Source organism: Eretmochelys imbricata, chromosome 2 (assembly GCF_965152235.1).
Source record: "Eretmochelys imbricata isolate rEreImb1 chromosome 2, rEreImb1.hap1, whole genome shotgun sequence".
Classification (NCBI taxonomy): domain Eukaryota; kingdom Metazoa; phylum Chordata; order Testudines; family Cheloniidae; genus Eretmochelys; species Eretmochelys imbricata.
In genome coordinates this window covers 180411263-180542172 of record NC_135573.1, presented here as the reverse complement: position 1 = coordinate 180542172, position 130910 = coordinate 180411263, and the positions used below count along the sequence as shown (strand labels likewise).

At 39.5% G+C, this 130910-nt stretch overlaps 1 protein-coding gene and 1 long non-coding RNA gene across 3 annotated transcripts; one reads left to right on the top strand and one right to left on the bottom strand.

The window, feature by feature from the left end:
* Nucleotides 1-14057: 14057 nt before the first annotated feature.
* SEPTIN7 (septin 7) lies at nucleotides 14058-124031 on the top strand. 2 transcript variants are annotated; one of them, XM_077811035.1, is made up of 14 exons: nucleotides 14058-14076; nucleotides 18018-18120; nucleotides 71322-71428; nucleotides 85075-85175; nucleotides 86067-86201; nucleotides 92004-92121; nucleotides 93829-93921; nucleotides 100078-100174; nucleotides 104034-104085; nucleotides 107581-107706; nucleotides 115099-115119; nucleotides 118104-118239; nucleotides 122305-122444; nucleotides 123016-124031. In XM_077811035.1, the coding sequence occupies exons 2-14, from the start codon at nucleotides 18111-18113 to the stop codon at nucleotides 123053-123055; spliced, it is 1176 nt and encodes a 391-aa protein (XP_077667161.1). In that variant the 5' UTR covers nucleotides 14058-14076; nucleotides 18018-18110; the 3' UTR covers nucleotides 123056-124031. The 2 variants fall into 2 exon arrangements, with proteins under 2 accessions (XP_077667161.1, XP_077667162.1); XM_077811036.1 differs by lacking the exon at nucleotides 115099-115119.
* Nucleotides 52510-119540, bottom strand: LOC144261454 (uncharacterized). The gene is made up of 4 exons (XR_013345275.1): nucleotides 119363-119540; nucleotides 66869-66952; nucleotides 63932-64005; nucleotides 52510-61236 (listed from the first exon to the last, which is right to left on the bottom strand). It is a non-coding gene; the product is annotated as an uncharacterized LOC144261454 (long non-coding RNA).
* Nucleotides 124032-130910: the final 6879 nt, after the last annotated feature.

Here is a 130910-nt window from a genome sequence, read left to right as displayed (position 1 = left end):
ATACACCTCTTCATTTCACTGAAGGTAGTTAATACCTCTTTCCACGGTATGCATCCAGTGAAGTGAGCTGTAGCTCACGAAAGCTCATACTCAAATAAATTGGTTAGTCTCTAAGGTGCCACAAGTCCTCCTTTTCTTTTTGCGAATACAGACTAACACAGCTGTTACTCTGAATACCTCTTTAAACTCTGTAACAATGCCTTATTGGTACTAAAGTACCAGAATGTTGGCTGAATTATATAAACTGATTTTTTCACTGGGGGCTATGAAGCTAGGATTATCATAAGAATAACAGACACCAATTGGATCACTGTGGTGGTTCCTAGATGACAGTACTTGTTCAAGGAGATTTAAATTTATTTTAAGGTATCTTAACTTAGCATGTTTGATATTCAGCCCTTTTCTCCCTACATTTCCTCTCTCTTCCCAGTTAACCCTGAATTAGAGTCTAGCTGGAGTATAATATTTAAGTTAAAGAAAATCAGTAAATTGTCAGATGAGAGAGACAATATATTAGATTAACTGTTATCGTAGTGAGGTGGCTTTTTTTAAAGTGCAGACATAGTACTTTATTCTAGGGAAGAAGGGAAACGTAACACTTCCCTGTAACTTGGAACTTCTCCCTCTCCCTTAAAACATATGTAGGTGGGATTTACAGCATTTACTTGCTGAAAGTATTAGTGAATGAATGGGATAGTTGTCTTTTGCACTTTTTTTGTGCATATGTGAAGTACTGTGTTAAGCATTTTTGGAGTAACTTTTCCATGTCTCCTTATCCTGTAACACTTTTGCATCACACTTTAGTATAAAATTGATAAGCAGATTGGGGCTGATAGCATTGAAATCCAAAGCAGAGCAGCATTTGTTTTCTAGCTTAAAGCAATATTATCTGCATTTTTGTAGCAGACACTTTAACAACCAGCACCAATAAATGAAAGTTCTGTGTGAATACAGGCTTTGAAAAGTGACTAAAAAATAACAGTTACAGAATCATCCAGATGTTGCATTTAGGGGTTGATAGGATATTTTAGGACCTCACTTTGAAATATCAGGATCCACTTAGACCATGTCAGAATCTATTGCTTCTGCCTGAGTGAATCTTTATAATCCCTGAAACGGACAAATTAACTACCTTTTAGCTCATCCTGTTATTGGGGTAACTGTAGGCATGTCTTCTTTTGGTCAAATTGAAATAGATCAGTAATTTTTGGATTGGTCACTTTAAACTGATCACCCTATATAGGTGTCCCCAAAGGTAACTTCATTTTTGGATGCATGTAACTTGTTACTCAATTTATGCGCTGCTACTGTAAACATGCAGGTGTTCTGTGATAAGATTCAAGCATGTAATATACTTAATATTGCTTGTTAATATAAAACAAAAGTGTTAAATTTATATCTGCTAATGTAAAAGAGAAGACTGGGAGTTCATCCTCTTAGGACTGAGACGGACACAGCAGAACTCTAAACTATGTTCCGATAAAACACCACAGCATTTTCTTCAGTTTACCCACAAAACCAAATAACTTGTCTTCTTTTAGAACTTCTCTCACTTAAAATGGTGCTTTAGATGTGTTCTTTAAATGATTTTAATGGACCATCTTCAAAGAGTATACAAAAACATCCATCAGACATTAAATTCTAAATAAAGAAAAACAAGTGTTTTCTTGGTAGTCCCGAATTTGGATTTTGACTGTATACATCTGAAAACTTTGTTCGGATCATGCATTGTAGGAAAAAAGTTGTGTGTTATCTTTAAAACTGGCATACAGCTGTTGAGTTGATAGTTTCTATTACCTGCTCTGGTTGAGGTCAGACTTGTCCTTTGTCGGTTGGGCAGGTTATTAATAGAGTAACTGAGGTTATGTAAACCATATGGTCATAATGTTACAGAAATAATTGAATGCTTTAGTTCAAAAGGAGCAGCAGATCCATGGTTACTGTACCTGTGAGGTCTGAATGGGATGATAGATGTTTAGTAAGTTTTGTTGTAATCACTCCTGCAAGTGCCTACTCACAGAACTAACTATAGGATGAGGCTTGTAGCTTGATGTGATTGTGATAGTAGTTATTCTGGTATACATTTTTTTTTTAATTTAAATTTATTATAGGCCTTATGTCCACTTAACCCATTGAGAATACACAGTCATGTGCATGTTAGAGATGTTCCTGACTTTGAAATTTGGTTTATTCACTCATGAATAACACAAGCTATCTGCAAGTGTTTTCTCTGTAAGTAGTGGTATTTTAGTCATGACTTGAATAGCTTGCCTGAGCAGTGTTTAAATTAGTAATTGAATTTTGAGTGGTGTTCAACTGTGGGCTACTGTATAAATTGTACTTACCTAGTGGTCTGCGGATACCTAGCCAAATGTGGCTACAAAAAGGTGTTGTGGGCAAGGAGGAGTGTCAGCATAGGTGATGTGAAGCTTTTTCACAATGGCAAGGACTAGAAACTTAATTTTAATGAAAACTTAAATTCTGTAGAATCTGATAGTTTTGGTAATCTCTCTTCTTCTTCCAACTCTCCTGGAGAACTTCCCATTTGCCAGTGGTGAGTTGATCAGTAAATTTTTTTAACCCCTGTTTTAATCACAGTTTTAAGAGTACTGTTTTTAATGTCTTATACCAGGATGGGGGAAGCTTTTTTTTTTTTTTTTGGTAGGGGATTTTTTGCATTACTAATCAAATTTTTTCTGGTTTCAGAGTAGCAGCCGTGTTAGTCTATATCCGCAAAAAGAAAAGGAGGACTTGTGGCACCTTAGAGACTAACCAATTTATTTGAGCATAAGCTTTCGTGAGCTACAGCTCACTTCATCGGATGCATTTCTGTGTTTTGTAGCTTCACTTTCAGAGATAAGTGCAGCTGCTTTGCAAAACCTATTTTACTGCATTGGTCAAGTATGGATAGGAGAAAAATTGCTGTTTAGGGTACTCTTAGCTATCCCTAAGAATAGAGCATGTAGATACCATGCTGCTAAACGTAGAAAATAGCACTTCTCAAGAGGAAAGTGGCCAGTTTGTCTGTAATATATAAAAGAATGAATCTTGTTCTGACTCACATCCTGGCACTTAGATATCATTCTAGAACCAGATTACCCTGCATACAACATAGTTTTTATCGTGCCACCGTCGCCCAGTTTTTTCATACTGACACATTCTCTTCTTGGCTGTCACTACTATATCCCATTTGAAAGTCTGATAGAATCAGCTTGAGATCCCTGGATACTGGAAGACTAACATTCAGATCACATGCTTGACAGAACACGTTGGTGCTGTCAGAAAGACCAGTACTCTGCATATTTTAGCCTCTTTAAATCACTTTATTCACATGGGGGGAGGAAGGGAATGAGAATACGGACTTGAGTTTGTTTCCTAGTAGTTTAGTTTTGACTCATTTCAAGTTTCTTTTTCTAAATTTTCTCCTGAGGAAAATGGCACTGTTGTTTCTTAAAGTGACAAAATGTTAAGGGCAAAAGTTTAGTGTATAGATGATTGCAACCAGTTTTGAAAAATATTGTCGTAAAACAGATAATGGCCTCAGGTACCATGGAGAATGATTTATATCTAGATAGGGAAAGTTTTGCATCTAAACAATAAAAATGTGCTTTGGTGAGACCAATACTGGAATACTACATCCAGTTTTGCTGTCAGCATTTATAAAAGGATGTTGAAAAATTGAAGAGCATTCAGGGAAGAGCCCAAAATGATTCAAGGGCTGGAAAAAATGCCCCACAATCAGACTACAGGGAGCTCAGTCTCTTTATCAAAGAGATCAAGGTCACTTAATTAGTGTTTAAGTACCTTGATGGAGAAAAAATACTGGGTACTAAAGCGCTCTTCAGTCTGGTAGAGAAAGGCATAATGAGAACCAGTACATGGAAAAGAGAGAGAAACTAGAAATAAACCACAAATTTTTGAGCGTGATTAACTATTGGAACAAACTCCCAGTGGAAGAGTGGATTCTTCATTTTGAAATTATCAAATCAAGACTGGATGCCTTTCTGGAAAGTATTTTTTAGTCATGATGAAATTTTATGGCTTGTTATACAGAAGGTCAGACTAGATGATCTAATAGTCACCTCTGACCTTAAAATGTATGAAATATTACCTTTTCCCCATGCTGCTTTCGCTAGTCATTCCTTATTTATAACTTTTTAAAAAGTAATTGATACAGACACAGAAGTAAACATTTTTAATAATTAAAAATATCTGACGTAATGAGCAAGGGTCACAATTATCAAGAGCATTCAAGAACAACACTAAAGTCCCTGTAGGGCATCAGAAGAAAACCTAATATACCAGTGTTTGATTTGTTGTGATCTTCTAGCATCTATCTTTCTGTCCTTCTACAAGGACTTTCAGAAAGTTTTAGTATTCTCTTCCTGAACTTTCAAATCAGCTATATTTGTTTTCCACTCTTAACCTCTAGGAGATTCCACCCTAAGTACCTAACATTAGTTCTAATCCTGAATAATTACAGAAATGGGTTCCACAGTGGAATCCAGAGAAACTTGGGGGTTGCAACAAACAGCTTTTGGAGTTTGTGGTCCATCTGCAAAGTGATCTCACAAACTGCAGCTACTAAGAGAGGTGGTTACTTGGAGTGCAACAAATGACTTAAGTACTTAGTACTTGGACTTTTTGGGTCTTATCTGTTTCTTTTTTTGGGAGGTATTATAAAACCAAAAATTAAAGTTCAGTTGGCCCCCTTTAAGACAAATGAGTGCAATATAATAAGCAACAGTGAAATAAAGTCCTATTTTTGGCTGCCACACTGCTGAATATATACACTTTCCTATACATTAATTAGCCTGAAAATTGGTAGCAGTCTAGGGATTTCAGGAGTGAGTGTCTTTGACCCATAGTCCCCCAGGGGCAGAATAATTAATTGCCTTGGCAGAAGGCTCTTGGCAAAAGAGGTTTTTGCTGTTGGTGTAGTCACAAAACTTCACTTTCATTCCACCGTGTTAAACGTGGGTGAATGCTTTTCACAAAACAATCACTGTATATTTGACATATCGATCCTCATCCTCAAAGGAACCTGCACAGCATTTTCAAAAGATAAGATTGGGAGCTTAAATTCATACCTTCGCTGGACACCGAGTCATGGATTGAATAGGCACTGGATTTATGGCTTATTACAACAATCTATAAGCCACTGTCTCCCCCCCCACCCCCCCAGCTGCTTTCCCCTGCCTTCCTTTCCTCCCATGACTGGAGGGGTGTTAACTTCACCTTGAGTGAAATATGTGTTAACCACTTATGCTAAATATTCTTTTCCACCTTGTATTTATCTGTGACACTGAGTATGTTTCCCAGACGTGAAGAAGAGCTCTGTGTAAGCACAAAAGCTTGTCTCTCACCAACAGTAGTTGGGTCAATAAAAGATATTAGCTCGCCCACCTTGTCTCTCTAATGTTAAACATTAAGGCTATGTCTACACCAGCACTTTTGTTGGTAAAACTTTTGTTGGCTGAGATGTTCAAAAAAAAAAAAAAATACCCAACTGCCCCTGACCGAGATAAGCTTCACCGATGTGAACAGAGCTGTTAGTGTGGACAGTGCTGTGGGCGGGAGATGCTTTCCCACTGACATAGCTACTCTCACTTCTTGAGGGCAGTTTAATTATGCTGATAGGAGAGCTTTCTCCTGTTGGCATAGAGTGGCTATATGGGAGACCTTACACTGGCGCAGCTGCAGCAGTACAGGTGTACCACTGTAAGCTCTGTAGTGTATACATAGCCTAAGACTTTTGAAAGTCAAAATATACTCTCACAAGCTTCAGTCAGTACTGTTGCTGGTTAAGCAGGTAACACTCTTCAGTCTGGCAATACTGAACCTGTGGCCTATCATGACATGGCAGTCATGCTACTGGAGATGCTGTTTTTTGAATAAGATGTAAAACTGAGATCCTGATAAACTGGCATCTACTAAAGATTCCCTGCGTTTTTCATAAGTGGAGTGTTAATCCTGGGCAGTTTGCCTAGCTAAATTCACCTTGTAGTTGTAGTTGATCTGTCCTAAATTTTTTGTGTAGTTTTGTCTACTGTTAAATAGCTGCTACAGAAGTTGGTGCTTTTCAATGATGGATAAAGCTTAAATCATTTGGAGAGCCTCTGGAATGAAAGATTCTGTAAATGTATATTTAATTTTTGATTTTTAAAGTATTAGGGTATGGTAGAATTCTGAGTTAAGGCTCAAACATTTGGGCTCCAAATGCAGGCTTAAAAAGAACTAATTTTTAATTGGAACACTGGAAATTTCCAAAGTGGAAAGGGGCTAGGAAACCCATCTTGATTTTTCTGTCTCTGAAAATGCAAATAATACTTATTAATTTAGGAGCTAAATTCAGATACTCTTTAATAAAGCAAAGGGAAAAAAACACTGAGATTTATATTTGTTGCCTTTTGGAGGCTTTGCCAAGGAATGTGAAATCAGGATTTGAAAAATCTACTGTCACTAGGCAAGTGAGAATTATTCCCTGGAAAATGAGAGAAATTACACAATTAACCTCTGCCGGATATAAGCTTGCATTTAAAAATATGTATCTCTGCATTTATGGTTGAGGAAAACCTTACGAGAACAATTTGTACATTAATGAAGGAACGTCTTCCTAAATTGCCAGCAGATAGTTCTGGTGATGGCTTTTGATTTTAGTTGTACCAAGTACTGGGTTTCACTATTACTATTCAGAATCTTCTGGCATCCACAAAAGTGTCAAGAATTTGTAAGTTTCAAGCTGCTGTTACTGATAGGTAAAGCAGAGGCAAGCAATACATTTTATCACTGGAGGAGGGAGTATAGTAGAAATCTCTCCAGTCTCTTCTCAGAAGAGACAGGAAGCTGTCTTCTTTCATACAGCTCAAGAAGAGTCATCTTCAAACTTGCCATCTGTTAGTTAGGGTGGTTTGACTGGAGACTCCCAAGTGGGAGCGAGCAACAGAAATCCCAGCATTCTCCCAGTTCCTAGTAGCTAGTGGCAAAAGAGTTGGGCTATTGATCAGGGAGTTGCCCCAGGACTTTGCTTGTGTAGTGCCTCCTTTTCTTGTCTTTACCTTCAGGTACTGGGTTAGGTATCTGGTGATTTCATTTATTATTCACGTAAACAGTTCTTTTGAGATGTTCTGCTAGAATTCTAAAAGCAGCAAATCTTTACACATCTGAAATGCTCAGTAAGTGATCTGTACACACTAGAATTCTAAAAGCAGCAAATCTTTACACATCTGAAATGCTCAGTAAGTGATCTGTACACACTACTGTTTGGTTATTTAACTTTAAAGTAGACTGTTCTAATGTTTGGGTGTTTTTGGTCATTACAGAGTTCTTAAATTTTTATTATCCAAACGAATGGTTCACAACTATGAGTTGGTCTTGGGCAAGCTTTGAAAATGACTGCAGTGATGATCCTGTAGAGAAAACCGCAGTTGGCAGGCTGATGCTTTGGTCTACCTGAATGGTTCTTTTTGTAGTATTGCAGCTTTAGTCCTCTCACTCGGTTCAGCTTTTCCATGTGGAGCAATTGAGCTGCTAGTAATCAGTACGCTGTTGGATGAATTCTTTTTTTCTCACCATCTGGAGTAGTAACAATTGCAACTAAAGTCAGTTTTTAGCCCCAGAGTGAACAGCATCAGAAATGGGCTAAATTTTAGTGGTTTGCAGCTTCCAGTACATAAATTATGTAGTTGTATGATCACTATATTTGCAATCATTGTCTAACAGTACATTTTATCATTTAGTTTAGTCTAGTTTGGGTTGTTAGTGTGGATTATGCATCTGTTGAATCTTGTAGACTACTTCCCTCCCATTTATACTGGCAAACCTCTTTGACATCTACAGCAGTTGTTTATGTTGAAAATGTTATGTTCACTAAAATTTCTTATTTAGCTGTCTTGTAATTCTCCAATGGAAAACAAGAAGTACCAACATGATGTGACCAGCCAGCTCTGTGCTCAAGACCATTAGTGGTCCACAGACCATAGTTCAAGTGCATTTGGTCAAACTTTTCCAATTCATTGCTTAACTTCAGTGTTTTTAATTGACATCACTCTTAAAATTATTACTAATTCACAATCTCTCCTTTCTTCTAATAACCATCCACCAAATATTTTGATAAAACTGGAAGTCTTCAGATGTTCAGGGGATAGCATCCAGTCGAACTCAGAATTAAGTCTAGATTACTTTCCAGTAAATGTAGAAACTTTCAAAATGCTGCTAATCCAATTGACATGTAACAAAGCATTTTTTTACTGGTAGATCCTGACAAATAGATATTCTAATGGAAACAGTTTTTTAAAGCAATATTTAAAAGTAAAAACTAAATGTTCAGAAGGTTGTGATTTTTGGCTTTAGCTTTAGTATCTAAAATGTGTTGTACATAGTGAATAATAGGGGTTGTTGGAAACGCAGCCTGCCTCAAACAGAGAGTTTCTTACTTAAACTCAGGTAGGATTAGTTCGTATAAGCCACAGTGTTAAAAGCACCCAGAACTGGTATGGGGAAAATAAGAGGAAAGAGAAAGAATTAGGTGTTTTCAACTTTGGGAACCACTGGTGTCCAAAACATGGGGGAGAGGGTCAGAATAAATAGACCTCTTTAAAGAGCTCTTCAGTGATCTAAAATGAGAATTCATCATGTTTACAGCAAGTATAAAAATGATCCATTCTTAAAATTATAGAAAAGAAAATTAGGACTACTTTAAATATCAAAAGCAAAATAATGTTCAAGAGTAAGTGGGCTGAACTCTCTAACAGTAGCTTCTCCCAGAGTTAAATGTTTGCAGAAGGAATTTGAAGGTCTGCCAATATGTCAGTTGTGCCTATATTTGAAACATTTGGTCCTTATTTTAGTGGATAAAGCCTTTAAAGAGGCTACAGAGTACAGGAATATTTTTTAAGAAAGATACTGATCCTCTGCTGAGCTGTAGTAGATGTCAGGGCCTTGTATGGTGGCTTCCAGTCGGAAGAGAAATACACAACATGGAGTCTGGGTATATTGTCAGTGAAGTTTGTTTGGTTTTTTTACACTAACATACAGTCTTGGAACAGCAGTGGTCACAAGCAGCATGCATGCAATTCCTCCCTTTCAACTCAGACACCATTGCCTGGCTTACAGCGAGCTTCTCTTCCTCAAGAATTCTCTCTAATTAGAGAGTTTAAGATGGAAAACACTCTTACTGCTTGCTACAGCTCTTCCTAGAAATTTGCAAGAGACAGTCACATATTCGTCGAAGACTAAAACTTGCTTACAGCCTTAAGAATTCGTAAGGTAATAACACTATCTGATGACACTTGCTATAAAGGATGAATTAATCAAACTGCATATTCTGAGGGGAAAATATTTTTCTACTCACCTTGTGTAGATATGGAAAATATATTTTAAAACAGCCTAGGTGAATTTTGGAACAAACGATCTTATTTGGGAAAAATCACCTTTTTCTTTTTGAAGGGATTGTTAGCTAATAATCCAGTTGATGTCATAAAAGGAGTTGAAAGCATTTGCATATACTGTTTGCTCCCAAATTGCCACATCTGTTTTTGTTCTAATCACATGTTCCACACAACCTGAAGAAACTGAATTTGACAGTACTTGTGTGTATGCACCAACTGAACCCGTGAGAAACTTATCTTTCAGTTATAGTAGTTTGAGATGTCACTTGTGAAAATTGGAAGAGACATTTTAAAGTTGATTTCTTTTTTGTTAATTTTAGGGGTAAAATAATTAGCTAGCTTTTGCAGCTTCAGCTTAATGCTGGTAGTTGCCTGACCATCTGCCAGAATATCTGCTGTAAGTGAAGAGGTGGGAAGAAGGCATAAAATGCAAATGTCTATTGGATAAACTATTTGAAATACAATTAATATTTACGGACTTGCGCTGTTTCGAATGTTGACAAACAACATACTACTTTGCCTCACTCTCCTTATATTCTTCCCTGTTTCTGTACTGAGCTCTCTCCCAATATCATGCTGCTTTTCTGTTCTCTTGTTGGTCTGCTTTTGAGACCTCAACATTTTCACTCTTTTTACGGAGAAGTAAGTAAAATGATTTATTCTAGAATCTTTAAATTATTCTTCTGTCTCTTCAGAGAGAGGTGTTCTTGTAACATCCTCTTGTCTGCATGTGTACAAGGGTGGAAGACACAACACGAGAACAGGAATCTCTAAGACGTGCATGAAATATTTGGAGGGGTTTGATTTTTTTTAAAGCTGTTGAATATTGCTTCAATGAGCAGTTTTGTACCAAACTCAATTTATCCACTTCTAATAAAGAGAAACTTCTGTTCCAACTTAGTTTCCTTTATTAATTTATTTTGACAAAGAGCTGGTTTATCAGTATTGGTGAGCAATACCCGTGGATGATCACTGTCTGGCATTGCAGCAAGAGGAGCAGCAGTGAGTCGCTATGCTCCTCATAGCTTCCGAGTTTCCAGCTCTCCTTCCAAATTTAACTGGGCATAGAAGACTGTTGAGTTGACAGTGCATGAGATGGGTAGGTTTGAGACTCAGTCAGCTGGACTCCGGGCATACTGTAGAAATTTCAGTAGAAATCTGCAGTTGTTCTCTTCAGAGGTGCTTTCAATCAGTTCAGGTGGAAAAGTTAGCTTAATTTTCTTGTGGGATAGAGCCTTAAATTTTCTTTTTTTAAGGCCAAATTATCCTACTTTCTTAAAAGCCTTATTTCTGCTGGCTGCAGCTGACTCCCACTGGTGAGAGTAGCTGTGCTGGTTTCCTTTCTGTCAGTGCTAAACCTTTGCTACCCTGTTCATAACAGTTATTCATTATTGACTTAGCAGATGTTTCTACCTTCAACTCTGAATATTGAAAGGAAAAATTCTTCCTGTTTGCAGAAGTTTTGGATAAGCATAATTTGATAAAACAGAATAAATTGTTTTCCCTTTTATGCTATTTCTACTATGCACTTGTTCAGGGTGAGTTTTGTTATGTGAATTTGGCCAGTTTTTGTAGTTCTCATAAAAACAAGATTGATAGTGCTGCTTGAAAGCAGATGCTAGGGTCTTGCACAGGCCTGTTATACACCTTGGTATTAAATGACCCCATTCGAGTACTCCATACCTAATATCACTATAACAGAAATTGCCAGTTGCAGAGCATGTGTGCAGGTATTTACCTGGTCATTTTGCTTCTGGGATGTCTCAGGAGTGTAGGATGATAGTGACAGGAAGAAATAGTATTATACACCCTATTAACAGCAGTATATTTTTCTAGTTTTTAATGTTTAGGAAAATTATAACAAACTTTAGAGTAAAAACTCTTTATTAATAGTCTTCAGAGGTGTTTTGACTTTTGTCAGAAACTTAATCCCCAATGAAGCCTTGAGATTCCAGCAAGTGTGGGAGACTTCAAGGGTCCACCAAAATCTTTGAACACTGTAAAAATTGTAACTCTTTAAATATACCATAAGTTAACAAACTACTTGTTTCAATTGTGGTTTATTGATTTAACCTAACATAGCATGCCGGCAGAAGTCACTTTTAACCTAAAACTAGAAATTCTACTTATTGACCCTATTCACAGCATCTTGGGCCAGTAGCCAGCTGAGTAAAAACGTAGAGGCAAATAAACTGAATGTGGGATAGGGTTCTGAGGGGGAGCTGTTTAAACTTCTTTCCTGGGGGAAAAATAGATAACAGCAAGTGCAGTTCCTTAAAGTGCCAAACTACAAGGGTTTTTTCAAAACAACCTTTATACAAAGAAAAGCCTGCATTCCATTTATCTGGATTTCTTACAAGAGCAAGTTACCAATTTGGCACATTACATTCTATAAAATGTTCCCAAATGTGCATAAGGTTGCCTAATGCTTTCTATTTTCAAACTCTGCTTTCAGCTGCTTATAACTATGCCAAATGTCAACTGTTTGGGCTGAATTTTCCATGATAGGTGTCTGACTCAGGCTGAACTTTTTGGGAAAGTTTCTGTAAAAATGGTACAGTACAGCCATTTCTTAGACTAAAGCCAAGGAAATTTTTTTGCCCACATTAGTGACAGAATAAGACTTTTTTCTTTTTTAAAAAAGAAGTTCTTCCACATTTTGGGAAGGGCATTGGGAGTCACCAGGGTGCTAAAGATGTTCCTTTTGCTAATCCCATGAATGCCTACATGCCAAGTTGCAAGCCTCTGAAAAATATGAAGTTCACAATGCTCAATGGAGATGTGTTAGAGACTGGCAACTAAAGTCTCAAAAGATTCTCAGCACTGTGCATGCTACCTCTCCAAACAGCTGCTGTGTGTCAGTCAGACTGTGCATTTACTAACACCTGCAGAGCGACGCAGTATGCTTTGTTTTGGGGCAGCAGGAGCTGAGCAGGACTTTATCTGCAATTTCTCCTTTTAGCAGCTGGGAGGTATGGGGACCATTGTGGTACCAGGGAGCAGAACTGAGAGCAAGGAGGACTTTCTCCTTTGCTCCTGCTGCTGGTCGCCAGGCAGTGTGGAAGAGGAAGCAGCTGACCATGAATGAATTGTGTGTGAGAAGGCGGGTGGGGTGGCTGAAACACAACTGGCAGTGGGTGGATGGGAGCAGAGAGGTACAGACAGGCTTGAGGGATGGTACAAAAGAGTATATAACCAGTAAAGAACACTTCCCTCCAGAAAGTACAGTTGAATCCAGGTTCGTCATGTAGGCAGGTGTCTGGGAAAGCCACTAGCAAATTGTGTCTCATCCCCCCTCTAGTCACTGGCTCACTTGGAGGGCGCTACAAGTTACTCATTTAGTTCAAGTAGTCCCAAACCTGCCGCTTAATTCATGTGGGAGTCAGTATGGTTCTGCACGATAGGTGTGTTTTTTGCCTACTTTATTTTTTAAAAAATGAAGAAATATAAAAACTACATTTAAAAAAAATTACAGTTGCCAAGCCAAGTCCTCAAAGGTTAGGAAATACCAGAATTGTGGTTGCTCATGCAGCTTCAGTTTGGCCTCCATGTAAATGTGTATTCTGATCGTCTTTAATTATATGATCAAATACTATTGTTTCCTCATACAGTGAATGGCATGGCTGGTGCACTGAACATGATTTAATTTAGGCTTTTGTAGTGAATAAAGGTGTTGTCTGTAGGACCCCTACCTCATTTGTTGCAGAGGTATGCTGTGGACAGGGCAAGGAATGGCAGGAAGAGAAAGGATGCTCTTGTGGTCAAGGTACTTAAATGCCACCCTGGAGAAAAGGATTCTATTTGTGCCTCTGCCACAGAGTTGCTATGTGATGCTAGTTAGGACACTTGCCAAAATTTTCACTTGTGGCCACTAATTGTGTTCTTCATTTTCTGGGCACCTAATTCAAGACACCTGGGGCTAGATTTACAGAAGTGCTGAGTGCACAAACTGCAGATGGAGTTAATTGGAGCTATTCATTGAACATAAGAAATATGAGAAAAATACTAAGTATTCTGAAAAATCAGGCCGTAGGTATCTTAAATTGGGAACTCAAAAGTAATGGGCACTTTTGATAATTTTAGCCTTAATCACTATGCCTCTGTTCTCCCACTGTAAAATGTGGTGGTATCAATTCATCTTTCAGGGATTTTGTGAAGATATTGTTTGTATAGCACTTGGATACTAGTCAGAGTGCCACAGAAAAGATCATGGGGAAATTAATAATGTTGTGTCCATGGTTTGGATGGTGTTTGCTAAAAAGGCCTGGGTCGCACATTGAATGAGAAACAAATTTGAAGAGCCCATCTATCCTGTTCACTCAAAGAGGTATTGGTAGTGTTGGAAAAAGTATTATGTGATCGTGGACTAAGACTGCATTGTAATCATAGGCTCCAGGAAGCCAAATTATGATTGTACAGATTTAGTATAGTCTGTACTATGAAGGAACAAACATCTGTTTTTTTTTTTAAATCAAATTATAAGCAATTCTGTAGACTATTAAAATGATTGTTGATCAAATGTAAGTAACTTTATATTTTTCCTCCTCTTCCTTTGTGTTCTGCTGCATGCTGCTGGACCTGTCATTGCAATGCTTGGAATTCATCACTTTTTACTGTTACCCTTGGATGTACTCTCTCAATATCTGGAACACTGGAATGATGGAAATATGTTGTTTACAAAGTAGCTGTGAGTATCATTACTTTTACAATTACTATTAGACTAAAAAACAGTGTTGATTTGTTAGAGTAAGTGTTGAACTAAAACTTTACAGAATACAGTTGGATGAAAATCAAGCTAAGGATAAAGTTAAGCTACTGTAGGTATTTAAAACTCGATGTTCTGGGCTGGTATAATGATTCACAGTGTGGAAGTAAATCAATGAAATAATAGCAAAAACAGCTTTTAAAAACATTTGAGGAATTTAAAAGCTAAGAATTTAGTAAATTGCTGGAAAATAGAAAGTCATAAAAAGCAGAATGGGATTAATCATGATTTAAATCAGCAAGCAGGAAACCTTGATTTAAATTTGATTTTTATCACTTAACATTTGGTTATTTTCCTGAAGAGCAGTTCATTCTCATTGTGTTTAATCATTAAGATGTTGATTTATAATGAACATTGTACTAAATTTGCTAACCAGGAGTATATGCTGCATCTGTACACTTATTTAAGCAATTATATACTGAAATCAAAGTTCCTCCAAGCCAATGGCTCATCAGGCTGATGCAGTTTAAGGCACGTCAGTTTCATAGCCAGCGGTACACAAGACAGTGATGTGGCCAGCCTCACCGCCTTTGACTGCCCTAACCCCATGGTCAGGTGCCCATTTTACAAGTGGGTGAACTGGAAGTGACCTTCCAGTGTGAGAACGAGCAATATGCGAATCCATGACGTTGAGGATTGTAGTTGAGCACCTTAACCACTCAGTCATTGCGCCTCAATCAGTTATATAGCTTAACATGCATTTATTCAGATAGTTATTTTTGTTTTATTATGTTAGAAAATGGTGAATGATGCATTTCTTTAGTAATTTTTACTCAGCATTTGTCATACTGCATTTGGATTGAAATTGGAATTCAATAAAAATGCACAAAACCAGCATTTTAAAGTTTTTGTTAAATAAAGCTACCTTAATGTACAGGACACCTAAGAAATTTAGGAAAAAAGTACCAAGACATGTTTTGCATTTAAAACGCACTACATTTACAGATATTAGTGATCTATTTAGGCGCCTAATCTGCTTGGGTAGTTTTGGAAATGCCATTAGATACCTATATACCTTCGCAAATCTGGTCCTGTGCCAGTTAGGTTTTTAGAACTGGTAGATCTCATCCTCTCACCTAGTTTTTAATTCATAGTTTGGAAGAGGAAAACTTCTCAACTTTGAAATAGTTGAGGTGAAGGAAATTCTTTGCATCTCCAACTAATTTGAAACCAAAAATAATGAATGCAAAAGCTTTACTACACAACTAACAAAGTATTTACATTTGGAAAAATATAAATATCGACATTCACTCCATTTTAAAGACTGAAAATAATATTTAATGCAGCCAATGATGGTGTGCTATACCTATAAAGCTTGAGTTAACCTCAAAAGTTAGGCATTCCCTTCCCTCCATTCTTTGTGTAATGAAAAAAGCAGCATTTAATTCATAATTTAATTCATTCATTAAAAGCTGTTTAATTCATTAAAAAGAAAGGTTTCATTGATGCAGCATATCTTTAAATGATTGTAATAGGTTATGAACAGGTTTATTTTTAAAAAACTCTTAATCCACCCTAATTAAAAAGACAACACAGCATCTAAGCAAAGCTTGTAGAGTAACTGGCTTTTTAAAGTAATTTATTCCTCCAGAGGTTCAGGATGTGTATGAGGTAAGTTTTTTTTGTTGTTACAGGAATGATTATCACAGCAACACTTCTACTGAGTGTAGACAGTACTAATGAAAAGATACAAGTGTGAAATGCACTATAGCAAAGCTTTTAACTTATGTTCTCTTTAAAATATATTTATAAAAAGCATTTTCCTAAAATAAAATCTGATAATACCTACTGCTTTAACCACTTCAGTTTACAAAAACCAAAACACACCCATAATGTTGTTTTACAAAATGTCTGCAGCACGTGCACTGAGGCATTCTTCCAGCAACTAAAGATTTTTAGCCTAGGGTCTTACTGCAAAAGCCTGGCAACGCTAATAACCTATAACTGCTCTGAACTACATTAATTTGCAACTGTTGGTAAAAATATTGCAAGATAATGTAGATTTGGGCTAAATCCTATTGTTTCACGCAATTTAATTGTGGATTTATAGCTCAAAAGGGGAAAGGGAAACTGAAAAAATAACCCTTGCAGCATGACCTGAAATCAACAGATCTGGGTTCCCTTGGATCAAATGGGGAAGTGGGATCCAGTATTTGAGGACCTGTCACTGAAAAATCCATCACGAGCTTCTTCCTATTTAAATCTGGAAGTTCTGTGCTTGAATACTCTGAAACACTGCACATATTCACTTTACTAGTTGTTGTTCTCAGGTATTGAAGACAATATTACTCTCTGACCCACTGGTGATTCAGAAAAGTGGTAGTCGGTAATAGTCCAGTATAGGTTGGTTTTTAATTTTTCTTAATTATTTTGGGGCAGCACAGGATTCCTCCACTCTCTATGGGAAATTACTGTTCCACCTAGGGTTTCTTCATAGCAACAGGGCTGTCAAAGACTTTTTCCATTGTGTGGCATGTAGAAGCTATATTTACCCTGGTCCCAGTGGGAGCGGGGATCAAGCAACTTCTCCTCTACAGTATAGCATAGGGGTGGACGCAGCAGCTTACCATCAAAGTGTAATACCCCAGCACAGAGTGATGAAACAGGCTCTCAGCCTGCGTGCGCCCCCCCTCAACCCTCCCAATGAGAGAAACAGTTTAAAACCATTGCCATAAAGGAATAAACTAAACTTTCTATCCATTAAAAACAAGCCCTACCCCGCACACATCTGAAATGGACAATCCTAAGGTTCTCTTGAAGCAATAGCAGGAGGTAGCACATGATGCTACTGCTTACCAGCAATGTGGGTATTACTGGGTCTAGATAATTTTTACGATTGTGGGCCTCCTATGCAGCTCTCTCTGTTACGTGGGCCGCATCCATACAATATATAATTAACCTGTATGGCCCTGAGGATGTCTCATGGGCCACAGCTGTGTGCTGATTGGGCTGCAAGTGGCCTGTGGATTGAAAACCACTGTTCTAGCTTGAAGAAGGGGTAGGATTAAGCACCTGCAAAAGCCTTTATTAATGAGTGACAAAATAGGCACTGACAACACCCACATCCTTCCAAACTCTCCCCACAAAAGGCATCCTTCTGAACTATTAGTGAGGAAAAGGAGACTCATGTCACTTCTACGGTAGGTTTTTTTTGCACCAGTATAATTACACTGAACTAGCTGCACTAGTGACAATTCCCAGTAGAAGTGGTGCACTAGTGTGACTTGCCTCCGTTTCAGATTGGGTTAAGTTGTGCAAGCAGAAGGGCATGTCTATACTAGGAGTGCTTTCCTTGTTTATAGGAATACAGGTAAAGTATATCAGCAAAGTGCTGGTATTATGGATGCAGATATACTGATGCAAAGTGCAGTTTTGCCAGTATCAAACCACCCCCCGCAAGCAAATATTTTGTACCATTAAAAGTGCATCTTTTCTGGTATAACTGCATCCACAGTAGGGACTTCTGTTGACACAGTTATTTCAGTCAGGGATCACACCTCTTCACACTCTGTCAACATAGCGTGCTGGCAGAAGTCTATAGTGCTGACGTGGCCTAAGTCACTTTTTACATTGTTGCAATGCCATGCATACTTGGAGTTTGCACCAGTACCACCCCAATGGTACAACTATACTTATGCAAAATCCCATTGTAGACAATGGCTGGCTATCCCCCACTCCAGTTTTCTGCCTGTTGCTGCAGTTTACTAAATTGTCTACAATTTAATGAATAAATGTCTTGACTTAATCAGGAGTGGCATAACAGTTGTACAGATGTTAAAAGCTAACAAAGATTAGTCTGAAGTGTATTAGAAAATTACAAGCATTTCTTTTGACTATTTAAATGTCTTTTGTTTTTGTATTAGCAACAGAAGAACCTTGAAGGATATGTGGGGTTTGCAAATCTCCCAAATCAAGTTTACAGAAAGTCAGTGAAGAGAGGGTTTGAATTCACACTCATGGTAGTAGGTGAGTTGTTTTCTTTATGCATTTAATTGGTGATTCACCTTCACTAAAAGAATTTGGAGTAACTGAAGTTTTAGCTTTTAATGTGTTTGCCTCATTTGTGTAAGCTAGTTAGAACATATATTTACTTACCATTTTTGTTTTTTAAAATGTTATACAATTCTAAAGTGTGTTTTTAGGGCATACAGTTCAGTTGGACATTCATTTTTTGTCTTCTGTTACATAAGCAGATGAATAGGGATAGAAAATGGGGAAGATAAAGAGCCTTCAGCAGAGAGGGGGTGTTGTGCTAGCCTATGGAGAAACATTAATGTAGATCTACTGAAAAGTGACTGCAAAAATGATGTAGTGGAAGTCATTGAGGTTTAGAGCTCAGCATCGTGTTCAATCTACAAGTAAAAATGTTTTGTAGTTGTCAATGGAACAGTTTCAGCTGGGGATCTGAAAGTCTAGTTCAGGGATCAGCAATGTTTGGCACGCAGCCTGCCAGGGTAAGCCCCCTGGCGAGCCGGGCCGGTTTGTTTGCAGCTCCCAATGGCCGTGGTTCGCAGGTAATCAGCCGAACCTACGGACGTGGCAGATAAACAAACTGGCTCGGCCTGCCAGGGGGCTTACCGTGGCGGGCTGCATGCCAAAGTTTGCTGATCCCTGGTCTGGTTGGATTTTTCCTTCTTGCACATCAGTAATCAGGACCCTGTGTATCGTGTGTTTGTGGCACCAAAATTTTCTTACAGAATCCAAGCCTTCATGTAAAGAAACATTTATAGTTTGCATGATGGCAAACAAAAACAAATACTGTATAAGCAGATGTAGTGTTTTTTCCAGTGACTTCAGAGATCTTGAAACAACCACAGATGTGTGACTAATCCTGCTCATTACACTGGGATGTTAAAATTAATGGTGGTTGTTAGGCATACGAGTTAACTTTGTGTTGGTCACTTTAGATGAATGTTTCTGCTAATGAGTTTATCCCATAATGCTAAATTACTATCCATGCTGTTTGGGTGTCAAACTTTCATTTTCCCTCTGACTACATGTATGATGTAGCTGTGTGATCAAAGTGAAAAATCTGCAGTTTCTTGGAAACTAAATATGAGGCTAGTGTAGGGGTCTGCAAACTTTTTGGCCTGAGGGCCTCATCGGGGTTCAAAAACTGTATGGAGGGCCGAGTAGGGAAGGCTGCGCCTCCCCAAACCTTAACCCTATCTGCCCTCTCCCGCTTCCCGCCCCCTGACTGACCCCCTCAGAACCACTGACCGCCCCTCTTGGGACCCCCTGCCACTAACTGTCCCCCTGGGATCCCACCCGCTATCCAATCCCCCCTGCTCCCTGACTGCTCCGACCCCTATCCACGCTCCCACCCCCGACAGGCTCCCCCGGGACCCCACCCCCTATCCAACCCACCCTCTAAAGCCCCTTTCGGAATGTGGCCCTCCGAACATGAGCGGAGGACTAAGGAGGGGCAGCTGCGCAGCTGGAGAGAAGCGGCCGTTTTCCCTTCAAAGCGCCTCTTCTCTCTGGCCAGCTGCGCGGCTGCCCGGTGCTCCTCCTGGGTCGTTCGCCGCACTTCTGCCACCCGCACTGCCCACCTTCTCCCCTGAGGCTGCAGGTGAGCCTCCCTTCCTGCTCTCCCCTGCCCACGCAATGCAGCCCTCTCCTGTGCTGGCGGCATGGTGTGCTGAGGCTGTGGGGGAGGGGCGACAGCAGGGGAGGAGCCGGGGGCTAGCCTCCCTGGCTGGGAGCTCAATGGCCAGGCAGGATGGTCCCGCGGGCTATAGTTTGCCCACCTCTGGGCTAGTATAAAGCGGGGTTTTTCAGTGCAGATGCATTGAGAGGAGTGCTAAAAAAATATTGGTGGTTAGTTAGGGAAACTTTAATCAATTGCAAATCCAATTTTTAGGAGGTTGACCTGAAAACTAAGAAGTGAAGCCTTGCAATTACTGGCTTTGTTTTTAGTATCAAATCTTAGTACTTCCTAGTATGGACTCACATTCCTTTCTGGCAAATGATCAGAACTTCCATTGGCAGGAAGTTAATACATTATTGTACACAGAGCATAAGTGCTCTCTGAACATTTGAATTATTTCCTTGATGAGAGGTCATTTTAAAAAAATTACCAGTTGTTTCATAGACTTAATTTAGTCTGAATGTCAGAAGTTAGTCTTTGATTGGATGAACGTATTCCTTATAACAATAGGTCTGTATTTAATGTGTAATAGTACACAAATCCATATGTCACAGCTACAACATATTTTCCACTTTTTCTGCCATGTTTGACTCAATGTAGTAGAAGACAATTAGAGCCTTTTAAAAGAGAGACTGCTGAAACAGAATGTGTTTTAATTTTTTTAATAATAGAATAGGAGGTTTTTAGACAAGTGGTAGTAGAAAGGTAAAGCTCCCCCCGCAACCCCCAACAGTTCTAGTCACAAATAAAATTAGGAATACTTAACTGCTTTAAGAAGTATAGTAACAATTGTGAAATGTATTAAGCCTTTTAAATAGAATATAAGGTGGAGAGGAATTCATTCTGAGATTTCCAGGCAATGCATTTGGAAAGCTTTTGATTTGAGAGCAATTCCTCTGGATCTTGCAAATATGAAGGATTCCAAGTATTTGTTTTAAACATATTGATTATGAATCCATTGCAACATCTCATTTTGTTTTATAACTCAACTATGACAGACTCCAATAATCTTGAAATACGGATTGTCTAGTACAGGGGAGCACTGACTTTATTTGAAGCATCTAGTCACTACCACAATGTAAATGATTACTAGTAAAGAAGAAAATCTATCCATGGAATATGTTGGACTAATATGAGATTCTGAAACTTGAGCAACTCGCATATATTTAGATTCGTTTGTGACCAAGTGTTAGCTGATACATTTGGAAAAGATATTGTATATGCTGCATAATGTTGTCTTATTGTTTAGAATGGCCCTCTGGAAGCTTACCTAAAATATTTCCTAACTTTTTCCTCCCTCATGAATGCATGCTGATTTGTTACAGTGGGGTTGCACATAAGTGCTGGCCTGCTGGCTATATTTTATTTATAGGTGCTTCAAAGTCAGTGTATTATCCATTTGTTCTTGAGTGAAAAACGCAATGTGGACTTGCCAAACAGACACAAAGATATAAAGTAGGTTGTTTGGGGCTTACAAACCTTGAGTGTCTAATGACAGGAGAGTGAGGGCTTTACGCCCAATCAGCAGGACGTACTTGACTGGGTAGATGTAAATTGGGAGGGACGTGGCTTGGGACACTGGTGTATTTCAGCTAGGAGAGTGGGTTTAATCATTGGGCATCTTGGTGTTTTAAAAAAAAAAAAAATTCAAACTCTGTAAGTGTGGAATCAGTTTCTTTAAGGTTACAGAAACTATTGCATTAAAAGATGTAACTGTGCAGTAACTGAGAATAACTTCATCCCACAAATGGTAATGTTTACTATGAAGTATATATGATTAGAAAGTAGGGTCTGTGTAAGCTTTTCATATTCTATTGTTTTTAGTAACATTTTAAAATTAAAGTAGAATTATTATATACTTTCAAGAAGTCACTAATTTTTTAAATTGTATTTGGCCTTTGTTAACATTAATATCTAGGTGGTTGACAAGTTATTTGAAACTTACCTGTATTTTCCCAATAAGTACAATTGCATTTGTGTCCTTTTAGAGTAGCTCTAAAAACATTTAATTGTAAGCTAGACAAAAGTAAGCCAAATTGTTCTCCGTAATTTACCACTTGCATTTGAAATTTGTTCTGAAGTTAAAGCATCTGCATGGAACACTAGAAAAAAAAAAATTGAGGTGATCTCTGTGCTATCCTGTTCCAATCCTGCAAGGTTATGTAACTGAAATGATGTTACATTTCAGTTCAGTGTGGAACAACAAAAGTAATTAGACATCCATCATTTATCCCTTAGGCCTAAGACTTAAAGCATATTAAAAACAGAAATGTAAACTCATAATCAAATTAATGTTCTGTGCTGGATGTCTTTGAAATCAAGGTTTATAAATACTGTTTCAGAAGGGTTACGTCTAATGTCAGGAATAAAAGCATTCCACAAACTGAGGCACACAGGTGTAATATCTGAACAATACCCGTCGTCTCTGCAGACCCCAATCTTCAGAAGTCCCATATGCTTTCAATAGTCCACGAGCTAAACCCTAAAAAAAGAAGTCCATTGGTATCACTAGGTGGGCAAAATCTCATCCTGAGTTTTGGATAGTTCCATGTCAATAGATGATCAAATTACGGTGGACCTTCCTGCAGAGTAGATTAGTGATAGAACTGAGCCTATTTTTTTTGTTGGAAAAATTCCTTATATGCAAATTTTTGTTATATAATTTAAATGAAAGGAAACTTACTTTGATTATATTTTATTTGACATTGTTCATTAATAAGAAAAGTATTTTGGTATCATGTTAGACATTATATATTTTGTAGATTTAGATTTGAAATTAATTAAACCACTTCTAAATGCCACACAATGTTTTTTTAAGCTTTTTCATTGCTACTAACGTTGTATATTCTACCATAACATTGAGTGACATATCAAGCCTACAAAATGGGTAACTTATTAACAATCCAGTGTTCCACATCTGACTGGAATGTCGTCATCTGAATTGTCCTCCATACTAACTTTCATATCCTTCTCATTCATGTTCATTTATTTGTAGCCTACATGCTGGAGAGCATTTGAGTCTATTTGCAAGGCACTGGAAAACAGGGAGTTTGTATTCTATATTGCATTTACAAGCTATCAGCTACAAAACTACCTTGGGACAGGTGGGTCTTTCATCCATTCTGTTATCAGTTCACCCTCCTCCATGACCCAGCCATGCCCTGTTTCAGGGCTGAGTATGACAGGATACTTCTCTAGCTCCTGCACCAGACAGCAGCCTGGTAATTGGCATATAAAACGTGAAGTTAGTGGAAGTCTTTCCATGGAGGTAGCTAGCCAGATTCAGCATCTCCCTTCTTAGTATGGAACAGCTGGTATCTTAACTCATTCCCCTCTGTGATATTTGACCAAGCTGCATATGTTCTATAGGTGAATTTTTGAAGAAGAGAGAGATCTGCAGACAAGACCCAGCGTTGCCCTAGCTCTGCCAGTGCTCTCTGAAAGAGTCTCTTCTCTGGTGATCAGCTTTAGGCCAGTCACCTCCCGCACATTCTGCAAAATGTGCTAACGGAATCACATCCAGTGAATGCATGCATTCCTAACATGGGTGTTCAGACATTCTAGTGTGTCTAGGTTGCTTGCTTCTATATACTTCATGCACTTTTTTTGATACCACATCTTATGTAGATTTTGCTGATGTCCCTGAAGAGAGGAAGAGTAAGAATTACCACATCAGTGTCCTCAGATACAATAACAACTCATTCATGATTCTTTGATGAACACTTTGCATGTAACATAATCAGTGTGTCTCTCTCTTCTAGTGAAGACTATAAATTCAGAAGGTTTGCTGCCCCTTCTCTGGTTAAACTTGTTACAATCTTTCTTGCATGTCACACTGTTTTCTCATCTAGTTTCTCCAGGAAATGGGGCTTTTTCAATTCATCACATAAGAACTTGATGAGAGCAGTCTTGCTGGTATAACTTCCAAGGACGCTGGGCCTCCGTTGTTGGATCTTGTAACCAGATATAATGTTGTTCAGTAGTCCTCCAGGGCCAGACCTTCTGTTTTTCCTCCCTGAATTTTTAATGGAATTGTTATTGTACACATCAAAGATAATATCTGTGCTGTTGTTGTCCCTTCCAGTCTTCAAGACTGACAGACTTGCTCTGACAGATCACTGTATGTTTTGTTCTCAACATTTATTTTTCTGTACAAGAGCCATTCCATTTATGATGCAGGCAGAATGACTAGTTATTGTCAGCTGTTACTCTTTTTTTCCCCCTCAAGATTCCTTGCCAAGGCTGCTTTGTCTTCCTCATGGTGCTGTCAAAGTTGGAGAGCCCAGGGCAGTGGCCCTAAGGGGTGTTGCAACACTTCCTTCATGTCCAGATTTCTCCTTGCTGCTACCAAAAGCATATGGCCAAAAAACCCTTGTGATCCGCCTTTAATATAACCTTCTCTGAGGTTTTTGTTTTACTGTATTTCTGTATCATTGCATGTCTTCAGTTTTTGCTTTGGCAGACTGTCATAGATGTTCTGGGTTGGCTGCACTGTTTCTAGCCAGTTACATGTCAATGCTGTGTATGCACCTTCTCCTTTCTCATTTGCATGTAACAGATCCTCTCAAATGGCTGCAGGAGCTACAGTTATCAGTGGAGACAGCCTGATTCATTTGCCTCTGAACAGGGATTGACCCCGTCTTCTCCAGTGTATCCGTCCGTGACTGCACATCTTTTTCATTTCTCTGTATGCCTGATGATTTTGCATGAGATATGCCAGGTGTCTAGACCTGGATCATTTGTCTTAGTTTCCTCAGACAAGTACTTCTGCACCCTGCCCCAGCTGTAAGACTGAATCCTTTCGCCCACTGTCTGTGTGCACTTATTGACAGTCTCTTCAATGGCTTGATCCACAGTGGTTTGATAACCTCATCTGTATCGAGAAGCCTCCATTTTTTAAAAATTATCATACACGTCAGGATGTTCTATTTCAGCCATGTCATTTCTGTGTAGTATACTAACAGATATCTTGCATAATTCTGCTTGTCTTAAGCAAAGCAGTAGGGTGTCATTGCTCTTACCATTGCTAGGTGAAGAAGCCAGTCACCTTCTCTGGATGCACAAATAGGCCCAAGAGCCACCTCAACCATATCAGTGTAGTTCATCCAAATCTTGCCATTTTCATGCTTCAATAAGTTCAGGTGTGTGTTGAAAGCTGAAAGATGATCAAACATCTGTCCTGTGTTTAGACATCATTCAGCTGTTGCCGTGTAGTGTTGCTGCACAACTTTTCCATCTGGATTATTGTCATTGAGGCTTTAAGTGAACCGGGTGGTGTTCATACAGATATAAAAGCAGGGCCTCGTACACTGATTTATGTAGTCTGACAGCTCAGTTGTACTTTTGTCCCTCCAGTACACTGCTGATGGAACCTTCAGCAGTAATACTGCACTCAACCTTGGGACCAACATCCTGGAATCTTTTCCCAATGATCAGAGACATACTGCATATGTGTGAAATGTTCCCATTCTGATTATGGACTTGAGTTTGTCATCCTTCCACAGTACTTCTGCAGCTTTGGCATACAGTGCCTGCTGAGGCACACATTTATATCTTTCAAGTCAAATTTTTCCAGTGTTTTCAGTCTTCAGGATTTCATACACCATAGACATCTCCATTGCTGGCACATTACTGGTTCCCAAATATCCAACACTGATCTGAGTCTCACTGTGCATGCATGGATGTTAAGCCAGTCCAGGAGCTGACCATCTGGTCACTTACATTTGTTTGCCTGACCAGAGACCATACTTGGTTCTTAATTGGAGCATTGTGAATGGGATCCTCATAGTTTGTGCCCACTGGTTCCATCCCAGGATGGCCAGCTTGGTTACAGATGTTATCAGGAGGAAGCATTAGTGGTGGAGGGAGTGATGCTGTGATTTTTGTTTTAGTTTTGTTTTATTTTATACTTTCTCTGCATGTGTAAGCTTATTGGATTGTCCAGTAGTTGGTACCTGAGGCTGCACTGCAATACCATTTATTCTGTGTGATGTCCCTGCACAACTGAGTGTCTCCAAGTCCATTGATGTTATATTCCAAAGGTGGAGATGCAGGACAGAACATTGGATGGTATTGCCACATTAGCCAGTTTCTGTAGACGAATGGCAATGTCCATTTTCCTCCAGCCAACTATAGGATATCCCATAACCTAGTTGGTTAAGTATCTCGTTGCCTGTGAGGTATTTCACTTACCCTGGTAACAGGGTTTGCTTGGCAGGTTTCTGCACACCTCCACCAATGGCATATATATGTAATCTTAGGGGAAAGGATGGTATGAGTCTTTGAATTTATGAACATGGTGTGCTCTTTTGTGTTCCCTGTTAAATCCATTTTGAAGTCTGTGATATTCTGGCATTGGGGTGTAATCGTTTTCAAGCCTCACTGGTTGTGGAGGCCATGGTGGATCATTTTTGGATATTTTCAGATTTAACCAATAACCATGGCACATGGCTTCAAGACCTGATCAGGGTCTTCTGAGAAAAGTGTATCCAGCTCAAAGACCATTCTTAGATTCTCTGAGACTTAGGCCTGATCTACATGGGGAGTGAGGGGGGAGATCGATCTAAGATACGCAACTTCAGCAACAAGAATAGCGTAACTGAAGTCGACATATCTTAGATAGACTTAGAATCACTTACTTCGTGTCCTCGCGGTGTGGGATTGACGGCCGCCGCTCCCTCATTGACTCCGCTTTCGCCTCTCGCCGTGGTGGAGTTCTAGAGTCGACGGCAGAGCGATCTCCAATAGACGGATCGCTATCCGACGGGTAGTGTAGACATGGCCTTGGACAGGTTGTCTGGTATCACCACAAATTTGCCATTTTCTAATATAATCTACAGGCTGTTACTGAATTCTGCTTCCAGTTTTCTCCGACTGTTTGTAGCATGATTTCTTTTTCTTCCCAGTGGCTAAAGTAGATCTGAGTGGACATGTAAGCTCTAAAGTTTTTTACATTGTTTTATTTTTGAATACAATTACTTTTTGTACATAATCCTACATTTGTAAGTTCAGTTTTCATGATAGAGATTGCACTACGGTACTTGTATTAGGTGAATTGAAAAATACTATCTTTTGTTCTTTACAGTCAAAATACTTGTAATAAAAATATAAAGTGAGCACTGTACATTTTGTATTCAGTGTTGTAATAGAAATCAATATATTTGAAAATGTAGAAAAACATCCAAAATATTGAATAAATTTCAATTGGTATTCTATTGTTTAACAGTACGTAATTTTTTAACTCAAAAAAATTAAACCTGATTGATCGCATGAGTTAACTGCAATTAATCAACAGCCCTAATTGCAGTATATTTTCCTTTTAGTTGTACCTATGGTGAGCAACAAAATCTTGGCTTCATAGTTCTTTCCAGTGCTAGAAACGCCTTTTGCTTAGAAAGAAAAGGAGTACTTGTGGCACCTTACACGGCTGCTACTCTGAAACCTTCTGCTTAGAGTTTCATTATGACTTTTGTCTTGTCCTCTGGTTTAGTTATATGTACAGATTGTAAATGTTAGATGTTCAGATTTGGTGAGTTTGGATGGCTTGTGGCTAGGGCTCTTAGGTATCTTTGCAGCTACAAGCATATGTGTTGTAAATTGCTTTCTGCGTACAGTCATGTGACTTGCTGCAAGTGCTTTGTCTGCAGTTCCTGTTTCCTGAATAGGTTTTCTGTAGCTTTTGTCTAATGACTCTAAACACTCACTTCAAATCTCATCCTATGTATCTGCCTCTTGTATTACTTTGCATTTGTGTTTATCCTAGCTCTGTAGATAATTTTTGGGTTCCAGCTTGTGGGAGAGATGATGTACCCCATACTGTGGGTATTGAATATACTTAAAAATTAAATGAAGTTCAAAGTCACAAACTTAAATTTGACTATTTTAGGCTTGGACTCTGCACATGTTCTTTTGTATAAGGCTTGAAAAGAGCCAAAGTACAATCTTGATTTTTAAAACAGCACATTTGTAATTTAAAGTGTCTTTTTGATGGAAGATGCATAGTTGCTGTAAATTTGTTTAGGTTCTTCTGGTACCTGTCCATATTTTGGTTAGAATTGCCCTCTTGAAGCTACACACCAAGGTGAACAATTTCTTAATGGAAGCCAGCAAGTGTTATCAAAGGAACTATTATACCAAGAGATGAGTATAACAAAGGTCTTAAGCCAAGCCCAATTAATAAGAATTTTAACTTGTCTATTTAAATTTGGTTCAGCTTGTCATTTCAACACTGATCAGGCTTTAGCTTGGCTAGTCACCTTCAGGGTGTTTTAAATAAAACATCTTTAAATTGCTGAAATATTCTTTTAAAATTAGCTGTTGATTATTTATTTCATAGTATTTTAAAAAATTTACATTGAAATTAATACACTTTCCATGCCTGTCTACACCAAATCTCTAACACTTGACCACTTTAAAATACTTTTAAAAACCAGGTTTTAAAATGGTTCTGCTAACTGTGTTAAAGGCCCAGTGTGAAGAGCTTAATTGAGCTTGTTTGAGAATAAGTGGATGGGAAATAGTTATCTAGGACTGAAAGTTTTTGGTCTTCCTATTTGTGCTGTTGTAGCAGCTTTAGTCCTGGGGCAGGATCCTGTTGTGCTAGGTGCTTTACAAACGCACACAACAAAGACAGTCACTGCCACAGCCTACACCTAGGCTCATGTGATCGGGACTTTTGCTTGATACATCAGAGCTGGAAGAAATGGAGGATTGAGATGCTTCTGCTGGTTTTCTGCTACTGTTGTGTTGCTGATGCCCACATAGAATTATTCTAAGTCTAGAAACAAAACCATTAAAAACATTTCTGGGGATGGTCAGGGGGATTAATCATGTGGGAAAATAGTCTATGAAGAGGATAGTAGTGGACAGGGCACTGGATTGGGGGTTCTGTTCCCACCTCTGCCACTGACCTGCTGTGACTTTGGGCAAGTCACTCCACTTCTGTCTTCCTTGGGGTTTGTCTCACCACCCATCACTATAGTATCTGAGCATCCCTCCATGCTCTTCTCCCCTCCCATCCTTTCTCTGTTTTTCTGGTGTAGACTAGGGGCGGGCAAAGTTCTCGGCCTGAGGGCTGCATCGGGTTTCGGAAATTGTATGGAGAGCTGGTTAGGGGAGGCTGTGCCTCCCCAAACAGCCAGGCATGGCCCAGCCCCCATCCCGCTTCTTGCCCCCCCGCTCCCTGTCCCCTGACTGCCCCTGGAACCCCCACCCCTGACTGCCCCCGCAGGACCCCTGCCCCATCAAACTGCCCCTTCTCCCTGTCCCCAGAACCTCTGCCCCTGAGTACCCCCTGCCACCCCATCCAACCACCCCCGACTCCTCCCCCCCGACCCATTCAACCGCCTTGTTCCCTGCCCTCTGACCGACACCTATCCACACCCCTGACCACCCCCCCCGAACTCCCCTGTCCTCTATCCAACCCCCCCCCCCCGCCGCCCCATTATTGCGCTCCCTGGGGCACTGGTGGCTAGCGGTGCTACTTCTGCGCTGCCCGGCTGGAGCCAGCCATGCCACCGTACAGGTCAGAGCACTGGGTCAAGCTGGGCGCTGCAACTGCGCTGCCCCAGGAGCTCACAGCCCCACCGCCCAGAGCATTGCACCAGCGCAGTGAGCTGAGGCTGCAGGGAAAGGGAACAGCAGGGGAGGGGCCGGGGGCAAGCCTCAGGAGCTCAGGGGCCTGGCAGAAAGGTCCCACGGGCTGTAGTTTGCTCACCTCTGGTTTAGACTGTAAAGTTTAGACTTTTTGGTCTAGACTGGTTTAGACTCTTTAGGGCAAGGATTCTTAGTATATGTACATGCCTAACACAATGGGACTCTTGTTTGGAGGCCTCTGGACCCTACTGCAATAAAAATAAAAGCAAAAATTTAAATATTTACGTACAAGTTTTGTTGAATATATAAGGAAGGTATCAGAACTGATTCCATATTTTCTTGCTTGAGAACACTTTATTTTAGTTACATTAGTCCCTGCACCACTGTGTTGTTACCTTGCCCCTTGTCTACATAGGGCATTAAATTTGCACTGTGACACCCACTAGTTGGTGCACAGTATGAAGTTGTAATAATTGCATGCACATGACTCGGCTGTGCCCTCGTGTGTACACAGTAGAGCTGGGGCACACTAAGCACATGTCATTCTGGGACCGTATCCTATGGGCCTTTGCTTTGATGCTGAACAGTGTGTATTCTGGATATTTTTCTCACTGCATGCTGTGGCATATATAGTGGAAGTCAGATGGAAGCTAGTGGAATTCTAGATCTTGGGGTCAATTTTTATATTTTAAAAATCCCATGACTCTGCTCTCTCCATCCCATGCTGGTCAGGGACACAACCCTATGCTCCAGGCGTCCCTAAACCTCTGACTGCCAGAAGCTGTGACTGAATGATAAGGAAGGGATCATTTGATAACTGCTCTGTTCTGTTCATGATCTTTGAAGCATAAGGCACGACCGATGTTGGAAGACAGGAGAGTGGGCTAGATGCACCATTGGTCTGATCCGGTGTGACCACGCTTATTCTTCTCTTTTCGGGGGGAGAGGGGAACTACTGCCATTTTTTGAATTGCTGTCAGCAAGCAGGACCGAACAATGCTCTGCGCTGCTGTGTTTTTGCAACTGTAAATAAGCAGAGTCTGTTTGGGCTTTGAGTTCTTGGAGCCAAGTGCCTTTGGTTTTGAACTTTACCCACTGCACTACCAAGCAGATGAGGCAGTAGCAGCAGCAGAGGGAGGAAAAGGAGGATAATACCATGCAACTGCTACTGCAGGAGCTATTTGTGTATCAGCTTCAAACAGTGCAGCACTGTTTCTAGGCTCAGAAAATTAGCGTTAATTGGTGGGAAAAGATCATTCTGCAGACCTGGGGTGATCAGCTGTTGCGAGAGAACTTCAGGAAGGTGAAGACAACCTTTCTTGAGATGTGTGCTGAACTAGCCCTGGAGCTGTAATGGTAGCATGCCAACATGCAGTGCCCCATATCTGTGGAGAAGTGGGTCATCCTTGCCATCTGGAAGCTGGCCACTCCCGAATGTTACTGGTCTGTAGCCATGCCCATGTGTGATGCCATGTATTAGGACTCTGTGTTCCTCAGATGTGGCTACCATGGCCTCATGAGGCCACCAGAGGCTTTTCTAGTGGCCACAACCTTCTGGGCTGTGTTTGGGGGAAGGGGACAAAGTAGCAGCCCTTCCCTCCCCTGTTCCTGGATGCACTGCCTTGGTGTTGGTTGCTGGGACCACCAGCAAGGGTTGGGTCCTGCCCACCTCTGGAGACACCTGGGGCACAAAGTGGGAGTTCCCCACCTTCCCAGGGTCAGTGGGGCTCAGGCTTTGGGCTTCAGCTCTGGGGTGGGAGGCTCTGGCCGAGGGACTTCAGACTTCATCCCCAGGCATCAGCTGTGCAGCGGCAGGCCCCAGGCTCTGGATGCAAGGCTTTGGGCTCTAGCCGCGGGGCTCCAGGCTCCAGCCCCCTGCTGACTCCCCAGATCCACCATCCAGAGCTTAATTTGTCCCCAGGCTTGTCAGGGCTGAGTAAGTCTGCTGTGAAAAGTGATATTAACAAACATACAAGTATCAGTTTTCACAGCAGACTTACTAGTTAGCAACAAATGAATTACAATGATTTGGTCATGTATATATGCATATTTATTTGTTTTTCCTAAAGCTGATTACATATTTTTAGGGAAAAGTGTGAGAGCAGCCACTAACAAGAGTTGGTGGCTGTAAAGTGTGGCCACCAATTTTTTTTTCCTTAGAACCCCTGCATTAGGTACTGTTGCACTGAGTTTTAAAGGTTGCTATTGATTTTTTGCATGCAGGGAGGCCATAAATTGCATTAGGGCACTCTGTGTGTGTACTTTATGCTGTTTGGGTGTGCAGTGGTGCCTGGCAGACTGTCTGGTGCTGGGAATTGTGTTACTGGTCTGCCTTTGCAGTTTTGATGTGCCTTGGAATGTACTTATATGAGGTTGGAGAGGTTAGTGGAGGGCACCTGGGGTGAGCTGAAAAGTAATCCCCTTAACATCCTCTTTGCGCCGTCCTGACTTTTGATGACATTACATTGATGCAAGTGACTAGGAGGCGGAGAATGGCCTTATTTAAAAAGGCAAACTGCAGACGAGAGATGCTGTGAAGTTATTCAACAAGCTGGTACTCCCTGAAATGCAGCAGGAGTGAATTGTGAGCTATACTAAGGCAGTGACTGTGCAGCTATCCCACATAATGTCTATACCAAAATCAAGCAATTTGTCAGTCTTAGGTTCTTTATCTTCTCTGCAGATGTGCTGAAAGTGCAGAGAAAGATAGGGTTCTGCACTGATTAGTTAAAGCCTTAACTGCACCCAGTCTTTCTATGTAAGTCTCTGAAAAGCCATTAAGAGCTGTATGGCTCTTCTATCCTTAAAGTGAACATCTTTTCATGTACAAATGGGTGCTACAGGGCATGTATGCTTCAGCTGTAGCCTTAGTCTCTTTATGGGCAACCAATGTCCATGTCTACTTCATGTAAACTGAGAATACTAACCAAACTTTTCCTGTAACTACTGCCTCAATAAACAGTTGAATTTAGCGCAACTAAATGTTTTTTCATTATTCAAATGTGCTGCAAGTGGGCAGGTGGGGTAGAGGTTGCAGCTGTGCCTTGGTGCCATATACCCTCTGGAGCAGGTGAATAATTTTTTGGGACATGGGGATGACATTTGGCAAGCAGGAGAGATGCAGGGAGGTGAAAGGGAAATAGGTACATAGATGGATATGTGTCCTCCATGGCAGGGGCTTATAAACAATTGATGGTTGGGGCTTCAGCATGAGACAGAAGCTGATTGCCCAGCTATTCAAGACGCCATTGTGAAAATATCTGCTGGGGGCAGGAAGTGAATCAAGGTGGGACAGCATGGACCCAAGGGAGGCAGGAATTGGGGACCTTTCCTAGGTCTATACTCAGAAGTTAAGCCAAGCCGGCTACGGCTGAAAAGTGCACGCTCCTTAGTGACCGAACCCCCGGCACAGACTGCACTAGCGATGGTAGTGGAAGAACCTCTTCTGTCATCATAGTGCAGTGGTTCTCAAACTTTTGTACTGGTGACTCCTTTCACGTAGAAAGCCTCTGATTGCGACCCCCCCCCCCAATAAATTAAACACACATATTTAACACCATTATAAATACTGGAGGCAAAGCATGGTTTGGGGTGGAGGCTCGCAACGCCCCCTGTAATAACTTCGCGACCACCTGAGGGGTCCCGACCCCCAGTTTGAGAACCCTGCCATAGTGGGTGTCTACACCCTGAGGCGCGAGGGCAGCACCGCTGTAGTGTTTCAAGTGTAGACAACCCCTTAGTCTCCAAGCTCATATCTGCCAAAGATGGCTGCAGTAGTGGGGCACCTGGAAGAGAAGTTATTACAGTAAATAGTAAAGTTAGATACTTGTACACTGAGGTTCCCTTGATAGGATCTGCTTCTTAAATCCTGAGCTGGGTTTCTCGCTGGGAATTGGGCTTGATTCCTGCACAGCAGGCCTCAGTGTCCTTAATCCCAAAGAAATCCTGGCTTTTGAGGGAGAGATGTTCATTGCTCTCTTCATATTCCACTTCTGACTCTTGCTACTCATCCTCAGGGGAGGTGGGGGTAATGGGTTGCGGGGTCCACAACCCCCCTAGGTTCTGTAGTGATGTAATTGCTCACAATTCTGTCAGCGCCTCAGCAAAAAGACCGATTATATTTCCTTTGCCAGACTATTTCCTGACATTCCTGGCTTTAGTATAAAAACTTCCTGTACCTTTGTAGGTTTTGCTTGCTGGGGAATTTCAAAGGCTATTACACCTATGTCTTGTGGATGCAGCACACTCTTTTCCAGCAATGACCTCAGTAGCACATTAAAATTGATAGCCCCTGGTCACTGTCAGCATCTCAGTAGGACAAGAGTATAAGGACACATCATTCGTGAGCACAAGTACGTTGGTCAAGACAAGCAAAAGGACAGGAGGAAGCTAGAGTCCAAAATAGACTTACAGTAGTGACTCTACTATATTGACTAGTAGAGACGCAGTTTAGTCGTCTTCTCTCTGTGCTTGGGAGGACTGTGAAGGTACCACATACCCTTGGAAGGACTCTGTTTTGCTTTAGTTACATTTGACTAAAGGAACACCATTGCCTTTTTGCAGGAGGTAGTGCTGTGGTATAGATTCTCTGTGAGGGGGAAGAACAAATGAACTTGGAAGACATCCCTATCTGAAAAAGGAAGTAGTAAGGAACTTAGCCTCCTTTCTGCTACTGAATTTTTCCTTAAGTCCTCTTTGATTCTGTTTGGGAGTTCTGGGGAAAGAGAATTGTGCAAAATCCAAAGGATGGTGCAAGAAGAGAATTTTAGGATGTTTGAGTTTTCAGATGTCAGTCAAATGTCCTAGTTAATTGGATTAGTAGTCCATATAAACTCAAGATTGTCTCCATTTCTTCTTGCCAGGCTGACTATTTTAAAAAGTGAATGTGCCACTTGAAAGAATGGACTTCCCTTTTCACTTTGTTCCACCGCGTTCTATTTTAAAATCCCAGCTCACTTCCCTGTCACCACCTACACTGCAGCTCTGTTGCTACATCTGTGAAAGCTTAGACATACCCTAATGCAAAAATTTCAGTATTCAAATTCGGAAATATTTAAAGACTGAAAACAAAAGGTATACGTTAGCAATATAACAAAAGCATTTAAAAATACATTCATAAAATATTTTCCTAACAGAAGAAATGAGTAATCTTTTACTGTTTTCTAAACCTGAGGTTTTATATTTCATAGCATCACTAAAATACATGCTGGCTTTCTATATGTTGCTGCAGTAAAGGATTAGGTATATCGCCTAATTATAAAAATAAACAGCCTCATTCTGCCCACAGTTATATCTTCTGGATCTGTGCATGTATATTTGGTCCTTTAACTTATGTTTACTACTAACACGGAAAAGTCAAGACTTCCTGCATCTTCATGTCAGACTTCATCTGACTTCTATCGTCCCCTTGCCTTGATTGAGATTCGTTTAGGTAAAAACTGTTAATTGACATTCGTTCAATAGTTAGTAGTTTTTCTTGATTCTTATCTTTTTAGGCTTCTCTGGTGTGGGTGGAAACTTCCTGCATTTTCAGTCATCCAGATGTAGGCAAAAAAATTGAATTAATGAAGTGAATCTACTCTAACAGCTGTGCCTAAAGAGAAAATGTTTAGCCTGCATAGGAGAAAATAACATTCATTTAGATTTTGTAGTTTCGAGGGAATGAGACATTTTTCTTTAGTTCCTAAAACCAGTTTTTTTAACTCTCCATTTTAAGATGGAAGTGTGGCTTTAGTGTGGCTTGAAATAGATTTGATTTCAATGCTCAGTGTTTCGTTACTTTCAGGTAACTTCCTATAAATGTTATAGTTGGGCTTTAGTGCTTTCTCAAAACTTTCTTTAATAGACTTGCATTTTTAACTTTTATACTGATATCAGACTTATAAGGAAGTGTATATAAAGAGTGAACTACAGTATCTCTTCTTGCTAACACATCATCAGAGTAAGGAGGCAAAAATCTGTGGTAAACTCCCTGTCATCTGGACGCAAATTTATGTATCCTGTGTCCTAATTCTAGATAACTACAGTGAACTTGAAGTATATAGCTGTGTGTAAGTATTGTGTATAAATATTGTATGGATCGCTTAAGGGGAAGATGAAAAAGGGATTTTAAAAGTTTGGGGGTGATATTAAACTCCCCCTAACTGATATAACTACTACTTTTTTCATATAACTTCTTTTGAGATCATACAGTATTTCCAATTTTCTAAATTTTAAATATACCTTTTTGTCAGGCTTCTTAGCAATGGGTTTGCAATACATAAATTGACACTAACCTTCATGGCTGCAAACTAATGGTAGTTAATTGAAATGTTGGCAGCAAGCTACTTGTAATTCACTTGGTTTTCAGTTCAGGTAGAAAACAAGTCAAAATGTTCTCCTTTTTAAAACCCGTTTTGTTGCTTTGTCCACTTGACTTGTCAACTCTGACTACATTCATTCTCAGTGGCCTCATGAGAAGCAGCATAAATTGCCTCACCTTTTTGCAGATTTTGAATTGGAGAACTGATTCAGGGAGAGTCACAGAAAGCGATGTCATAAAATATTAAACCCTACATAATGTGGTTAAGTGGTGTTTATTATCCTTCTTGACGCGCCCCAATATTTAACACAACTAGTTTTGTACTTTTACCTATAAAATTGTAGTTTGAACATCAGCAATGTTACTAAACAATACCTGCTGTCTTCAGTGCAGTAGTTTATACTGAACCACTTTCCCCTATGTAAGTATATGATTTTCTACATGGTCCTCCTGAGCTAGCTCACTAATGAATCGTTGAGTGAACTATTAGATGAAATAACATGAGAAAGGAGGATATGTTGTCTATACTGGTTGCTAATGAACACAGTGTGCTTTTGGTTGCTATGATAAAACAATTATTTGAATCTGGCATCAGTTACTTTTGGATACATGGTTACAGATGCTTTATTTCAATGTCCGTTAATGTCAGCAACCACAGTGTGTTTTTTTGATCCACGTTTGGCTAGTGAATAGTTGATGCATTTTGTACTGTACAGCTCCATGACTGAAGGCCAAGGATTCTATCCAAATTGTTTTAAAGATTTTTTTCACCTTTCTCTTTTCCAAAACTGAACAACCTACCAAGTAACTATAGCACAGCCAGACATAATAATATCTAATGGAAAGCCATTCCCCATATGTAACCGATTGATCACATCATTTCAAGCATCAATGGGAGGTACTCAGACACCAAATTGATTAATCTGGAATACTGTGTGCAGATGTGGTCTCATCTCAAAAAAGATATATTTATTGGAATTGGAAAAGGTTCAGAAAAGGACAACAAAAATGCTTAGGGGTATGGAACAGCTTCCGTATGAGGAGAGATTAATAAGACTGTGACTTTTCAGCTTGGAAAAGAGACACCTAAGGGGAGATATGATTGAGGTCTATAAAATCATGACTGGTGTGGAGAAAGTGGTGTTTACTACTTCTCATAACACAAGAACTAGGGATCACCAAATGAAATGAATAGGCAGCAGGTTTAAAACAAATAGAAGGAAGTATTTCTTCACACCATGCACAGTCAACCTGTGGAACTCCTTTCCAGAGGATGTTGTGAAGGCCAAGACCATAACAGGGTTCAAAAAAGAACTAGATAAATTCATGGTGGATAGGTCCATCAATGGCTATTAGCCAGGATAGGCAGGGATGGTGTCCCTAGCCTCTGTTTGCCAGAAGCTGGGAATGAGCAACAGGGATGGATCACTTGATTACCTGTTCATTGCCTCTGGGGCACCTGGCACGGGGCACCTGGCACTGGCCACTGTCGGGAGGCAGGATACTGGGCTAGATGGACCTTTGGTCTGACCTAGTAGGGCCATTCTTATGTTTTTAATGCAGTATCCCTGCTTGAGAACCACTGGGATATGTGTACCCCTAGGGGTACACAGAGGTTTTCCGGGGGGGGTGGGTACATGAACTCATCTAGATCAATCAACCTGGGTGTTTTGACCTTCCCCCCCCCCCCCGCCCCGGGGGGTTGCAAGTGTAGGTCTGGCATTAGGGGGTGGCAAGCAGGTCAGTTGCCCAGGGCCCCATGAAGCTAAGTTACCCCCCTTCAGATTCCTGGAAGGGGTACAGTGGTCTGGAAAGTTTGAGAACCACTAGTCTATAAACAACATACATCTTAAAGCAGATGCTTAACTAGGAGGTGTCTTTTATGGGTTTATTTTCTGTTTGTGCCACTTGCTGGCTGGTTGCACACCAGAAACATTCTTGTGCTTCTTGTTCCTATTTGCCAAACTCCAGAGTCTGATGTTGCTGTCACATTTTACCCACAAACATTCATGGGTCTGAAAGCCGATTTTGTAGTCCCCTTTCTTAAAGGGCTAGGAAACAACCTTGTTGCAGATTTGATAGAAACTTTATATCCCCTTGCAGTGTCAAGGAATGTTAATAAATAAAACTGCATAGTTAGAATAGATCGGGGTAAGCAACCTATGGCACATGTGCCAAAGGCAGCACACGAGCTGATTTTCAGTGGCACTCACACTGCCCAGGTCCTGGCGGCTCTGCATTTTAATTTAATTTTAAATGAAGCTTCTTAAACATTTTAAAAACCTTATTTACTTTACATACAATAATAGTTTAGTTTTATATATTAAAGATTTATAGAAAGAGACCTAAAAACATTAAAATGTATTACTAGCACGCGAAACCTTAAATTAGAGCGAATAAATGAAGACTCGGCACACCACTTCTGAAAGGTTGCCAACCCGTAGAATAGATTATTCTGTATCCTGGTTTGATATTCATGGAGGGACTGTTTGTGATCTAACCTTTTGGTTGTAGTAAAGTCACGTTGACCTCTTAAATATGACCTATGCCTCTGATTCAATAAACAGATGCTTCTCCCCTATGTAATACTGGCAATGCAAATTGATCTAAACTGTGAATCCATTCAGTGCTCTCGTTGAATATCACTCATCTGCCCTGCTTTCTCTTCTCTCCTACATAGGTTAGCTCACATAGAAAGAAACTAATATCTCTATCTTGGTGTCCCTTCAGTATGCTGCAGGAACGTGAATTTTTCTCATTTCAATGCTTCTGGATAGTCTTCTCAATATATTGGGGTTTGAGCATAAATACTGGCACCTTAGATTACAGTAGGAAGTCTGATATCTACGTTAAGGAATATCCCAGATAGGTCCTGGGAAACTACAAGTTTTTAGTCTTAAATCCTTTTTTAGAAGAATATACATGTCACCTTTAATTTGTTTAGTAATTTTTCCATTTCCCTTCATGACCCCCTCTGTCTCTTTGGTTGCATTATGCAGAGGGAGAAAACATTCTCTCAAAACATGCAGATTTCCCAGCAGTTGGGAAGAACCTTGCTCCAGTCTCGCTATAGCTGCTGGCTGCTTTCTTGCTTTTCTCGACATCTCCTTTCTCCATGTTCATCTCTTGCCGACATACCCCTTGGCCCATCTTCTTTGCAGCAGATAATTCTGCAACACTTGTATCCTTGACAGTTCTTTTTAAATGAATTCTTGCAAATATCTGCTGACTCATCCCTTGATAAATAAGAGTGTGTATATATATACGCTTTATTGGGTGAAGTTACTCCATGTGTAATAGTGTCTTAATTTTAGGTTACTGGAAACAAGATTTCTAATAATTTGTGAGCTTGAATGTAGTAAGTCAGTTTGGCTTCTTTTGATGAGTTTAAAGTTTAGCCTTCCTCCTTACTTTGACAATATTTCATGGGCCAAATTCACTTGCTGTATGTCAGCATAGCTCCGAAGGAGTCACTAACACTATTCCAATTTACATAATTAAGGATCTGACCCTAAATATTCATCTGTCATGATTTTGATAAAATTGTGCTGTGAGGCACATGACTGAATGCTCTTCGCAAGGCTATTAGACAATCTGGGTGAGGGAATATCTGGTATGGGACCAACTACTAGTGATGGAAAGAGACAACCTCTGTGTAGCTCGAAAGCTTATCTTCAGGTCTGGGAAAGGAAAGGTACTTTCCCAGGTGTAGCTCAAAAGCTTGTCTCTTTCAGCAACAGAAGTTGGTCCAGTAAAAGATGTTACCTCACCCACCTTCTCTCTCTAACATCATGGGACGAACGAACATGGCTGCAGCAACACTGCAGACTTCACAAGGACAGACTGTTCTTCAGAAGAGTGAAAAAAGTATAGGACCTGGGACAATTTATTAAACCAACAGAACTTTTCTGAAAGACAAATTATAGGATAGAATTAAACAAGTAAAACACAAAGTATGGTTTCAGAGTAGCAGCCATGTTAGTCTGTATATGCAAAAAGAAAAGGAGGACTTGTGGCACTTTAGAGACTAACAAATTTATTTGAGCATAAGCTTTCGCGAGCTACAGCTCACTTCATCGGATGCATTCGGTGGAAAATGAGTGCATCCGATGAATTGAGCTGTAGCTTGCGAAAGCTTATGCTCAGATAAATTTGTTAGTCTCTAAGGTGCCACAAGTCCTCCTTTTCTTTTTACAGAAAGTATAGTAAGTCATTTTAAGAGCATGTGCTAGTCATAGCAGGTACATTTGCATGCTTGTGGTTTTTACTTACGTGTGCACGTGGAACAGGGCTGTGTTTCATATCTGGTGACAACCTACTTATTTGAAAAGAATCTGAAGCATTCCCAGATCTCCACTCTCTAATTGTGAACTGAAATGCTTTTTAAAAATAGTTGCAATCTCCAATCATTAAACGAATACCTGGGTAGACAGGAATATTTTAAATTTGTGTACCAGTGCCGGAGTTCAGGCTCTCTTTCTAGTCCTGATGACATGAACTTCAATGGAGTGGGTTTTTTTTTTTTCAAAAGACTATTAGAAAACATTCACAGACATGCTTATAGAACAAGACTTGGTAGTGTCTTCTTCAGCTTTCAAGTACCACTTTCAAGTGGTAAACTGTCAAATGAACCAGTGTTCAAAGTATTTCAACTGCAATACAGACCCTTCACCTCACTAGAGAAGAGAGTTAAGAGTGGAGTTTGTAAGACTGCAATGAAAAACTACCTGAAATAAAAAGGGGGTTGGTTTGGATTCAGAGTATCATTGGTAATTTACATCAAACTAGCCAAGTGTTCAGGTCAAGTGGCTTTTGTTGTAATGATAAACTTGATAGCGAACAATGTGTATTAGAAAAGTATAGTAGACCTTTCAGTAACCTGGCTTGTTCTAATCTTCAGAAACTTAATAAAGGCACAAGATATTCAGGATTGAAATTTATAATGGTCTTCAAGAGGCCTGGAATAGCAAAATAATTTGTTGCTCTAAGCTTGGACAATCCACATACAGGAACTGACTGTTTTCTCCCCCTAGTCAAATTTGTTGTCATTAGGTGGGTTATAACACTTGTATTTCACTGGTCCTGAATATATGACCAGACTTTTAAATGATCAGAACAGTCTATAATCCTGGGTTGAACACAGTGATCACAGGAACATTCTGGGGTCTTCTCCAGAAAGATTTAAGGGATTCTGATTTAAGGTTTGGTCAGTCACGATTTTCTTTCACGTGTAAATCTCAGAAGCCTGGAGAGGATATGAATAATGAATTGAAAAGAACTTCCAACCTTATTTACAGGTTTTTCCCATTCTGAGTTTGTTAGAACTGATCACACCCTTCCGCACAGGATTATTTATTATGAGATTTTTAAATCTTGAATTTGACTTGGAAGTCAGTGCTTTCTCACCCTTCTACTAGTTTTACAGAACTGAACCAGAATGTTGCAGCACGTTTCCTGTTACTCAAATCTCTTATCTTTTGTCAGTATATTCCTGATTCAGCAGTTGCATTCGATGTTCATAGGTGTGGAGCTGTTTTTCCAGAAGACATTAAGGAGTCCACTCCCAATGCCCTTTGACCACTTCAGCTATTATCCTGAAGTATAAACAGCAGACTTGAAAGTCAAAAGTTTTCATTGGCCATTATGACAGATTCTACAAATAAGGATTTGAAGAGGAACTTTAAATTGAGTTTGCTTTTTAAAATCTTCACTGAGACTGTCACTTTAGTTTTTGGTGGGTTTTTTTTGGTGTGTGTGTTTGGTTGTTTCTTTTTGTTTTTTTAAATAATGCCACCTACCATTTATCTTAGTGTATATTTTCCTCCTCTCCTCAGCTCACCGACTTATGATACACTGTAATGAAACTTTTTAAGGAGACTTCATTGTTAAGCTTTTAAGGCTTGGTCTACGCTACTAACTTGTGTTGGTATAACTCTGTCGCTCAGGAATGTGGTAAATCCATACTCCTGAGTGATACAGATTTACTGTCCTACCACCTCTTTAGACAGTGTTATGTCAACGGGAGGGTGTCTCCCATTGACATAACTATCCCCCCCCCCCCCTTTGGGGAAGCGCTCCCATCAATATGGGTAGGGTCTTCACTAAGTGCTACAATGGCACAGCTGCCCTGGTGCAGCTGCACTGCTGCAGCCATGTAAGTGTGGACAAGCCCTTATAATCTCAGAAAATCTCCAGATTTACCTAAAACAGGGATAGTCAATTGTATTTTGTTAAGGTCCAGATTGCTTGGTCAATGTATAGTCAAGGTCCAGTCTCCAGAAAAACATTTTTCGTACTGCAATAACAATAATTATAAGTAAATAAAAATTTCTTGGTCCATTCAAAAGCATCTGGCAGTCCAGATTTGGCCTGTGATCCACCTATTGACTAGCCCTGACCTAAAGTGTTAAGAATTTCCATTGTATTCCATTTTTCTGTGAATTGTTTTAGATTTTGAATAACCTCTCTTCCCTTTCCTTGCTCACAGCTCTGAATTATGAAGTTTTTCTATTGACACATCAAATTTTTCATTATTCATCATTCTGAAAGTCCCAAGTCACATAGTATGATCTTCTCTATATTGAAAGAAATACAGCTTGAAACAATGCTAACCATTGAGTATAAAACTTTGCCAGCTAACACAATTTAGCAAGTGCAGAACTCAGTCTAGAAACACAACTTGTGTCCTGCCACAATGATTTGTGGGGTGTTCAGACCAGCACATACAAATGTTAGCTAACTTAAAGTAACAGACAGTCAACTAAAGTAAACCTAGTGTAGACAGAGATGCTTACTATAGTCTGTCTCTTCTCCTCCTGCCTCTTGCGAATGGATAGAATACAAATGGAAAACTATTGTCACATGGCAGTCTCAAAATAATAAATGCAAAATGCTCAAGAAAACACTATGATAAAGGGGCTCATGTCTTGGGAATGCCCAAGACTGTTAAACTTCTGGATTGAAACAGAATTATTTCAAGGATATGTTCTCTCTCTTTTCTCCCTTCTCAGGGTAGAGGAATGTTCTAATTAGCTGAAGCTGAACAAAAATATCTGTTCTAGTGACGGCGGCCAGTGATGGATTTCATGAATACATTTGACAAGAATTAAAAATTGAATTTATTACTTTACCGTACACATTACATCCATTATTGAATTTTCCTTCATTATTAGATTAACTGATTCATTTGATTAAAGATGGACCAAATAGGGTGAACTGGTTGAAAATAAATCATTAACATAATTCATTAGGCTGTGCTTCTGTAATGTGTAACTTTTATGCAGTTGAATTTAGATTTCTCTTTTTACTGCTCACTGTATGTATTCACAATGTCTACAGTTGTGTATCTTTAATAAAGTTACTAAAAATAGCTGTGCATATGGTGAACCCACAAAAGCAATGAAATTTGGAGTTGAGGCTAAAATCTGGTCTGATAATCCAGTCTTAAATATCACAGTTTTTCCTACTTAATACAGGGATCTGTGTGTGTGATCCTGTGTACCATATGTGCTATTGCACTGTGGTGTGAATTAAGGATAGCGTCTGCTGAGGTTTTTATCCTCAACTCTGTCTTCTGACATAAGCCCTCAGAAGCAATTAAATTCAAATGTTAAGATAATTGAGGGGAGTTGGCTCAGGAGGGCATTTTGCAACTGTTGCTAAGCATGCTTTTTTTAAAAAAGGAGTCTTAAGGCTTAACTTGTAACTTACTAGAAGAAACTAATTTTAGAAGTACATGTAATAGAAAGTTGTAAAGTGTCTACATAAGCATAGTTGATTAGAGTAATTACAATGCATTTTATACCACTGTACAATTAGAGAAGATGAAAGTGTACCTGTCTAAAACACAGAAAACTATGTAACCAATTTGCTTCTAACAGTAAGCCAACTCTGCCACAGAGGCTTTGCATATACTGGCTAGACAAAGTGATACATCTTTTTAAAGATCTGTATTTATATGGCTTTTTGCTAGAAAGATACTTGTTATCTGCAGTGTTTGTTACAAGTAAGATACTCTTAGAGCCTGTTTAAAATGTTGTTGCAACTACTCTTGAAAGCATATGTGCTTATCAATGTGTTTTGAGATATGGTAGACGTGATTATCCTTTATACTGTATTTGGAAAGAAAATGAAATCCTATTTTTTCGCTATATCCACTTAGCCGATTAATAGCTAAAGTAACATGGAAGAGAGGGAGGAATGCTAGAAAAATAGCAGCACTCCTGATTCTCATCTTGTAGCTTCAATTCATATTTGTCTATTGGTGCCAGTCTGCAGAAGTGTGACATTTCCATACCCATTATTACTACTTTAATATAAGATACAGGGTGTGTCAGATGTGCCTAAGAACTCTAGCAAAAAAATTGGGATTAATCGTATGTTTCCTGTACAGTGTTTTTATGCAAGTTCAAGAGCCTTTATTTTGAACTTTCATATGTTGGATACAAGAATCAAAAGGAAAATCCAAGTAGAGAGGTAGGCAGGGCAAATGAGTGAGGCATCTAGCAGAATTGAAGAAAAAGAAACCAACGAATAGAGAATGCTATGGGAAGGGAAGTGGCATTAAAAGTAGAAAAAATAAAAAGGAAAGTCCAGAAATCCAGGAGAGGACCAACTTTAAGGTTATAAAAAAAAGTAATATAAACTTGTGAATAGCTGAAGAAGTGTGGGCATTGTGCTCCTAGGCAGCTTCCATTGTGTATCCCTGTGCTCCGGAGTTGTATTACTGTTAGTGGCTTTTCTGGATAACTCAACAAGCAGTAAACTTTGATTTACATCTATTTTAATCATGTTTTGCATTCAGATGTTTTAGTTATTTTCCTAAAGAAAGGTTGATTTTCACTGGTTGGTAACCATTAACGCATGATGATTTTCCACCAAATATAGCCTTTGCACTAAATCTGGTGCTTTTTTTCTAACCAGGAGAATACATTTATCTGCATTTAAGCAATTATGTAACTTACATTATTCAGATTTTTACTTTTAGTGATAGTGAATGCTGCATTTCTTTATTTTTTTATTTGTGTAAAGCTATAATTGGATGGATAGTCAAACAATTAAAAATTCACAAAGCATTTTAGTTATTAAATAACTGGCAAATGTGTTGCACACAAGTATGTTTATCAGTATTTTACATTTAAATCTTATTTTAAGTTATGGAAGCATTATCTGTAATTAAGGCTACGATTTAGTCACGGATATTTTTAGTAAACGTCACGGACAGTAACCAGAAAGTCGTGGCCAGTGACCTGTCCGTGACGTTTACTAAAAATACCCCTAACTAAATATTACCTGGGAGGGATGTACAGTGCTCCAGTGGACACTGCTGCTCAGGTGTGGGGGTGCCTGGGGTCCTGTAACCACTGCTGCTTCCTGGGGGAGGGCAGAAGGAGGCGCGGCCCTGCTACTACTGCTCCGAGCCGGGGGAGCAGTCCGGGGCCCCACTACTGTTCCTGGACCGTTGCTCCGGGGAAGTGCCCGGGACTAGTTGCTTGGGGCCACCCCAGCTGCTGGGGTGGCCCTGGGGTCAGCCGCTGCAGCTGTGGAAGTCATGGAGGTCCTGGAAAGTCACAGAATCCGTGACCTCTGGGAAAGATTCGCAGCCTTATCTGTAATTAGTGAATGGATTATTTCTGGCCACAGTGTCCCTCAAGATTTTAGAACTAATAGATCTCATCCTCTCACACCCAGCTTTTATTCATAGATTTTCAGCTTGTTCAGCTCCCCATTGGCTTCTTAACTTTGAATGAATTAGTCATTAAACTGAAATAGTTGAATAAACTGAAATGAAGAAAATATTCTCTCTTTATATGCAGAAGAGGCTACTGCTATCAAAATCAGGTTCAACACTTCAACAAATTCTGGTTGTAGGTGCTTAGCCAGTGACTTCCACCAGTTCAGTGGTTTGACTTTAAAACTTTGACAACAAACATACACTGTTAAATATTTTATTCTTTAATTTAAAAGAATTTAAAAGGTCTAAAAGATGAGTAAGTTTAGGGCTTAACATTGTCATAATTTCAATTTTAATTTTAAATAGACTTAATTTTTAAAAATTAAACCTAATTTTAATTTAAATAAACTGATTTAAAATAACTGATCTTTTAAAAATCAGATTTATCCACCCTGTATTGACCAGTGCTGGCCTAAAACTTTGTACAGTGTAAACAAACTGGTACTAGATAATGGTTTGAAATGGGATCTGTTTTTTGGTAAGTAAATTTTAAAGGAAAAATAATGTTCATGTGAATGGTACTAACTTGGGCAATCAGACCTTTTGTACTGCTTACATAGTAGCTTTGTTCAACCAAATTGCTACTTTTTCTAGTACAGACCACATTTTCTGCTGGCTGTTCCATGGACCCCCATTTTCCTCACAATATAACATTTGTTTTGTAATTACATCAGCATTTCTGTGGAAAAGTAGTAGAATTATATTAGGTTTTTTAATGATTTGGTAGTTGTAAATAAGCTCTTGTCATTACATGACCAACCAGCTCTCCATGGGTCCTCAGTAACTGTGCCATAGATCAGTCTGAAAATCTCCAGGGTAGCTCATTTAATGTTTTCTTGAAGCTCACTTGACACATGCTTTGTTTTACGTTTACACCATTTCTTTATTGCTCATGGACATGCAAGATTTTTGTCCAGTGTACCTGTCTATTGCAAGAAGAAAAAATATTGTTTGCTGTAGTCTGGTACTTGTATGAATCCTGAACTTGTGCCAAAAAAGCACAACTAGACTGATGTGCCAGCAAAAGGGTATTTTGATTTTTGTAATCTAAAATCTTCTATCTGGACTAGAAATAATTTACACCATTTGAAAACTGGGACTTCATTAACTGTTTGAGATGTTGGACTTTAGTAATTTCGTTGTGTAGCTTTCTCTTGACCATGTGAAATTTCTATGTGTCAATTTCCCTCTCAAGAAATTCTAGAGGTATAAGCTTGGAATCAAAACTTTCAAAGAGCACAAGACATTATGTTCCAACTCTAACGGTTTGTAAAGAATGCTAAAATATTCCTGAACCAACAGGCTGGAAAACATCAATGCAGTTAAGGGTTTTTTGGGGTTTGGGTTTTTCTTCTTGCTTTTTGGACAGCTAGTCTCAAGAACTTCAAGTAAATCAGAAACCTACCCAGATACAGGGGTGCATTGAATTAAAACAGTGATTTTAATCATGTTTTAAATGAGCAAGCAGAAAACCTTGGTTTAAATGGTCTATTTTAATTTTCTTTTGCATTTGTACTTTTTAGTTATTTCCCTAAAGCAGTGGCTCTCAACCAGGGGTCCGGGGGGCCATGAGCAGGTTTCAGGGGGTCCGCCAAGCATAGCTGGCATTAGACTTGCTAGGGCTCAGGGCAGAAAGTGGAAGTCCCACCACATGGGACTGCAGCCTGGGGCCCCGAGCCCCACCACCCAGGGCTTGAGCAAGTTAGCTCTGCAGTGTTCCCTGTGGTGTGAGGGGTCCTGGGCAATTGCCCTTCTTGCTACCCCCTAACACCAGCCCTGGTTTTTATGTGCAGAAACAGTTGTTGTGGCCCAACTGGGCTGTGGAGTTTTTATAACATGTTGAGGGGCCTCAGAAAGAAAAAGGTTGAGAACCGCTTCCCTAAAGAGAGGTTGATACTCAGTGGTTGATATAAGTTGGTACTGCTTGTTGATAACCAGGAAGATACATTATCACTACCCATTTTTTTTAAAACAATTGTAGCCTATCATATACTGGTCAGATTCTTAATTTTTACGTTTTAGAAAATGATGAATGATTTTCATCAGTAAATTAACTGAAATTTACTGCATTTGAATGAAAATTGGAATTCAATTAATGCACAGACGACAAATAAAAAATTAAATCTACCTTAAATGTGCTGGATACTTTTTTCCTTGCGTAAGTCACTATATGTTTTGCATTTAAAAATAATTGAAGTGTTATCTGTAGTTAGTGAATTGAACTGATCGTTTCTGGTCACAAGGATCTTCAAGATTTTACAAGAAGTAGATCTCATCGTTGCACCGCATTTTTATTCATAGAAAAAGCAGGAAAGCTCTTCCTTTTCCAACTCCTAGCTGGTTTATCAAATTTGAATGAAAATCATTGAACTAAACCAGTTGAGTAAACAAATGAAGAAAATATTTTCTTCTGTACCTGCGGAAGAGGCTACTGCTGTCCAAAAGGTGGTTTAGCCCTTCAGCAAACTCCTGGTTTCACATGGTTTGTTGGTTAATGACTTCCCACTATTTCAGTGGTTTAAAACTTTGGCAGCAAACATGTGCTGCTTGAATATTATGTAATTTAACTGATTTTAATAAATTGTAGTGAACATAGGTCTTAACATGATTTGTCATACTTTCAAATTTAATTTGAAATAGCTTTATTTTAAAGCAAGATGTATTAACTGATTTAAATAAATCCAGATTTATCTTTTTAATTCTATTTATCCAACCTGGCCAGGAAAGACATGGACACTGGAACCACTGAATAGGTCCCTAATAAGAATATGTGCAGCTGGAACGGCTTGACTGTACATTTGGCAGTAGAGACTTTGTCTTCCATAGTCTGTAGTTAATTCTTAACCTTCTGATGATTAGAAATCTGCTGCAACTCCCAAGCCTTTGGTTGGGTCCAGTGGCAGGGAGGGAATGATTGAAGGGACAAGTTAAAGCTATGCTATAGAAAAGGGGTGTTTTTGCGGGGGCGGGGTGGAGGATAGAGAGAAAATAAGGTGGACATAGATGGAAGAGGGAGCATGGAGAGAGGAAGGTCAGTTGAAAACTCTGGGAGGAAAAATAATGATCTTACTGGGAAAAGGAGTGAAGACAGGAAGAGAAAGTTACAGAGGCAAAGGATAAAGTAGCTTGGTAGAATACTTGACAAAAATATTTTATAGATATTTATAAAATTTACTCAAGACTGCTTTGTGGTGTTCAACCAACTGCCTAGCCAACCAGTATTAATCAGCAAATGTATTACATTAATAGCAGAATTAGTCAAATATATTGAACCAGTACTCTTCTGTAATTTGACCAGCCTTATGAAGTAGCATTTTAAAAATGTGTTAAATAAAAAGCTGATATGCAATAAATAGTTGCAATTTAAAGAAATGTGGTAGTACAGCAAGGGGTTCTGGCTTTGGGGTGGGGTAGAAAGGAGGTATAGCAACTCTGATAGCACTGGTGTTTTTATTCCTTGCTAGCTGTAGTTAGTCATAGAATCATAGAATATCAGGGTTGGAAGGGACCTCAGGAGATCATCTAGTCCAACCCCCTGCTCAAAGCAGGACCAATCCCCAATTTTTGCCCCAGATCCCTAAATGGCCCCCTCAAGGATTGAACTCACAACCCTGGGTTTAGCAGGCCAATGCTCAAACCACTGAGCTATCCCAGGCTACTAAGAACTGCATAAAATTTTCCTGCCTTGAAATCTTTATAAACTAAGGGCATGGCTACACTTGTGAGTTACAGCACAATAAAGGAGCCCCGGGCACACTAGCTCACTACCTGACCACACTGGCAAGGCCCGTAGAGCGCTCTGCTGGTACCCCACCTCGGCGAGTGGAATAACGTTTGCTGCGCCCTCGCTGGAGCGCCGCAGCACCAGTGTGGACGAGATGTTGCTTTACTGCACTCTGATCAGCCTCCAGAAATGTCCCATAATCACCTTAAGTCAAGTGGCCACTCTTGACATTGTTTGGAATTGGTTGTAGGAATGCGGAAATGCCCTTTGAAAGCTCCGTTTCTGACAGCCGGCTGCTTATCTGCTCTGAGACAAAGCAACCATTCATGTGGAATGCTGTGTGAGAGAGAGAACAAGAGGCGAGCGGGGTCTGCTGCTGTCTGAACTTACAAGACAGCATGCTGACATGCTCTGAGCCCCCCAAAAACTCACCCTCTCTCCCCCCACATACATACAACACATTCCACCCCACCCCCCATCTGTGAAAAGCACATTGCAGCCACTTGCATGCTAGGATAGCTGTCCATAATGCACTGCTCCCAGTGCTGCTGCAAGTGCTGCAAATGTGGCCACACCAGTACTCTTGAAGCTGTCCGTGTGGACAGACTGCAGTGCTTTCCCTACTGTGCTCTACGAAGGCTGGTTTAACTCAAAGCGCTCTACATCTGCAAGTGTAGCCATGCCCTAACTCACTGAACCAAAACAATAGATTCACTAGTGTCTCAAGTGAGTGCAAAATCATTTCCTTTCCTTCTATCCCTTCTCCAGTCTCTTCCCGAGTTATCCTCTTCTGTTTTAGTCTTTGTTCTTTTGGAAGGGAATCTACAGAACAAGTTCAGTGAATGTGAAGTTCTTCTTTACTATTGTGCATAAAATTTCATTTATCTTTTTAGAACTTTGTTTTTCTCTGAATGATTAAATACTTTAACTCACAGATCTCATACCTAGAAACTAGGATATTAGAATACATGTTCTTAGTTGTAGAACTTCAGTTGTACAGTGAGAAGTTGTAAGACAGCAGCCTCTATTTTTTGTGTGTAAAATACCTTTTATTTCCAGAAGAATAAGGCTGTCTGTTGATTTGGTAGCTATAGGCAACCAGAATTTCTGGAGCTATACTATAAAATTTAAAAAAAAAAAAAAAAAGAAATTCTGCAGAGCTCTCAACTCAGTAAACTGAAATTACTATAGAGATCCTCTAATTGGCATGTGATTGTAAAAGTTTGAGCTCTTAGCACTCCCCCGGTCATGAGCTTGAGACCTCTCAGTAGCACAGAAAAGGAAAGTTATGAAGTCGTAGCTCCAACAGAAAGGTGGAAATACTGTACACAGTGATGCCAATGCTACATTAAGTTGGCATGCTAGAATTAATGCAGTTTTTCATTCTTTTCCCCTCTCCTGCAATTTTTAAAGTTTCTAGAATAGTTTGGGAATAGTGCTAGCCTTCTTTCATGCACAATATTTGTTTATGGCATACCAGCTATAAAAAGTCAATTTCCCAGTAAACTCACATACTACACTGAACACTTCACTAATTCTATCTATAATAAAATAAGGTCTGGTCTATACTGAAAACTTACATCAGCATAGCTACATCTTTCAGGGTGTGGAAAAATCCACAAGCCTGAGACAACACAGCTATGCTGCCCTAACTCCCAATGTAGACTGCACTAGGTACTGCATCTCTGAGATGGATTAAGTACAGCAACAGGAGAACCTCTGCCATCTCTGTAGTGAGTGTCTACACTGAAGAACTGCAGCAGCACAGCTGTAGTATTTTAAGTGCAGACTTGCCATAAGATTTTATTTTTTTTTATACACCCATTCACCTTTCTTAAACTGAATCTTCAGGCATATTCCTTCTAATTCAGATGTTTTGTTTGATGGACTTTTAACTGCGGCAATACTTGTGATTCAACTTAAATTCTGTCCTAGGATTTATAATCTACCATTAAAGTAAAATTGCAGTGGAATATAATAGCTTCTATTTTCTCTTGATTCTGTGTACAGTTACTAAACTAAAATTCCTTATGAATATAAATATGAAGCAACAAAGCATCCATATTGTCTGGTTGCTTACATGTATCCAGACTGGAAAATCAGTGTCACAGCCAGAAATGCAGAGTCTGTGGTATTTCCACAGATGCTCTTTAGTAAAACTATTCTCCCCCCCTGCCCCCCGGCTTAGTCCCTGATCTGTGCAAATAGACCCTTGCTCCTGTACAGATCCCCACTGAGACTTCTCACAGGTGCAAAATTCCACCCATGTGGCTCAGCTTGCAGGATCAGAGTCTGAGGACATCACTGCACTATAGGCACTACTGTGGAAACAACTACGGTGCTGCTGCTGTAGCGCCATAGTATAGCTTCCATTTTCTCCAGCAATGGAAGGGGGGTTTCCATCGATGTAAGTAATCCACCTCCCCAAACAGTGACAGCTAGGTTGATAGAAAAATTCTTCTGTTAACATAGCTCCATTTGCCCTGGGAGTTCAGTTAGCTTAATTACTGTGCTCTGGGAAGGGGTGATGAATTTGTCAACTTAACTTTCAAGTGCATGTACGTCTCACGCTGTTTCATAACTAATAAGATGTAGAGAGAGAGTGCTCTTGTTTCTGTTTCTGGTTATGTCTCTGATATTGCTGCCTTAATAAATATTATCAGATTGTATTTCATGTTGGCATTGTCACTTAAACTCCCAGGAGCTAGCTGTCTAGTTCATATCGAAGGATACTCTGAAATCTGTCACATACTTGTAAACATTATCTAGTAACTTTCTTAAATATTTTCACTAAATGGTGTAAGGCAACATTCATGTTAAAGTATATATAATAAAAGCTTTGTTCCTAATTTATGCAGTTGCTCATTTCTTAAAATGTTTGGTTATGATTTTTAAGTTGTCTTTGGAAAGTGAGGACCTGCTGATGTTAAAAGGCAGAGACACAAACATTGGAGTGGAAAATGGAATATCTAAAAGGCAAAAGCAACTTTTTATTTGTAGTTCGCTCCTAAGTATTCTGTCCTTGTCAGGGTATTCTGCCTTGGCGAGGAGGGATGTCTTCATCTCTCATAAAACATCTGTTTAGCCTTGTGCAGGAGAAGTTTTTGTAAATAGAAGTTTTCCCTTGTGACTTCTATTCAGTTGTCTATATCCTGCTTGGCCTTTTGAAATTAGGCAAAATCCTGCAGGGTGGATGTTCTGCCTTTATAAACATCTTCTTTAGAACTTTTAGATTAGTGGTTTTCTCCCTTCTGTGAACTACACCTTTGGTTATTGAGTGTATGATCTTGAAGGCTTAAGTGCAACTCCTTGTCCCACCCTAACCTTGGTCATAATTTACTATATAGGTAGATTCTGCCATTCAATTGGTAATTTTGTCAAACATGTTTTCTGAGATTCATATCAACCAAAGGAGGATTCCATAAAATATGTACAAAATTTAGTTATGCAGAGCCATAATATTCTGATACATTTATAATTCCTCCACAGCATATCTGAGCACAATTATTCTAAAGACTTTTCTCACACTTGCCTTCTGGCACGTTGAGACAGTTGGGTCAGTTTTTAAATTTGCCACACCTGCAAGGATGTTGGTCTGACATGAATAAAAGATAGTCAAACTCTTTCAGTTCAGATCAAATTATCATATTAATTAGGTGGGAAAGACTTAAGTTATCCATCCTCTGAAAGAGCAGAACATAATGTTGTTCTCTTCCTCCTCCTTCTCAAGTCAGTCCAAGTTAAGAACCACTGGAAAGAATTGATTACTGTAGCAACATACACAATAGTTTCTAAACCCATGTGTTCCTGGCAGTTAGTTTAAATTTGTGTATTCTCTTATTGTATCCAGTTATCTACATAACCGTACAAAAAATTGGCCCAGACCTTTCATGTAAACAAAACTTGGCTTGACATATAAAACCTTGTGAGCATGTGCTTTGACTACTGCTGGGTAAGTCAGAAACTGCTACTTTGGTGGCTAAATTTGATAGTTTGAATATTCAACGAAATGCAGTACAAGGTACACTAAATTACAAAGAAATGGAATTTTATTTACAATGACTAGGTTGTTACAATAAGCTATTTAAAATAAGTTTTTTTCCATTTTCTACACTGAACTTAAAACTGACTGTGTGAGTACTATATGCATTTGTAGAATGTAGCTGTGACTTGTCTAACTGATTCAGCAATTGCTCTAACAATTTTGGTTCACCTTTCAGAATAGAATTCCCAGCACATCTGTTTCTCAGAGCTTATCAGGAGGTAAAACAATGTAATAAAATGTCTGCTTTTCAGTATTTTATAAATTGCAGCTGTGCATATTGTGAATAGTATGTGGAATACAAGCAATTTCTTATTGCATAAATATTTTTTCTTGGTGCTTTTGTTTGAGAATTAAGAATGTTACCAGTTTAACGCTTGTGTATTTTTCAATTTAAGTAGAACTTTTTAGCTGATATGATCTGATCCCTGTGTTGGGAGTCCAAGGTTTCAAAGTCTGCCTCCTTCATTGACTTATAGCAACATAATTTTTAGTGGAGAGGAGAGTCTGCTGACCACCCTTGCCTTGGCTCTGGCGAGTGAGAGCAGCTTCAGACAGTCTGAGGGAAAAGTATTGGCTTGGAAGCCCTACTCCACTGTTGCTGAAACAAAGATGCTGCAGCAGGTCAAAGAGAGCAGGAATACAAAGACTAGCAATAGGAGACATGTACAAGGGGATAGGAGCCCCAAACAGTTAATGTGGGCTGGGGAAAAGATGGACAGACCAAACTTTGGGGAGTTGGTGGGTGAGGGTTGTGCAGAGATCCACTCTCCCTTGGTCAAAAAAGGGCATTAAAGCTTTCTAATGAGATGAGTTCATTATTTTTTCGTCTCTGTGATCTGTTGGAGACTTAAAGGTCTTACTATTGATATTAAAAATTCAGGTCCTTTCTACTCTATCTTGAAAGACTCTTCAGATGATTGGAGAACTGTAGGAATAGTGAATCAGTGATCATGCAAGTAGACCCCATTAGGGATGAAAAATTATTATTTTAACTCTTTAAAAGGTGGTCTTTTCTAGTTAACACCTGTTGAACACAAGTAACTGAAACCGGATAAATATGTCTCTAAAGATTCCACTCTCCCTCCTCCCCCCTTTCCATTAGGAACTGAGAGCTCAGTCTTCCACCTTGTCGCACATAGTTCTAAAACTATTAGAAGCCTTTTTATACCTGTTTGTACTTGCCATGAAACCCATGTTAGCATCCTGCTAGCAAGAACAATATTCTGAACAAGCAACTTTCCAGTTTGTGTAGATAGGACCTTAGTGATAGTTGTCAACTTTTCTTAAATAGGAAATAATACTGTAAGAGCAAAGTTTTGCCATTTCTGTCATGTTTTGCAATAGGAAGTAATCTATAACTTGTCGCAAGACCATGTTTGTCAATATTTAACTCCTTGAAAAGTTAAAAAGAATGTGAGTTCTGGTAAACAGACTTCAGAATCTTCCATTTGTAGAGTGATTCTAATTCTTAAAATCCCAAAGTGCCTTACCAATGTAATTAACTGCATGCAGTCATTCAGCTATCTTGGGAGTAAAATACCATTTCAATAGTAATGCGCAACACTACATAGGAAATCAAGATGATTAGCTATAGTAATCTTTTGAAACCAAAAGGAGGAATTTTATGAGGATAGAGCAGTTACCTTAACTGGAAAGTGGGCTGGATATGAGTTAACCTTCTTTCTCTTGAATTATTAATGATTTCAATGATTCAAGACCTCTACCAGTCTCTTATGATTGACTCAGCCTCCCAGTATCCCCATACCCCCAAGGCCAAGATGGTCACTGGTTTCTTGTCAACTTCAGAGGAAATGTCATCTACTGAACCTCTTCCTCTGGCTCTTAAAGTTGTCCCACCCAAGTATTGACTTGGCCTGATTCCTGCTTGTCTTGTAAGCTCTCAAGAGGTCACAACACTAAATGATAACTATAGGATAAACCACTTAAACTATTTAATTTGAGGGAGATAACTAGTCTGAGTATCCCATAGTTTCATGTAACTGACATAAACTGCTAGATTGAACTTGATTAAAATAGTTCCTTGAGCATTTCTCAGTGAATAATTCATTGGCTTGTCAATTAGAATTCTCACAGGTCTGTCAGCAGTAACAGACAGCAGCTCTTTCGGCTCTTAATAAACCGGTAATACAATTATAGTTTTCATATGGAAACACTTGCTACACAATAGCATTTAGGCATGTAGTGTAGACAAGTGTTTTGTTTGTTTTTTCCTTATGCAAAACCAGCAGTACTTCTGCTTTTTCCTTACTGTGGGTTGTGGGTCTTTAATATTCCCTATTTGTTCCTGTTCATGCCATTAAAGATGGCCACGGTGAGTTCTCTTGGGAAATATGGAAAATCCAGAATAGAATCTGCAACTGTTCCAAAGGTTCGCTCATTACAGACCAGTATGGGAATAGAACCCCATGGTATGCAAGACAAATAAATTGGTCCTCACAAGAATAAGTGTATATGAAATTCATAGTTTAAGTCTGACCAGTACAAAAAAGATTAGTGACTTGAAGAAAAAGCGAAACTGTGTCCTCATTTTTATTTGTACAAATTCATTTACTTCAGTATCGTAGCATTTGTATGACTAAGGGCAAATTTGGCATGATGTTACCCTACTTTGGTAAAGCTTTTTGCAGCAGCAAAATAGACGGATGGTTTTTTCTTAAACAAAAACTCCAAAGTGTGTCTCCACATGTATTTTCTGGAAATGCAGTCAGCCCGGTATTGTGACTGGGACTATAGAAGGAGTGTCATACAGGAGCTGAACTTCAGTGCTAATGGTAATGGAAAGACTGGATTTAAAGGGACACTGAATTTAAATCTTAAATTGACTACTCTTGACAATTTCTGATAGAACACTCTTTTAAATAGTGTGCATTTAGCAAGATTGGTCAATCAATAAGCATGTTAATTACATACTGCTGTTTAGGAAAGCTTTTACACATAGAGGCAGGCAATGATGGTGATAGGGTGTTAGGGCTTGGCTACACTTGCGAGTTACAACGCAATAAAGGAGCCCCGGGCACACTAGCTCACTACCCGTCCACACTGGCAAGGCACATAGAGCGCTCTGACTCCGCGGCTACAGCGCTGCTGGTATTCCACCTCGCCGAGTGGAGTAACGTTTGCTGCGCCCTTGCTGGAGCACCACGGCGCCAGTGTGGACGAGGTGTTGCTTTACTGCGCTCTGATCAGCCTCCAGAAACGTCCCATAATCCCCTTTAAGTCAAGTGGTCACTCTTGACATTGTTTGGAATTGGCTGTAGGAATGCGGAAATGCCCTTTGAAAGCTCCGTTTCTGACAGCCGGCTGCTTATCTGCTCCGAGATAAAGCAACCATTCGTGTGGAATGCTGTGTGTGAGAGAGCAAGAGGCTGGGGGGGAGGAAGGGGGGTCTGCTGCTATCTGAACTTACAAGACAGCATGCTGACATGCTCTGAGCCCCCCAAAAACTCACCCTCTCCCCCCACATACATACAACACACTCCCTGTCACACTCCACCCCACCCCCCCATTTGAAAAGCACATTGCAGCCACTTGCATGCTGGGATAGCTGCCCATAATGCACTGCTCCCGGTGCCGTTGCAAGTGCTGCAAATGTGGCCACACCAGTACTCTTGAAGCTGTCCGTGTGGACAGACTGCAGTGCTTTCCCGACTGCGCTCTACGAAGGCTGGTTTAACTCAAAGCGCTCTACATCTGCAAGTGTAACCATGCCCTTATTTACATTCTAAAATAAAGGCTGGGGAGGAAATTATAGCAGTCAGGTGACTCTGAAGGAAAGAGCTCCTCTTTGTCTTCCAGCAGTTAAAAGGATTGGGAGTGTGGGTGTGGCTAGGTATTTCTCAAATTTATCACACCTAATAGCCAGCTGTTTGATTGAAACACAGCACTCGCAAGCAAGATATTAATTTAGCACTGCGGTAGAAACTGCAGCTCTCCCTAGCAGATTGTTATATTGTGGGTAGGCTTCTCATCAGAGTGTTGCCCTGTGACCTTGCTAGTGAAAGACTCCTATTCTACTTAATCTGTCTCTGGCTAATAAGTGTCATTCAGCAGGATTTTTAAAAATGACCAATTTACTTTCTTACATCTGTAAATCATTCTTACTTTATTACCTGAACCACATCTGAAGCAATTTAGATGCAACTTGTTTAGTTCCAAATAGAGGAACCATTTTCTTTTCTTTCTGTCCAGTAGCAATGGTTTCTAAGGTAAGAGAAAATCAAGCTTAACGTGTAACTAAAGTCAATACTATAGGTGCGCATGAAACTCTCCATTCAGAGTCGCATGTAGTTTACGTTGACTTAAAATGTACGTTTAAAGGAGGCCACATAGCATTAGGATTCAGATTTATGGCGAGTATATTTTTGGAAGGGTTATTCTAGAGAAGTCAAAAGGCTTATTGATGTATTTTATAATGTCAGTTTAATGTAGCTGAGAGGAAAACATTTTGCCTAAAACCTTTTTCCACAACATTCCAAATGATTTTCTGTGGGATCATTTAACCTTAGCATAATTGTATACCAAGATAAGTAGTGCTACTCTGTGTGTAACAACCAGTTTAGAGCACTGTCAATTGTCTGTTGCATGTCTTAGACCAGGCCTACACTAAAGTTCAGTCGATACAGCTACGTTGCTGAGGGGGGTGAAAAGTCCACAGCCCCCTGAGCAATGTAGTTAAGTCAGCCTAACCCTTGGTGTAGAAAGTGCTTGGACTCCATGCTTTTTTTTTTTAAAGGGATGAGTTTTCATGTCTAAGTCTGTGGAGTATCTAGCACGACAAGGCCAAATCCTGATTGGGGCCCTCTAGGCAAGAATGAGAGAAGACCGGGAACATGCTGAGAAGTTAAGGGAGTGTAAGGACTGATTGGACAGAGAATAGCATATGCAGGAAAGGATGTTTGACGTAATGTAGAAAGAATAGTGCTTATGTCTAACACCCCAACCTAACTCTGTCCTGCAGCCTCTTGAGACCATAGGATACTGGGAACCCCCTTTCTCTCCCCTAACTGCAAGGGACAGACAGTTCCCATGCCATTTCACCCCCAAGACAAGAACAGCTACATTCCCGCCTGCATGTTTTTGTGCCCCCCATTTGCACAAGCTTGTTCATGCTATACTTTGGGTATTTCTTCACCATTTTAGTTTTTAAGTTTGCACTAGCTTGTCAAATACATTATTTACAACTGCACATGGTTGAAAAATTTCATTGTTACAGCTCTAACACATTCCTAAAAAAAATTCAACTCACCAAGCATGTGTATTATGTTGTATTCATCTAAATTCATTTCATTTGTTACAGTATATTCATTTCCCTGTCCTATATCGTGCTCTTAGTACAGGCAAAATGCTTTCCTACCTCTGGTTTCCTGTCCTATGGTGCCTCTATTAAATGTCCCTATTTCTGGCTGTCAGTGCTCCAGGGTCTCTTCACCTCCAGTTCCCACCCAGTGCTGAGGTTCTCTCCTTTGCATTCTGATGTCTTGCAAAACACAGCAAGTGCTAATAGCACCAGGAAGATCTCTCGGAAGCCTCCAGTCTTGTCAGGAGACAACTCCACTTTTCTTTGTTTTGCAAATATACCTGCCGCAACTACACAAGGTATAGTTAAACAGCTCCCATCTTTTATCCAAGCTTCAAGTAAGTTTTAATATGCTAGGAAGCAGATGGTAACCTGGGCCTTCCAGAATAACAGCTGGAACCACACCATTGTCTATGGTTAGTTTTGTGAACAAAAGTAACATTTTTTTTGTTGTTGCACAAAATGGAATGATCCTGGCATCGTGCACCTTACCAAACCAGTGCACGTTAGTTTTAGTGAACCTGATCAACCAGGACTTGCATGAAAATGGAGGAATACTTGTTTGTTTTGGCTAGCTCAGACCTGCAGCGGATGGTGACAAACAATTGCCCCTATACAATTTGGGGAAAACAGGTGTTCAAAGAAGTCAGTAACTGAGTTTGAGGATCTGGGGTAACAGCCCCAACAGTTGATCTACCAACACCAAACTAAACAGCTACTGGTGGTAGCCATGCAGGGTAGTAAGCTACCAGATGGCAGCATCCACATGCTTCTCCACTTTGAGGGGGTGTCTCATGATGGGCCATACTGCAGCTCCAGGGTGAGGTCTGCAGATTTCCAGGAAAGTGACCTTCCACATCCTGAAGTTCTGCAGTCACTGCTGGTCACCTTGGATTGGCAGCACTCCCTTGAAAATGGTGCTGGCTAACATACATATATACCTATATCCCATATATCCATGGGATTTTGACCCCCAAGTCCCAGAATTCCAGTAGGTATTCCACAATCCACAACAATAAACTCATAATGCATTGAGCCTAGCACCAGAATATTACATTTTGGGATACTTGCCCAGAATGCTATGCACTTATTTTGAAAGAGTCCAGTGCTGTGTGAATGCTGTGATTCACAAGGGAAGTAGCCAAAGCATGGCAAAGTAGCCTGGATACATTCTGTTATATCTGTATAATTATAGCAAGAGACTGTCTAACTTTCCCATGTTTACAAAGTCTAGGTTTTACTGCTGCTTCCTCTTTAATGACACGAATAACCGAAAGGACATAGTATTCATGGACCACTGTATTTCTTCAGGTTTTCACAGCTGTCAGACAGTAGTAGTGTTGAGTGGACAATATGGACCTCCATCTATGACTTATAATTTCATTTGATTTACAAATTGTAAATTCAGATACAGCCATCTTGAATCTTTCTGCATTCTTTTGGAATGACTGAATGTACAGGAAAGACTGTAAAGTTATTGTAAATTCTAGTCTTTTTTTTTATATTTTTACATCCCTGTAACCAGGAGACATAGGAAGGGTGCCCTAGAATTGAGGAGGACTTTGTGACCACATCTCTTGTCGCTGTTGTTCTCTCTAATTCACTCTGTGCAGGCAATTAAAGTATCTGCATTCAATACTACCATTTGCACAGGGAAAAGGAAGTTTGAACTCTGCTGCTTACTCTTTTTAGGTTCCTAATTCCTTCAACTCAGGCAGCAGTTGTCCCAGATCAGATAAGCTCTTAAACCTCTGGGAAGGGCCCCTCCTTCTGTATTTTTACCCTTTTTTGTATTGATTTACTCTTTTTCCATTTGGCCCTTCCCTTCTCTTTTCCAGCTCCCATAGATAAGCTTTTATTGAATTTATTCTCTCTGCATTACTGCTGGTGAAAAGCCAAGAGTGGATCGTAGGGACAATGCTTACTAAGGGATTTTTCTATATAGATAATGCAGAATGCTAAGCTAGTGATTATCCCATATCCAGTTTAAAACCTGAAATACTTCACAGGTAAGTTTTGGTTTTTTTTTTAAGTTTACTTGCTTACAGGTTAGCATTGCCTAAAACTAAAGGTTGACACCTTTTTTGTGCACTAGACAAATAGTGTTCATATGCCATTGAAACATGGCACTTGAGCCAAGGATAAAGTAAAGAGAAATCACCTAAGGCTTCAGTTTCCCTTCTTCTTTGGAAGACTGAAGTTTTCTGTATGGAAAAGCCTTGTCTGGTTTGCCTCAGATGTTACATAAAATATTCTATTCCAGCCTAAGATTACATCTGCAAAACTTCAGACAGATTGGTTAGTTTGGCAAAGGTATATGTCAAAATTGGTCTGTAAAATGAAAGTCCTGTTTCAATCTTTACTATGCAGAGAGCAATATCCGTTTTTAAAACGCTATCCTAATGGCTGCTAAAGAGGTTTCGCTAACCAACCCTCACCGCTTCATGGATTCTCTGAATTATTTAAATGGTATTTATGGTTACAGTGACTTCCAAGTGTCTAACAGCAGCCTTGCTTTGAATTTTAAGTTAAGTTTTGTGCTCTGGAAGAGGTTGATAGAACTGTTCAGTGTGCACTGAATGTCAGAACCTTGATGTTGGCAATGTGGCTGCCCATAGGCAAAAGCAAAGTTCATCTGCCGTAGGCTTCCCTGCTGTTGTGTTGTTCCAGAAAACTGTTCATGGAATCCTGGCTCCAGCCGAAGTGATTTCTCTGAAACTGTTAATTTAAGAACAAAGATCACTAAATGAAGGTTTAGATTGTTCTTGCCCTTTTTATATATTTTTATAGAATGTTAATCTAAAATGCTGCAAGACTGTTTACAAGTCCCTGTGTTCTGTATGGAACTATGTATGGGGGAAACTCTAAAATGTGGCACTGCCTGATCCTTTGTTGTTTGTAGTCACATTATTTAAGTCCAAATTATCTTACTCAAATTTACCAATACAGTGACATCAACATATGTATTTCTGTGTCTTTTAAAATGTATTTGTGAACATGAATGAATCTCTGTGGAGAGGTTCCAGAATAAGTCTTGGAATGGAAAGGGTCTTGCAGTCTTACCCTGCTGTCCCCTATAATGGCTTGATTTGCTTACCATAGCACCATTTACCACCTGTGTGAGGTGGCTTGTTCTATCCTATCTTTTGGTACCTATTCAGTCTCTTCTGCTTCTCATCTACTTTAAAACCTATACCAAAAAATTAATGTAGCATCTCCTACTGAACTTTTACCTATGCGTGCAGCTTCATTCCTGTGTAAAACTACCTGCTGTGTGCTGCAGCTGCGTCAGAGCCATTATTCAGGACATCAGGCATTTCCATACAGCTGCAGGTACTGTGTGCATACATGTACGGTGAGTTGTGTAAGGATGAAAAGACACGAAATACATAATTTTTTATACAGTCTGACAGGCTGATATAATTTTTTTTTCCTGTGGCTTATAAGTACCAGTTTTATATTGATGGGGAATCTCTCATGTAAAAACATTGTCTAATGGAAAAATTATCCACAAAAAACTAAGAAAATATAGTGACACCTGCCAAAAATGGAATACATACAGCTGATTTTAAAGACACGTTAGCAGAAAGTGTATTCGGTGGATTTGTATTGCTTCGTAATAGCACCAAATACACACCATACCAAAACTATGAAATGCACTAAGCAACATTATCTGCTTTACAGCATTGAGAAAAGAGATTTATGTAAGTGAGCTGTTCCTACCATCCCTATAATTTTAAAACATTTTACTAAAAAACAATCTAACTAAAATTCAGCTAGGTCTAAATACAGTTCTCTGTTCAAAATGTGGTGGTGTGCTTTGATAAAATTGCACATATTGTGGAAAATGAGTGTAACTTTGCTCTGTAGCATTCATAATAAACTTTTATCTCCAGTGGGTTAGTATTACAAAATGGTGGCCACTGTGAAATAAAAGCTAATAAGTTAAACGTTAAATACTGCAATGGACAGGAGGAATTTAAATGTTTTTGAACCTGTATTTCCAATCATTCTAGACTGGACAGTGTGGTTCAAATTAGTCACTATTTGTAGTGGGACTACCTAATTTATACCTTTTTAAAAAATCAAACCCTAATTTATTTTATATTTTGATTATAGAAGCTTAAATGCCAGTGCTTGCAAAAACAAAACACCCTTTTTATGGGGATGAGTAGCTCCTAGCCAATTTTCTAGTACTACTTGGAACTGAAAAAGCAATTTTAATGTCATTCATATATTAGAATTTTAAGACTAACTGTACAGCAAGTAATGTCATACAAAATCAGTATAGCATATAGTCAATGAATTAAACTGGTTACTGATCTCAAACAATAACTTTTAGTGGGGAATCATTAAATGAATTTCTCGTGGAATTTGCGGGATTCAGTTCTTTGGCCCAACACTATTTAATACGAATGAAATGGTTAAAAAAATGTATATTTGCTAATAGTTGGCAGATGACACATTGGAGTAGGGTTAATGATACGTCACTTAAGGTATGTCTGTACTACCCGCCGGATCGGCAGGTAGCAATCGATCACTCCAGTGGGGGTCGATTTATCGCGTCTAGTGTAGACGCGATAAATTGACCCTGAGCGCTCTCCCGTCGACTCCTGTACTCCGCTGATGCGAGAGGCGCAGGCAGAGTTGACGGGGACTGGTAGCAGTCAACCAACCGCAGTGAAAACACTGCGGTGAGTAGGTCTAAGTACATCAACTTCAGCTACATTATTCACGTAGCTGAAGTTGTATTACTTAGATCGATTCCCTCCCTCCCTCCCCCCTCCCCCCCCCCCCAGTGTAGACCAGGCCTTAGTGATCTGCTTCACTTTATAAGGTGGATGCAATCAAATGTGTTTTATTATGGTCAAATTCAAGGTCTTATATTTGAGCATAAAGAATATAGGCCATGCTTACAGGACAGAGAACTATAGAAAGCAGTGACTCATATGAAGGTCTTAGGAGTGATGGAGATTAACCAACAGAACATATGTTCCCTATGTGATACTGTAGCCAAAAGGCCTTATGTGATGTATAAACTAAGGTATGGGTATGGAGGTTATATTACTGCTGTATACTGCACCACTGGTGGGAACCCTACTGAAGTATTGTGTCCAGTTCTTGTATCCATGCTGCCACAAGAATGTTGAAAAATTGGGGAGAGTTCAGAGAAGTCATAAAAATGACTTCACATTGAGACTTAAAGTGTGCAATCAGTTTAACTTTTTGAAGGGAAATTTTAAAAATTACTTGATTAAGCTATAAGGACCTACCCAAGGAGAAGATATAGTAGGAGAGAGCTGTAATATAGCAGATTAAGGCAAAACAAAAATTCAAAGACTGGAAGTTGAAGCTGACATTCAAATGTGAATTTATATACACACGCAACAGTGTACTCATTGGAACTACTTACCAGTAGATGTGGTATATTCTCCACTTGAAATTTCTAAGGGCATGTCTACATGAGCACTCAAAGTTAAGATGAATCTGTTAAAGTCAGTGAGCATAAATTAAAGCATGTAAACTCTCTTCTCCCTTTCTCCCCTAAGATGCTTTCATTCAGTAATAATCTCCCAAGGAGGATTAAGTTATATTAAGGATTAACTTTCTTTAAGTTAAAGTGATCTAAGTTCTCTTGGTTTACTACAGTAGTTCTCAAACATTTGTACCAGTGTCCGCTTTCACATAACAAGCCTCTGAGTGTGACCCCCCCCCCCCCCGGCCCCCCACACTTATAAGTTAAAAACACCTTTTAATATATTTAACACCATTATAAATGCTGGAGGCAAAGCAGGGTTTGAGGTGGAGGCTGACAGCTTGAGACCCCCTGAGGGGTTCCAATCCCCAGTTAGAGAACCCCTCGTTTACTATGATTGAGGTATTTGAAGACCATTGGAAAGTCTTAGAACACAATTTCAAAAATCTCAATAATGACTCCTGTTTTGTCAAACTTAAGTTGTACTCCCTTCTGTATGCAAAACTGAATCTTTCTGAAGTCTGACATTGAGTTTACAATGTCAGTCATTTTAAAAAAAAAAAAAAAAAGTCAATAGCACTAATCCGATAGTAAACAGTGAGTGGCCATGTCATAAATATAAAGGGAAGGGTAACCACCTTTCTATATACAGTACTATAAAATCCCTCCTGGCCAGAGGCAAAATCCTTTCACCCCTAAAGGGTTAAGAATCTAAGGTAACCTAGCTGGCACCTGACCCAAAATGACCAATGAGAGGACAAGATACTTTCACATCTTGAGGGGGGGGAGGGGGGAAACAAAGTGTTGGTAGGTCTGTCTGTGTGATGCTTTTGCCGAGAACAGATCAGGAATGCAGCCTTACAACTCCTGTTAAGTTAGTAAGTAATCTAGCTAGAAATGCGTTAAATTTTCTTTTTGTTAATGGCTGGTAAAATAAGCTGCGCTGGATGGAATGTATGTTCCTGTTTTTTTGTCTTTTTTGTAACTTAAGGTTTTGCCTAGAGGGATTCTCTGTTTTGAATCTGATTACCGTGTAAGGTATTTACCATCCTGATTTTACAGAGGTGATTCTTTACTTTTTCTTTAATTAAAATTCTTCTTTGAAGAACCTGATTGCTTTTTCATTGTTCTTAAAATCCAAGGGTTTGGGTCTGTGTTCACCTGTACAAATTGGTGAGGATTCTTATCAAGCCTTCCCCAGGAAAGGGGGTGTAGGGCTTGGGGGGATATTTTGGGGGAAGACGTCTCCAAGTGGGCTCTTTCCCTGTTCTTTGTTTAACACGCTTGGTGGTGGCAGCATACCGTTCAAGGACAAGGCAAAGTTTGTACCTTGGGGAAGTTTTTAACCTTAACTGGTAAGAATAAGCTTAGGGGGTCTTTCATGCAGGTCCCCACATCTGTACCCTAGAGTTCAGAGTGGGGAAGGAACTTTAACAGGCTATAACAAATGTTCTAAGTTTTACTAGAAATTGGACTGAGACTGGCTTTCATGAAAGGCTGCAATACTGAATAAAATTCCAAGGTGTATGAAACTATTTCGTAAAGTAGGGAAATAACGGCTGGAATTCTCAGTAGTGCTCAGAGCTGAACTAACTGATCCCATTGAAGGCAATGGGAGTTTTACCACTGACTAAAATAGAGGCATAGTTAGGACAACTCCAAGGCCATGTCTAAACTACCGGCTAAATTGGCACCGCTGCGATAGATGCATAGGTGTCGATTTAGTGGGTCTGGTGAAGACTCGCTAAGTTGATGGGAAGGCGTCTCTCGTTGACACAGTGCAGCGTAGACATCGCTCGCTGTAAGTCGACCTAAGGTACATCAACTTAGTAGCGTAACTTGCATAATGGAACTAACATAACTGAGATCGATTTACAGTGTTAGTGTAGACCAGCCCTGTATGCATTTGAAAATCCCAGCCAGCATTTTTAGTGTAACCTAGAATATTCAAGATTTAAGTCATAAAAAGAATATTACCTTGTTTCTAGCCACTAATGTAGCAGAGCATCAGCTAGCCATGGCAAAAACCATTGCATCTTAACTGGTCTGTCTCTATTTTAATGAAAACAAAAAACCCCTTCCAGAATAAAAAATTCTGGGTGAAATTTCACATCTTAACTGTATAACCTCTTTCCTGACATCGTTGTAGTTTCTCTTTTTACTATACTTTCATGTTCTTGGATCCTTTGTTTTCTACTTAAAATAACAATGTTGCTTCCCTTTCACGGAGGGACTTCCCAATGAGCAGTATTGAAGAAGGCAAGTGGTGTTGAGTGGTGAGCAGGAGAGTATATATTATGGGTGGACTAGCTGGTAGCTTGCAGACTAAACATGCTTCTAACTCTTGTATTGATTCTCTTTAATTGCTGGGGAAGCAGGGTGGTCTACTGTACTTTTTTCTCATCCCAGAGAGGGGCTGATGATGTAATCAGAATCCCTAAATGAAAGGGGTGGTACGAGGAAGTAAGCAGTCAGAAATACAATTGTCAGTGATTCCAAGCCTGTGACAAAGTTGTCAGATGTTAATGGTCTTCCTTTATCATGTATTCTTGTAATCTCTTCCTAATTTATCCCATTATTATTTTTTTTATTTTTATTTTTTGTCTTTATCCATTCTGCTTTGTGGCCAGGGCTAGCTAACTCTATTATTCACGCCTTTCCCTGGCTCCTCTCTCTACCCAAGTCTACCATCTAGTGAAGAACAAAGGTATATAGAAAAACTGGGTGGTGCACAAATGATGTCAGCCTACTTATTTTTCCAGCAGCTTCAACTCAAGAAACCTTTTACTCAGCCCTGCTCCAGTAATGGAAAGACCAGACCTGCAGGGACCTAAAGCTTTAGTAACTGAGGAGCGGAAGTTCAGAGAACGTTACCATATATAGGGTGAGCTTGTGGTGTCCCATCAGATCCCTTAAAACTTCAGAATCTTATTTCCACATGTTCAGTCTCACGTTGACCTGGCAAGCCAAGGCAAATAGCTTAGCAAAGATTTCTGTTGAATGTTCCCATTTAAAAAAAAGCTGTTGAGGCATTTAGAACAGCAGTACATTTTGACTAACCTTAAAAAAATATATGATTGACTCTGAAGGGATCCCAGAATATAGCATACCAACATCTTTCTGCAACCCATGCAATCTCTGATATTTGTTAAAGAACAACGCATTTTGAGATTCTTCCAGTGAACTAGAGGTATAACATTCAAAGTAGTTATACATCAGAAAGTGAAGTGGTGCTCTTTTGTAGAGAGAAGCCAAAAGGTAGAACAGAACTCCTCAACTTTCCTTGTATACATGATTGTATGTTATACAATGAGCAACATTCTGACTTCAGCTCAAATTTTGATCACAGCTTCAGATTTGGCGATCAGAGCCCACCTGTTTGTTGCAAAATGAGTAAGAAAGAATTTGAGCAACTTATTCTTGTACTAAAAACCTTATAAGTGGAAGGGTACAAGTACGTGTCTAGTAGAAAATACTTAATTGCAAGCACAGTAGTTACCAGAACAGTGCTGCATGCACAACAAACTTGACCACCCCCCCCGAAAAAACACAAAAAAACCCTGTCTCATCGCTATTTTCAGTGATTTAGCCTATCATTAAGACTTGCTTTGCCTGCCAGACTTCAGTTTTTATGGATTGTTTACGAACTTCACTGCAATGTTAGCTCTAAATAGAACTTGAGTTTTGCCCCTAACCCAACTCCTGTCTCCACACACAGATCTATAGCTCAAATTAAGTGGTGCTTTAATAAACTTGAGCTAGTTGATCCATCAGGGGCTGTGGGCTGAAGCTCAAGTTACTACTTCTCAGCTGCTAATCCAGTCACTGGGTAGCACGACTATAGGTTCAGTGTGGCCAATCTGTAATTTGTGTGGCCTGTCTATGTGGTGAGATAATGTGACCTATACGGGTTGTGATTTCTAAAGGGCACTAAAGTGTTGGACATTAATTGGTCTGTATAGACCCTGCTGGTGCATACTAAATATTCCCGAGTGTGCTTTCAATGCTGTTTCAAACAGTAGTACTTTAATGTCATATGTATAATATCAGAGTTGGAAGGGACCTCAGGAGGTCATCTAGTCCAACCCCCTGCTCAAAGCAGGACCAATCCCCAATTTTTGCCCCAGATCCCTAAATGGCCCCCTCAAGGATTGAACTCACAACCCTAGGTTTAGCAGGCCAATGCTCAAACCACTGAGCTATCCCCACGCTAGGGAACCTGTAGTACACACCAGTAGGGTCTATACCAGGAATAATCAATTATTTGTTGTCAAGGTCCAGAGTCCTGAGGGGAAAAAACAAAGAACCAATGATAATTAAATTAAAAAAATGTCAGGGGCCATTCAAAATTGGCAGTCTGGATTTGGCCCACAGTCTGCCTGTTGACTACCCCGGTCTATATGGATCAACTAATGCATAACATGTAGGTGTGCTTTAGAAATCACACCCCATAGGGCACATTGCTGCTCTGTAAAGGCAAGTGCTCACTCAAGTTAGCTTAAGATAGTGAGCTCTGCAGGGCCAGATTAAGGCATAAACTAACTAAACTACAGTTTAGGGCCTCACAATATGAGGGGCCTCTAAAAAAGAAAAAACTGACTCCATTTCAAATTTTATCAAAATCGGTTGATAAAAATAAAGGAGATATGGGGAAAAAAGATTCTAAACAGAGACATTTTCATTCAGATATGACAAAAGTATATACATCTGACTACACAAATACCCTTACCATATCCTTACCCTTCACTAATTGTTTATCATTGATAGGCAGGAGGCCAGGGCTGAGGGGGGGGAAAAAGGCAGCGTTTTGTTGGCCAGTTGCTACTGGTAAAATTCTGACCATGCCTTCGTAACTTATTTAAATAAATAAATAATCTCACTGCCGATGACATTGGGTAAAATGTGAGGTCGGAGACAGCAGTGTTGTGAAGCAATCCTGCCAAGCTTATACTCATATGGGACTTGTTCCGGGAGTGATGTCATGTATAGCATCCCCCTTGGCAGGTAATAGCCAGAAGGCAGCCATCTTTTCTTTATGGTCCAGCATGCTAAGTCGTATATTGCCTTTACTCCTGATTTTCTTCATTTTCTTAAGTGTTAGTGGATTCGTTCTTCTTTTGATCCGTACATATGTACAATTGTATATTTTAGTGTGCATGCTGCTTTCTGCTTCATGCGCTATCCAGGCTTCACGTGACTGAGTTTGCAGGTGATCATCCTATGGGCTGGGGTCAAGTGGAACTTGACAAGGATAAATTTGTGGCGGCTTCCCTCCCTTCAGTTTCGGGAACCTTCACAGTAAATATCAGAGTGCTGATGAAAAGATAGAGGGTTTTGAGAAAAGGAAGGAAGGGGTGTGTGTGTGTGTGTGTGTGTGTGTGTGTGTGTATGTATGTATATATACACCAAAATATTCTGATTACTTGGTGAGCAAATTATTTCAGACTGTGTGCACATATGATATATAGGCTATTAAAGCCTATAATAGTCATTATATTTGCCTGAATATAGGCTAGTCTTTCTCAATGCCTGTCTAGAGATTACCAGTCTGTTTTCTGGTAAATTCTTCCTCTCTTTCACGCAGATAGCTTGCTGTCACTCTGTGTGTCCGAGGTGTTTACTCGAGAATAATTTGTTCGGGAGAGAGAAGCGAATGCGAAGAGACATGTCTGCCTAGAAAATGCTGCAAGACAAGCTATCTGCCCTGAGCATTCTGTGAATCAAAAGTGACAAACTCTGTAGTTTATCATTTGAGGACATCATCAATTACTCTACTTTCCAAAAATCACTAAAGAAAATGTTTTAAATTTCAGTGTTAAAATTACTGTGATGTGAAAACAGACATACTGCAGGCTGTCTTTACTTCCATTAAGTAAGCTGATCTGTGTAATTGTAACTGCTTTTGTGTTGCTGTAGATATAAAGTTTTCATATCTACTAATTAAGAAATCATAGATGAAAATGTTAATTTCAAACTATTTTATAATGCAAACAGACATATTGCAAGACGTGTTTTAGTTAGATTATTATTCTTTGCCTTTGTATATATGCAAATATAAAACTTTCATGTTTATATATTCAATGTCCTTTTTGTGAAAATAATTTTTTTTAATGGTATGGGGCCTCTTACACTTGACATAGGTTAAGGCCTCAGAATGTCATAAGCTGGCCCTGGATCTCTGGTTACTCCACTCAGACTAGCCTAACTTGCTGTGAAGACAAGCCCTTGTCTGCTGCAATTCATAATAGTAATAAGCAATAACGTGAGCTTTTGTTTTGATGATTTTCATACTCAGTTACTTGCAATATTCTAGGATTTTTTGCCAAGAATATTTTACTCTGAAATTTTTCTAGGATGGCTTTGTAAATCAACCAGCAGTTACTGTAAAGAGAGAAGTGCAGCTGGTTACTCCTCCCTTAGAGAAAGTGGTCTGAAAGTCATCAGTGGTTTGAATCCAGTCTTTATTGGCTTAGGAGCAAATTTCTCTGTCATCACCTTTGCTTCAGTACCCCCCTTGAGTAGCACCGTGTAACAAGACTTGAAGCATGCCGCAAACCTGACTAACACATGCTTTTTTTTCTGTTCACATACCAGTGAGTGAATGTTGTAGTAGTTTCTTAAGTGGTTAGTTTTAATTTTTTGGCTGTTGTAAAGACAAGGACTTAATTTATAAACTGTTTTAGTGGTTGATGTACCTCATACCCTGCTTCTGTAGATCTATAAATAGGCAGAATTTTTATGGGGTTTGTAATTTTGTGTGAATTGGCAATTACTTCTAAAATAGTTAGCAGTGCCTGCGTTATTGTCACTTATGAGCAAATTGCAAAAATAATTCCCATGCAAACCCTGTACATTTGGAACTCCACTCTAATTACTTAGAACCGCAAGAGCTACACCAAAATAACAATCTTTTGTTATAATAAACCCATTGCATAAAATTTTAAATAAGGTAGTTCCACTAGTACACTATACTTCCAGTTCTGAATAGGTAGCCTGTTTAGAATTTTACATGGCAACGTCGTGTGTGTGTGTGTGTGTGTGTGTGTGTATTTTGTGACTGGGGCAAAGACTGGGGAGGAAAAGTAGCAAAGTGCATTCAGCACTTAATGACTGTCATGGGATTCAATGTGAAAAGTAGATGCTTGTAAACTTAGCAATGAAAGTCTCATTTTGCAGTGTAAAATAGCTGTTTGTTTCCTCTGAGCATATGTTTGTAGCTAGGAAAGGTTTTTTTACATACCAAATTTTAAAATGTGAGAGTATAAAAGGTACATACTGTATGTGATGATTTTAATTGTATGGCCTAATACTTTACCCTTTCTTCTAGGTGAATCTGGATTGGGAAAATCAACATTAATCAACTCATTATTCTTAACAGACTTGTATTCCCCAGACTATCCAGGTCCTTCGCATAGAATTAAAAAGACTGTACAGGTATGTGTGTAGCTTGTTTTTTGTCTTGTAATTTGCAAACTGACAATAGTTTAAGATAGTGTTTTGAAGTTAGTGTCCCAAAGAGAAACCTAGCTTGTACAATAAGCTTGTTCATATTTCTATCTATATTTTTTCTTTACAATCAATCAATAACTTGCATGTATAAAAAGCTATTTTTCTATTGTGTGGTTGCCTCCATTGCCAGTGATGTGGTTTAAATCTCTCAGCTATCTGACTGGTGGCCACCAATCTCACTGTAGGTCCCTGATCCTTCAGTCATTCCAGTTGTTTCTGTTCAGAGGCAGGAAAATCTCTGTAGAAGTGAAGCTATTGCTTTGTAAATACATGGCTTTTTCAGTATAGATTCAATAAACGCTTTAGGTTCTTGTTTTTATTAATCTCCAAAGTTAAATGTCCTAAATGCCTTTCCTATTTTCCAGTTGCTTTTTTAAAAAGCCCTCTGTCTTCTGACCTCTCCGCATTCCAAATTCCAAACCATCCAGCCCAATCCTTTTCTCCTCTTTGTGCCATCAGAGTGCTGTTGTCTTGTTAAGATGATAATCTTGGACAAACTGAAATTGCAGTCATTCTTACAAAACTATTCAAGAAGCTATGTTCCTCTGTATCTTATTACACCAAAATGTTACAGTGCTGTAGAATTTAGTGTTGATGAAATGTGGGAGCTGGGGTGAAACACTCGTTGTAGAATTCAGGTGCAGTGTACAAAACATGATAGGCATACATGTTGAAAAGCAAGACACCTTTTTAACAGTAACTAAAAGACTTTTTGCATTGTTGTGGAAAAAGTTAAATATATGCCAAAAGATCTAACTGACCAAGGCAGGATAGTCAGAGCCTTTTTAAGGGGAACTGAACGCTTCTTCAAATGTGTTGCGTTGAATTAAGTTATACAGTCCCGTTCTTCAATTTATATCCTTTCTTGTAATAGTTTTGGCCATAACAATTGTGTAAGGTTCCATACTGTTTTGTTTAAGGGCTTGTCATGCTGTAATAGAATCCCAGATAACAAAGTGCAGTTAGAAGGAGTACTTGTGGCACCTTAGAGACTAACCAATTTATTTGAGCATGAGCTTTCGTGAGCTACAGCTCACTTCATCAGATGCATACCGTGGAAACTGCAGCAGACTTTATATATACACAGAGAATATGAAACAATACCTCCTCCCACCCCACTGTCCTGCTGGTAATAGCTTATCTAAAGTAATCTTCAGGTTAGGCCATTTCCAGCACAAATCCAGGTTTTCTCACCCTCCACCCCCCCACACAAATTCACTCTCCTGCTGGTGATAGCCCATCCAAAGTGACAACTCTTTACACAATGTGCATGATAATGAAGTTAGGCCATTTCCTGCACAAATCCAGGTTCTCTCACTCCCTCACCCCCCTCCAAAAACCCACCCCCATACACACACACACTCACTCTCCTGCTGGTAATAGCTCATCCAAACTGACCACTCTCCAAGTTTAAATCCAAGTTAAACCAGAACATCTGGGGGGGGGGGGGGTAGGAAAAAACAAGAGGAAATAGGCTACCTTGCATAATGACTTAGCCACTCCCAGTCTCTATTTAAGCCGAAATTAATAGTATCCAATTTGCAAATGAATTCCAATTCAGCAGTTTCTCGCTGGAGTCTGGATCCAGAAGATGCTGGAGCCAGAAGAGTTCCCAGAAGTTACCTACTACAGGACAGGCCTAACAAAGAAAATAACAGAATGCCACTAGCCGTCACCTTCAGCCCCCAACTAAAACCCCTCCAACGCATTATTAAGGATCTACAACCTATCCTAAAGGATGACCCAACACTCTCACAAATCTTGGGAGACAGGCCAGTCCTTGCCTACAGACAGCCCCGCAACCTGAAGCAAATACTCACCAACAACCACATACCACACAACAGAACCGCTAACCCAGGAACTTATCCTTGCAACAAAGCCCGTTGCCAATTGTGCCCACATATCTATTCAGGGGACACCATCACAGGGCCTAATAACATCAGCCACACTATCAGAGGCTCGTTCACCTGCACATCCACCAATGTGATTTATGCCATCATGTGCCAGCAATGCCCCTCTGCCATGTACATTGGTCAAACTGGACAGTCTCTACGTAAAAGAATAAATGGACACAAATCAGATGTCAAGAATTATAACATTCATAAACCAGTCGGAGAACACTTCAATCTCTCTGGTCACGCAATCACAGACATGAAGGTCGCTATCTTAAAACAAAAAAACTTCAAATCCAGACTCCAGCGAGAAACTGCTGAATTGGAATTCATTTGCAAATTGGATACTATTAATTTCGGCTTAAATAGAGACTGGGAGTGGCTAAGTCATTATGCAAGGTAGCCTATTTCCTCTTGTTTTTTCCTACCCCCCCCCCCCCCCAGATGTTCTGGTTTAACTTGGATTTAAACTTGGAGAGTGGTCAGTTTGGATGAGCTATTACCAGCAGTAGAGTGAGTTTGTGTGTGTATGGGGGTGGGTTTTTGGAGGGGGGTGAGGGAGTGAGAGAACCTGGATTTGTGCAGGAAATGGCCTAACTTGATTATCATGCACATTGTGTAAAGAGTTGTCACTTTGGATGGGCTATCACCAGCAGGAGAGTGAATTTGTGTGGGGGGGTGGAGGGTGAGAAAACCTGGATTTGTGCTGGAAATGGCCTAACCTGAAGATTACTTTAGATAAGCTATTACCAGCAGGACAGTGGGGTGGGAGGAGGTATTGTTTCATATTCTCTGTGTATATATAAAGTCTGCTGCAGTTTCCACGGTATGCATCTGATGAAGTGAGCTGTAGCTCACGAAAGCTCATGCTCAAATAAATTGGTTAGTCTCTAAGGTGCCACAAGTACTCCTTTTCTTTTTGCGAATACAGACTAACACGGCTGTTACTCTGAAAAAAGTGCAGTTAGCAAATTTAAAAACTGGGAAGTTATATTCAGGCAGAAGAAACGTTACCAGTGAGTGAGTAAATTTAAATATTTCAGACCAAAGATGATGACCAAAATTTCCTAATTTTTGTATGCTATTTTCTTTGTATTATATTGCTAGTGATTGATCATGCTTTAAAGTGATACCATAATTTAAATCACATTTGTCTTTGAATTTTATCAACTCTTAAAAATAACATTTAGGTTTACTAGATCTGAAAGACTAATGCAAGGCAAATGTCAGCTAGTGTGTTTACACCAATGATCAAATTCTAATGATGTAACATGAATTTAAATTATGTAATATGTGCAATATAAGAATATGCTTAAAAGCATGATTGGCTAATAGTAGTAGTCTTGAAAAGAAACAGGATGATGTATTCATATCTTATAGTGCTAATTAAAACCTTTCTATTCCCTCAATAACTAGGGAGGATGTTAAACAGTGACTTCTGATTTTAAAAAAAAGATTAGGAGGACTGGATAACTTACGCTAACAAGAGTAGCTCTCTGATCCGCTAATTTTGAGTTAACAAATCTTGGAACACTGGGGAAGTTCCAGAGGATTGGGAAAAAAGTTCATGTTATGCCAGTATTTAAAAGGAGACATGTAAATGAGATGACCCCAGTAATTTTAGGCTAGTTAGCATGACCCCAATCTTAGGAAAATATCTTGGAAAAGCTAATAGTGCTTGACAATCATGAGGCAGGTTATTGGTAATAGCTTTTTACTTGCAATATTACTTCTAGGATTTTTTGCCAGTCTTTTACTCTGAATTCTAGGATGGCTTTGTAAATCAACCAGCAGTTACTGTAAAGAGAGCAGTGCAGCTGCTTCCTCCTCCCTTAGAGAAAGTATGTCATCAGTGGTTTGTCAGACATATAGATGAACATAATTTGTTGAGGAAGAGTCAACATGGTTTTAGTAAAGGGAAATCATGCCTCACCCAATCTACTAGAATTCTTTGCAGGGGTCAACAAGCATGTGGACCAAAGGGACCCAGTGGATATAGTATACTTAAATTTTCAGAAAGCCTTTGACAAGGTCCCACATCAAAGGCTCTTACGCAAAGTAAGCTGCCACAGGATAAGAAGGAAGGTGCTCTCGTGGATTGGTAACTGGTTAAAAGATAGGAAACAAAGGGTAGGTATAAATGGTCAGTTTTCAGAATGGAGAAAGGTAAATAGTGGTGTCCCCCAGGGGTCTGTTCTGGGACCAGTCCTATTTAACATATTCCTAAATGATATGGAAAAAGGGGTAAACAGTGAGGTAGCAAAATTTGCAGATGATACAAAATTACTAAAGATAGTTAAGACCCAGGCAAACTGCGAAGAGCTACAAAAGGATCTCTCAAAATTGGGTGACTGGGCAAGAAAATGGTAGATGAAATTTAATGTTGATAAATGCCAAGTAATGCACATTGGAAAGCATAATCCCAACTACACATGTAAAATGATGGGGTCTAAATTAGCTGTTAATTCTCTGAAAACATCCACTCAATGTGCAGCGGCCGTCAAAAAAACAAACAGAATGCTGAGACTAATTAAGAAAGGGATAGATAATAGGACAGAAAATATCATGTTGCCTCTATATAAATCCATGGTATGCCCACATCTTGAATACTGTGTGAAGTAGTGGTCGCCCCATCTCAAAAAAGATATATTGGAATCGGAAACGATTTAGAAAAGGGCAACAAAAATGATTAGAGGTATGGAATGGCTTCTGTATGAGGAGAGATTAATAAGACTTGGACTTTTCAGCTTGGAAAAGAGACAGCTAAGGGGAGATATGATTGAGGTCTATAAAACCATGACTGGTGTAGAGAAAGTGGTGTTTAATACTTCTCAGAACACAAGAACTAGGGGGTCACCAAATGAAATTAATAGGCAGCAGGTTTAAAACAAATAGAAGGAAGTATTTCTTCACACAGTGCACAGTCAACCTGTGGAACTCCTTTCCAGAGGATATTGTGAAGGCCAAGACCATAACAGGGTTCAAAAAAGAACTAGATAAATTAATGGATAGGTCCATCAATGGCTATTAGCCCGGATGGGCAGGAACGGTATCCCTAGCCTGTGTTTGCCAGAAGCTGGCAGTGAACGATGGGATGGATCACTTGATGTTTCCCTGTTCTGTTCATTCCCTCTGGGGCACCTGGCACTGGCCAGTTGGAAGACAGGATACTGGGCTGGGTGGACCTTTGGTCTGACCCAGTAGGGCCATTCTTATGTTCTTATGATGCAATTCGTAAAGAATTAAAGGAGAGTAGTATAATTTATGCCAGTCAAGGTGACCTTGGAAAATAGATCTTGTCAAACTAGATATTATTTTTTGAGATCACAAATCTGGTTGGTAAAGATACTGTTTACAGAATTCTAGATATATTATGTCAAGACTTCAGGCTTGTCTACACAGAGTAGCAATGCAGCCTGCAAGCATGTAATTTTTAAAGCACGCTAACATGCCCATGTTTGAAACAGCACTATGTTAAAGTGCACTAGTGAACCTTTAGTGTGCACAGCACAGTCTACATGGACCAATTAATGTGAAACATGTTAATGCGTTTCCAAAATTATACCTTTATATGGCATGTTACCCCACCATGTAGACAAGCCCTTAGTCCCCTAGGATATGCTGCGTAAAAAGCACTACACAAAATCAACGTATCCCATATTAAATGGATTAAATACTGATTAGCTCACCTTAAAGTAATTGTAAATGGATGTGTTTCTTGGACCAAGGTTATTTGGTATATTTATCAGCAATGTGGAAAACAGTATAAAAAAGCTGCAAATTTTACCAGTAATTAATGCACAAATTGGCACAGTGGTGAATAATGAGGACAGGTCAGTTATTAAAATACATCTTGATCAGCTGGTAAAGTGGGCTCACTTGAACAGTGTACATGTTAATATAATGGAGTCGCATCTTACGCGGGGGTTAGGTTCTAAAGTCAGTGTAAAGCGAAAATCACGTATAGTCAAAATTACCGTTGAAAATCCCTTAAATCGCCCATAAAGTACAGTATACTGTACATGGTTGTGTACACTGTACAACCCTGTACAGTAATATGTATTAATATATACAGTAATGTACAGTATATAATAGAGTATATATGTAAAATATAATTTTACAGTACTGTATTTTTAATATATATGTATATATGTATAATATATGTATATATGTAAAATATAATTTTACAGTACTGTATTTTTAATTACAGGGGTAATTACAGAGGGTCATCAGGGCTTGATATTGATCCAGGAGACGGAGGTGACGGAGAGCTTGGGTGATGGAGAGCGAGTCGTAGACTAAGTGGCTCTGGTTCAGCTCACGAAGTTGATTGCATAGGCTCATCTGCTGCTGCTTGTTTTTCCTTGAAAAACATGGTGATTGGCAACTGTCACTGTTGTCTCTTCAGCTGCGCAAACATTTATTGATACGGTCTCAAATCGTCCGTAATACTATGTGTGATTTTGAGGCCTCGTTCCATAGAGGGATCATATTCAGAAATTAAATCATTCAAGTGTTTCGCTGCTTGGAACACTTCAGCAAATTTATGAAGATTCCAACTTGCTAGCTCTTCCTGGTCATCGTCATCATCTTCATCTTTTGTAGACGATTTTATCAGTTCCTCTAACACTTCGTTAGTCAATGTTCTCTATGGCTCTCAATTAAATGTTCAATTTCTTCCTTAAGGATGTCGACGAAGCCATCACCACCCACTTGCCTGGCCACCTGAACAATACGTTTCACTTCTTTGTCAATGGTTGGGAAACCCTTAAAATCATTCACACATTCGTTCCATAGGTTTCGCCAAAATGTATTGACTGTTTCAGGCTTGTTTGCATCCAGTGATATAAGTGATGCAATCAGCAATGTTGAAGGACTTCCAACACTCCATCACATTAAGATTGGGATCAGCATCCATAGCGCTACATATCCGTGAGAACGTAAGCCTCGTGTATGTGGCCTTGAAACAGTGAATCACACCTTGGTCGAGAGATTGGAGGATGGAGGTGGTTTTGGGGGGGAGAAAGAAGACTTCACCGTCATTATGCGCAAACCGGAGTGCCTCAGCGTGGCCAGGAGCATTGTCTACAATCAGCAACACTTTAAAGTCAAGTCCTTTCTCTTCGAGGTATCGCTTGACCTCCGGAATGAAACACTTGTGGAACCAATCCAGAAATAATGCTGCCATCACCCAAGCGTTTTTGATTGCCAGAACACAGGCAGGAGATTTTTGTTCTTTCCTTTTAGGGCTCGGGGATTTGCAGCCCTGTAGAGCAAGCCCAGCTTTATTAAATGCCTAGCCGCATTGCCACAAAACAACTGTTTCTAAAACTGTTAAGCCAACCTTGGCTGGCTTTGAATTCCTTCTCATCAGAAGGCTATCCCTCTTCGGTGGGAGGTTTGAACAGCGCATAGAGGCTAAGAGCCTTTTCTCGCAGTGTGTTGCCATAGATAGGCACACGTTTTACGGTTCATGTCTTCCAGCCATAAATTTAATGCCTTTTCAGTCTTCACTAAAGTCTTATCATGCATCTGGCTCGTCACCCTTAGCAGTTATTGGAGCACTTGATACCACAGCTTGACGAATTTCTCTCTCTCGAATCTTGATGGCACTGATGCTAGATTCGTTGCGGCCATATTTACGCGCCACGTTGGAGACTGATATACCGTCTCTCAAGTCCAACACAGCCAGTTTTTCCTCCAGCGTTAGAACAGATCACTGTTTCTTCTTTTAAGCACCAGATGAAGTAGTTGGCTTGCGTTTAGGGGCCATGTTGTATGAAAAATACTTATCTTCAAACACTAGAATCACACTCGGCACAGCGAGATGCTCACACTATGAGAGGCACGCGGAAACTGAGACCAACTGAGAGAACAGCAGATTCACGTCTCCCATCTCACGCTCACTCACGCTCATTGAGTGGAATGGTCGGCGGAATCACCCTCACTATTTACAGGTGGTGGTGGTGGTTTTTGCCAAGCATGTATAGTTGAATTTGCGTAAGTTAAATGCACTTATGATGTGACTCACCTGTACAGCCAAATGCAATGTCATGCATTTAGGAACCAAAATAGGTTATGCTTACAAGATGGGAAACAGTATGCTGGAATGCAGTGGCAATGAAAAGGACTCTGAGTTAATCATGGATAGTCAACTGAACACCAGCTCCCATTGCAAAGCTGTACCTAAGAGGGCAAACACAATCCTTGAATGTATAAACAGAGGAATATGAAGGATGGGTAGAGAGGTGGTATTACCTCTGAATACAGCATTAGTGAGACAGTTATTGGAATACAATGGCCCGGTCTGGTGTTCATGCTTCATAAAGGATGTTGACACACTGGAAAGGGTTTAAAAAAGAATGATTCAGGATCTGGAAAACACATATTTATAATGAGACTGAAGTCCAATTTTATTTTTTTCAAGAGAAGATTAAGATGACTTGGTCACTGTCTACAAGTACATACATGGAGTACAGATTTTCGTACATGGCTCTTTTAATCTAGCAGAACAAATTATAATGAAATCCTGTGGTTGGAAGCTGAAGCTAGATAAATTCAGACAAAATAAGGTGCAAATTTGTAACAGTGAGGGTAATTAACTATTGGAACGTGGCAAGGTGGATTCTCAATCACTTCAAGTCTTTAAATCAAGATTGGATATCTTTCTAAAAGATATGCTGTAGCGCAAAACAGAATTTATGGGCTTGATCCAGAAATTACTGGATGAGATTCTTTTGTCCTGTTATGCAGGAGGTCAGACTAGATTGTCAAAATGGTCCCTTTTGGCCTTAAAATCTGCTAACCTTATACATGAAAACTATGCTGTTTCCTTGCTCCACCAATAAGAATTCAGTGAAATCAAATATCTTGTAGTTGAAGAGGGTTCTAACTTGATTTTTGTTCATACAAATTGAAACACAAATGGAAACTGGATATGGTTTGGAAGTAATTAGTCCTCAATACAGTACCACACTTGTTTAACTTTGTTCAGTCTCTGTTCATACGTTTAAATTAGGAGTCATTAGGATGACAAATTTATATTGTAATGGTATGAAGGGCATTCATCCATTTAGGAGTCATTGCTACCCTTATCTGGCAGTCTGCTTTTTCATGTACAACTATCTTGTGATGGCTGAAAAATCAACAAGTATTGTCTCTTAATTCAAATGTCATGTAGGTAAATAGTGGAAAATATTAGAATTGTAACCTTGAATGTTCTATCTATTAGACTCCTGTGGCTGATATTTAATTGTGATTCCAATTCAAATATTATCTAGGTAGAGAAGGTTCTTGATCTATTAATATCATGTCACCAGCATGTGTCCATATTCATGCTTATGTTGGGTGCTCTTGGGGCAGATTTAAATAGTGAATAGAAATTCAGCATGTTTAGGGGCTCTACGGTTTATCATTCCCAGTTAATACCTTTACCTGAGCCTTGTTCGTGTGGATTGAAACATTCTTAGTAGAAGTTATACTTTTTTTCCTGCTCCTCTGTATCATGTAAAAAACATTTATTGAGTAGGAGTTAAGGTGATTAAAATAGAGACGTTTAACTGCATAAGTATGAACTGTAATTTTGGCAGTGCTTGATAATCATGAGGCAGATTATGGGTGATAGTTTTATTTAAAAAAAAAATGAAAAATAAGTTTCATTCTAGGGATTCTTTTAAACAAACACAAAGATTTCCAGTTTCCACTTTGCAACTTACATCAGTCAAGACTTTGGCAATGTTTTTCAGAGATTATGCAGAGTGTTTTCAGGTAGGTGAATTCAAAAGAAGCTATAAAGTAAGCGAGCTTATGTGAAATACACTTCATTTGATCATCAGTTAAATATTTTAAATGGTGTGTATGATATAGGAATGCTTGATCCAATAGTAATACAGTAGACGCTCATTAGTAGCAACATATCAGTGCCCTTTTGCTATGTTGCTCCTAAGGCCATGTCTACACTACCCACCGGATCGGCGGGTAGCGATCAATCCCCGATCGCTCTGCTGTCGACTCCAGAACTCCACCAGGGTGAGAGGCGGCAGCGGAGTCGACGGGGGAGCAGCGGCCGTGGATCCCGCGCTGCAAGGTCGCTAAATAAGTGGTTCTAAGTCGATCTAAGATACGTCGACTTCAGCTATGCTATTCTCGTAGCTGAAGTTGCGTACCTTAGATTGATTTCTCTGCCCCACACCCTCCCGCACCCCCAGTGTAGACCAGGCCTCAGTGGCTGTTGCTGTTATGGGGAGTGTTGACAATTCACAGTAGGGAAAGTGTTCCCAGGGCAAATGCTTCTCGTAAGCAGTGGTTGCTCTTACAAAGTGTTGCCGCAAATAAGCGTCTACTGAGACTAAGACTTGTATTCAGTTTGATAGGTTCCAGTGTAATAATGTAAAAAGAGCAATCTGACCTGCTTAACTAAAGTGCATGGGAAAATGGTCATTTGGAATGGATTTGTTAAGAAAAGTTTTAAATTCCAGGACTTGAACTAATTTGTTTTCCGTGAATCTCTCGGGAATACTTGTAAAACCAGATGATAGGATACAGTTGGATTCTAACTGTGAATGACACTAGTTTACAGTTGTCTGGATCGGTTCCAGATGTAGCTGCGTTCTGAGATTTTGGCCATGTATGGACACAAATTCACTTAGTTCACAAAAGAAAAATAACTTAAACAGGCTGCATGGCACAAGTTCTTAATATCGATCTCTAATTGACATTAAGAAAAGTAACCTGATTTATTGTGCTGTGGGGGACAAGGTTTGAGTATCCCACCTGTGTACAGACTTTCAATATTCCATGGTTTCGAAAATTGTGTAAGGCAGGATGTAGAAAAGATACACAAGTCCAATTTCTAAATAGAACTCGGAAGGCTTATATATTAGTAATAAGTGTAAAATTTATTTTTGGATAGGCACTGGCTGCTGCAGAAGTGGATTTGGAAAATATGTAACTTAAGCACTATGGATATTGTTAGGGCCACTCATCATGTTTGCAAAGATGTTTGTTAAGCATACTCAGGATTTTAGTTTGAAAATCCTTTTTAGTATTGGAAGGGAAATGTATAATTCACCTCATCAACAAAAGCTACTCTTTTTAAGCAACAGGAAACCACAGACAAATGAAGAGTGAACAATTGTACACTGATTTTCATGTAACATTTAATAGTGTTCTGAAGATAAATCCCAACTAATCCAGAACCACTTGCAAAATATGTGCACAGTCTGCAGGGTCCTAAGCAAGCACTCAGTGATTGGGCCTTGTCTGGTTCCACCTTTGGAGGGTGGGGTGGGAGAATCCAGGCTTGTGTACCTCCTCTCAATTCATTTGTCAGGGTATCAGACCACACACTGTGGGATCTATGTAGGGTTCCAAGCAATAGTGTTTGTTGCTTGCACTTAAGGCTAGCCGTGCCAGTGATATTTTTTTCTGTTTAGGCACAAGTGAGGGTATCTAAAATCAATCCTTTTGGTAGCCAATATGATTCAGGTGTGGAGAAGGTTATGTTTATTGCATACATTAATTCACACTTTTTCTGATATTTCACATTTTTGAAGGTGCAGAGGAGACTAAAAAGTCATTCTTAGGATTAAACATTGAATCTTCCTCAGCAACTTGGCTTTCTTTGCTCTTATTTGAATGATGTTCAGTGTCTTATCTCAGCAGGACCGTTTCATTTTCTTATTATTTCTACAAAGTTTATATTCTAGATTTATTGTTTTATTAAAGGTGCTTATCCATTTGTTAGTGACTCATTTTAAGTTGGATCATGTGGCAAATAGTTGCAAGTGTCTTGCAGCTGACTTCAAGTGTGGTGATTTCACTGTGTTCTGCAATTAGCTATGTATGTGTAAGAAACAGCTTTGCGTCACTGACATACTCTGTACTCTAAAATAGCAAAATTGTATTATATCATGTGATTGGTCAGGAAGTCCATCCAAATAACTAAAATTGTTTGTAAAAGTTAGGGCTTTTAGTCATGTCTGAGGCTTTTGTGAAAGTGGTACTCCACTTGAAAGTTGTCATAAGAACTAAAATTGAAAGGGCCCCAGACTGGGGAGTAGTTTATACAGAAAACAGATATATAGGAATAGTGTTCTAAAACTGTAGCCTTTGTGTGCTCACTCAAATGAACATGACTGGAGGACTGCATGGTTTACAAGATTGGTAATAAGGTACTGAGCTTCTTAACGTTAGGACATCTCTTTGAGTCTAGGTCTAGGAAACAGTGATCATTTAACTAGCTAGATCTTAATTGGTTGTCTTAGTCAACATCAGGAAAACCACCACCAAACTTCTTGGCACTTTGAGAGGCTAAAGAGTTAATGTGCGTGAAAAAGCTTTCATTCTTATAGTTAGTCACTGATGTTACATAGCTAAATAAGTCCTGGAGCAAAGTCCTGCTAGCCATGCTACTCCATGAAGTAGGGAACATTGCTCTTTGGAAAGTGCTGTGCATATTATGTGCATTCCTTCAGTTACCACCTTAAGGTGGCAGAGGATTGAACAGTGATGCTGCATTCTTGGAATATGATTGATGCCCCAAGGAAAGGTGGTTGTAAGGACTTGAGCCTCTCATTTTACCATAGGGTATAAAAACAATCTGCATAGACTACTGCAAAAAGACAGAGACAAAGACCAAAATTAATAATCTTGTTTCCTTTGGTTTTGTCTAACCGTGATAAGCCTTCATGAAAAAGGGGGTTCACATTTTAGCTTCAAATTTAATGCAAAGTTGGTGGCTAGTACAGATAACGTCATGGTGGGATGAGGGACTTTGCGTACATAACCAAAACCTGATTGGATGATGATGTAGTGCAGATATTGGCAAAACTAGCTCCAGCTGTGTTTTTAAAAAGCTATATGTTGTCTCTGCCCAAGAAACCAACGCTAATGTTGGCAATCTTGCTAACTATTCATAAGGATCAATATATGTTTAGGGAAAGGAAAGCGGGGAAGCTTATTTGCTTTTAAAAGGAAAAATAAAATCCTAAACACTTATAGTGGAAGACTTGGCGTTCTGGGACTGATTTTTTACTAAACACTAAATTTTCTAAAACAATTATACTTTTAAACAAAATGCATAGAAATAGTAGGGATCACAGGCTTTATTCAGTTTTTTTAAAAAGGATAGTCACTTCCTTTAAAGGGAGTAAAGTGGAGTAATTTCTTAGTATGATCTTCGACATGTATGGATATAGGAATATGTATACTGACTTACTACATCTTGTTGCATGGACTGTGCAAGCTTTGGGATCTTTTTGCTAAATTTCTATCAGTATTGGTCACTTTGTTTTTCTAAAACTGCATAAAATTGGAACTTATTAAAATAATGTTGCCAACCAGTGAAAATATTAGATAGTGCTATCAGCTATTGAAAATATTAAGCTCCTCTCCACATACTTTACAAATAGATTTTCTAACATTGATAGTATCCAGTTTTCCACACTTTGTCTTAAAGCTTAAATAAAAAGTCAGATGACATAGGCAGAATGAGTCTTTGCAGCTTCCATTCTGAACTGTGAAGTTCCCCAAGTCTGTAATTATTCATGTATAATTTGTATTCTAATGGCTATCTAGACACATTGAGTCTGTGGGTTTTTTGCATTGAAATAAGTGACATAAAATCATTGTTGTTTTTATAATTACTATATGAGAATTTAAATCCTTTTAATCTTATAGGTTGAACAGTCAAAAGTTTTAATCAAAGAAGGTGGTGTTCAGTTATTACTCACAATAGTTGACACACCAGGATTTGGAGATGCAGTGGATAATAGCAATTGGTAAGAAATTACTTTCTTATGATTTCCCAAAGTAAATTTGAATAATATTGTCCTTGTGATCATTTAGTATCAAAACTCATTTTTAAAGATGCCAGTTTTTCTTTTAAATCATAAGGTTTACTTCTTTAAACTTTTATACATTTGTATGGGCAATATTTCTCTATTAGCCAGAAATTTTATTTTAAAAGCTGATTTGCCTTTTGCTATTTTAATTTGGTTAAAATGCTTTCAGCTTCTCTCTAACTAGCTCGAATGTGAACAGAATCTTCAGCCTTTTGTGCATTATCATTGCTCCCAAGAAGCTGAAACTAATTATTTCTATGATATCACAGGATTAGAATCCTTTGATATCCTGCAAAGAGTATTCCTTTAGTTACTGTTCGTAAGTGTTCAGTTTAATACCATTACAGTGGGTAGTTGTGTTTAAAGGGCTTTTCAGTGGGCATGTGGACTGTTGTCTTAAAGCTATGGTGCTGTTTGTCTTTTTTTAACATTTAATCCTTTATTCTTTCCCTTAGCATATTTGAGTTTATATTGTAATAACAATTCATATTTACTTGCAATGCACATAATTACAGTTCGAAATTCTGTTGACTATAAGAGCAGCTCTTAATCTGAGTTTCTAGGATTTAGGAATGTATTGGTTAACATTTCAAGTTAAAAGTAAAGTTTTGTTATTTTAAAGTGGTTTAGACTATAATTTGTCCATTTCTCCTCCTACATTTAAATACCTCAGTATTTTTAAACTAGATACTCTAGCAATACTGTACATACACTGACTGCTGAAAACAGATAAACAGTATGTGTATCTCATAAATTGATGTTTAATGCATATGTGATATATATATATATAACTGGTCTTACAGGTTTTTATTTATGTACACTCTGTAGTTGGCAGCCTGTTATTGACTACATTGACAGTAAGTTTGAAGACTACCTGAATGCAGAATCTCGTGTGAATCGACGTCAGATGCCAGATAATAGGGTGCAGTGTTGTTTATACTTCATTGCTCCTTCAGGACATGGGTTAGTATCTTAATACTTTAATGTGCCTTTCCCCCCTAATTCTATCTCAAATGCACCTTCAAACTTTTGCATTCCTAAAATATGCAAAATTCCAGGTCAGGATTATTCAACATATAGACTGCAGGCTATGGTTAATTTCATGGGATAATTTAATTCGTCTTCTCAAACACTAACAAACCCAGACTTGTAGTAAATCAGAATACCAAGAAATAGGATTAGTTACCAAGAAAAAAATTGTCAGTTTATCCCATTTGTGAACATTCGTATGTCTTTCATTCCCCTAATGCCACTTCTGTATTAATTATCACGCAATTTATTAAAAATTTGAACTGTAGAAGATGCTCCCAGAACTCAGCCAACAAATTTTAAACTTTCTTTGAACTCAGATGATAACTCAAAAGGGAGGGGAAATGTACCTATATATTTAAGTAGCTCATTTGCCATACATTCATATTGGAACTTAGCATGGCTTTTGTTCAGTGAATTGAAAACTCCTGATACTGAAATTCTACTTTAATTCATAGATTTCACTATTATGCAAACTTTCATCCACTCCATCTCACTTCTAACTTGGTCAGACTTCTCTCTAGTGGGGGAGACAGAAAATTGCACTTTTGAAGTACTTGATCTTGGGCCATGTTGATGTGATATTGGAGGTGTACAGCAATTTATTGTGGTATTACAACTTTGATTAATTTGTGAGTGACTTTCTCTGCTTGTTACATTTGTACCTTAAAAACTAGAAATGGAAAGCAAGGGCCACCCTGCAAAGTAGTAACCAAGGCTGGTGGAAGCCAGGGTGGGGCTGTAGATAGGCTGCTGAAGTCAGAGCTGCTGAACCAGTGTTGTCTAGCACACAGATACTCAGGGTGTGACTTGCATACTGGCAGGCTAGTTGTGAGTACCTTAGATTGGAAGCTCCAATAGCAAAGCATTGTGAGGCACCCATGGTTATGGGGCAGGGTTACGACACAGCCCTTTGCTGATCTGGATCGCACCCCAAAATACCATTGAATCACGAACACTTAAGTGTACTCAGGGAATATAAAGTGACCGAGGCCTAGTTACCATTTTTTCTTTTTTTTCTTTTAAAGATGTTGCCTTATCTGTACAGAATATTACTCATTTTCTACCTGTTTTTTATGGTGTTACATGGTCTGATCTTGTCTCCAGGGCTCACTGTGGCCTATATAATTGTCATTGTCAAGTGAAACACATCTTTCTCTCTATTCTGAATAAAATAAAACTCCATTTACAATGGGCAAAAATATGTGTAGAGTAGGTGTCTTTTCTTTGCCCTCTTGGTTTTAAAATTCTTAAATATTTTCATAAAATAAAATTGAACTGAAGTGTTAGCACTTGTATGTTCATGAAAAATAATCACATTAAATCCAGAAAGACTGCCGCAATCACTGAAAAATACACATAAGGACAGCAAACTCCTTTCCACTGAAGACCACGCACACCCTCAGCAATAGCTTGAGAAATTAAGTGAACCTGATAGCATGCCCAGTAGATTAACAGACTGGGTTGTAGTCACCCAGAATTGGGATTGAGTTCCAGGATTGGATCTCATGGAAAAGTCCCTGGCATTATCCCCTCCCTTTTTATTTATGAGGCTGTTAGCTCCAGTACTTCTGTTTACAACAGCAGATGACATTGTAAAATACTTCTCTGCTTCAGTATTTCCCCCCCTCCGATTTGTGTTAGTTTTTGAAGCTTTTGGCCCAGACATGGTAAAATGGGATCGCATCGCCAAATAGATTTTCTTAACAAATTTAATATGCATTGTTTTTGATGCTTAATGGAAGTTTTGATTTTTAACTATATTTGAAAAGTTAACACTTACCACTAGCTACTGTATATGTGGAATTAAGTATCTTTCCACAAGAGTTTATTGGATTACAGCTTTGAATCCTTATAAATATTATTTAAAGAAATTCAGGTGCATGTAGCATTTTAGAAAATTTTAGCCTTTGCCAGCTCGTCTGGGTTCAATAGCACTGAATAAATAAGATTCCAGTATTTGTCTATGGGAACAAACAATCTCTATTTCTCATAGATTTTAAAAGTACAAGATGAGTTCAAGTGTACACCGCCTTTTGCTGATTTGAATCCAGTTTCCCCAGCTGCTTAAGTGAAATAAACTGAATAAATCCACTCATGGTGGACCTCTTCATGCAATTGCCAGTCTTGTTAACTGTCTTGGCCCTTCAGATAACTTAATCAGCATGGAAGCTGAACAGAATTCTCAGCCATAGGATTTGTCCTTTAGACCAGGAGTAGGTTATTTTGGTGGAATGCGGAAGCTTGTGTTGCCCCTGCAAATGTAGTATCCATTCGTAGATATTAAGGTCAGAAGGGACCATTATGATCATCTAGTCTGACCTCCTGCATAATGCAGGCCACGGAATCTCACCCACCCCTTCCTGCGATAAACCTCTCACCTATATCTGAGCTACTGAAGTCCTCAAATCATGGTTTAAAGACTTCAAGGAGAAGAGAATCCTCCAGCAAGTGACCCGTGACCCATGCTACAGAGGAAGGCGGAAAACCTCCAGTTCTGGCAATCTGGCCTGAACAGTCCTGTACTAAATTCAAGTGTGGGGGAGAAATTTAAATGAGAAGCTAGTATAAATATAAACAAAGTCAAATCTGTTGACAGTGGCCTGATCTAATCCCAGTATAAACTTTTTTTTTATAATGTAGCTTTTTATTGAAGTCATATCTGTACATGTTATATCAGAGAAGCACATTTCCAAGATACATTCCTGGAGTATTAGTCTTGGAGGTCTAGCTGTTTCGTCATAATGCCTCAACTCTATATTTGTCTAATACATCTTACATTTAAAATATTAGAATATTAAAGCACAGAATCTAAGAAATAAATGAAAGTAACAAACTTTATTCCCTATTGATACCCAAATGGTTATTCTACTTTATCGAACAATCATCTAGGTGAAGAATGTGCCACTGTACTGTTGACATTTGACACTCAAAGTTCTTCGCTCTTTTCAGAATATTGAATTAAATGTAGGTCAGTTTCAGTTTAAACTGGGAAACAGTTGTAACTGTAGAGTACATTTTAATTAAATCTTGCAATTTGTGCTCTGTTCCAAATAAATAAGAGGAGAGAACCATTCAAGTGGCCTAGTGTTGTTGTTGGCAGGCAAGAGAACAGACTCTGAATTTGAGCTGCTATTCTCTAAGCGAAAGGGGGTTGACCGCACTGCTAGGTATCTCTTGTCAAAGGGGAGATAGATTCACTTCTGTTGCTTTCTTATCAAACTTAGCCCTTACGCCAGAGGTCCCCAAACTATGGGGAGTGTGGAGGAACATTTGCGGGGGCCCGAGCTAGCCCTCCTGGGGGACAGGGAGGGAGCACAACCCAGCCCCGCTCTGCTCTGGCCATGGCCCCAGCTCTGCAACTGGCCCCAGCCTTGGCCCCTGACCACAGCTCCATAACCAGCCTCGGTCCCTGATTGTGGCCTCGTTGAGGCCCTGGTCCCAGCCCCTGGCCACAGCTGTGGCCCCAGCCTTGCCCCCCTTTAACGTTGTCCATGTTCTCCTACCCATCCCCCAGGAGCCGCCCACCCTGCTCCTGACTGCAGCTTCGGTGGGGGAGGGTCGGACAAGGGTAAGGGGGGGCGTGACCCCAAAAATTTTGGGAACCACAGCCTTAGGCTATAGGGGTGGCCTTGACAAGTTCTGAACAGAGGTCAGCTCCATGGGAAACTGCTGCACCATGAAGTTTATTTGTATAGAGATAGGAATTGGCTTTCTTTTCAGATCATGTTCTTGATGGGTCATATCAAACATAACATAAGAATGGCCATACTGGGTCAGACCAAAGGTCCATCTAGCCCAATATCCTATCTTCTGACAGTGGCCAACACCAGAGGGAATGAAAAGAACAGGTAATCATCAAGTGATCCATTCCGTTGCCCATTCTGAGCTTCTGGCAATCAGAGGCTAGGGACACCATCCCTGCCCATCCTGGCTAATAGCCATTGTCGGAGCTATCCTCCATGAATTTATCTAGTTCTTTTTTTGACTGTGTGTGTTGTGTGAAGAAATACTTCCCTTTGTTTTAAACCTGCTGCCTATTAATTTCATTTGGTGACTCCTAGTTCTTGTGTTATGAGAAGGAACAAATAACACTTCCTTATTTACTTCCTCCATACCAGTCATGATTTTATAGACCTCTGTCATATCCCCCCTTAGTCATCTCTTTTCCAAGATGAAAAGTCCTAGTCTTATTAATCTCTCCCAATATGGAAGCTTTTTTTTATAAATCCCTTCCAAATCCCTAATTATTTTTTTCTTTTTTTTTGAACCTTTCCAATTCCAATATATCTTTTTTGAGATGTGGCAACCACAAAGGGTGATTTACTGCATGGAGAGTCATAATCTCAGGGCTTAGGAAGTTGGAAAAGTGTGCTTAACAAGGTTAGCTGCTTCATGGGTCAGCTGCATCTGAATTTCTCTCACATTATGGTGGTTCAGAACACTACTTAAGTACTTTTACAACAAACTGTATTGGGAACGTCCGGTTGTTTCACAGGATTGATGGAAGGTTTAGCACTATACAGCAAATTATCTAATTGTGCATCGTTATGGTAGGCAAGGTTTAAGAAGTTTGAGTATTTAGATTATTTAGGTCTTTTGGTTTAAAGAATGGTGAATGGCATTAATGAATTCCTGCCATGATAAAATTAGGAAAAAATGCACAAGAATAAAGTGTAGGAAGACTGCCAATTTTTAGAGCTCTGGGGAAAACTTACAGCTTTTGTACAATAGAACTGCTTTACCCTGAACAGACAGAAATGCTAGACAAAGTTGTAAATCATGTCTGAAGTGTCCCATGTCCATCACTAACAAGATCATCTCTTCCCATGATTGTAGTCTTGATGATGGTCTTACCATCAGGTATGGAGAAACAAATGAAAATGAGTTTGATATCATCCTGGTGGATACTTGTCCATATTACATAACCATAGTTGGTGGTCTCCCTGTTTGAGGGGCCCAGGCTTGGAATAAACAAGGGTATTTCTGAATGTCAAATCTGAAGATTTTTGGTAATGCTATGTAAGGAAGCTTGCTTTTTATTTTAGTCAGTCCTGTGGCTTCTCAGTCTGTTAGAAGAAATAACTTGAAAATTATTTTCCAAAGAATAAAATTGAACACTTCAAAATTTACAGACCTGGAGTTCATGCTCCAGTTAATCACTCTCCTGTAGCATTATCAAGAAACCTATAGCCCACATTATATAAATGTTCAGTGGTATTCCACCTTCTTCTTGTCTCCAGAACTTTCTTTCAAGCATCATATTATTAAAGTGAACAATATCCTGTTGCTACTGTTAAAGATACTTATGCAGTAACAAGAGCACTCATCCATTTTACTTCCAGTAAGTCAGCGTTTCCAAAGCGCAGGCAGGACTGCCTATTGGGCGCATATGAGCTGTACGTTGAAAGAGTTTAGCCTTAAACACTACATGAGAGTTGAAGTGGATTAAAATTGGTTGCATTTTCCTCAAGGAGGGGAGTTTTCGAAAGAATGGGCGACGGGGGATGGATCACTTGATGAATACCTGTTCTGTTCATTCCCTCTGGGGCACCTGGCATTGGCCGCTGTCAGAAGACAGGATACTGGACTAGATGGACCTTTTGTCTGACCCAGTATGGCTGTTCTTACAGTCTTAAGTTTGATAAATGCTGTGGAAAACAGCATATTTTTTTAGGGGATCTAATGTTCAGTGCTTAAAGAATTTAAATTACAAGAACTTAATTTGTTTTTCAGACTGAAGCCTTTGGATATTGAGTTTATGAAGCGCCTGCATGAAAAAGTCAATATCATTCCACTTATTGCCAAAGCAGACACACTTACACCTGAGGAATGCCAACAATTTAAAAAACAGGTGAGTTGAAAGACTCATCTATATTTACAACATAGCCTGATTTAGCGCTTTGGTTTCCATGTGGCTAGTTTTAATTTTTCATACAGTTAAGATTAAACCCCGAAGCAGTACCTCAAAGCTGCAAAACTGAGTAACATATACCACTAGTTTTGAATATATTGGTGGAACGATCTTATCCTTGGGGGAGAAATATTAAAAGTGCTGTGGGATTCTTGATGAGTGAAATATGTTCACTGAATTTGTGTCTTTTAACAGCGACAGCATGAAAGAGAGCTTTCAAAGTTGAGATAGTTATAGAACGAAGTGTGAAATAATGCCTGTTTTACCAGTTTCATTAGTTATATGGAAATGGTAACAAATTAAGTGCATGAAACCATCAAGATTAAAGAAGAGCAAGTAGCTAGCTAAAGGACATTATATGTGATAGTTAGTCTTAACCTTCTTATCAGAACTCCAGTATTTAAATTTTAAAGGTAGTGATATTGTAATATAGGTGTGGCTGCAAAATTGTTCTAAATGCATTAGATTTGTAGAGTGGGCTTAAGATTCATCTCCTCAGTGGCTACAGAGTGAATAATCGCAGTGGCATAATTTGTTCTTTTTGGAGGAGTGTGGGGAGACAGGATGGGAAAGTGAAGAGGCAAGTTTTTTTTTGTACTGTTTCTAGTGCAAGTTTCTAGAGGATCCAGCTTCTGAAAAGACAGTTGTAATATAAGTTAGGTAGACAGCATGGTGAAAAAATTGGGTTTGGGACTATAAAGGGAATGCAACTCCTGGTCTCAATGGGAGAGCAGACATGAATTCCATTTTGTGATATTTCTCTGATGTAAAACTTCATGTACAAGGATAGGAGGAACGTGGCAGAATGTTGTTGCTTATTGGTAATAAGTATGCAACTTGTTTAATATGTTGTATATTTTTGTTGCCATTCTTCAATTTCTCCTGAAAATAAAACCTTGCACTAGAGTTGCATACTAGAAACCTCTCTCAAGCTGCAAAATGATATACCAAACACTACATCCTCTAACCAATGTCTGTCTTTAAATGGTATAGCCCTTTCCTGTTCCAAAATTCTGGACAACTGAAATCAGATTTATTAAAAATAACTTGCAAATAGGTAATTTAGAAATTAGGAGAGTGAGTGTCTTAATTTTTTAAGACACTCAGCTGCTCTTAAATTTTCACTAACATTTTCATTTTTGTTCTGTGCTTGCCACTGGAGTCAGTCCACCTGCCTCAAATTCTGCTGAGAGGGACAGGCAGGTGATACTGCTTCAAGCAGTGCCAATTCAGCTGAGCTGGAGGTGAACAGAAGTAGGAGTGACAACAGTAACTACAGTAGAACTTGTATTATTTAGCTATGCTTGAAAATCATTCAAACTTTTGTGGGAAAAAAAAGTGTTATTGAAAGAACAGTTTATTTAGATTATGTGCAATAAATGGAAAATTCCAAAGGTTAAATTTCAGGCAAGTTTCCAAAAATTAGATTATTGGGGGATTTGCTGAGCATACTACACCTATCTTTCACATACACTAGCAGTCATCTGAGGCATTAACTTCATTGCAGAAGTCAGTTTAAAAAAGAGAATTCCCCAGTGCCAAATGGAGGGAGTAGAATGACCAGGTAACAGCAAGTAAATAATGCATGCTTCAGTAATAATTTTACTGATTGTTTGACTGTTAGTAACTCAGTGTTTTCTCTTTTAGATTATGAAAGAAATCCAAGAGCACAAAATTAAAATATACGAATTTCCAGAAACAGATGATGAAGAAGAGAATAAGCTGGTTAAAAAGATAAAGGTAGATAATTTTTGTGTTTTGCAACATATTGTTCACAACTAGATAATTTCATTTTAGGGACGAGGGAATATCTTGCCCTTTTTGAGGGCTCCAGGACTAGCTGCTCCAAGAAGCAGTCATTAATGGTGTCCAGGAATTTTATCTCTGCATCCCATCCTGAGCCCACATGTTCTCAGACAACATGGGGATAGCTGAAAGTCACCATTATTATTAGGTTTTCTGTTTTTGTAGCCTCTAATTTCCGTGAGCATTTCACAGTCACCAGTATAGTGACTGGTAGCATACTCCTACTGCTATACTCTTATTATTCAATCATGGAATTTCTATCCATAGAAATTCTGTGATACTGTTTGATTCATTTAAGATATTTACTCTGCTGACTTACACGTATACTGCCACTCCCCAACCTACTCTGCCATTCCTGTATATTTTGTAGCCTGGTATTACTGTGTCCCATTGGTTATCATCATTGCACCAAGTTCTTGTGTTGCCTGTTATATCAATATTCTCATTTAATAGCAGGCATTCAAGTTCACCTATCTTAGTATTTAGACTCAACCATAGCACTTATAAATTTGTCAGTCTTTAGTTGTCTGCCTTCATGTGATGTGATGGAATGGGCTTTTGTTTGACTGCTTCTCGTCAGTTCCTACCTGTATTTACTTAAGTTATATCCTCTCCTCTTTATTAGAATATAGAGTATCCCCTTTAATAAATCCTCCACTACAGGATGTGTCTGTCTGAACCATGTGCTTCTCTGCACCTGTGATCATTCCTCCGATCCTTAGTTTAAAAACTCCTCTGTGACTTTTTAAATTTTATATGCTTTAAAAAGTCTGGTTCTGTGGTGGTTTAGGTGTAGCCCATCTTTCCTATGTAGGCTCCTCCTTTCCCAAAAGGTTCCCCAGTTCCTGATAAACCTAAACCCCTCCTCTGAACACCATCATCTCGTCCGTTCATTGATACCCTGCAGTTCAGCCTGTCTGTCTCGTGTGGAACTGAAAGCGTTCCCGAGACTGCTACCAAGAAGCCTAAGGCTATGTCTACACTAGAGAGCATACGGTGTCACATCTGTACTGATGCAGCTGCACCACTGTAAGAGCTCTTGTATAGCTGCTCTGTGCTGACAGGAGAGAGCCCTCCTGTCAACATAATTTAATCCACCCTCAACGAGTGTACCACAACCACCAACTCCTCCCCAGTACTGCACATAAGTCTGTCTAAACGTCTTGAGATCTATAACCTTCATGCTCATCAGGTAATTCACCATGCACTTCTCCTGGACATCATAAACCCAACTATATGTTTATAATGATCAAATCCCCCATTACTATTGCCTGTCCCTTCCTAATAACAGGGATCCCCTCCCCTGGAGAGGTATCCTCAGTGCGAGAGGATGCCATGGCATCATCTGGAAGAAGGGTTCCAACTAAGGGATCATTTCTCTCCACTCCAGCTTGATGTTCTCCTTCCTCAAGACTTTCATCCTCCTCAGCAACATAAAGGCTGTCAGACTGGGATGGGACTGTTCTGCTGTGTCCCGGAAAGTCTCGTCTGTCTACCACTTTGTCTCTCTCTGTCTCCAGTTCAGTCACTCTGGTTTCAAGAGCCCGTACTCTGTCTCTGAGGGCCAGAGTTGCTTGCACCAAATGCACAAACATGCCACCTCCCCACAAGGCAGGTAAACATACATGCTGCATTCAGTGCAGTAAACTGGATAGCTCCCTGACTCTGTTGCTCGACTTCTGCCTTGATTATTTTTAATCTTGCAGGGTTGGTTGGTTGTTCTCTGTGTGTATATTTTTTTTGAGTGGGGTGATTATTGGCCTAAGTTAGAGAATATTTATTAGGTGTCTCTGGCTCTCTCGCTCCCTCTCTGAACTCTCTCGCAAAAGTCCCCTGTTCACTAGCTCATCTGGTCAATTACAAGCTGGCTTTTTAAACCCCTGTTCTCCCTGAGTTAGCCCTGCCCCCTTGTCAAGAGATTCTAAGTATAAAAGGATGGCAGGCTAGAAACTTTTTAGGAAACTCTCAGCCTAGGCTCAACACACAGACCAAACTATAAACTTCAATCAAGCAGGCATATGGCAAGCAAGCACACAACGAACTCACCCCAAGGATCACGTACTCACTCCTCCTTCACCTGGAGAACTCCCTCACTGAACTCCCCTGTTTGCTGCTCCTGTTCACTAGCTCCTCTGCTTGCGAGCTGGCTTTTTAAACTCCTGTTCTCCCTAAATTAGACCCACCTCCTTGTCAAGGGATGCTAAAGGTAGTAGGGAACGAAGGATGGCTGGCTAGAACCTTGTTAGGAAGCTCTTACCCTTGCTTAGCAGGCCACTAAACTCAGGCCCCATCCTCCCCAAATAGACCACACAGAAACTTCACTCAAGCCTGTAGATGGCAATTTTGTTGGAATTAATGACTTTTTCCTTTTTCTGGAGACCATTTTAATGAGCTTTTGAATAATCTAACACCCTGCTTAAAAGTAGGGCTGTCAAGTGATTAAAAAAATTAATCGTGCTGTTAAACTATAATAGAATACCATTTATTTAAAATTTTTTGGATGTTTTCCACATTTTCAAATATATTGATTTCAGTTTCAGTGCAGAATACAAAGTGCACAGTGCTCACTTTATTTTTAAATATTTGCACTGTAAAAATAAAACAGTATTTTTCAATTCACTTAATATGAGTACTGTAGTGCAATCTCTTTATAATGAAAGTTGAACTTACAAATTTAGAATTATGCACAAAAATTATTGCATTCAAAAATAAAACGTCAAACTTTAGAACCTACATGTCCACTCAGTCCTATTTCGTGTTCAGCCAGTCGCTCAGACAAGTTTGTTTACATGTGCTGGAAACAATGCTGCCCGCTTCTTGTTTACAATGTCACCTGAAAGTGAGAACAAATGTTCTCATGGCACTGTTGGAGCCGGTGTCGCAATATATTTACATGCCAGATGCGCTAAAGATTTGTATGTCCCTTCATGCTTCAGCCACCATTCCAGAGGACATGCATCCATGATGATGATGGGTTCTGCTCGATAACCATCCAAAACGGTGCAGACTGACGCATGTTCATTTTCTCCATCTGAGTCAGCTGTCACCAGCAGAAGGTTGATTTTCTATTTTGGTGGTTCGGTTTCTGTAGTTCCTGCATTGGACTGTTGCTCTTTTAAGACTTCTGAAAGCATGGGGGGGAGGGATAGCTCAGTGGTTTGAGCATTGGTCTGCTAAACCCAGGGTTGTGAATTCAATCCTTGAGGGGGCCATTTAGGGATCTGGGGAAAAAATTGGGGATTGGTCCTGCTTTGAGCAGGGGGTTGGACTAGATGACCTCCTGAGGTCCCTTCCAACCCTGATATTCTATGATTCATGTTCCACACCTCGTCCCTCTCAGCTTTTGGAAGGCACCTCTGATTCTTAAACCTTGGGTCAAGTGCTGCAGCTATCTTTAGAAATCTCACATTAGTACATTCTTTGCATTTCGTCAAATCTGCAGTGAAAGTGTTCTTCAAACAAACAACATGCTGGGTCATCATCCAAGACTGCTTTAACATGAAATATATGGCAGAATGCGGATAAAACATAGAGCAGGGGACATACAGTTCTCCCCCAAGGAGTTCAGTCACAAATTTAATTGACGCATTATTTTTTTAACGAGCATCATCAGCATGGAAATGTAAACAGACTTGTTTGTCTTAGCAATTGGCTGAAAAAGAAGTAGGACTGAGTGGACTTGTAGGCTCTAAAGTTTTACATTGTTTTGTTTTTGAGTGCAGTTATGTAACCAAAAAAAAAAATCTACATTTGCACTTTCACAATAAAGAGATTGCACTACAGTACTTTTATGAGGTGAATTGAAAAATACTGTTTTGTTTAACTTTTACAGTGCAAATATTTTAATAACAATATAAAGTGACTGTACACTTTCTATTCTGTGTTGTAATTGAAATCAATATATTTGAAAATGTAGAAAAACATTCAAAATATTTAATAAATTTCAATTGGTATTCTTTTCTTTAACAGTGTAATTAAAACAGCAATTCATCATGAGTAATTTTTTTAATCGCGATTAATTTTTAGTTAATTGCGTGAGTTACTGCGATTAATTAACAACCCTACTTAAAAATAAATTTTAGAATGAAAACTATAGTCAATATACATTTAACTCTTATATGACGGTTTATTACCTCCTTATCCTTCCAATCTGTCACCATTGTTCATTTCATCCACCTGTACATTTGTGAACTATGGCTGTATTCTATCTTGTCTGTACTGTGGGTAGCATAGTGGGTCCTTGAACTTTGTTTGGGGGTCCTGAGTGCTGCCATAATACAAATAATTTATTTAAAAGCATTTCCTGTAGAATGTAGTAACTATATCCTGTGCTAAATCCCTTCTTTAAAAATATTAATCAGTGGTAGAGAACACTTCAGTAACACTCTTGTGTTTTGAACCAGTGCTGTAGAATAATTGATAGGGTTTTGTTTTTTTAAATAAGGAATAAACTTGGAGGCCCAAAGCATAGGTATGCAGCAGCACAGGGTATGCTTACTACTGAGTTAAATAGAAACACCCTCTAGTGATTGGTATGCTAAAACTGCAATTGAGGAGAAAAGCAGCAGAAAACCGAAAAGGGCCCTCAAAGTGTGAAAAGCTCAAACTTTTAAACAATTGAAAACCCTTGGTCCTTCTCTCATACTTCATTCCATCATATTTTGTTTCCCTCAGTACTTTCCCCAGATGTATTTCTTTTTATTCCCAACGGTTTAACAGGGTTCTTCTTCCTAGAAAAGATGTAATATTTTTGTTTGCATTGTGTATTGAAAACAATTGGAATGGGGAAGACCTAGGGTTCTCCCAGGATAAACACAAACAGATATAGGAGTTGATCTGGTGATGAATCTTGCTAGCCTGTAGAGCAGGGGTGGGCAAACTTTTTGGCCCAAGGGCCGCATCGGGATTCCAAAACTGTATGGAGGGCAGGAAACGGAAGGCTGTGCCTCCCCAAACAGCCTGACCCCTGCGCCCATCTGTCCCTTCCCACTTCCTGCCCCGATTGCCCCCCTCAGAACTCCCGACCCATCCAATACCACCACCCCCCCGCTCCTTGTCCCCTGACAGCCCCCTCCTGGGACCCTCCGCCCCTAAATGCCCCCTGGGACCCTGCCTCCTATCCAATCTCCCCTGCTCCCTGTCCCCTGACTGCTCCGACCCCTATCCACCCCTCTGCCTCCCGACAGGCCCCTCGGGACTCCCACCCCTATCCAACCCCCCCATTCCCTGTCCCCTGACTGCACCCCCATCCCCCCAACCCATTCCCCCCCCTCCCCGGGACTCCCACGTCTATCCAACTGCCCCCCGCCCCTTTACCATGCCACTCAGAGCAGCAGGAGCTTGCAGCCACACCGCCGCACTGCCCGGCAGGAGTGGCGGGCCAGAGCGCTGGTGGCACGGCAAGGTGAGGCTGCAGGGGAGGGGAACAGCAGGGGCTAGCCTCCCCGGTTGGGAGCTCAGGGGCCAGGCAGGACAGTCCCACAGGCCGGATGTGGCCTGCGGGCTGTAGTTTGCCCACCTCTGCTGTAGAGGGAAAAGCAGAATAGAGATAGGGGAGAGATGGGGTTAACTTTGTAAGATGTTGCTTTCAAGTAATTGACAGCTTTTCTTGTGTGTAAATTTGAGTTCTGCATCAGCCAAGGCAGCCATTTTTGATGACAATAAACTCAAAAGTTATGAGTACAAGATTCAGTCAAAGCAAACATTATAGTAGCCATTAAGAATAGTGAATTGCATAATCACTGAGAAATAACCAGTGATCAAAACCCTTTACTCAGACTGGCTGACAATCCTTGTTAATCAGTACATGGTTTACATGCTCTATGGCCTATAAAAATAACTGTGTGGTTATTTTTAAATCAGACTTACAGACCAATCAGAATACAGGGAATTTCAAAGCTGGATAAATCTCCTGTAACTGGTACATATCAGTAATAGTACAAGCTTCCCTGAACTTTTGGTGAGCTGGATTACAGAATAATAAAACCCTACTTTGTTTTGTATTAAGTTTATACTTATGCTTTATTTCAATATCTTTAGGCAGAAGACACACATTGGTATTGAAAAATCATACTGTTTTTTATCTTTTAGGACCGTTTACCTCTTGCTGTGGTAGGAAGTAATACGATCATTGAAGTCAATGGCAAGAGAGTCAGAGGAAGGCAATATCCTTGGGGTGTTGCAGAAGGTAAACTTTTTTCCAGTATTTGTAGCTTTTCTATTGTAATGTAAGTGCATTGGATTATAAATAAATCTGCAGTCTTTGCTTCAAACATTTTAACTTACATTAAAGTATTTGCAACTGAAAACTTAATAAAACCTGCAGATTTTGTTCAGCAGTGCTACAATTTGTGTAAATCATCCTTTTTCCAGCCTCAGAACAAATGCAGTCTTGCCAAAGTTAAATGTTTTATAAAAGATATACTTAAGTTTTTTGCTTGTGAATCATCTGTTCAAGACCCATGGAGGTATCTTCCAGTGAACTGTAATTAAACTGCAGTATCTTACTTTAATTTCAGTTCATACTTCATTACATAAACAAGATTATGCTTGATGTTCAGCTGTTTACTAGTGCTCATAATATTTCCACTTCAGTGTTGCAGAAATGTCCATATGGTTTATTACATAAACAATCAGTTTCCTAGTCTCTTGTTTCCAGGGGCTTTCGCATTAGGGATGTTTGTTTGATCATCTAGGCTAGAATAAATACAATTTAAAATTCCTGGCAGATCATCTTATTTTCACTAGACTATAATAAATTGTTGTTTTTCCTAAAGCCATTGACCTTAGAGTTGAGCACACTGAAAGTTTTCGTCTCGCATTGAGTTCAAAGATACATTTTCATTTAACAACCCAAATGCCATTCTCCGCTATGTAAAGTCTAATTAAAGTTTGATATTTGCTTTTTGTACCCGTTGTAAGTGGAAATAGGTATAGTTTGCTGCTTTAGTATAGATTTGAAGATAACTGTTTTTATGAGATAACGATTATTATTTGCCTGCTACATACCGTTCATTACCTCTTTGCATGCATGATAAATATGGTACATGAAAACCCAAACACCGAGCCTTCAACAGCTGCCTTTGCGAAGTGAAGTTTTATTCTATTTTTGGTTTGCATATGTATGCACCCAACTCCAACATACGTTGGAGTGACCACCATAGATTGTTTTACATTGTGTTTACCACAATAATTCTTATCTATAAACTTTATGAAGCAAATTTTTTTAAAGCAGCTTAACTGTGAACCAAGTTAATGCAGCACTAAACAAAACAGCATATTTTACAAATATGTTAAAGGAAGTGCTGTAGTTCTTTGAAGTGCATGTCTGACAGGAAATGGGTTTTGGTGTAGAGTATAAACCAGCTGCAGTAGAACATTGGGAGGGGGCAGGGGCAGGCTCTTGGTTTAGACATTTGAAATATTAAATGGTGCTACCGTTTTTACTTTAAAAACAAACTTTTATAACTCTATACTTTATTGGGAGTATGATTTCACATGTTATGTAAATGGAATGTCAAAGCAGAAATTAAAATTATTTGGAGTAAAATAACTGCAGAGTATAGCTGTTGCATGAATTTGTATTAGAGGGTCACAAGCCTTGTTGCTTTTCTAGGCTGAGCTTAGATAGCACACACCAGGGGCTCCTTGCATTCCTCCATTCCCCTCCGCAAGCTCCCTGTTCACATCCTCCTAATGCCAGGACTCTGTGATCCCCTTTCCCATATGCCAGAGTCTGTCTCCCCATATGCCAGGGGCTCTGTCTCCCATGTCCCCTTCTCCATACCATTGTCTCCCATTCTTCCCCCATTCCTCCTACTATTCTTACTACTTATCTTTCAGTCTGGTGGAGAAATCATTCACAGTATCTTTCACAGTTCTTTGATCTATAAGCAAATACATTGGGTCAAGTGCATGGCTTCGATTTGCTCAGCCACTGTGTATTTAAATACATACTAAATAAAGGTGAAACAAGGAACTTGATGTCTTACAAAGATCATCAGTGGGGTGCAATTTTGCAGAATATTCTTTTGCAGTGAACTGTTTTCAGTAAAGTTATGTTTATGTCCTGGTCTTTGATGATGATGTCTGCTCAATTAGTCTGACCACAGTGCAAGTGTAGAATTAACCTGAATCCATTAAATGTGCAGATCCGAGTGGTGGTTTCGGGGGTGGGGGGAAGAGGGTGAGCATCAATAACAACTCTGATCTGATTCAGTGTTTGCTAATGATTCTGGGACCATTAACGGCGGACACTCAGGTCATTATGTAGATCTGCTGGAATTCCAGTCCTGTTGGAATTCTCCCATGGTTTACATTGCCATCCCATCTATAAACACAAACTCACCAGATATTGTATTCTGTAAATAAAGCTACACTTCAGATTCACAAGCAAAGAACTACATGTAATTTCCATTTTAGTCACTTATCAGTCTCATACACTTGAGCAGTGATGTAATGGCCTACATCTTCTGGGTTAGTGTTCATCTGTATAAATGTCTATAATTAACAGGCTCCTGATTTTCAAACTCTGTGTAAATTAGCAATTAAAATAGAACCACCAATTTTAGCATGAAATTCAGTGGGTATTTGTGTACTTTGATTTAATTTTTCTTTGGAAATCAGGAGTGCATTGGTATATTTGGGATTTTAGTAAACTGGCAAATTTTTGAAAGGGGATTTGCTGTCAATATATTGTACTACATTTTTCTTTTACTGTAGGATTCTTTGTCCGATTACATAGTTCCTTTTTAATTTAAGAACTTTTGATTAATTGGGTGTAATTAAAAATTGATTTGGTCTTTCTGAAGTAAATATACATAATACACCCAATATTTTAAAAACAGTATTTTCCTGATCCTGGTAGACTTTGTTCTCAGGAGAGCTAACTTGGTGGGTGTGATGGCACCTGGCTTGGTGTGTTGGAGCCTTATTTGGGGAAGAAGTTGGCAAATCAGGACACTGGGGACTAGGAAAATGAGTTTAGTCAGTTATGTGCTGATTGCCTTACCCTTGCTCTCTGGCGAAGTCAACATATAGTCTTAAAGTTCCTGGATTGTTCAAATACCTTTACCGTATGTAAATATTTTAAAAGTGATGAATAAAACTGTTCATTTGTGTCTGCTTCCAGTACTATGAAGTTCAGATATTTTAGCTTCCAAAAATTAACTACTGTATCTGTTCAATTGGTAGAATTTACCTGGTACCAAATTTGATGTCACTTCACTTGTAAAATTGATTTTGTATTTTTATGTGGTAACATGGCAATCCAAAATTTATAACATATCCTATATGGAATTTGTCTCAGATACATAGTATAAAGTTCAGTGGCTCTTTGCAAACATATATATGGATGTCTGTTCCAGAATCGTGATTAAATGCAATTGGGATTATTGCTTTCTAGTTGCATGGAGACACTGTCAACTTGAAATCTAATCAGCTTTTTAAGTGTAATTTAAAGTACTACATTTGTCCCTGAATTCCCCTACCAGTTTATTTTACAATCATATTTTCTTATGATATATCTTAAATGTTTTTCTCTGTTGCGCTGAGACTTACACAAGTTGGGAGACTTCGCCATGTAGAGGAAGCGGTACATTAAACAGCCATTATTTAGTTAGTTTCATTGAGTGTACACTCTCATCTTTGTTATAGTAATCTTAGATGCTATTTGTAACAATATAGTTGAAAAAATTAACACACTTTTTTTAAAAATTTGGTGTCACTTTAAATTTACCTGTTTCATTTGGAAATTATTCTTCACTCTCTTCCCTGAGCTTTTGAAATGTTATGTACTGTCCAACAGCTACTACATTTCAGTGGTAGGTTGAGTGATATGTTTTGCATATGTGTCTGTTAAGCTTTTTTATGTAATCTGGAATGAAAAGTATAAAATTCGCTCTGGGAAAGAAATATGGGGGCACTGTAGAGAAACAGGAGGTTTATACATAGGAAAACATTAATACTCAAATATATTCAATCTCAACATCTCCCTCTTCCTTATGTATGGCACAAGTTTTAGTTACATTTTACTTTCTTCCCCACAGTTGAAAATGGTGAACACTGTGACTTCACAATTCTAAGGAACATGTTGATAAGGTAAGTAGTTTATGTGGAACATTGCACACCTATTGTGAAAGGAGTTCAGTTGAATATAAGAGAAGGAAACTTATGTTCTCTACCTCCTTATATTGTATATTCTTTTTTAAGGACATCTTTCACTTCTCTGCAAATGTTGAATATTGATCTGCTTTCTGCTTCAAGTAAAAGTGCAGAGTATTTACTTTATAATTCCAAGACCTCTTGCTTCGTTATACAAGAATAATAGTCTCATAACATGTCATAATTTGTTCATCAATCACAATCAATGAAATGCGGCTATCTGACACAGCCTCCAGAATATATTTTTTCCTCTCTAATTGGCAATGGAAGTTTTGTCTTTTGTCCCTTAAATATTTATAAGATTATTTGAATAGGTCAAGATTGAGCAGCTAGTGCTCCTGTCATTAAATAGTGTGGATTAGAACTTGCTGGACCAATAACCTTGTTTCTATCCTAACATAAATGACAGTGAAATATGCAGGAAATGAAAACAGAAATGCAGAGGGACAAAATAGAAGCCCTCTTAGTACAATAATACCTTTCAACTTTTTAAAAGTTTGCTAAAATGTAACAAGCCTATGGGAAAGAATGGTAGTAAGGGAAATTTGGATTAAAAGCAAGCTTTTCTATTGCTTTTCCGTTTTTTTCCCAATTAAAGTACAAGGCCTAAGTTCTGTCACCTGTGACTCAAAATATGCAACTCCTGCTGAAGTTACTAGAAATTGTGGATGTGTGTGAGGGCAGACTTTGAACCATAGTAAGTTAGTCTTGAACAAGAGTTTGATAATTGCTTAATACTTCTATACTGTCTTACTACAGAGAGTACTTGTGGAATAAACTGGTTGCTTTTTAACATACTAGTCCTTTGTTCCAAAGTAAAACCTTAGTCATGCAATATGACAAGGAATAATTAAAAAGAAGTAGGCCACTCCCAAATTTCTTCTAACCCAACAAAACCCAGTACAATACAAATTCAACCATGCTGTCCTAGAAGAACAAAGTTTAATTAGCATGAAGTTGAGCAAAGGAAAAGTTAGACTTGACAGTAAACCAAAGACTGATTATAAAATTTTCAGGGGAAATAATGGAAGATATGTAAAGGGATTGACTCAAAAAGGCTCTGCAAAGTATTAGCTACATTTAACACAAAGATCTTGTAATGGAGAGGGCTGGACTAGGTAGTTTTTTCTAATTCCTGTGGGGTGTGGTTTTTTGTTTTTGTTTTTTTTATTGTATGTAATGTACGTCAACATACTCTTGGGCATAATTTTGTTTAAACAAATCCTGAGCAAGTGGTAATGTTGATGTATTGCCTGCCCACTCTGTGTGTGGTTATTTTTTCCTGAAAATTGATAAACCAACAGACAATTGAAGTTCTGTTCGTACTGATGTAATACTGTCTAGGCATTTAGTGTCCTAGTTCCAGGATGGGTGTTTTCCAAAGTAGGATTTGATGTATTCCCTGTGTTAAAAGGTGATTGAGTCTCTCTGCCTTTTTTATCATGGGCAATTTTAGATTTATTTCCCAATCTCTTGTAACAATTGCTGTTTGGCAGCTTAGCTTCACTCCAGAGGATTTTCTTTGAGCTGCTGAATGGATATTGTGGATAGTTGGTACTTGACCTTTACCTTGGACACACAACAAGTACTACTTCTGTCATAAATATAAAGGGAAGGGTAAGCCCCTTTGAAATCCCTCCTGGCCAGGGGAAAGCTCCTCTCACCTGTAAAGGGTTAAGAAGCTAAAGGTAACCTCGCTGGCACCTGACCAAAATGACCAATGAGGAGACAAGATACTTTCAAAAGCTGGGAGGAGGGAGAGAAACAAAGGGTCTGTGTCTGTCTGTATGCTGGGTCTTGGCCAGGGATAGACCAGGAATGGAGTCTTAGAACTTTTAGTAAGTAATCTAGCTAGGTGTGTGTTAGATTATGATTTCTTTAAATGGCTGAGAAAAGAATTGTGCTGAATAGAATAACTATTTCTGTCTGTGTATCTTTTTTGTAACTTAAGGTTTTGCCTATAGGGGTTCTCTATGTTTTTTAATCTAATTACCCTGTAAGATATCTACCATCCTGATTTTACAGGGGGAATTTCTTTATTTCTATTTACTTCTATTTTCTATTAAAAGTCTTCTTGTAAAAAACTGAATGCTTTTTCATTGTTCTCAGATCCAAGGGTTTGGGTCTGTGGTCACCTATGCAAATTGGTGAGGCTTTTTATCCAACATTTCCCAGGAAAGGGGGGGTGCAAGTGTTGGGAGGATTGTTCATTGTTCTTAAGATCCAAGGGTCTGGGTCTGTAGTCACCTAGGCAAATTGGTGAGGCTTTTTACCAAACCTTGTCCAGGAAGTGGGGTGCAGGGTTTTGGGAAGTATTTTGGGGGGAAAGACGCGTCCAAACAGCTCTTCCCCAGTAACCAGTATTAGTTTGGTGGTGGTAGCAGCCAGTCCAAAGACAACGGGGGGAATATTTTGTACCTTGGGGAAGTTTTGACCTAAGCTGGTAAAGATAAGCTTAGGAGGTTTTTCATGCAGGTCCCCACATCTGTACCCTAGAGTTCAGAGTAGGGGAGGAACCTTGACAACTTCTAAGCTTGAAATGTGGAAGCTCAAGTCAAGTTTGTGCTTGGAACTCTAATTTATTGCCTGACAAATGTTTAGATGGGTCTAATGCAGCATTATTACAAGACTATAGAGCTATATTTCATATTGGTCCTTCTCATTTACAAGTTCACCTACAAAATATATTATATTTGTAAAACTTGTAATATTAACATTTGGAATGCTGCAGTTCTTGGAGTAGTGTTCCTGTGGGTGCTCCACTTCAGGTGTGCCAGAGCCTTTGATTGGAGATTTTTGGTAGAAGTGTCCAGCCTGCACATGTGCCCCACACATCCTCGTGCTCCCCACAGAACCGCAGCCAATGGGAGCTGCAGGGGCGGAGCCTGTGGGTAGCTCACGGCGGAGCCTCCCCGACCCCTCCACCGCCTAGGAGCTGCAGGACCATGCTAGTGGGAGTCCCCCACCCCAAGGTAAGCACCCCCAATCCCCTACCCCTAGCCCTGAGCACCCTACCACACACCCAAACTGCTGCTGCTGGCCAAAAATCTCTGCTGTCAGAAATCTATATTCAAAGGCACAGGCACACCAGAACTGGAGCACCCATCAGGTGATGCATTTCGAAGAACTCTAGTTACTTTACAAGGTAAGTAAGCTCTCGATTTTGAAATGCTATTCTGTGCAAAATATGCTGTCCTTTCTGTGACCCTACCATCATTCATTAAGTTTGAAATGAAGGCATTTATATTGTTGCTCTCATGAACAAGAATATTAAAAAAAAAAATTCTCCAATTCTCATTGTTTCGATAGGACAGAATAAATTTGATTGGATTATTAAATCTGCAAAATGAAGGTGATCTAATCTGATTTTCAGATCATGTTTGACATTCATGAAGAATGAACTCTGCTGATAGCCTGTACTTCTATTGACAGAACTCACATGCAGGACCTGAAGGATGTCACTAACAACGTACACTATGAGAACTACAGGAGCAGAAAACTGGCAGCTGTTACGTACAATGGAGTTGACAACAACAAAAACAAAGGGCAGCTAACTAAGTAAGTGCTTGTTAAATTTGTATCAACATTTGATGTCACCATTCTATATTTTCTACTTAATTTCAGTCATTTACCTCAAGTTATGAAGGCCTCATCTAAACACAATAGAGCACTAAAATTTAGTCAACATGTTTGCTAAACCTATACAACTGCTGTGTGTAAACAAGCAAGAAGTTTAATGTTCATTGTGATTCTTCAAAGCACATTAATCATTTGAGAGTTTTTGGACATCAAGGTTTCTATTTCTGGGCACAACTTGCTCTTGGCTTTTGTGGTTTCTCTTGCTGATGGTGCTGCTCAGTGCTTTGTTTTTGCGGAAGAGTGGATTTAATTATCTTTGTGTTTAGTAACTTTAAGAATAAAATCACACATTCTCTTCCCCATCTTCAGTGGACTCTGCTCAGTATTTTTCAAAGCCTCTCATCGTGGTAGAAAGCTTGTTAGTAACACACAGCAATCTTTCCATCTCCATACCTTTGTGAGAGGGAAGCTGCTAGGGCAGTATTTCAACCCCAGCTGGTACAGGAACAAAGAACTAAAAACTTTGGTCCCTTTTATGGTTGCACTTTGCATGCTATTCTAGTTAATTTTAAATTATGGAAGCATAAAATATAAATTTTGTTTATTCTTCCTATTCTGTTTATATAACAAATAAGTTGACTATTTTCAAGAATTGTTAGATATCAGTATACATTTTAAAATTTTGTATATTCATCTATGTAATAGTGAAGACATAATGTGTCTGAGGGAGCTAGTGTAAATTATTTCAGGTATTTGTTTTAAAAAATTATTCTTGAGGCAAGTTAGTCATGAATGGTATAATTATTTCCTTGATAGACTGAGAATAGCATTCCAATATAGTATCCGAGTGCAGGGGTGCTATACAGTGACTGTCTGTCTCGCAATTGTACAGCTATTTCTCAGCGAGGGGTATCCCTGATCTCTGGCAGGGGCAGGTCGCAGTCTGATTTGTATGGCTATTTCACACTAAGGGCTTGTCCACACTAAAATTTTTACTGTTTGAATATGGTTCTGAAGGAATGAGTTAGCTGGCACAATGCTAAACTTGTGCCCCCTGCTACATTGACTGCCATGTAATAGAATCATGTCACCAAATCAGCTTTTCACAACCAAGTTCAAACACAGTAAAATTTTGGAGTGAAGAGAATTCCAAAGTAGAACCGCATCTGTACTTTGACTAGTCATGTTGTTACACACACAACAGTTTCTCACCTTGCCCAACCTGTTGTCACAACGTCCTGCTCCACATCCTTTGAGGCTCTTGAGTGCTCACAGAGAGAGATTTAAAATTTCTTTTTAAAGTTTGTCTGCATTGCTGACAATAGCATAGCATGGTTGATTGAGCAGGCAAGAGTCCAATAATACCTCCTCTTCTCATCCCTCGGATCCCTCAGGTAATTTTAGTGAAAAAATACCTCATGGGGTAGAGTGATTATGAAGAGAATTGGGGAAGAAGGGAGAGATGTAAAAGTTTGATTGGATATTTGAATTGGGCATGTAGCAGGGTGAGAGGAGAAAAGAATATAGTTAAGTGCAAAACCTTGAGGGTGCTTTCTCTTTGAAGTGGTAATAATATCGTGGACTGATAAATTCTGCCTTCTCCATGGGATTTATAAAGCTCCTTAGATTGTGGATGACATGTAAAGTTGCAACAAAAACAAAAGAAACTGATCACACTTATTTTGTTACGTAATTTTGGAGTTAATACCATTGCTTTTACAATAAGGGTCAAGTAAGGGAAAAACACTGCATGTGCTTTGACTTCCAAAGTTTTACTTTTGTTGATCTCACACCTTTACCCTTACTTCAATTTTGTCCCTCATCGGCAGATTTCTACTTGTCCGTGCCTCCAAACCCAAACTCTCTCCATATGTTATGTAGTCCGAACACTGTAAATCCTTAAAATGCAATATACAATTGCATTCTTTGTTCTTAATATTGAAAACTTCTTTGTGTGCTGCTTGCTACCTATTTTGTGTACAATATTCAGAGGTTCCAAAACCAATGTTACGTTTCCTGCACTTATCATTTATCACTAAGGCTGTGAGTCTGTTGCGGATTCCGTGACTTTCCAGGACTTCTACAGTGGCAGGTGCGGCTGGGGCAGTCTCAGGCCACCACCCCCAGCAGCAGCAGGAGTTTGAGTGTGGGAGGGGGCTCAGGGCTGAGGCAGGGGGTTGGGGTACGGGATGGGGTGATGGCTCTGGGCAGCGCTTATCTCCAGGGGGACGTGCCAGCTGCTTCTGGGAACCGCACAAAGCCAGGTAAGGAGCCTGACAGCTGCCCCCTCCCTCCCAGAAGCAGCAGGGGTCCCAGGTGCGCACACACTCGCACCCCCCAGCACCCAAGTTTTGGTCAGGGGTATATAGAAACAAGTCATGGGCTGGTTGCAGGCCGTGAATTTTTGTTTACTGCCCATGACCTGTCCATGACTTTTACTAAAAATACCCATGACTAAAACAGCCTTATTTATCACTAAGACTTTTGTATTCAGAGCAAGTGTTGCTTATGCTTTTAGTTCTCATGAGTGTCTTGATTAGTACTGATGTTGTGGTCTTCTCTTTCAGAAGCATAGCTCATTATCTTACCTCCTGCCACCAAAACCATCCCAGTAACTTTACTACAGTCCCACCTGGTTTGGCCTTTGGGGCTGGATGTATTTATTAAAGTAAAAGATGCCCTTCGGAACATATTTCTCTGTAGCAAATCTCTTCAGTTTAGGATTCTGTTAAGAATCATAGCACTTCATTAGTGCATAGCTGAGGTAAATAAAGAGTAAATTTATATGCTAGTTGGCAGCTTGAGCCCTCAGTTCCATTCATCATGGAGCTACTGTTATGTACAAATATCTGAGTCAGTCCTTGGAGACAACCAAAAAGATTTTCTTGCAGATTTTGAAAGAACTAATGATTGAACCCAGATCCTAGACTAGAGGCCCATAACCTTTCAGCACCACAGTTCCTTCCTTATTAAGTTTTAGTCTCACTCAGATTCCTGCCTCCTTTTTCAAATAGAGAAAACTGAGTTTGCTTACTGTCATTTTGCCTCCTACCTCTCCAGTATCTTATAAGTACACACACACCACTACTTCGCGTCAAATTGTTTGCTCCTGTTGTAAATTCTTACCTTGCCCTTTTTTGAAAAACACAAACATTTCAGATTTTTATATTAATTAAAAATCGGCTGTCACTGTTCTCACTGAACAGTTGCCTCAACCATATGAACTTTTGAGCCACAGCATCTGTGTTATAAGTATTGTCATGCTACAAATTGAAACACTGACCATCTTTAAGGGTCTATATTTGTATCCAATAACTCTTTAATAAAGGAAAAGAAGAGCAAAGAGAATGGAGTCAAATTATATACGGTTTTTATGAAACTGTACACTTCAGTAACAGTTTAATAGAGTATTTTCCTTTATTTTGGGGCACTTTTAGAATTCTGGACAGTCATCAGTAAGAGTACAAGATGTATAGATTTGTAGGTTAGAGCAGTAACCATATATTCCAAGGGATTGATTTGAAAAGAATGTAATTAATGCAACACGGCTGTTTAATGCAGATTAACTTTCTGGAGCTACTTGGGTTTACAGCATAACTCCTGTTTGACTCTGACAGCACAGACATTGGATTCCTTGCTCATTCTCACAGGCAGGATAACCGGTCACCACCCACATTCTCCCACTCTAGAGCTGCCTCACTGTGCTTCTCTAGTTTTGATTCCTGCCAGATTTAGAGCAACATATAGGAAGATGATCTCTGTAGCCACATCTGGCTGCCATGTGTATTCTTTCATAGAAAGGGGGGAAAGAAAACAAATACACTTCATTTGTGCCTCCCCTCAGGAGTCTTAGACTTATTTTTGCTCTCACCAAGAAACCTCTATTCTCTGTGGCTGATGTGATTTCTGGGGCTGTGACAGACAAAACCAACCTTTCAGATTTCCTAAGGGTGGGATAATAGCTCACCTGTGAAGGTAGAGGCAGGAGTGGACTGAGGCAATGCTTGAGCCATTTTTCTTGTGCTGTGACCGACAAAAGCAGTCCCTTCTTTCTGCAAAGTGTCTGACACCTAGAGTTTGTGGTTCTGGCTTACTTCAGAACTTTTGTGGCTGTCTAGGGAAGGACTTGAAGTGGGTGAGCCCATTCATAAAACTTCAGAAACCTTGCATTCACCTTGCTAGTGATTAATCAGAGATTTACTGACATCAATGGAGCATGCTCTCTATCAAAAGTACCTATGGGTCATATTTGACAGCTGTCAATTTGGCCTGGCCTCTATCCTAAGGCTAGCATGTATTCTCATTTCATTTATATAGATAGGTAGATAGAAACAGAAATAATAGTTACACACACACTTTGGAGGGCTGCTGTACCCATTTATATAGATGGTCACGGCAGCAGGCTTCCAAAATTTGGTGGTGATTTCTTGGACAGCTGGTTCGCTTGGGCATACTCTCAGCACCAGGCACCCAAGTGATATGGGAAACACTTGTTAGATTCACTAGATTGAAGAGAACCATATAGAGTCATAAAAGCACCCTAATTCCATCTCCAGAACTCATATGTATTCAAGTCTGCCAGGGTGGGGCACTCATATAGATGCCTTCCCAGCTCAAAGAACTTAGTCCACAAGGGAAAGTAAAGTTCACATAAGCACCCAGGAAACTGTGGGCCATCTGATTAGCCAATTTAGCATTCAGAGGACACATTTGGGAAAAGCCCATCCTAAATATGATGGCATAGTGGTAGTTGTATACTTGAACCACCAGGGTGGCACAAGAAACGTATTCAGATCATCTTAAAGTACAGATGGTACTTCTGGTTAAAATACGGTTGGTTAAGCCAATTGGATTCTTCCAGGAGAGAGTTGATGTATTCCAGCAGATTCTTCAAGAATTGGGGAATCCTCACTGTAGACTTGTCCAAAACAAAATTAAGTTTCCTGTTTTGGGGAGCAGGTACCTAGACCTATTAATGTTGTGTGTACCATACACGTTTCAATGGCTTTATCATTTCCTCCCCCTCATATGGAGGGTCTGAAAGGAAAAAAACTGCTCTCCATAAGACACTTTTAGTGTTAATTGCTCTGATTGGGCAAGATGATAGGCATACAGACCTGCTGATGCTTGCCCAAGTGCTAACAATTCCTCTGTTAAAATCAAGATCACCGTCAGCAGGGCCCAGTAATGCCTCCAGACTCCCATGTGGTCCATAATTGGTTTACATTAGAGCATTCATGAATTTAGGCATCTGCAATAGGGTGACCTGACCCAGACTGTGATGCACTGGAAGGGATTTTTGTCCTGACCAAATTATCAGGTCCTGTGTCCAGGAAGCATACGAAGTCTGAGGTTGCCCATCCATTGAGACTTAATGCTCTCTCAACTACAGCATGGCTAACTCCTGGCCTGGGTCAAGGAGATGTCAGTTGGCATGCTTTGCAAAGTTTCCACATGGCATTCCCTGCACTCTTTAACATGCTATGTCAGGTAAATGTGCAGGTGTCTGCGAATGCAGCCTTTGACAGGAGGGAAACCATTGTCTAAGTTGCCATGATTGAGCCTGGTAAGGTGGGAATGTAGTTAGCATCTGATTCGGGCTCTGTTTTAGGTAGACAAGTTTGTCCAAAAACATTTAAATGTGCTCCAAGAGAAAGAGAGTGGGTTTGCAACATTTTGGTTGTCCATTTTCTCTTGCATTTTACTAGCTCACCAAAATGTATGTTCTGTATCCATATTGCACACTAACCTCTTACTCTGTTAGCAGATGTCAAATATTTTGTATTAAATGTTGTTTGTTGGGGACACACACACTCTCTCTCTCTCTCTCTCTCTCTCTCTCTCTCTGCCTGCTCCTGGTGGTAATGTCAACATATTAATTAACCTTTGCAGCTCTGTTCCTTGAGTAAATGTTAGCTCATTTTTTTGAACAAAATACAGTGATTGACTATGAAAACAGAATTAGTAATGTGTGCTACAAGATATATTCTGTATTGTCCAAATGCACCAAAACAAAACAATTTTTCTTGCCTTTTGACTCCCTTGAATTCCTTCCTTGCTTGGCTGATATTATAATCAGCTGTTCTACAAATAACACATTAGCTTAAGAGAAATCCAAAGCATGTTTTTTCCATGATTATGTAGCCTTTTTGTATTTTAGGTTTAGTGTCTGATTCCTTCACATTTTCAACATCATCCCATCTCTAAAAAATATTATGTCAAAGGGTAACCTTCAGGTATATGGATAACTTGTCTCTTCACACTATGCAAATAGTGTAACTGTACACGTGCACTGTGTGGCATATATTAAAATTGAAACAAAAAATTCTTAATTTGAGAAGTCCTATATTCACTTTTTGATGTGAAATAAACATTTTCAGTGAAGTTAAAAATAAACCATGTTTTTATTATCAAAAGGTATATATTTGTATAAATGACATAAAGATAAGCCTTATGTGGCTGCAGATATGTTCAATAAACTGTCACACAGAGTAACAAAATATGCAACGTGTAGATCCTTTTAACTGCTTCTTAGCATAGACTGCTTCTAACTCCTTTTGACACTGTTCCTAGTATGTTAATAACCTTACCACACACTCAAGATTCTACGCTTCCTATAGACAGAACAGGAAATTCTAGGGAGCAGTCCTAATAGTATGAATGGCTTCATACTTTGTTGCAAATTATTTAATGTAAAAATACCAGTTCCTGAAGGCTGATCTTTTCTTCTGATTTTACTACTGTCAGTGAGATGCTAACACAACACAAGCTCAAATTAAGATGCCATACTCCGTGTAAACTTAATTACATTGTATGCTTTTTAGTGCTGTTGAGCATAGCCTCCTGTGAGACCTCTGCTGGCCAGTAAAGTTAAGTGCTGTTTCTATAGCACCTGAACAGTCTTTCTCTTTAAATATAACATCCATCATTCACTTTGAATATAATGACCTTCATTAGGTGACAAATTTTATAAGGCAAATAAGCCTAGAGATGGATTGGTTTGATTTCAGAAAGCTTACTTAGAGCAAGTAGTTAAGTTAATGTCACTAAAATATGTAAAATCACTTTAAAAGCATGCGTACTTTAGTCACACCACTGTAGGTAAAAACTGTCTTTGAAATATCTCTGCACATCAAATCTGCATTAATATTTACATGGTGTAGTGATTTACTAACTGAGTTTTGAAATAAACATAACCAGCTTTAACTAACAGTCTTTCATTTTACTGTGGAAAATTTGGGGGTTTTGCGGGGGAAACAAATTTTAATTAGCTTTAGGAATCTATAATGAATTATGCTTTTTTAATTACTGCTTTTTAGTTTTTGTGGTTTTATTTAAGCATGCTAAGCCTCTGTATTTTTTGTTTTTTAGATTTGACACAGTTGAAGGCATGTAAGTGGTTGTTTAAATTTTTCCAAAGACTTCAGACAAAACCTCTTTAAACACATAAGACCTTTAATGTTAAGTGTTTCAAAATTTAAGTTTTCCTGTTGTTCAGCTTCTGGCATCTGTTTTTACTTTAGTGCTTTTTGTTCTAAAACTGCTCTAACACTTTAGATTAAAAGTTATAAATATTTTCAGTGACAAATATTCTTCATAGAACACTCCCACTTACTTTTGAAAGATTTGGGTCAAATTCCATGAGAATAACAAAGACTACAAGAGCACTATAATGGTTGACGATATATGTAAATTATGTAATTCACCCAGATTGGCTCTGCAGTTTCTCATTAGTTCCAGAGTAATAGTTATTTTAGTGCTTATTGTGAATTTGTGGAATTTTCATAACTTGTCTCTAGATTTACAGCTGTTTAAGGAGGGGTTAAACTGGCAAACTTGTTAGTGTAGTCAAATTCATTTGACTATGGTTTTATCATACAAATGGCTTGCAGAGGTTCTACTTTTTGTATACATAGAATAACAACTCTAAGGTTTAGAGAGAGCTTAACATTACATGTGTATATTATTTTATATGGGGAGAGTGGGAGTGTTCCTGATGCTTTCTTGCACTTCCCTTTTCCTTCCTGCTTAAACCTCATTGATTTCTCTAGACATTGCTTATCAGAATGAGAACTGTGTACAGATCCACTCGTAAAGAACTCCATACTGGATATTAGCCTGCTAACTTACTGAACTCTCCAGGGAAGCTAAAACTTGACATTTTGGGGGAAATCTGAATAATTTCCTTGAAAATATGACTTGGTAGACCTATCTAAATTCTTAGGTTCTGGTGCTGTTGGGGAGCCAGTTCTGTTCCCATTTGAAGTCAATGGGGGTCTTGGCAGTGACTTCAGTGGCAGTAGGACCTAGGCCTCTAGGTCAATAGTTCTTTACATGGAATTGACACTTTAAAACTTTGCATATCTCTCAAAGAGAGGTATGTTAATGTCTTCAGGAAGTTAAATTTTGTAATGTTTTGACAATGTGTTTATTTACACAGAAACACTACTACTCAAATTCTCTAAAACATTACAACGGATGTTGCACACTCCTCTCATAAATTGGTTTTATGTATTATGGTACTGGGCTTTTAATCGAACAATACACCAACTTACATGCTAACAATCAACCTTTGCAGTAAAAGTAAATCCTGTATTTAGAGTAGGATCAGTTTCCATTTGAAATCTAGTATTCTGCTAACATTTGGTCTGCTGCTCTAAATTTTGCAAATCAGTTCAGATACATCTCAAAAATACCTAAAATTGTCACCTTTTGAAGCACATTTTGAAAATAATGGAATATAAAAACTGTTCAGTTGGCCTTGATTTCATAGGATGCGTTTCATTTTCACTTCATTAGTGGCAATTTCATATAGCTGAGTTATATGTATAAAATGAGCTATGAATAGTCAAAACAATTCTGACATATTTGACACACACTCCATTGCACTGACTACACATTTTAAACCCGGTTTCCCTCTTCTAAAAGAATGCTTGCAAGTTTTGAATTGAAAGGGGCACTGCATATTAGAAATGCTTTACTCTACCTCAAATACTTTTAGGAGAATTCTGAAAGCATAAAACACATTCAAGCACAAAAAGCAAATACTCTATTTTTGATGTAATCACACCTAGCAACTCCAAATAGTTTGCTTTCTTAGATGAAGGTTGGACCATCTTAGATGGATAGACATTCCCTGCTCGTTTATCATTTTTGTTTTGTGTGTGTACGTAAGTATCCGAGAGTGATGATATAATAAATATATACATACATCTGTTTGCATTATTACATCCATATGCTAGTTAAAGCTCATTTTTTTCAAATGTTTTTGAAAAACTTACACGTTCAGGCTGAAATTAATTTGTTCCAGTTGTTCTTAATGTTTGAGTACCAAAAAAAAAATTCTTTCAAGGGACTGACTGTATACATTATCTAACCATTAACCATAAAAGAGTAAAATGAGTGGGATATATAATGAGTCTATGCTGGATTTTACAGAACATTGAAGACTATAACATTTCTAAAATGATATTTTAAACTGAGAAGCAAGATTAGTAAATCAGTTGCCTGAAAGTGTCTGGAAAAAATTAAAAACATTTATTTGAATTAGGAACATTTTACAAAGCAAAATATCCCATGCTAATAACACTTTCACAACTATATCTGAAGTCCAACTGCTCAAAAACCTCTCAAAATTGCTGTGTATTCAAAAGAATCAGCACAGGAAAAGATTGTATTGACCACAAAGCTGAAATTATGAACTTAGATTTATTTGATAATTCCCTTAGAAATTAATATTGAAAAATCAGTTTCTCTCTACCTGCAACACTTTCTTTTTCTCTTGCTCTGTTCTAGTTTAAGGCCATCTTTCCATTTTTGTGTGCACAAGTATTTTGGTGATTGGACGGGCTGTAGTGTTGGAAGATCACTAGGAAAATGCCACTTTTATTTTTGAATTTTCGTTACTGAATTTTCCATGATTTGACTTTCCCCAAACAGTGGTTCTCAACCTGTTTACCACTATGGGCTGCATCCAATACTACCTCTGTTGCCCTGAAGATGTCACATGGGCCGCAGCTCTGTGCTGTTTGGGCCGAAAGCAGCCCGTGGGCCACAGGTTTAGAATCACTGCTCTAGCAGTTCTATTCAAGGTAGAAAGTAAAGAATTCTCAACATATGACTGCATTATATTTAACTTTAATTTAAATATAAAAAATGTAAGATGTTTACACTATGAAATAAATTCTCTTTTCATAGTTTAACATTGGTTTGATCGAACATATGCAGTTTTCTGAAATTATGAAAATTTAACGTAAGATAAAGACACATGCAGACACATTGGTCCTTTTTTTTTTTTCTTTTTTTGCTTGCCTTGCTTTTCAATGTGATCTTGTATTGCAAAAAAGATTAATTAACCTGCTCTGGGTTTATGGCAGGAGCCCTCTGGCACAGATGGAAGAAGAGAGAAGAGAGCATGTGGCCAAAATGAAAAAAATGGAGATGGAAATGGAGCAGGTCTTTGAGATGAAGGTCAAAGAAAAAGTTCAGAAACTGAAGGACTCTGAAGCTGAGGTAACCAAAATGTGTATTAAGTGCCAATAACGTGCTCAGTGCTGACCAATGGGGAGGGAGTCCTTTCCTCAAGGACACTGTAACATACACATGTTCTGGAGGTTCCCTCATGGCTCCATAGTTAAGAATATAACCTTACATTAGAATTTAAATGAAACTCTCACTAATAATTATCCAAGTTACACTGTTTAAATAAAGGAGGCAAGCATGTATTTTCAAGGTAACTTTCACATTTAAATGTCCCCTAATTTCACTTCCGTAATCATAGCATGCTAAAAATCTCTCTTCTAGTCTCATGTCTTTCTTTGATGCCCTAAAATGTTACTTTAGACCCGTGGTTCCCAAACTGGGGTTCCCGGACCCCTGGGGGTTTGCAGAACGTTACGGGGTTCGCCACAAAAATGTCACTAATGGCACCAGAGAACCCCGAGCATTGGAGGCAGCAGGTGCACCCGGTTGCAGGGCAGACAGTCCGAGCCCCAGGGAGAGCGGGGCCGGGGAGTTGGGGCTGGCAGCCCGAGACCTGTCCCTGTGAGCAGGGGGGCTGGCAGCCCGAGACCTGTCGCTGTGAGCAGGGGGGCTGGCAGCCCGAGACCTGTCGCTGTGAGCAGGGGGGCTGGCAGCCCGAGACCTGTCGCTGTGAGCAGGGGGGCTGGCAGCCCGAGACCTGTCGCTGTGAGCAGGGGGGCTGGCAGCCCGAGACCCAGCAGTCAGCAGGACCTGCAGCCCGAGCTCAATTGACCAGGGCAATCAACAGGGTCCAGCAGCAGGAGCCCCATGGAGTGCGGAGGAAATTTAAACTTAAGTCCCTGGAAATATTCATTTTTAGGAGGGGGGTTCACGAGATTTCACAATTTAGTTGAAAGGGCTTCGTGGGCTGTTAAAGTTTGGGAACCACTGCTTTAGACTTTAGCTAATTTATGCACTATATAATGTGAATCTGTTATCAATAATAAAGCCCTTTCTTGAAATCCTTCAACTACTCTGCCTGTAATGCCTGTAACAAATCAACCAGTTCATGATGGTTAGCTTAAGGAGTAGACAGGTATGGCTTGCAACTGTTTCAAGTTTTGTAACTTTTAAAAATTGCAAATCTCTATAAAAATTGTATAATCTGACTCACCTCTCTTGTCCCTTTGTATGTCAGTTGTCTTGGATTGTAAACTCTTCAGAGCAGGTTGGGCTAGTCTGTCGTACAACGGCTTTGCCAATATAGCTATACCAGCAAATCCAGCTCCCGGAGACACAGCATATACTGGCATACTGACTGTTTTGCCAGTATAAGCTGTGCCTAGACAGATGTTTTTGCCGATATAGCTATCTGTCTGTTAGGGGGCGTGTTTTTTTTAATAACCACACAGCTTACTGACACAGCTATGCTGGCAAAACTTTGTAGTGTAGACCTGGGCCATTACAGTTTATACAGTTCTTAACACAGTGGGGTTCTGATCCTGGTTGGGACCTATGGGCACAATTGTAAAACAAATCAAACAAGTGGATTTTGTAGCTCTGCTAGGGAGGCAGCTTCTCAAGAGGCCTGGTGCAACAACCATGGCTGCAAATTAAAAAAATCTTTGCAGACCTACAGGAAGCTTGGAATAATAGAAGCACTAACAGAACCCCTGCCAGTCACTCTGGGAGGAGCCATGGAGGCAGGCGGGACAATGGGAGAGAAGTGAACAGTGATAGCCTGCTACTCTTCACTGTCCAGCCCTGCTGCTCTCCCCCATTACCTAAACTCTCTTCTATTACATAACCAGTCCACTAAAGTCTGCTTCCATAACCTCTCTTGAACCATATTTCCTTCCCAGTGTATGCGTTCTGCTCCCTTTTGAAGTTGTAAACATCTACAAAATTAAGTTGTACAAGTTCAAAGACAGCAGAGGGGGTATAGACAGGGAGATTTGAATTGGGTTCAGGGAGTATGTCTGAGTACTTTAGGATGAGTGTGCTATGGGTCTGGTGCATGAAAACATGTCTTTCAGGACACAGGTCATGGAGGGAAGGGGTGTAGAAGAACTGGAGCATGAAGAAAACTGTACTGGACGTGTGTGGAAGAGGTTGGAGGGTTACAGAGAACATGGGCTGACATAAAAGGAGACAAACATAAGAGTGACAAGGGGTGTATGCTTTATTCATGTTAAACTTTTCACACATTGTTACACTTTCAACATGGATAAAAGCACAGACCCACCTACAGATCACCACAAAGTCTTCAGAGGAGAGAGCCCTGCAGAGATTGGCTGTTTTACTATGTTGGACTTTCAAAGGCCTTATTAGAACATATATTATTATATCATAGTTACATTTTAACTTTTGCTAATAGTCCTGGAAATCCCCCCAACAACACTTTTAACATAGTTATGGTTGCTTGTCATGTAAAATCAAGAAAATCACCTGTTACATCAGTATTGATATGTAAACCAACCACAATTTGTATTTTACCACCTATACCATAATATCCAGATGTTCCTGGCCTCTGTTTTACATACAGCTGCCCACAACACACGTGTCTAATTCCTAATAGGCATATTCAAAACACAACTTTAACCTTAACTTTTATTTCAGTTTGGGAAGAATTCATGTCATGTTACTTAGATATGCTTTTACATTCGGTCAACAAAGATATCTTAACTTAAAGATTGTGAATTGTGAGAGGCGTGTGCACTCTAGACGGCTCTGTTGATAGTACATTAGCAAACATAACTTTGTTCAAGTGTTGTATGTGGGATATAATATAGCTTAAAGATCAAGGCTGCAATGCTTTATTTAAATGAAGTTCTGAAGCGCCTCTGTTTTCAGTGAGATTGAATGCTGAGAGATTGTTTGGCAGACAAATAGAGGAAGGGAGTTCTGAAGTGAAATCAAGTGTGAAGGCAAGACGAGACAAATGCAAGGGGCATTCAGGAAGGAGGCTTGAGAGGAGCACAGACAGCAGGTGAAGGGTAGGAGAAAATCAGAGCAGCAATGTAAATATAGATTGGGTTGTGCACAGCTTTGAAAGTAAGAATTAAAAGCTTGTATCTGATATCAAAGGGGAGCAGAAACCAGTGAAGGGAGTCAGGCCTGGTCTACACTTATTATTTAGGTTGACATAGCTACAGTGCTAGGAGGTGTGAAAAATTCTCACCTCTAAGACCCATAGCTTTGCCAACCTAGTCCCCAGTGTAAACACAGCTAGGTGAATGGAAAAATGTTTGTTGACATAGCCAATGTCACTGGAGGAGGTGGAGTTTCTACAGCGATGGAGAAACCCCTGTTTTGCATGTAGGCTCAGTCTGTACTGTGGGGTTAGTATGCGGGGGAGTATGGTGGACTTTTTAATTGAGAGGGGAGTGGAGGGAAAGGGAAGATGAATAGTGATTGCCAGTGACGTGTCCAGAGGATGTCAGTCAATTAGGCCCTATTTAAACTAGGTGGAAAAGTGGTGTTTTAAAGCATGTTAGCTAACACATTTTAACATGTTTTTTAAATACCACATGGCACTAGTAGAGAGAGGTTTTAACACCTTGACCCTATGCTTTCCCCACCTCCAGAGAGACATTATAGAACAGGTGATTAGTCAGAAAATCCTGAGGAGGGGAGTGGTCTGCTTCAAAAGCTGTAGATCTAGCATGAAACTGAAGAGACTCTTCTATTGATTGTGATTGGCTAGGTGGCTGGTTGGCTATGATCAATGCTTAATGCTGTTCTAATCCTCTTGTTGCATTGTGCTCCTCCTGTCTGTTGTCTCCAGCTGTTTGTTTCTAGTCTTCTGCTTGGCTTGTAAACTCTCTGTGCCAGGGACCATCACTTTTATGATTGTATAATGGGATTGTGGCTTTGAGGCATTAGAGCATTATAGATTATAAAGGCAGGAGGTAGAGTCCACATGCTCAAGAAGTTTGGAGGGAAGATGGGTTAGAAGTGGTAAAGAGTGGAATCAACAGTTTTGGTCTCTAACTCGGGTCCTCACTTTGTTACAGTAGCTGATGTGGCACACTGTACAGTACAACTCCTAATCTTGTTTCTAATGTTGCAGTGTTTGTGCAGTTTTTGACTATGTACTGTGCCTCAATTTCTTAGCTCCAACGACGCCATGAGCAAATGAAAAAGAATTTGGAGGCGCAGCACAAAGAATTAGAGGAAAAGCGCCGCCAGTTTGAGGATGAGAAAGCAAACTGGGAAACTCAACAGCGTATTTTGGAACAACAGAATTCTTCCAGGTAAGTAGGATTTTTGCTAAAGTTGTTTGTATCTAATGTTCCACATGTTCTGTAATAATAATTATTAAAAGAAAATTTGATCATCTTAATACATCTGTACACAGCTTGACCATCAAAATTTTTGCTTGGCCAGCTCAAAATGTCACACTGCTTTTTGGTATATATGAGCATATTTTGGAAACGGAGAGAACCCTAGCTTCCATAGTAGGCACACATGTTCAGTACTTCCTAAATACAACTAACCTCAACAGGTACCATTCATCACTGTAGGAAAACTTTATTAGAATTTGAAGGCTGATTTAATTTTACTTACATTTTTTCGGCTTTTATTTAAGGGCTGGGAACACAAACATCTGACTGAAAGTGATCAGATCTTCCATTTCCTGGAAGTAGGAGTGTAATGACAAAATTATTGCTATGTCAGTGCTGTGCGCACAGTATGCCAAGGAAAATTCCTTCCTGTGTCTAAACTAGGACAGCTGAAAATTGCATATTTTAAAAATATATACATAATGTGCTGAATTGTTCGTCCATAAAATGTTTTTATTTTAAAATGTTTTTATTTTCTTAGAACCTTGGAAAAGAACAAGAAGAAAGGGAAGATCTTTTAAATACATCTATTGACCACCAGTTCTGTATTAGTTGCCAATATGCCAGCCTGGACATCAGTGTTCGTTGGATCCGTTTGACCAATTTTGCACCAGTTGTATCCATAACGATGGATTTAACAGCATGACAAATTTTTTGTTAATTTTGATGGAGATTGAGATGCCTTGAATTGTCTAGGATGTTGTGTACTTGGAAAAATAACAGCTCTAAGTACCCTTTCCTTTTTTCTTTTTAAAACAGATGTCATTTAACGCAAAAGAAAACATTTTACTGTTGTACAATCATGTTCTGGTGGTTTTTTGTTTACAGGATATTCCAAAATACAAGGACTCTGGAAGGTTTTCAGTGAGGATAAATTGCCATAATATGATACAAACTATGCTTCTCTATTATAATACAAGAATTCCATTCAGTGCAGCATATACAATAATGTAATTTAGTCTAACACAGTTGACCCTATTTTTTGACACTTCCATTGTTTAAAAATACACATGGAAAAACAAACTTATAGGCTTACAGTGCACCTCAAGCTTTTTATAACAACCCTTCTTTGTTTTGGATTCTTTAAATATATACTATCCTCATTTACTAACTTCTTTAGCCAGAAGAATTTCATTACTGCTTCATTTTTGTAATAACATTTAATTTAGATATTTTTCCATATATTGGCCCTGCTAAATAGAATGTAGCTTCTTTCATATGGTAGGAACCAGTGAGTAAATCTTTCCTTTAACTCCCTTTTTACATTTTATGGTAAGTAGCAGGAAAATGCATTTATAGGTCATTTTTAGGCAAAATTGTGGAGTTAACTACCAACCTGTTTCTACCTGTGTGCAGTCTTTCTTTATTTTACTAGAAATGGGAATCATGGCCTCTTGAGAAAGTCACCATTTTGCATTTAGCTGTATTCATATACTGCATTTCTGTATTTTTGTTTGTATTGTAAAAAGTCACATAATAAACAATGTTGTGATGTAATCTGATGATGTGTGATACTCTTTCAAGGAATTGCATAACAAAGTACTCACTATGGGAAATATTTCAATGTAACCATGCTTAGATATAAAAATTAACTTTGCATTTAGTCTGTCTAGATATCAGGTTCCCAGTTTAAGGGATGGACAAGTGTATTCAATCTGTGGGTTATTGACCTAATAAATCCTATTTAGGTTGCTGAGTACTATACATGATAGATTGTGCCCTGAAACTGCAAACTAAAAGCTTCTTATCCAGAAGAGGGCACCAACTTTTCATGCATTTTTGTATGGTCCAAAACAGTAAGGTGTTCAGACACCTTTTCTGATATTTTCCATGGGTATGTCTCCATTACTCCATCCAGAAGTTTGAAGTGTTCATGGTTATTAATGGTAATATGAGATGGTTGTAGCCTCTGGGATTTCTCCTCTGTTTGTTAAAAATGTAAGCAAGTCAAACTGAAAACTGAACTTGGTAGCTGGAAAGGTGGCATGTAGCTTGTAAAATGCTTGAACTTTACACAGGAGAGTGTACTAAGCTTTATTTGCCATTATAGAAGCAAAAGAATTGAAAGATTTGTGTTGACGTTTTAAAAAAACAAAATGGCAGCATATTTCCCAAATTATTCTACATTGTAGGAAACAGTTGTTATCTGAAGGGACTTTTTTAATGAGGGAAGAGAATCCTAAAGACAGTTTGCTGAACTAGACACGTTACTGTGAAGTGATTTTAGTCCTGATTTGGGATAAGAAGTTTTCCATTATTAGCTGCAGAGCCTCACTAAGAGTATTTTTTCATGTGACATTCTGACTACTGCATTCCTCTTAACCAGAATGATTAGAAAACTCATGACACACACACTGAAATGTATTTGCAAATGGTTTAATTACAACTGACCTTTTGCCTCCAATTTGACTTCCATGCATTTTACTGAAAATGAACATGTGTAGCCAGCAATGAGACTGGTAAACCAATTTCCAGTTTATTGTATTTAATAAATTTTTATTTATCCATGTTAATTGCTTGCACAAAGGTCACTTGTATTATCCAGAGTCATTTTGCCTTCTATTCCAGTTTGGTTTTGGACAGGATTCCCCCTTTCTTGGTGTCAGTGGCACTCACTCAGATAGCCACACCCAGAACAGGGCTCAAAAATCCATTTGAATTTGAGTTATTTTTATTATTCACTTTGAACATGACAGGTGACTTCTTGCAATGTTAACGTTTAGAATCCTGTTCTCTGCAAAATGGGTGTAGCTTTCCTTTAAGCAATCTGAATTGCAAGACCCTTTGTATTGTAATACATGTAAAGCTTCTTCATGCTGTCCCAATTTTTCCCCCAAGACACACTTTGTAGAATATGAGCCTCTTCTGATGCGTGTATTGCCAAAAAAAGAATCTGAATTATAGAGGACTAGTAACTTTGACTGTTGCTCTGTTTGAATATTGCTCTTAAAGCTTGTCAGCTGCTGGGAAATTCCAACATTTGAACATTTCCTTTTGTCCCGAATCGGAAAGAAAATCATATCCCGCAAAAATGAAATTTGTGCAAAAATCATTTAGGAAATGATAAAACAAACGTATTGAAGTGTTTTGTGTTGACTACATTATAAAGATGAAACAAAGCTCTTCAATCTGTCAAATCAGCATTTTCCAAAAGAAAACTGTTCCACTGGAAAATTTTCAACCAGTTCCAATTGCTATCTTTCCAAAAATATGGGTTAATACATGTGTCTAAACTTGTCCTGCAACTTTCCCAAAATTGGTATGGTTTGACCAAAAGTTGGAGATTTTCGTCTGGTACACCATATGCTGATATTCTTCTTTGCCTATCAGGAGCAAATTTCTTCAATATCTAGTACTAATGTGGCTTTTCATTAAATACATTGTAATATTTTGAATTATTTAGTTTATATTAAAACTATCCATTTTATTTACTAACAACTTCAGAACAAGTAAACTCGTTTAAAATAGAGCAGGTTTTTTGTGGCACTGGACACGCATCTTGTTTTATTGATTGGCATGCCATTAACTTTTGCCACACTTACTCAGAAACAATAAAGTAAAGTATTATTGAGGAATTCTGAACGTGACCTGTGCTATTAGTTAATATGACGTGGCCTGTGCTATTAGTTAATACTTTAAATACAACTGGATAAAATTAATCTAATTAGAAAAACTTCCTGGGTCTGAATCTGGGAATAACTAGATTACAAATTTGTGGTTCCCTCCCATATCTTCAACTGATAAATTAAGCAATCCAATATAGAAATCTTCTTTGATGTCCAAGATTTTTAGTTATGCATCCTACGTAATCGATTGCTCTGCCTAGTTTGTTTCCCATGTGAAATATTCAGGGGTGAAAGTAACATAGAAGATGTACCAGGGACGGGCATCAGCCTCCCCCAGCCAGCCCTTCTGCGCTGCCTGGCCTGCGCCACCCAGGACTCCGGCGGCAATTTAAAGGGCCCATGGCTCCAGCTACTGCCACGGGCCCTTTTAAATTGCCGGGGCCTGCTGCCCCTTTTGCACACTGGGCTCAGACTGTGGAGCTAAACATTTCTGCGTAGATGTTGGGGCTCAGGCCCCCCTACCCTGACAGGGTCCCAGAACTTGGGTTCCACCTGAGCCCAAACAGCTACAGAATTTTTTCAGCCCCAGATCCTGCAAGCCTGACTGAAGCCAGCCATGGGGTGTGTTATCCCTGTGTGTGTGAAGTCTGAGCGTTGAGTGCTTCTGAAATGTTGCCTCTTACTGTTCTTCTCCTAACGCAGCACTGCCATTCCTCTCATGAAATATTCAGCTGTGGCTCTTAGCATCTTCTCCTACTCCTTTAACTAGTTGCAGATCAAAACATTCTTTTTAGAAGTCTGGCTTATATGCCAGTGTTTGACATGCTCTGTGAAAATGACTTGAGGGGCAGTTTTTAGAGTGCAGAAAAGATGTTTTTTTCTTCCCCAAAACTTTTGAATGATTTGAATAGAGTGAGACAAACACCTGATGGTTCTGGAACCAACATTATTCCCACGATTATTTGATTTGCGCAGTCCTTGGCAAAGCTATGGACTAAATAACTTTATCCAAGTGAGACAGCACAGGCCGCTGCTCAACAGGTGGTTCTCTTTACAAACTTCAGCTCGAACGACCCATGAAATCACAGAAGCTTCGCAGCACACCAGGTGGCCTAAGCACCTTTCTTCTCCCCCCTCCCATCCCCCCAGTCCCCTTGTATGGCACTGAGCTTTTTCTTCTTGTTTCAGAGATTGCTCTAGGTTAAATTCTCCCAGGGGGCCTCCAGACGGGGAGGTGGTTTTGGAGAAGTATCATGAAGACTATTTGCTGACAAATGTGAAAAAGCCAGGAGGAAAACTCAGATGTTCCTGTAGTGGCAAGGCAATGTAACTCTAGTTCTCTGCCGTCTTCACCTATTATGCCGTACCTCTGAACTGCCATCCTTAGTGGTCTGAGGTAGTGAAAAGGCTGGCTTCTCTCCAGCACATGGTTTTATGAGGGAGTACGCCTTTTTAGTTTGCCTGTGGTAAGTAGGCCAAAATGATACCTGAGGTGCAGTTGCCTTAGGGGCTCCTGTTCTTCCTGCTTTTCTGTTAACTTTTCCAAGCATGCTAGCTCTAATCTTTGTAGCAGCTAAAGCCTAGGAAGAGGCTAGTGAAATCGAATGCACAGTTGCAATGGTGACAAAAAACATAGTTCAGGTATGAGCTGGAGGAATCTTTTGGCTGCTCCCAGGAGCCTCTGGTTGAAAATCTTATCACTAAATGGATGGGAGCTCTCGAGTAATTTGCCTCATACTGGATGGTGTTTACTCCTTCCTTTGGCTACTGCTGAAGCATTCCTTTTTCAGAGAGGACTTATCCCTGTGGCTCATCAAATACTGCTGAAGAGCACATTTGGGTTTTGGCATAGAGCAGTTGATAACAGTGGAAGGATGGTTGTTTTCAGAGCCTAGAACAGGGGTGGGAAAACTACGGCTTGACAGCTGTTTTAATGCAGTGCTTGGGGAGCGGGGTCTGGGGTTGCTCTATGTGGCTCCCGGAAGCAGCAGCATGGCCCTCCTCCCGCTCCTACACGTAGGGGTAGTCAGGGGGCTCTGCTCTGCATGCTGCTCTGCATGCTGCTCCTGCCCCAAGCACTGCCCCCACAGCTCCCATTGGCCGGGAACCGTGCCCAATGGGAGCTGCAGGGGCGGTGCTTGTGGATGGGGCAGCGTGCAGAGCCTCCTGGCGGTGCCTGCATACAGGAGCATCCCTGAACCTCCCCTCGCGTCCCAACCCCCTGATGCTCTCCAAACCCCTTGGTCCAAGCCCAGAGCACCCTCCTGCACCCCAAACCTCTCATCCCCAGCTCCACCCCAGAGCCTGCACCTCCAGCCGGAGCCCTCACCCCCGCCCCAGCCCTGATCCCTCTCCCATCCTCCGAACCCCTCGGTCCCAGCCCAGAGTATCCTCGTGTACCCCAAAGCCCTCATCCCCCTCCCACCCTCCAAACGCCTTGGTCCCAGCCCAGAGCACCCTCCTACACCCCAAATTCCTCATCCCTAGCCTCACCCCCCCGCACCCCCAGAGCCCTCACCCCCCCTAATCCCAGGCTGGAGCCCCCTTCCGCATCCTGAACTCATTTCTGGCCCTGCCCTGGAGCCTGCACCCCCAACCAGAGCCCTCACCCCCAACCCCAATTTTGTAAGCATTCAGGGCCAGCCATGCAATTTCTATTCCCAGATGTGACCCTCGGGCCAAAAAGTTTGCCCACCCCGGCCTAGAGCAGTGGTCTCCAAACGGGGGGGTGCGCACCCGGGGGGGGGGGGTGCGCGGCAGCGGTAGCAGCACCGGACAGCACTCCACTGTTTTTTTTCTTCGGCGGCAACTCTGCATGGCCTGGGCTGGTGTTCCCCTCCGGCGGCCCGCCTGCGGCAGGTCTTCCGGTCTGCCGTCGGCGGCACGTCTGCAGCAGGTCACCCTGGGGGTGCACGAGCCAAAAACGTTTGGAGACCCACTGGCCTAGAGGATGCTACCCAACACCCCAAATGCCTCACTCCCCAGCCTGTACTTCAGATTTCCCAAACTCTTCTACGCTAGCAATACTCAATATGATTTGGGGAGCAAATTATAAACGTTTCCTGCAAATGTGCCAAGTGGTACTGGTTTCCACCTTAGCTGTGGGTTGAGAGATTTTGCTGAAATGCAAAGACAACGTAATAGCCTCTGCCTTCCTCTTTGCAACAAGAGCAGCCCTGGGATCCTGACTTTATCACAGGCTAATGTAGAAAAACATTGTGGAGATTCCATGCAGGATATTGGTAGCACATCACTGATTTATTTGCAGACAGGAAGGATAGATTTCTGGTTATGCCCCTGGACTGGGACTTGTGGTTATGGGATCCAGTTCCTAGCTCACCACAGAATTTTTATGTGATCTTGGGTTAGTCACTTAAGCCCAGATGCTCCATTCTCTTCAGTGAGAGTTAGGCACCTAAATACTTGGAAGACCTGGGCCTTAATCTCTCTGAGCACCAATTTCCTATCTGAAACAGGACAAAGCCATCTACCTCAGAAGATAAATGCATTAATATTTTTAAAGTGCTAAGATACTCTGGTGGAGGGGCCCACATAAGCACATAGATCTATTTTACTTTTCCTAGTTTCAGCTTTGTCATTTATATGTATATGTGTCCCTGCTTACTATGACGTATAAAGCTCACTTTTGTGCTTGTTTGCTTAGAGTGGAGTTTTTCCTTGGCTGATCTTTAATGTTCATCCAGGCGTTTTGTCTCCTTCACAAATTGTAAGTGTGCTAATTGAATGCTATGTCTGGGCACTTGAGATGGCAGAGGACTGCTGAGTAATTCTGCCATTTCATTTGCTGCATGTGCCTGGTCAAGTATGACTTAAGCAAAAACACATTAAGTTGTGGACTGAGCTTGCTTCACTGGAGAAACACCATTTATAGGTTAGTGAAATTTTTCCTGGTTGCTTAAAGAGACAGTCAAGTAATTAAGCTCCAATTTGTTTGGTTAATAGATTTACAAAATCTTAAAACAAATGTTTTAAATAAAACTTTTAAAGTATTCCCTTGCAGTGTTGGAAATCCCAGCACAACAGCCTGGTGCTTCCATATGAAACCCAGAAAGTGAAACTGAGTAAACAGGACTGGCTTCACTTTCCAAGCTGAGACCATACAAAAAGGAAACAACTGTAAACTCTGGAAAGAACATTAGAATTTTTTTTTTTGATTCTAAGGAAATATCAGAGATATTTAAATTGTAGTAACATAGGCTTCAATCATCAGCATGGGTAGAACTTGGGGACCTTCTCTTCCAAACCCCAACTTCAACCACTCGGAGCTAAAGGAAAGCTTCCTTTAGTTACAGCATTAAAACTGGCTGCATTTTTTCAAACTTTTTTCATGGATTTTTTTTTTCAAAAATAGTTTTTCTAAAAAGATTCTAATTTTGAAAAAAATGAAAAACGGGTCAATTTCTAACCCTGGAAGAATTGGAAATAATGATGCAATTTCACTAATAATTTTGTTCAGCTTTTGACCAGCTCCGTCACAGTGGATTAATGTTCTTTGAGAGTCAACCACTAGAAAGTGACAACCGCAAAATAATTTCAGCTAGTTGAGAGCAATGGCCCAGATATATATACACACACACGCGCGCGACTAGATTTCATATTGCTTCCAAAGGGTTCTGGTTCTCAGGCCTTTGGAGTTCACAGGAGCTTATACCTAACATTTGTGCATTAATGGCAATAAATTAGTAGCCACAGACTTCTAACTCAGGGTCCCATGCAGAAGCCCCTCTTACTTAGTGTGGTTCTACCCTAAAAAGTGATTGAAAAAACAGATTGTGAGGTACTATAGCCA

Coding starts and splice junctions, on each gene's coding strand:
- SEPTIN7 (XM_077811035.1), top strand. Junction 85,176..86,066: donor GCAGTGGATAATAGCAATTG/GTAAGAAATTAC, acceptor TACACTCTGTAG/TTGGCAGCCTGTTATTGACT. Junction 100,175..104,033: donor TCCTTGGGGTGTTGCAGAAG/GTAAACTTTTTT, acceptor TCTTCCCCACAG/TTGAAAATGGTGAACACTGT.